This window comes from Syngnathus scovelli, unplaced genomic scaffold, assembly GCF_024217435.2.
Source record: "Syngnathus scovelli strain Florida unplaced genomic scaffold, RoL_Ssco_1.2 HiC_scaffold_30, whole genome shotgun sequence".
Lineage (NCBI taxonomy): Eukaryota > Metazoa > Chordata > Actinopteri > Syngnathiformes > Syngnathidae > Syngnathus > Syngnathus scovelli.
In genome coordinates, this window is record NW_026061392.1 from 198849 (window position 1) to 343027 (window position 144179).

Consider the following 144179-nt stretch of genomic DNA (forward strand, 5'->3'; position numbering starts at 1 on the left):
CACCACCATGCCTACCAGAGCAGGTGACGTGATGCTTTGGACATCCTTCCGTCTCAGATGCCCAAAAGTACTCTTTGCCACATCTGCGGCAATACGGTGTCTTTTCAAAGGTGCAAATAAATCCAGCGTGGGCGGAACACGCACGTCTTCGTTTTTTCCCGCTTTGTTTGTGTGACAGCTGTTGTGAAAATTTTATACAAATAAAGTTGTATAGTACAGGTTTGGCCAAGCCGCAACTCCCGAACCGCATGCGGCTCTTTTATGTTCATATCAACATTTGTGTGTGTGTGTGTGTGTGTGTGTGGTGGTGGGGGGGGGGGGGGGGTGTGCGTGTTGGCTTCACTTGAGTTCAATTTGGTATTTTGGTCAAAAGCGCATGTGGTGAAATTCCACAAAGTAGGATGGGCAAACACATTTCTTTAAACTATGAGTGTCAATTGGGCTCTCGAAATGGCAGGGAAAAGATGCACAGCAAAACGAAAATACGTAGATGAACACAGGACGTTTTAATCAGAGTGGGAAAGTTTCTATTTTTTGTTGAACGTGATGGCAAACCATTCTGCCTGATATGTCAGACCTCAGCGCATTTCAAAGATTCAAATCTTCAGCGCCATGCACTTCAGCTCACTCCATGCTAACATTGATCAGGCGTCGAACCCGCAACATCATGCTTAAGAGGTGGCCATGCTAACCAGTGCGCCATTATGTCAACGCATAATAACTGTAAGTCTACTGATCAAAACAGCGGTTACTATATGACGTCGCTACGTCGTGGTCACGTGACGCAGACAAGACGTCAATGGACGTGGGCAGAGTTAACTTGTTTAAAAGGGAGTGGGCAGAAGAAATATTTAATTTATTTAAATCTATTTTGAGTGCACACCATTATGCCAATGCATAACAACTGTAAATCTACTAAACAAAACAGCGGTTGCTATATGACATCTGCCACGTCGTGGTCACGTGACATACGTGACGTCGATGGGCGTAACTTTCGCCGGAATTCAAATCCGCGGGGAGAGTTAACTTGTTTAAAAGAGAGTGGGCAGAAGAATTATTTAATTTATTTAAATCTATTTGGTGTGTGCGCCATTATGTCAATGCATAACAACTGTAAGTCTACTAAACAAAACAGCGGTTGCTATATGACGTCTGCCACGTCGTGGTCACGTGACGCGGACGTGACGTCGACGCCTACTTTACATCCCACCGATCACAGGACCCCTCGGCTGCATAACCGTGCCCCCTTCCCAACCAATCGGATTTGCTATACGCGAAAACGACGCCAATGGAAAGAGCTTCCGCCCAAATTTAAATCCGTGGGCGTGGCTCGCAGCAGGAAGTAGGAAAACGGCGGCGATGTTGACAAAGACACAGCGGATGGTAACATACGACTAACAAGAGAAATATTTTTATTTTCTGCTTGCAACTGGACCGTCCAGAGCGTACACGGTAAGTACAACTCATCGTTTTTAAAAGGAAGTACTTTTGTTGCCCTGAAAAGCGAGTGAGCGTGGCGTTTGTGGGGACGTCGAATTTCGACGATTCTTTCTGGTCAACGGTTGTAAATGATTGTGTTGATTAAAAAAGAAAACTTGATGTAACTCTACTTTTAACTGCCGTTTCAGATAGATTTGGAATTGCATCACATCCAATTTTGCCTAGAGCGTACACGGTAAGTAACACTCATTGTGTTTAAGGAGATTTACGTTTGTAATAGCAGAAGTGTAGCCGCGTTGCGTTGTACGTGTGAAAATTGGTCGAGGCGAAATGTTAATGTTTAATTTCATTCCTTTAGGTTCCACGGTGTTTGTTGGCTGCAAGTTTTCCACTGCAAGAAGAGGCTCGTATCATTGACCAGGAGCGAGCTACAATGGTGAGTAGCCATAACATTTATGTTAAACACTTCCTATTTCATGTCTAACAGTACTTGATTTAACAAATAACCATAAATAAATACAGTGTGGGCACTGAAGTTAACATATGTGATTATACTGCCTAATCTGTCACCGAGTAGATTGTTGCAAAGTAATATAAGATCCAAAGTTGTAATTCAGAATAGTTTTCAAAAGAAGGCCATTAGAATTATATACAAGTCTGATTACCCTGAACATAACAACAAGCTATTAATTAAATCACAAATTCTTCAATTCAAAGATTTGGTAGATTATCAGACAAATAATGTCTAACAGTAATTGATTTAACACATCACAATAAGTAGATTGAGTGTGGGCACTCTCAAGTTAACATATATGATTATACTGCCTAATCTGTTACAGAGTATGTTGTTGCCAAGTAATGTAGAATAGATCCAAAGTAGTAATCCAGAATAGTTTTGAAGAGGCCATTAGAATAATAAACAAATCTGATTACCTTGAACATAATAACAAGCTAAGTGTTTAATATGTCCTATGAAGTCGAAATTGGGCACCGTCATGTGGTGAAATTTGGAATTGCATCACATCCAATTTTGCCTGGGAACAAACAGATTAAATAAATCTTAGTTTTGAATAAGCCACTCCTTCTCAAACAAGTAAACTCTGCCCATTTCGCGCAGTAGATGTTCTGTTAATATCTAGTATTTATACAAAGTCATAATTTAAATTGCTTTCAACCTTCATTCATCGGTTCAACCAACATTACTCGCTCTTACTACCAACTTGTATTGATTTAACTAAGCGTTTAATACTTCCTATCAGGTCTCAAGGCAAGATTTGGCAAAATACAGTTTCAGCAAATCCAATTTTGCCAGGGAACAAAAATAGATTATATAAACTAAATAAGTCTTCTTCCCAATAAATAAATCAGAAAAGTCTGTCTTGTAACCAGTCCTCTTCAAACAAGTAAAGTCTGCCCATTTTGTGCCGTAGATTTTGTGTCCATGCCTAGTATTTAAACAAAATCATAATTTAAACGACTTCTTGCCTTCATTCACTTTGGAAATTTGGAATTGCAGCAAATCGAATTTTGCCAGGGAACAAAAATAGATCAATTAAACTAAGTCTTCTTCCCATTAAATAAATTAAAAAAGTCTGTCTTGTAACCAGTCCTTTTCAAACAAGTAAAGTCTGCCCATTTTGTGCCGTCGATTTTGTGTTAATGCCTAGTATTTATACAAAATCATAATTTAAAGGACTTCATTCCTTCATTCACTTTGGAAATTTGGAATTGCAGCACATCAAATTTTGCCTGGGAAGAAAAGTAGATTAAATAAATTTAATAAGTCTTACTACTTCCCATTAAATAAATTAAATACGTCTTACTTGTTCCCACTCCTTTTCAAAACAGTAGTTTAAAACGAGGGCCCTTCACTCAACCTTTAACCCTATTTATTCACCTTCTAGGCTAAGTGTTAAAGGCTAAGTGTTAAAGGCTAAGTGTTAAAGGCTAAGTGTTAAAGGCTAAGTGTTAGAGGCTAAGTGCCAGAGGCTAGGCGCCAGAGGCGAGTTTTTGTGGGCTGAAGTTTTAGTGGGGTTAGTGTGAATACAATCCAAAAGAATACAACAGAATACAATACAATAGAATATAATACATAGATTAAATTCAATAGCTCTTACTACTTCCCATTAAATAAATTAAATACGTCTTACTTGTTCCCAATCCTTTTCAAAAAAGTAGTTTAAAACGAGGGCCCTTCACTCAACCTTTAACCTCAACCCCGCACGTCACATTGTGTTGTATCTGTGAATGTTGGTTGTGGCCAAATGATAGTTTTCTTTCATTCGTTTAGGTTCCACGATGTTTGTTGGCTATGTTTTCCACTGTCAGAAGGATGAAAATACAAAGTACAACGCTTGGACGTGGGCGAAGACGTCACCGGTGAGTCCTTCCTTCCTATTTATTTACCTTCTAGATGCTAGAGGCTAAGTGTTAGAGGCTAAGTGTTAGAGGCTACACAATACGAACAACACAACACAATACGAACAACTCAACACAATATGAACAACACAATATGAACAACACAACACAATACGAACAACACAACACAATACGAACAACACAACACAATACGAACAACACAACACATTACGAACAACACAAAACAATACGAACAACACAACGATACTGCACTGAACAACACGATACCGCACTGAGAAACACGATACCGCACTGAACAACACGATACCGCACTGAACAACACCATGCCGCACTGAACACCATGCCACACTGAACAACACCATCCCGCACTGAACAACACCATGCCGCACTAAACAACACCATGCCGCACTGAACAACACCATGCCTCACTGAACGACACCATGCCGCACTGAAAGACACCATGCCGCACTGAACGACACCATGCCGCACTGAAAGACACCATCCCGCACTGAACACCATGCCGCACTGAACAACACCATCCTGCACTGAACAACACCATCCCGCACTGAACAACACCATGCCGCACTGAACAACATTATGCCGCACTGAACAACATTATGCCTCACTGAACATTATGCCGCACTGAACAACACCATGCCGCACTGAACAACACCATGCCGCACTGAACAACACCATGCCGCACTGAACAACACCATGCCGCACTGAACAACACCATGCCGCACTGAACAACACCATGCCGCACTGAACAACATTATGCCGCACTGAACAACACCATGCCGCACTGAACAACACCATCCTGCACTGAACAACACCATTCCGCATTGAACACCATGCCGCACTGAACAACACCATCCCGCACTGAACAACACCATCCCGCACTGAACAACATTATGCCGCACTGAACAACATTATGCCGCACTGAACAACACCATGCCGCACTGAACAACACCATGCCGCACTGAACAACACCATGCCGCACTGAACAACATTATAACGCACTGAACAACACCATCCCGCACTGAACAACACCATGCCGCACTAAACAACATTATGCCGCACTGAACAACATTATGCCGAAATGAACAACACCATGCCGCACTGAACAACACCATGCCGCACTGAACAACACCATGCCGCACTGAACAACACCATGCCGCACTGAACAACACGATCCCGCATTGAACACCATCCCGCACTGAACAACACCATGCCGCACTGAACAACACCATGCCACACTGAACAACACCATGCCGCACTGAACAACACCATGCCGCACTGAACAACACCATTCCGCACTGAACAACACCATGCCGCACTGAACAACATTATGCTGCACTGAACAACACCATGCCGCACTGAACAACAACATGCCGCACTGAAAAACATTATGCCGCACTGAACAACACCATGCCGCACTGAACAACACCATCCCGAACTGAACAACACCATGCCGCATTGAACAACACCATGCCGCACTGAACAACACCATCCTGCACTGAACAACACCATCCCGCACTGAACAACACCATGCCGCACTGAACAACACCATGCCGCACTGAACAACACCATGCCGCAATGAACAACACCATCCCGCACTGAACAACATTATGCCGCACTGAACAACATTATGCCGCACTGAACAACATTATGCCGCACTGAACAACATTACGCCGCACTGAACAACATTATGCCGCACTGAACAACATTATGCCGCACTGAACAACATTATGCCGCACTGAACAACACCATGCCGCACTGAACAACACCATGCCGCACTGAACAACACCATGCCGCACTGAACAACACCATGCCGCACTGAACAACACCATGCCGCACTGAACAACACGATCCCGCATTGAACAACACCATGCCGCACTGAACAACACCATCCTGCACTGAACAACACCATCCCGCACTGAACAACACCATGCCGCACTGAACAACATTATGGCGCACTGAACAACATTATGCCGCACTGAACAACACCATGCCGCACTGAACAACACCATGCCGCACTGAACAACACCATGCCGCACTGAACAACACCATCCCGCACTGAACAACACCATGCCGCACTGAGCAACACCATGCCGCACTGAACAACACCATCCCGCACTGAACAACACCATGCCGCACTGAACAACACCATTCCGCACTGAACAACACCATGCCGCACTGAACAACATTACGCTGCACTGAACAACACCATGCCGCACTGAACAACACCATGCCGCACTGAACAACACCATGCCGCATTGAACAACACCATGCCGCATTGAACAACACCATGCCGCACTGAACAACACCATCCTGCACTGAACAACACCATGCCGCATTGAACAACACCATGCCGCACTGAACAACACCATCCTGCACTGAACAACACCATCCCGCACTGAACAACACCATCCCGCATTGAACAACACCATCCTGCACTGAACAACACCATGCCGCACTGAACAACACCATGCCGCACTGAACAACACCATTCCGCACTGAACAACACCATGCCGCACTGAACAACACCATCCTGCACTGAACAACACCATCCCGCACTGAACAACACCATGCCGCATTGAACAACACCATCCTGCACTGAACAACACCATTCTGCACTGAACAACACCATGCCGCACTGAAAAACACCATGCCGCACTGAACAACACCATGCCGCACTGAACAACACGATCCCGCATTGAACAACACCATGCCGCACTGAACAACACCATCCTGCACTGAACAACACCATCCCGCACTGAACAACACCATGCCGCACTGAACAACATTATGGCGCACTGAACAACATTATGCCGCACTGAACAACACCATGCCGCACTGAACAACACCATGCCGCACTGAACAACACCATGCCGCACTGAACAACACCATCCTGCACTGAACAACACCACCCCGTACTGAACAACACGATCCCGCATTGAACAACACCATCCCACACTGAACAACACCATGCCGCACTGAACAACACCATTCCGCACTGAACAACACCATGCCGCACTGAACAACACCATGCCGCACTGAACAACACCATGCCGCACTGAACAACACCATGCCGCACTGAACAACACCATGCCGCATTGAACAACACCATGCCGCACTGAACAACACCATCCTGCACTGAACAACACCATCCCGCACTGAACAACACCATGCCGCATTGAACAACACCATGCCGCACTGAACAACACCATCCTGCACTGAACAACACCATCCCGCACTGAACAACACCATGCCGCACTGAACAACATTATGGCTTACTGAACAACATTATGCCGCACTGAAAAACACCATGCCGCACTGAACAACACCATGCCGCACTGAACAACACCATGCCGCACTGAACAACATTATGCCGCACTGAACAACATTATGCCGCACTGAACAACACCATGCCGCACTGAACAACATTATGGCTTACTGAACAACATTATGCCGCACTGAACAACACCATGCCGCACTGAACAACACCATGCCGCACTGAACAACACCATGCCGCACTGAACAACATTATGCCGCACTGAACAACATTATGCCGCACTGAACAACACCATGCCGCACTGAACAACACCATGCCGCACTGAACAACACCATGCCGCACTGAACAACACGACGCCGCACTGAACAACACGACGTCGTACTGAACAACACGACGCCGCACAGAACAACACGACGCCGCACAGAATAACACAATACCGCACAGAACAACACAATACCGCACAAACAGTTTTAGATAATATTACGTCGCAGTCATGTGACGCGGACATGACGTCAATAGGCGGAACTCACGGCAAAATTATAATCCGTGGGCGTGGCTTGCAACAGGAAGTAGGAAAGCGGCAATTCTGGCAAACAAGACACAGCGGTTAGTAACACGATGACTTACAAGGCAAATATTTTTGTTTTCAGCTTGCAACTTGACCGTCTAGAGCGTACAAGGTAATTACAACTGTTTTTTTTTAGCCCTGAAAAGCAAGGGAGTGTGGCGTTTGGGAGGAATGTCGAACTCGGCGTCTGCTTCCAGCCACAGACGCCAAATTTCGACGATTATTTCGACTGGTCAACGGTTGTAAATTATTGCGTTGACTAAAAACTTTATTTAACTCTACTCTTAACTTTGCCGTTTCAGATATGCGGGTATTACACCGCGGAAATGACGTCAATAGGCTGAACTCTCGCCAAAATTCAAATCTGTGGGCGCAATGGCCTTGAGCGAGACACCGGATACAAACACGACGATTATCAACAGAAATATCTTTATTTTCTGCTTGCAAGTGGACCGTCTAGAGCGTACACGGTAAGTACAACTCATTGTGTTTAAAAAGATTTACGTTTGTGTAGTTTGCGTTGCGTTGTATCTGTGAATGTTGGTTTAGGCTAAATGTTAATGTTTAATTTCATTCCTTTAGGTTCCACGGTGTTTGTTGGCTGTATGTTTTCCACTGCAAGAAGAGGCTCGTATCATTGACCAGCAGGAGCTACAATGGTGAGTACCCCTTTCGTCTTCCATTTATGTTAAACACTTCCTATTTCATGTCTAACAGTACTCAATTTAACAAATAACCATAAATAAATACAGTGTGGGCAGTCACGTTAACATATGTGATTATCCTGCCTAATATGTTTATCACAAATATGTCACTAATCACTAATATGTTTATTTGTTTATCACAACACCTTTGGACCTTCAGCAATCGATTATTTCCCTTCATCTACATAGAGACAGAACGATGGTGTCTTAAACATCTCATTCATTTCACCAAATAACTTCACGCAGGTGGATAACGGCCGTCTCGGTCACGCTATGTTGCGTGATGCAGTTTTGAAGAACCAAATGCATTTATTCAATGAATAAGTCAAGCTAGTTCTATGTTTATGATGTTGTAAGTTACGGTACCGATTGAAGTTGAGTTCGAAGCCAGTGGAAAACAGCGCTGCGTTTGTGCTCTCCAGGTACAAATGTTGTGATCTCTGACTGACGACCGGGCGAGACTCGAGTAAGAGATGTCCAAACGAGCTCCGGCAGGGCGGGCCAAGGCGGAGCGAACGGACGCCCTTCAGGCCGCCAATGATGAGCTGAGAACCAAACTGATGGACGTCCAGTTAGAACTTCAGCAGGAGAAGAACAAGGTGAAAACCTCAACAGACAGACACTGCCTGCCTCCCTGCCTGCCTCCCTGCCTGCCTCCCTGCCTGCCTCCCTCCCTCCCAGTTTTCCCGATGTAGATTAGACATGCGTGTGCCATGACTGTGTCAGCCTACATCAACAAATGCACCGAGGACGTCAGCACCACTAAGAATATCATCACCCGGGGCAACCAACGACCCTGGATGACTGAGGAGGTACGTCAAACGCTACGAGCGCGGAACTCTGCCTTCAAGTCTGGCGACAAGGAGACACTGAGGACAGCGAGAGCCAACTTGAACCGTGCCATCAGGATAGCGAAGCGAGACCGCAGTCGAAAATTTCAGGATCGTTTCCACGACGTCAAAAACATCAGGAGTATGTGGCAAGGCATACGGGCGATTACAGACGACAACTCACCCTCCCCCCCCCGGTGGGTGTAGTTGATGCTGACTTTCTAAATGGTCTAAATAACTTCTTTGGGAGGTTCGAGGCACTAAACGGCACTCCAGCAGTTAAAACTGTCCCCCATCAGGAAGAGGAGGTACTCTGCCTTGACTCCGCCGATGTGTTGAAGACCCTGAGGAGAGTCAACCCCTGTAAGGCCCCTGGCCCGGACAACATTCCTGGGCGTGTGTTCAGGGAATGTGCAAGTCATCTGGCTGGGGTCATCACAGACATTTTTAACACCTCGCTGGGCCAAGCCACAGTGCCGGCGTGCTTTAAGACTGCCTCCATCATTCCGGTGCCGAAGAAACCTCAAATCACCTCATTTAATGATTACCGGCCTGTTGCACTGACTCCGGTTATGATGAAGTGCTTCGAAAGGCTGCTTAAAGGTCACATCGTTTCCAGACTCCACCGCCGCTGACAGGGAGAAGCTGCAGAGAGTGGTGAAGGCAGCCCAGAGGATCATCGGCCGCCCTCTCCCCTCCCTTACGGACATCTACACTACCCGCTGCCTCAGCAGGGCTAAGGCCATCTCAGCGGACAGCTCCCACCCTGGCTCCGCCCTGTTTGACCTGTTGCCCTCTGGAAGACGCTACAGGCAAATGAAGACCAGGACAAACAGACTCAGAAACAGTTTCTTTCCCCAAGCCATAGCCGCCCTCAACTCCAGCCGACACTGATGACACTTTCCTCCTGCACTATTGCTGCACTTTGTCCGCACTACTGTTTCTGATTATTTCATCTACTTTTCTACTAGTCGATTACTTGACTATGCACTGGATGGAGGTCTCCAATTTCATTGTACTATGTAGAATGACAATAAAGGTTTTCTGATTCTGATTCTGATTCTGATTATTTGACCCGTTCCAGTTTGCCGACCGGCAAAACCGCTCCACTCAGGAAGCCATCTCCTCCGTTCTTCACCTGAGCCTGGCTCACCTGGAGGAGAAGAACACCCATGTGCGGAGGCTGTTCCTGGACTTCAGCTCAGCGTTTAACACCATCATCCCACAGCATCTGGTAGGAAAATTGGAACACCTGGGCTTCAACACCCCCCTTCGCAACTGGCTGCTAGACTTCCTCACCAACAGACCTCAGTCAGTCCGGGTCGGACAGAACACCTCTGATGTCATCACCCTCAGCACAGGCTCCCTTCAGGGCTGCGTCCTGAGCCCCCTGCTGTGCACCCTGATGACACACGACTGCGTCCTCAGGTTCACCACCAATCACATCGTGAAGTCAGCAGACGACACAACGGTGGTGGGGCTCATCAGAGACAACAACGACCTGGACTACAGAGAGGAGGTGGAGCAGCTGGTGGGCTGGTGCAGAGAAAACAGCCTGATCCTGAATGAGGAGAAGATGAAGGAGATCATCGTTGACTTCAGGAAAAAACAGCCTCACCACGCTCCACTGATCATCAACAGCTCAGCTGTGGAGGTGGTCAGCAGCACCAAATTCCTGGGGGTCCACATCACAGAAGACCTCACCTGGACTATGAACACTACGGCACTGGTCAAGAGGGCACAGAAGCGCTTGTACTTCCTGCGGAGGATGAGGAGAGCCCACCTGCCCCCACCCATCATGAGGACGTTCTACAGGAGCACCATAGAGAGCATTCTGACAAGCTGTCTCTCTGTGTGGTGTGGAGGCTGCACCGCCTCCGATTGGAAGAACGTGAGGAGAGTGGTGAGGACAGCAGAGAGGATCATAGGGGCTCCTCTTCCCTCCATTCAGGACATTTCATCTCAGCGCTGCATGTCCCGTGCCCGTAACATCATCAATGACCCATCACACCCCCACCATGGACTGTTCTCCCTGCTGCCCTCTGGGAAGAGGTTTGCAGCATCCGCTGCAGGTCCACCAGGTTCTGCAACAGCTTTTTCCCTGCTGTCATCAGACTGTTGAACACTAGAACTGTTGAGCTCTAAACTGAACTCTGCATCACACATTCACAGAACTGTACTTTATGACACTACGGACCTCTATCTTACACTATCTCGCACTACCAACTTTACTGAACTTGCATAAACCCTTTAAATAGAAGTTTAATACATGGTTTAGCATTCCTCTGCACACTCTTGAATACTGTTTTGCCTACTTGCACTATTGCATAATTATCACTGCTGCACTTTATACTTATTTTTAATATATATATATATATATATATATATATATAGTATATGTATATATATATATTTTCATAGGATATGTTACTTCTATTCAACTGCAATATCACTACTTTGTTGTAAGACGTATGCAACGGAATTTCGTTTTGTATGCACCATGTGCAGACAAGATGACAATAAAGTTTGTCTAAGTCTAAGTCATGTCAGGTCAGCTGTCTGGAGAGAGAGAGAAGTCAGGACCTGCGGGCGGAGCACCACCGTGCCACCGCCGCCATGACGGAACTCAAAAGCAAACTCCATGAGGAGAAGCAGAAAGAGTTAGCCATTACCAGGGAGACATTACTGCGGCAGCATGAAATGGAGCTGATGAGAGTGATCAAAATCAAAGATGGAGAGATCCAGCGACTGAATGCCTTGGTCCTCAGCCTGAGGGACGGCTCCATGGACAAGGTGATCCGCTCTATCCGTGTCTGACTATCCGCACGCCACGTCGGGCTTCGATGCGGCCGCTACCGTATTGTGTAGCTTGTCCCCAGTAAGCGTCGCGGCGCTCCGTTGCGGTCTCAACGGCCCGGTGTGGCGCAATGTCTGCTCAGGTGAGGAGGGGGGGCGCTTTGCTGGCGGAGGTGGAGGAGACGCGGCGGTGTCGGGAGACGCGGCGGTGTCGGGAGACCGAGCGGTGTCGCCTCCACCAGGAGCGCGGAAGAAGCCCTGGCAGCGGCCCAGCAGGCCTGGCAGTCCCGAGCGGCCGAGCTCCGATCGGCTCATCACCAGCATCGGGAGGAGCTGAGCCGAACCAAGAGAGACTGCGAGAGGGAGATCCGCCGACTGGTAGGACTGATCAGATGCGCGGTGCGTGGCTATGTTCCCAATTTCGTTGTATACCTGCAGTGCAATGACACCTAAGGCATTCTATTCTATTCTATTTCACAAGAAGAAAATGTCCGGTTGCTCGCTTCGCTTTTGTCACAGCAAAGGTGTTCTAGTCGATTCAAGAAAAAAATTGGCCGGTTGCTCTCTTTGTTTTTGTCACAATTCTGGCAAATGAGTTTGCCCGCCTGCCTGAGCGCTCCCCGTTTGTACATCCAGACGGATGAGATCAAGCTGAAAGACAGAGCGGTTAGTGTTTTGGATGAAGCCCTGGGACCGGCCACGTCCACCGCCTTCAGCTGCAGACTCAGGCTGCCGAGCAGCAGATCGCTGCCCTGAGGGATTCCCAAAGGGCGGGCCTAAACTACCCTGGAAGTGGGGTCAACGCCGCTACTAGCAATCCTCTTCATTGCGTAAGCCACCTCATCACACACTTGCAGTACGCATGACTTAGTTCGTTGCTGGAGGAAGGTAGCACAAAAACAGTTTTGAACTTTGAACGAGTGCTTGTGTGTGTGTGTTGCGGGGCGTTTTCAGTCTCAGGAGGATCGGGACACGCGACGGTTTCATCTGAAAATCGCTGAGCTCAGCGCAGTCATCAGGAAACTGGAGGATCGAAACGCCCTGCTTTCTGAAGAGCGCAATGAACTGGTAATTTATTGACGGCACGCTTGAAGGTTTGCGCTACGTTTGATGCGCGCCATCCAGCGAGGCACCCATTGCGCTTGCTTATTAGTTGAGCGGCGCGGCGAGTCGGTTGCCTGGTAGATGTCTTTTATTGGGAGCCAAAGCCACGATTCCGTTCAAACCGATGCAAAAGGAATGGATACGTTCTGGCCCGCGTGTTGTGCGTCTTTCACATCCCGCACTTCATGCTTGCAGCTAAAGCGACTGAGAGAAACAGAAAGCCAGTTTCTGCCACTCCTGTACAAAAACAAACGCCTGAGCAGGAAGAATGAAGAACTCTCGCTGGTGCTGTGTCGCCTTGAAAACAAAGTGCGCTTTGTCACCCAGGAGAACGAGGAGATGGCAAGCTTGGTAAGTCGACGCGGACAACGGCGGCGTGCCAACAGAGTCCACTGCATTTGTGTTCCACAGAGAAGGCCTAGTTCGCTCAATGACCTGGACCGCGGTTGCGGCCAGCAGGACGGTGAAATGGAGTTCCTTCAAGTTGTGGAGCAGCGGCACATCATCGACGACTTGTCCAAGGTCTTCAGGCAGGCGACTCGGTGCACGTACGGCAGCGCCGCGCTCGCTCGCTGTCTCCAGGAAACCTTTTCCGTCCAAAGCTTGGCCGGCGGCCGCCATCCAAAAAATTGGCCCCTTAAATTCCGACCTTTCAAGCAGGAGCATTGTGCGCACGCGTTTGAACACGCTTTAGACTTGTTTTGCCGTTTTCAGCAGCTCAAAGCTCCCGTTTTGTCAGCGCCTTTGCCACTCGCTGTGCGCTGAAAACGACGGACTTGCCCGGCTGCTCAGCCCGTCAACCATGAGCCGCGAGCGCGACGTCATTGTCCGTAGGCAGCTAGTGGCAAAATGCACCCTGTTAGAGTTGCGCTCGCTCCAACTTATTTTGCAAGAACCACACGGGAGACAAGTAAGTTCTTTTGGACACCTGCAGGTGGAGAGTCCATCCGTTGTACGAATGAAGTCTGACTCTCGGCTCCTGCACGAGCATTTTAATTAAGAGAAACAGGGTGGGTGTAAGAGTGGATTGAATAGAGGAAGCCCTTGACCTCTAGTCAAAACATAGCAAGGGGTGTTTTACGACTTTGTGTAGGAAGGGATAAGCGATAGGGATAAATAAGGGATAAATAATATTATTTATTACAGGTCGCAGTCAAAGTCAAAGCAACACAATGATACGATAAAGATAATCTGGAAAACCCTGACACACCCTGTAGTTGTCACTTTTGGAAAAGACGAGCGTCCCTCCAATCATCGCCGGTGACGTGTTTTTCAGGCTCTGGAGACAGGAGCTCATGTCAGAAATGTCATTGTGAGTCGCGTTTGTTTCTGCGCCGGAGCCGTTCGTTCCCTTTGCATCCAAAGAATCTCAAAGGCGGATTATTTGTGTCGACAGGAGAGAGATTTGCTGCTACGATACCGACGTCGAGAATCTCTGAGGAGGAACAAAGCGTGAGGTCCTGCAAGGTGAGTCTGTTTGTTTGCGGCTGCTTGGTGTTGCGCAAGATGAAATGGCCTTTTTCTCGCTATCGTTCCTCTCGTCGATTCATCGTGAGGTGTCGCTTCAGTTTGTTCAGAGAGATGTTTGCTTCCGCGCCCGCAGGTCATCGAAACATTTTACGGCTACGACGAAGACGTGTTGGTGGACCCGGACGGATCGTCCTTGTCTTTTCACACCGACAGAACCCCCGACACGGAACCCGAAGAGGTAGCCCGCCATTTCTGCCAGCGTATTGGCACCAAACATTCCTCTTCAGCCTGGAATCGGACTCGTCTTTGCGTCGCGGGTGCTTTGTCGCCGGTCTGACTGATTCTGGTACTAGTGCTGTGTTGCATTGGTGTGTGCATGAAGAGGCGGAGCTTCGCTACCGCCAGCTGACGCAAGAATATCAAGCGCTGCAACGAGCCTACGCTCTGCTAGCCCAGACCAGCGAAGGGGACTACGACGCCGAGAAGGAGATCAAGGTGGCGCCCCTTCCCGCAACCCCCGGCCGGGTCGCAGCCTCCCCGTTCTCACCCAGCCTCGGGTGTTCTCTGGTCTGAAAGGAGGAGGAGGAGCCTCCCTCCTCCTCCTTTCAGACCAGAGAAAAGCTGATGGTAGAAATGGGTCACTATCAAAGCAGAGTAGCAGATCTGGAGTCAGCGCTGAAGCAACAAGGACAGGTAAGCTCATCAATGAGCACACCTTTTTCTCAGACAAAATAGCTACATTCTTCAGTCACTCATCCGTCTGGCATTACTGGACCAACCCCCCCCCCCCCCCCCCCCCCCCGAACGTGGCTGGGAAAATGCGGAGAAAAGCAAATGTCATTTTCCAGTCAACCAAAGAATTTGTGGATGAAAATGACACAACATTCCAAAGCTGTCCACGCGTTTGTCTCTTCTAGAATGTCAAGTGGGTGGAGGAGAAGCAGCTGCTGCGTCAGAGCAATCAGCAGTTGGCCGAAAAGGTGACGGAAAGAAAGGCGCTGGGCGGAGTCGCTTGGCGTCACACCTGTCGGGAAGCCCCGCAGATGAGGTCTGACTGTCTTTTCAGGTCAGGCGGATGGAGGCGGAAGAAGCGCGTCTGAAAGAGCACATCCAGGATATCCGAGACCAAAACGAACTGCTTGAGTTCCGCATCCTGGAGCTGGAGGTGGGAAGACTCGCACAAGCGTGTTGAGGCCAGAGATGTGACGGACGGACGGACGGACGGACGGACGGATGCATGCCTCTGCCTTTCAGGAGAGGGAGTGGCGCTCCCCCGTCTTGAAGTTTCTGCAAGTCCGTTTCCCAGACGGCCTCAGCCCTTTGCAGATCTACTGCGAGGCCGAGGGCGTGAGCGTACGTAAGGCGTCCCTTGCAACCCTAACCTTAACCCGAGGTCCCAGAACACCTTACATTGCTCCTTGCGCCTTTCCCCCGGACATCGTCATCAGTGATCTGATGAAGAAGCTGGACATCCTGGGCTATAACGCCGTAAGTGTATGTCGAACTCCTTATGTTCGCACTCCACGAGACTCGGCGGCTCAAATGTGACTTTTGGAAGGCTTTGCGCTGAAAGAAGCTTGTTGACGCTGTGCCTTTGGGCTCTTGCAGAATCTCACCAACGAGGAGCAGGTGGTCGTGATTCACGCCAGGACCCTTCTCACCCTAGCCGAGAAGGTAACGCGCACGTCCACGCACGCTCTCGCATTCTGCTTATGTGACAGCAGCCTTTCCTCAGTGGTTAGAATACATCAAAGTGACCAAGTCAGCACTTCAACAGAAGATGTTGGACATTGAAAGTGAGAAGGTAGACAGACACGCGACATCAGCCAAGGGGAACTCCGGCAATGTGCCCCAACAATTCTGACCTTGAGCTGTGCTAGGATATGTTCTGCAAGCAGAAGGGCTACCTGGATGAAGAGTTGGACTTCAGGAAGTGTTCCATGGACCAGGCTCATAAGGTAAGCCGCCCTCAAATCTCCCGCCGGACCACTGATGGACGAGGATTGCGGCCCAGAGGATCCTGGAGCTGGAGGCCATGTTGTACGAGGCGCTACCGCAGCGGGACTGCCCCGCCACGGACGGCGAAAAAGCCAGCCACGCTGGCGTGAATGACGTGCTGACGGCGGATCAGAGAGAAGAGCTTAGGAGCGCCGTGGACCAATGGAAGCGAGCCCTGATGTGCGAGTTGAGGGAGCGCGACGCTTGCATCCTCCAAGAGAGAATGGATCTGCTGCACAGCGCGCAACAGGTAAGGGCCCAAAGCCAGCCCGGCACTTACTTGCACGCTTACTGGCTTTTGAATGCCACTTTCCATTTGTCCGTCCTAGAGGAACAAAGAGCTGAAAGAATTCATCGAAGCTCAGAAGAGACAAATCAAACAATTGGAGGAGAAGTTTCTGTTTCTCTTTCTATTCTTCTCCTTGGCCTTCATTCTGTGGCCCTAACACCAGCTGGTGAGTGAGCTCCAGCGGCACCGCACTCGACACCTCCGATACACTGCCAGCCGGTCTCAGACGTTGGCAGACGCTCCGATGCCAACGTATACCCCCCGCCACGGTGACAGAGGCACCGCGTCACACCGGCGCTCATCCAATCAGAAGGCAGGAAAAGCAAATTCACATGCAGGGCACTTTTGAACCAGAAGAGAGCGCCACAAAAAACGGTTGTTGCCCCAAACGCGCACTAAAAAGGGTCAGAATAACAAGAGTCCCACTGGCCAGCCGGGGCCACCCGTCCAGCTGTTTCTTCAGGGGGGAAAAAAATTGGAGTCACCGGTGAGTACATTTTGCATTTAGCTCTGCTTTTCTGCTTCTGTCTTCAAGTGTGTGGCATCCTGCGATCAAAGATTCAGCCAACCCCAAAGCGGTTGACCTCAACGTCCCACCACCATGCCTACCAGAGCAGGTGACGTGATGCTTTGGACATCCTTCCGTCTCAGATGCCCAAAAGTACTCTTTGCCACATCTGCGGCAATACAAGGTGCAAATAAATCCAGCGTGGGCGGAACACGCACGTCTTCGGTTTTTCCCGCTTTGTTTGTGTGACAGCTGTTGTGAAAATTTTATACAAATAAAGTTGTATAGTACAGGTTTGGCCAAGCCGCAACTCCCGAACCGCATGCGGCTCTTTTATGTTCATATCAACATTTGTGTGTGTGTGTGTGTGTGTGTGTGTGGGGGGGGGGGGGTTGTGCGTGTTGGCTTCACTTGAGTTCAATTTGGTATTTTGGTCAAAAGCGCATGTGGTGAAATTCCACAAAGTAGGATGGGCAAACACATTTCTATGAGTGTCAATTGGGCTCTCGAAATGGCAGGGAAAAGATGCACAGCAAAACGAAAATACGTAGATGAACACAGGACGTTTTAATCAGAGTGGGAAAGTTTCTATTTTTTGTTGAACGTGATGGCAAACCATTCTGCCTGATATGTCAGACCTCAGCGCATTTCAAAGATTCAAATCTTCAGCGCCATGCACTTCAGCTCACTCCATGCTAACATTGATCAGGCGTCGAACCCGCAACATCATGCTTAAGAGGTGGCCATGCTAACCAGTGCGCCATTATGTCAACGCATAATAACTGTAAGTCTACTGATCAAAACAGCGGTTACTATATGACGTCGCTACGTCGTGGTCACGTGACGCAGACAAGACGTCAATGGACGTGGGCAGAGTTAACTTGTTTAAAAGGGAGTGGGCAGAAGAAATATTTAATTTATTTAAATCTATTTTGAGTGCACACCATTATGCCAATGCATAACAACTGTAAATCTACTAAACAAAACAGCGGTTGCCGCAGATGTGGCAAAGAGTACTTTTGGGCATCTGAGACGGAAGGATGTCCAAAGCATCACGTCACCTGCTCTGGTAGGAATGGTGGCGGGACGTTGAGGTCAACCGCTTTGGGGTTGGCTGAATCTTTGGTCGCAGGATGCCACACACTTGAAGACAGAAGCAGAAAAGCAGAGCTAAATGCAAAATGTACTCACCGGTGACTCCAATTTTTTCCCCCCCTGAAGAAATGGATGGACGGGTGGCCCCGGCTGGCCGGTGGGACTCTTGTCATTCTGACCCTTTTTAGTGCGCGTTTGGGGCAACAACCGTTTTTTGTGGTGCTCTCTTCTGGTTCAAGAGTGCCCTGCATGTGAATTTGCCTTTCCTGCCTTCTGATTGGATGAGCGCCGGTGTGACGCGGTGCCTCTGTCACCGTGGCGGGGGGTATACGTCGGCATCGGAGCGTCTGCCAACGTCTGAGACCGGCTGGCAGTGTATTGGAGGTGTCGAGTGCGGTGCCGCTGGAGCTCACTCACCAGCTGGTGTTAGGGCCACAGAATGAAGGCCAAGGAGAAGACTAGAAAGAGAAACAGAAACTTCTCCTCCAATTGTTTGATTTGTCTCTTCTGAGCTTCGATGAATTCTTTCAGCTCTTTGTTCCTCTAGGACGGACAAATGGAAAGTAGCCTTCAAAAGCCAGTAAGCGTGCAAGTACGTGCCGGGCTGGCTTTGGGCCCTTACCTGTTGCGCGCTGTGCAGCAGATCCATTCTCTCTTGGAGGATGCAAGCGTCGCGCTCCCTCAACTCCCACATCAGGGCTCGCTTCCATTGGTCCACGGCGCTCCTAAGCTCTTGTCTCTGATCCGCCGTCAGCACGTCATTCACGCCAGCGTGGCTGGCTTTTTCGCCGTCCGTGGCGGGGCAGTCCCGCTGCGGTAGCGCCTCGTACAACATGGCCTCCAGCTCCATGATCCTCTGGGCCGCAATCCTCGTCCATCAGTGGTCCGGCGGGAGATTTGAGGGCGGCTTACCTTATGAGCCTGGTCCATGGAACGCTTCCTGAAGTCCAACTCTTCATCCAGGTAGCCCTTCTGGTTGCAGAACATATCCTAGCACAGCTCAAGGTCAGAATTGTTGGGGCACATTGCCCCGAGTTCCCCTTGGCTGATGTCGCGTGTCTGTCTACCTTCTCACTTTCAATGTCCAACATCTTCTGTTGAAGTGCTGACTTGGTCACTTTGATGTATTCTAACCACTGAGGAAAGGCTGCTGTCACATAAGTAGAATGCGAGAGCGTGCGCGTTACCTTCTCGGCTAGGGTGGGAAGGGTCCTGGCGTGAATCACGACCACCTGCTCCTCGTTGGTGAGATTCTGCAAGAGCCCAAAGGCACAGCGTCAACAAGCTTCTTTCAGCGCAAAGCCTTCCAAAAGTCACATTTGAGCCGCCGAGTCTCGTGGAGTGCGAACATAAGGAGTTCGACATACACTTACGGCGTTATCGCCCAGGATGTCCAGCTTCTTCATCAGATCACTGATGACGATGTCCTGGGGAAAGGCGCAAGGAGCAATGTAAGGTGTTCTGGGACCTCAGGTTAAGGTTAGGGTTGCGAGGGACGCCTTACGTACGCTCACGCCGTCGGCCTCGCAGTAGATCTGCAAAGGGCTGAGGCCGTATGGGAAACGGACTTGCAGAAACTTCAAGACGGGGGAGCGCCACTCCCTCTCCTGAAAGGCAGAGGCATGCATCCGTCCGTCCGTCCGTCCGTCCGTCCGTCACATCTCTGGCCTCAACACGCTTGTGCGAGTCTTCCCACCTCCAGCTCCAGGATGCGGAACTCAAGCAGTTCGTTTTGGTCTCGGATATCCTGGATGTGCTCTTTCAGACGCGCTTCTTCCGCCTCCATCCGCCTGACCTAAAAAGACAGTCAGACCTCATCTGCGGGGCTTCCGGACGGGTGTGACGCCAAGCGACTCCGCCCAGCGCCTTTCTTTCCGTCACCTTTTCGGCCAACTGCTGATTGCTCTGACGCAGCAGCTGCTTCTCCTCCACCCACTTGACATTCTAGAAGAGACAAACGCGTGGACAGCTTTGGAATGTTGTGTCATTTTCATCCACAAATTCTTTGGTTGACTGGAAAATGACATTTGCTTTTCTCCGCATTTTCCCAGCCACGTTCGGGGGGGGGGGGTTGGTCCAGTAATGCCAGACGAATGAGTGACTGAAGAATGTAGCTATTTTGTCTGAGAAAAAGGTGTGCTCATTGATAAGCTTACCTGTCCTTGTTGCTTCAGCGCTGACTCCAGATCTGCTACTCTGCTTTGATAGTGACCCATTTCTACTGTCATGTAACATGGGGGGAAGAGATGGTGCAAATGGTAAAATATGGATTGTTCACAGGAATAAATTGGCAGAGCTGAAATTCCAAATTTGTCCAAAAGATGGCGCCAGACCAAAACATGAGACCAAAAAAGGGGCCAAAATAAGCTAAGCAAGTTAAAATAGAAATAAAACAGGAACACGGTGTCGGATTGTGAGTCACGCATGGACGCACAAATGTGATTTTTACTTTTTGATTTCTTTGCTTGGCTAAAAATGTATTCTGTAACAGCTTAAAGCAATATTGTTAGTCAATTCGATCAAGGCACCCGTCACTATGAGAATAGTGGCGTGACATAAATTGTTTGGAGAAGCACAAATGTGATTTTTACTTCTTGATTTCTTTGCTTGGCTAAAAATTGATTCCCTCTTTCATGAACTGTGTTTTGCAATCGAATTGTTCTGGGATTGAATGATTTTATTAACACGGGTATCAGTGGGTGAAATTGTTCGGTTTCTGGAGTGATTAAGATTTGTAATTCTATTTCATGTTTCTTCAATAAATGTGTTGTGTATATTCATCTACTTTGTTGTGCGCTGATTTGTACTGAATGTACAATCGATGGTTCGGGGTTGATTTGACAATTTGATTAATGTGCGGGGGGTTATTATGGTATAACATAGGACCGTAATAAATAAAAGTAACATCAGACAATTTTAGAGAATTGAATAACTTTCGTAGTTATTTGAGACACGAGTGAATTTCAATCCGTTTGAAAGTTTGCTTCGTCTGAATAAATTAACGGAAGTGTTTGAATCGGATTATTGGTTTGGTGTAGAACTGAAAGTAATTTAATTATTTGAAGGGCGCAGGCCCGTTTCCCCTTTTGACGGGCCGCGTAAAAAGTAACTCCGAACATGTTAGAGAATTAAATAACTTTCGTAGATATTTAAGGGAAGAGTGAATTTCGTCAAAAGTGAATTCGTTTGAAAATTTACTTCCTCTAAATAAAATAACGACGATGGTTAAAATAGATCATTTGAGTTGGTGAAGGATAAAAGTATTTCGATTGTCCGTCGGGCGCGGCCCAGTTCTTAATTTTGTCGGGCCGCGTCAAAAGTTAAACAGGACACGATCGAAAAATAGACTTGCCTTCCAAATTAATTACTGGGCAAATCTAAATAGAGTAAGACATTTTTATTCGTTTTAAGAAAGTTGTTATTCTTTTTAAAGCAATCAAGTGGGGTGAAGCACTCCGACAGTTAAGTGCTAGATCTACATATAAGAAGTTAGAATTAATAACGTAAAGTGCATTAATTTTCTCCTTAAATGCTATTATTGTCACACTTTTATTAATTCGATTCTCTTTCGAATAAACAAGTTGGTCGGCTCGCTGCTTGAGCGACCAAGTAGAACGGACCCATATCAACATTTACTTCGGCAAAACTAGTGCTAGGGTGCGCTATACAAACGAATCCCTGAGGTCTTAACAAAGACATCTAAAAATATCCGTAACATAATAAGAACTTCAAACATTAGCGGGGAGCCATCAATACGATGCGGTCACTTCGAAGTCTTGCCTCGAATTGAGTTACTCGGCTCGAGCTTAGGGTGACTTGAGAGGGATTGGCGTCGTACAGAAATTAGATTGATTCCGGTGGAGTTAATTTAACTCGGGTGGTTAGATTACGGACGAATCTCCGAACCCGGCTAAGACAAACCCGTTACCGGGAAGCCGGGGGCACCTTATTGAAAGAGGTGCGTTTGACACTACCATCAGCTTTTCTCTGGTCTGAAAGGAGGAGGAGGGAGGCTCCTAGTACCAGAATCAGTCAGACCGGCGACAAAGCACCCGCGACGCAAAGACGAGTCCGATTCCAGGCTGAAGAGGAATGTTTGGCGCCAATACGCTGGCAGAAATGGCGGGCTACCTCTTCGGGTTCCGTGTCGGGGGTTCTGTCGGTGTGAAAAGACAAGGACGATCCGTCCGAGTCCACCAACACGTCTTCGTCGTAGCCGTAAAATGTTTCGATGACCTGCGGGCGCGGAAGCAAACATCTCTCTGAACAAACTGAAGCGACACCTCACGATGAATCGACGAGAGGAACGATAGCGAGAAAAAGGCCATTTCATCTTGCGCAACACCAAGCAGCCGCAAACAAACAGACTCACCTTGCAGGACCTCACGCTTTGTTCCTCCTCAGAGATTCTCGACGTCGGTATCGTAGCAGCAAATCTCTCTCCTGTCGACACAAATAATCCGCCTTTGAGATTCTTTGGATGCAAAGGGAACGAACGGCTCCGGCGCAGAAACAAACGCGACTCACGATGACATTTCTGACATGAGGTCCTGTCTCCAGAGCCTGAAAAACCCGTCACCGGCGATGATTGGAGGGACGCTCGTCTTTTCCAAAAGTGACAACTACAGGGTGTGTCAGGGTTTTCCAGATTATCTTTATCGTATGATTATGTTGCTTTGACTTTGACTGCAACCTGTAATAAATAATATTATTTATCCCTTATTTATCCCTATCGCTTATCCCTTCCTACACAAAGTCGTAAAACATCCCTTGCTATGTTTTGACTAGAGGTCAAGGGCTTTCTCTATTCAATCCACTCTTACCCTGTTTCTCTTAATACAAATGCTCGTGCAGGAGCCGAGAGTCAGACTCGACAACCAAACACTGAGGAAGGAAACACGAACTGAAACGGAAGGGATAACAAAATAAAACAGGAAGTAAAGTTACGACACCGACGAGACAGAAAACCGGAAAAATAAACGCGACCGCATGACAACCACTACACCATGGAAACTACACTACATGTATAGCCTTTTGAAGAGCTTGGCAAAATTTCAACAAAACAACAAAAGTGTCACCCAGTCTCAAATCAGGTACCCTTTAGCGAAACTACCGTAATTTCCGGTGTATAAGCTGCGACTTTTTTCCAAAATGTTGAACCCTGCGGCTTATAGTCAGGTGCGGCCTATATAAAAAAAAAAAATCGTGATTTTTGTGACGACTTGATCACTTTTACTCTTAACACAATTATATATAGTAAAAGCTACAAAACAAACTGACAGATGACTCGTTTTCAAATCAGATTAGTAAAAACTGGTCAAATATTTTTAAAAAAAGATATTATTAAAAGTGAAGACAATTTGCAATTCTAGTAATGACACACGAATTTGATGCACAATTTGTCTTCGTGGGCCACATAGAATGATGTGGCGGGCCGTACCTGCCCCCCGGGCCTTGAGTTTGACACCTGTGCTCTAAACCTTTTCTCTTACTCTGCCATGTGACTCAGAGATTACACAAAGCAGTGGCGCTGTTTGGACCATCTGCATTGTATTAAAACCCAATCAATCAGCATTTAAATTCAATTATGCTCACCAAAAACAAGTTGTAATGAATGTGAACTTTTAATGCATTTTATTCAGAAGGTTACTTTGAACCCTGAGGCTTAAATGGCGGCGCGGCGTACTTATGGATTTTTACGGCCTCCGGCCTCCAGGGGGCGCTCTCGCAGGAAGCAAGAGCGAGACGGGCGAAGAAGAGATAATGTGCCGAAGAAGACGTGCTGGTTTGTGTTCACAACATTTCGCGCATCACGCAGAACGCGATCAAGACGGACATTACTGAAAGGAAGCTTTTATACACAAACCGTCATTATGGGGGAAAAAAGAAATGCATATGATGCCGCTTTTAAGCTAAAGGCAGTCGATGTTGATGACATTGTGTTGCGGCACCCTTTTCTTTATTTCGTGGTCCCGTCTACTCGTGTCGCTCGCAAGTTTAATGTAATTTAGCGCTTCGTGCATGAATAAGATGAGCATGAACAGACCCTCATCATGGAAAATGCCAGAAGAAATGGATAAAAACGACTACGAAAGAGATATTGAGAAAGTGTGTGGCGAAGGATATCTAACGCTATTCCAATCGGAAATTGAGGAGGAAGACTTCGACGGTTTCAGTGCACAGGAGGAAGATGAAGACGATGAAGTTCTTTTTTTTACTTTTACTTTAACCAGCCCTGTTAGTGCTCTGCTACCGTGTTGCTGCTGTGTTACCGCCGCGTCTCAGTGACTTTTACCGGTATGTTTTATTTAATCAAACCCTATTAGTGCTGTGTTACTTCCGTGTTGCTGCGGTATTACTGCTGCGTCACAGGCAGTGTTTGGAAAGAAATGTTAAGGTATGTTATTAAAACTTTAAAAAAGCTTTCTGTGTCCAGTATTTCTTTGTTGATAACTCAGGTGCACACTTCCGTGTTGCTGCGATACTGCTGCTGCGTCACAGGCAATGTTTAGAAAGACATGTTAAAGCATGTTATTGAAACTTCAAAAAGGATTTCTGTGTACTGTCTTTCTTTGTAAAAAACTCGTGTGCACGTGCGGCTTATGTAAGAAAAAAAATAAATTTTCCCCAAATTTTAGCTGGTGCGGCTTATTCACCGGTGCAGCTTATACACCGGAAATTACGGTATTCAATATCGGCTTGGCAAATCGGGCTTCATCTCCCCGACGCGGAGTTTATTTCTTTGTATGAAAAAATAGTTTTTGCTGGCACACTTTTGAAAAGCAAATCAAAAAGTTCACAAGTGCCTGCTTTTTTCTTCACTCACTTTTGTTGAACTTTTGCCGGGCTTCTCAAAATGCTTTGGACGTCACAGCAGTTTCCATAGCGTAGTAGTCATCGTGTTCTTCTCAGCTGGAAACACCCCCTCTTTGAGACTGAGTGGAAACAACATTTTCTAAATATATTTGTCAGTGCTGTCTGCTTTGCAAAGTGTGCCAGGGACACTTCGGCAAACAGGAGCCAGAAGGTCTCTGAGTCAGCAACAGCCAGGTGTGCGACACTCCGCTACAATGGTCACCTGACCACATGTCGGACGAACCAGCCTCTAATCTGTGTTTGCATTTTTTTTTTTCCTTCAACTGTCAAGCCAACTCTTTACTTCTTGGCTTGGCTAGCTGATTGCAGACCCACTCCAGAGCTGCCTCCAGTTAATCCAACCAAGAAGACATTCAGTGAGTGCATCTTATCAGAGCCTCATGCAGCGCTTTAGCACAATCCTAGCTGCTACCTGGAGCTTTTGCAAAAATGCATGAAAATGGAAAAATATGGGTTTTTTTTTGTTTTTTGTGTTTTTTAAATATGGTTTTTAGATGGTAATCATGACACAAACATTCTTATTCTGTAGAAAATGTATGTAGTTGTGAATATATTAAAAATACTGAATATCAGAATGGCGCAAAATTGCGTCATACCAAGCGACACAGCACAGGCGAGTTGTAAACAAACAGGTGTTTGAGTGACGGGCCATGGATTCTAAAGGCAAAAAGAGAAAGATTGCTGATAAGAACAGAGGGTTTAAGAAAGAATGGACTCAACCATTTGCTTTCATTGCCAATGCTGAAGGATTGCCTGAATATTTGATTTGCAATGAGAAGTTGTCAAATATGACAAAAAGAGCAATTTGGAGTGACATTTTCAGCTAAAGCATGCTAAATTTGCTTCTGATCACCCAGTTGGAACTGAGAGGAAAGGTGCAATTTGAGGAACGAAAAAACTGTTTCAAGAAAAGGATTGCATCTCCAAACTCTACTACTGCTGCAAGTTTTGTTGCAGCCCGGTAGATAATAAAGCGCGGAATGTCATGCGGTCACGTTTATTTTCCGGATTTCTGTCTTGTCGGTGTCGTAACTTCACTTCCTGTTTTATTTTGTCATCCCTTCAGTTTCAGTTCGTGGTCCCTTCCTCTGTTTCTGTTGTCTTGTATTCCCTGATCCCAATTGTGTGCACCTGTGTGGTTGACGCTAATTGTCAGCACCTGTTTCCCAGCCCTTTTGTGTGTATTTAGTCCGTGTCTTCCCCTTGTCTTGTGCCAGTGTGTCTTGCCTCGTCCCGACCACCAGCGATTCCTTGCCGTCCTAAGTCCTAGTAAGATTCCTCTTTTCTGTCTCGCCACAGAGCGACGCTTTTTGTTAGTGCCTTGTTCTCCCTAGCTCTTTTTGTCTCGCCCGAGTGCGACGCCTACACTGCCATCATCCAGTCTGTCCTCTGCACCTCCATCACTGTCTGGTTTGGATCGGCCTACAAACAAGACAAGCACAGACTGCAACGGACAATAAGGACTGCAGAAAAGATAATTGGAATCAACCTCCCATCTATCCGAGACTTGTACCTGTCCAGGACCAGGAAACGTGCAAGTAACATCTCAACAGACCCTTCGCACCCAGGTTGCAGCCTGTTTGAACTACTCCCCTCCGGATGCCGTTATAGAGCTCTGTACACTAAAACCAGCAGACACAGAGACAGCTTCTTCCCCCAGGCTGTCGCTCTGATGAACTCACACCACTCTTAGAGTCTCAGAGTCATTACTGTGCAATAACATCCCGCTTTCCACACCTTTTTGTCTACACTGTTTGTACTATGTGTCCTCTCTGCATCCATTGCAGCCTGGTCATCCTAGAAGAGGGACCCTCCCATCTGTGGTCTCTTCTCAAGGTTTCTCATTTCCCCTAGCTGGAGTTTTGAGTTTTTCCTTGCCCTCTTGGGAGTTTAAGATCAGTTTAGGATCAGGGGATGTTTGAGAATATCTTTCATTTTTCACATGTCCTGAGTGTTGTTGTTAGTCACCTAAATGTTGAACAGAGGCTGTGATTTACCGAAGTCAAATTCCTTGTTTGGCACGCTCAAACATGGCGAATAAAAAACTCTTGAATCTTGAAGAAGAAATTGATACCACTAAAAGGCCAAACACGGGGGGAGGACATCTGCGAGGCTGTGCTGCAGTGTTTAAATGACAGCGATACACACTGGCCATCTGATTTCAGACCCTACAGACGGCACACCAAGTTTGAGAGGGTCGCAAAAGTTTGTGACCTTACGACAGAAAGCATTGGATCGAAATTTGTTTGCATTCCATTGCATAGGGCACCAAGAGGCGCTGTGTGCGTAAACATTCCCACCAGATTGTATGGAGGTAATGAACCTTGTCATCCAAATTGTGAAGAAAACAATCGCAAAAGCATTAAACCACCACCAGTTCCGTGAATTGCTAGATGAAGTTGAGAGCGAATATGCCGATCTCCTGCTGCTCAACAAAGTCTGCTGGGTATCCAGAGGCAACGTCTTGCGTCGCTTTGTTGCTTTGTATTTGTAGCCTACTTAATTATTTTAATAGTAGGCATACAGGTCATGTATTGACAGTCTATATTGCCTTATAAAAAGTTTTTAGATTTTTGCCGCTCTAGACAGGTATGTTTTTTTTGGGGGGGGTGGGTCAACATGGCTTTTTGAACATTTTGGGTTGCCGACCACTGGCCTAACACGTGAACGATCCCCAGTTTGAGACTGGGTGGAAAAAGCTTCTTCTACTATTTCTTGTCATTGTTGGTTCCTATGCAAAGTCCATGACACATTAAAACGATTTTGTGCTGCAATTATGTTGTGGTACCTGATTTGAGACTGGGTGAAAATTGGCTTCTTTCACTAATTCAGATGGAATCATGCTGAGTCTGATACATTCCATTTGGTAGTTCTTAGCCATGTCTAAATTCAAAGTCAAAAGTCAAAGTCTGCTTTATTGTCAATTTCTTCACATGTCAAGACACACAAAGAGATCGAAATTACGTTCCCACTATCCCACGGTGACAAGACATAGTACACAATATACATACAAGTAAACAATGAATAAATAAGAGTGATGATGTCATGCTGTCATGTGTCGTCCTGGTCACTTCCTGTTTTATTGTGTAATTTTCCTCTCGTTCCAGTCGGTGTGTCCTTCCCCTGTGCGTCCGGTCACGTGACTCCCTGATTCCAAGTGTGTGCACCTGCGCCAATGACCAACTGTCTTCACTTGTGTTCCCCTCCTGTGTCCATATAACCCGCGCCTTTCCCTGTGTCCAGTGCCAGTGCGTCTTGCCTTGCTCAGAACACTAGCGATCACGAAACCCTCGAGTTCCACGTAGAAGCCTTCTTTGAACGACTTTGATCACCTATGTTAACTTGGTTACATAGTTATCTTCGTTATAGTCTTTCCCTCGGTTCGAGGCGCTTTGATTTCCCCTTTTTCTCTCTCGGTTCGAGGCGCCTTAGTTTCCCCCTTTTTTCCCTCATATTGAGGCGCTTTTTGTTACTACTGCCATTGGAGAAAATAAACACATCTTTGGACTTTGGAAACTCTGCATTCGAGTCCTCTCCCTGCTCCGCGCCTGACAGATAAATAAATAATAAATAAGCAAATAATATAATAAATACGAGGAGCAAAAATGGAGCAAGTGTGCATACAGCAGACAGTCAGAATATAGCGCAAAAATACAGGACGCTACGCAGAAGGGGGGAGAGAGTTCAGGATCCTAACGGCCTGAAGTATGAAGCTGTTGGTGAGTCTGGTGGTGCGGGAGCGCAGGCTCCTGTACCTCTTCCCAGAGGGCAGAAGATCAAACAATGAGTGAACGGGGTGACTCACACCACTCACAATCGTGGTTGCCTTGCGGGTGAGATGGGAGGTGTAAATGTCCTTCAGGGAGGGGAATGAAGCACCATTAATCTTACCAGCCGTGTTCACTATGCGCTGCACGGCCTTCATGTTGTATTCAGTGTAGCTACCACCCGAAACATCACGTGTCACACAAATGCAGCCTGTAAATGATGCGCATGTGACATTGGCCTGTCGAAAATGGCAGAGAACGGGAGACAGCTGTGTTTCAAAGTAGGCCTCATTCGATAGTTGAATCCGAGACCTCTCCTACCCTAAGCGAGAATCATGCCCCTCGACCAACGAGCCCTGTATCAAATTAGCTGACGCCGTTACATTCCGATTGGTAGCGAATATGACATTGACCTGAGGACTGCATTTCGGTGATTAACGAATTTTGATAAATATCATGGCGTGGGTTTTCTCCGGGCACTCCGGTTTCCTCCCACATTCCAAAAACATGCTTGGTAGGCCGATTGAAGACTCCAAATTGTCCCTAGGTGTGAGTGTGAGTGCGATTGGTTGTCTGTCTCTGTGTGCCCTGCGATTGGCTGGCAACCAGTTCAGGGTGTCCCCCGCCTACTGCCTGATGACGGCTGGGATAGGCTCCAGCACGCCCGCGACCCCCGTGGGGACTAAGCGGTTCAGAAAATGGATGGATGGATCATGGCCAGTTTGCGCGTATTCTTTCAGGGTCATAATTGTATGTCTACCGCTGCCTCGTGGCAGCCAGGCCTAAAAAAAGATGAAATAAAGTGGATATTAAAACATAGGTGGACCTAATGTCTGGAAGCTTGTGTTTAACAGAAGACTGTTTGGCAACAATGAACAATGGACAAATTCAGCAAGGTAATTTAATTAGGCCGTGACCCAGATTTGTTCCGGGGATGCTGCGGCCACAACGCTACACGATCATGCAATAGCATACAATGAGTTTAGGGTCTTTTTTTAGGATCTGCAGCCAGGACACCCAGGCATAAAATGAAAGAATGTTGATGTTAAAATGTTGGTGGAACTATCAGACTTCCAAAGACTTGAGATGAGACAACATTGGAAAAACTTGACAGTGTCCTTAAGTCACTTCAATGCATAAGTTTCAAGTGCACATAGCTAATGTTGACCAAAATGTGCCATATAAGGTAGCGAGGAATTGAAACTAGAATCTTCTGTTCCGTAGTCAGATGCATTATCCATTGTGTCCATTGCCCAGGAATAGGTTGTACCTTCCAAGCTTGTGTGTAATACTTTTGCAAACATGATTCAACCGGAGTTGCTGGGGCCGCAACGCAGAGTACTTATCACTATACGATCATGGCTTATATGCGGAAGCATAAAATGAGTTCAAAACCTTTAGGATCTTCAACCAGGACACCTAGGCAGACCATGAAAGAATGTTGATGTCAAAATGTTGGTGGAATTATCCAACTGCGCAGATCCGATAATCCCAAAGATTTGGGGTGAGACAACATTGAAAAAACGTTTTTCTTTGTTGACAGTGTCACTTCTTTTGTGGCTTACCTCTTCATCATTTCACATCTAAAGTATCGTATCATATTACCTTGCGGGTTATACCACACCGTACATACCATATCATGTCGCCCATACAACTCATGCATGAGATGCAGTGGCTGAGATATTCAGGCGATGTGTTGCTACCCGATTGTGGTCTCCACTCATCATTTCATATCACATCCTCGCCGGATTTTCAATATCTTCACATCGAAAGTATCTTGGCACAACGTACATAATGTGATGTGTCAACACAAATTGTCCAAGAAGAGGCGGCCGAGAGTTTAAGGTGATGGATTGATAATCCGCTGTGCTCTGCACGCATGGATTCCCATCCTCGTCGAAGGGTGGTTTTGAATCTGGAATCTGGCTTGTATTTGACTCTACATAATAATATTTATATGCTCTTTGGCGGCTTGGTGGTACACTGGTTAGCACGTCCACTTCACAGTTAGGAAAGTGCGGGTTCGATTCCACCAACAGCTGTTGCATGTTGTTGATGATGTCTGTTGCTGGGTCAGGAAAACTAAGATGTGGAGTAACGGTTTGTTCTTTATTGGCAAGATCTTGGGATTGTTTAATGGCGGTCAATGCACACGGCACTTCAGCAGATGTAACAACATCCCCCATCTCCAGGTCAAGCTATTATACTGTCCGGAAAAGGCGGGAAAGCGTCACCTGACTATTTTGTATCTATGTTTATGAGAGTCACTGTCCTGTGTGTGTGTGTGTGTGTGTGTGTGTGTGTGTGTGTGTGTGTGTGTGTGTGTGTGTGTGCGTGCGTGCGTGCGTGTGCGTGTGTGTGTGTGCGCGCGCGCGCGTGCGTGCGTGCGTGCGTGCGTGCGCGCGCGCGCGCGTGCGTGCACGCGTGTGTGTAAGTGTGAGTACGTGTGTGTGTGTCTATTCCATGGTGTAATGGTTAGCACTCTGGACTCTGAATCCAGTGATCCGAGTTTTAAGTTTCAGTGGTACCTCAAATAATTGGTCAAATAGTATTTGATAAAGTAATCACATGTTCTCCGAGTTACAATGTCAACTGGTGGAACTTACTTTAGATCTTGGATGGTTCGAAAGCTAATGCTCTTCTAGATTACCGTATAATGTTGGCATGGTGTGATTGTGAGCACTCTGAATCTAGCAATACAAGCTCAGGTCTTGGTGGAACTTACAATTTGTAGTCATTTGTCTGGAACAAAAATTTGGAAATTCCAATCCAGTACATTGTGTACAGCACTATGAGTGTGTAATCACTGCTTCCACTAATTTTGTCAGTTTAGTAAAATGAGCGCCTTAGAGAGTGCATTGTGCTTAGAAAAATGATGCCCCTCCTTCTGTCACTGCCAGGGTTCCATAGTGTAATGGTAAGTACTCTGGACACTGAATCCAGCATTCTGAGTTCAAGTCTTGGTGGGACCTCAAATATATTGTCATATAGCTGGGTAGAAATTGTGAAATGGTTGCTTGTGTGCTGCCCCATGAAAGCCTATGCTTCTATACACCTGAGGGTTCCTTGAACACTCAACTCTGAAACCAGTGATCCCAGCTCAAGTCTCGGTTGGACCTCAACCCTTTGGTCATATACGGTCATATGCAAAAGTTTCATTCGTATGCAAAATCAATTTCAAGATTTTCCTTTATAAATCATTGGCTGTTCAGATCAGCAATATCAGTTAAATATATCATATAACGGACAGAGACAAAGATATTTGAAAAGTGAAATGAAGTTCATGGGAGTTACAGATTTGTCAAGAAGAATGGTCCAATATACCTTCAACCAGAATCCACACTCACATTAGAAGCAGCTATAGAAGCTTTAGGAAGTATCTAGAGCAGTGGTTCTTAACCTTGTTGGCGGTACCAAACCCCAGCAGTTTCATATGCGCATTCACCAAACCCCTCTTTAGTGATTTTTTTTTTTTTTTTTCAAGACAGAGATGTTTTTACTGGTGCACAAAATGAGCCGTGCATAAACATCACCTTGTTCAAAGAATAAAACAAACACAATGCATGAATTCACAACAAATGACATACCAGCAAATCAGTGTGACTTCTGCTTTTGCCTTTGCGAGACCAGTTCAGATATGTGGATATATAAATCAAGTGTGTTCGGACCTCTGCAGTGGAGGCTCTGTCGAACCCCTGAAAACCACTCACCGAACCCCCAGGGTTTGACCGAACCCAGGTTAAGAACCACTGGTCTAGAGGCTGTTATTTCTGCAAAAGGAGGATCTACTAAATTTATGTACCTGCCTACCTTTGTTGAAATAATGATTGCACACTGTCTGCAAATCCAATAAACTTCTTTTCACTTCTCAAATATCACTGTCGCCATCCACCGTGTATGGATTCGGGCTAGCCCCCAAGATTAAATTGGGCTAGTTGATCAACAGCAATGTTTTAAAGAAGGGTTCGTCTGGGAGTTGAACCCAGGACCTCCCACACCCAAAGCGAGAATCATACCCTTAGACCAACGAACAAGAATGAGGGCTTGCGGACCATGTTACATTCCGTGTAACGTTGGCCTGTCAAACGCTCCACATAATGATAGACAACAGTGTTTGCAAGAGGAGCTTGTCCGGGAGCTAAACCCAGGCAATCATGCACCCAAAGCAAGAATCATGCAAGAATCATTCCCCTGTACCAATGAGCCCCATAGTCGACCAGCTGACCCCGTTACATTCCGATTGGTAGCCCATGTGACATGGACCTGAAGACTGAATGTCAGTGATTAATGGAATAAATGGAATCTGGTTGGCCTAATGCTCCTAATTCCCTAACTTCAAGCCCTAACGCTAACTCTAAAACCCTAATAATAACCAAACCCTAATAATTAACCCCTAACCTGCTAACTCGCTAACGGTAACCCCCTCACATTTAACCCTAACCTTCAATGCTCCCCCTAAAGGTAGTGCCCTCTAAACTTGAAGGCAGGCATATATGAACCAGACCAGCAGATTGTCCCATTTCAGTACTGTTTTAGAAACCTTTACAGATGGTTAAAATCCACATAATAGGTATATGCGCATGTGTTCCGTGAGCGTTCTCCTTTCTGTCCCCTCCCTTTCCTTTCTTCCGCCAAGCAGTGCATCTTGCCCCAACACAGGGCATGTTCCTCGTTAGTATCGTGAATAGTATCTCTGCTTGTTGCGTGAAAGACCGGGGTTCGCTTTTCAACCCAAGTGCGTTAACCTATGTTTGCAGCAGAGTTATTATATAGCTGCATTGGTTGTGCGTGCGTCTGAACTTGAGTGACCTTTAAGTTTTTCAAATTGAACTGAAACGTTCATCTGTAGCCACCTTCTACTAAATCAGTGGTCCCCAACCTCTTTTGTGCCACGGACCGGTTACGTGTCAGAAATATTTTCGTGGACTGGCCTTTATATAAATAAATAACACATTTATACACCGTATGTTTCGGACTATAAGTCGAGGTTTTTTTTCATACTTTGGGTGGGGGGGCGACTTTTACTCAGGAGCGACTTATATGTGAATTTTTTCACAAATTTTTACTTTATCATTAACACTTTACTTATTTACTAGTATAGTTGATCACTTCACATGTTATTTTCACTTTTTAACCGCATGAGGGGGCACTATGGCTGTGGAATAATTGGAGCCTCACTGACAATGAGTTCCATTTACTGACTTCCGAAGTCGGGAGATTTAGTGATTTGGAGTTATACAGATTATTCGATAAACTTATTTATTTTATAGTTATTTGATATGTAGTTTATTTAGAGTAGCAACGTGTATGTTGTTAGACTTCAGTAGTTTCCGATTTTTTAGGGAGGCCGTGAAGGCAGCAGGGCGTGGGGGGGGGGGCGGAAAGAGCGATCCTGGGCGCTTGCGTGTGTTGGCTCACATGTTGAGCTCTTGATTTGTGAAATAAAGAGCCGGCCTGTTACCAAACCCACGTCTTGCCTGGTACTTCTGTAACGCTACGATATAGTTATATATGTAGATCTGTGGAATAATTGGAGCCGCCAACTGAAAATGAGGCTGACATCAGCGCCGCACGTAGGTCCGGAATCGACAGCTGTTTATTTTGGGGTTTTTTTTACACATAGGATGAATATTCCGGTGGATTTAATGATTTGGAGTGACACGGATGGTTTGTTAAAATTGATGTTTATATTACATTTATTTGATATATCTAGTCTGACGTCCGTGGCACACGTATTCTTTCCGGCGTCAATTTTTTTTCTTTTTTTTTTTCTCAAGTGACACGGAAGACGAAGATTCTGATGGATTTATTGATTTGGAGTGACATGCATGGTTCGATAAAATAGTTGTTTATATTTTTGTTATTTCATACATAGTTTATATATTGTTATATGGGCCTGTAGCAAAATTTGAACTGCAACGCGCCGCTGACATCGGACTTGTTGACTTGACTTAAATCACTGACATTCAGTCTTCAGGTCCATGTCACATGGGCTACCAATCGGAATATAATGGGGTCAGCTGGTCTAGTATGGGGCTCATTGGTGCAGGGGAATGATTCTTGCCTAGGGTTCTTTGATTACCCGGGTAAAACTCCCGGACGGGCTCTTCTTTGAAACACTGTTGTCTATCGTTGTATGGAGTGTTTGACAGGCCAATGTTACACAGAATGTAACATGGTCTGCAAGCTTTCTTTGAGGCTCGTTGGTCTAGGGCATGGGTGTCAAACTCATTTTTGTCGCGGGCCACATTGTAGTCAAAGTTTCCCTCGACGGGCCATTATGACTGTCAACCCAAATAAATAAACGCCTCATATTATATACAGTATAAGCTACAAAACAAACTGACAAATAATTGCTTTTTCAAATCAGACTCGTGGAAACTTTTCACATATTTCAAAAATAATTTTAAGAAGATTCTTAAAAGTTCCGACAATTTGCAATGTTAGTATGACATAGATTTAATGCACAATTTGTCGTTGCGGGCCACAGAAAATGATACGGTGGGCCATAACTGGCCCCCGGGCCTCGAGTTTGACACCAGTGGTCTAGGGGTATGAATCTTGCTTTGGGTGTGAGAGGTCTGGGGTTTAACTCCCAGATGATCCCTTCGTTAAAACATTGCTGTTGATCAACTAGCCCCATTTCATCTGAGGTGCATGTCACATGGGCTGTCAATTGAAACGAAACGGGTTGTGTTCATTTACCTTGGGTCTCTTGAATCTGTTGTTTCGATTCTCATCACTTGAATCTGCTGTTAGGGTTTTCCAGGTTATCTTTATCATAGGATTATGTTGGAATGTAGACTGTAATGATTAAATCAATCCTGTCTGGCCCTCACAATGTAATAATTAAATCAATCACGTCTGGCCCTCACAATGCAGAGTCTGTTTCCCACAATAGTGTAAAACACCCCCTGCTCTGATCTTATCAGAGGCCGGGGGTTCACCAAACCTGTCCACTCCCACCCCCACTCTGTTCCTCCTAATAAATATGCCCTTGCAGGGAGGAGACTTTTAGACTTCATTCCTGTAGCGAGTGAACTCTCCACCTGCAGGTGTCTAAAAGAACTTGCCTGTCTCCTTGTGGTTCTTGCAAAATAAGTTGGAGTAAGCAAATCTCTAACATCTGCCGTCATGTGTCATCCATTGCGCCACTCACCCTACAAGACTGTATCGACTGTAAACTTGTGTGGAAAACTGTCATTGTCCAAAGGAAGGCTGTTTAGCAACAGTGACCAGCAGACAAATTCAACAAGGTCATTTGATTATACCATAACCCGGATTCGAATCGAACATTAACCACTACACGATCATGGCCTGTACGCAGTAGCGTTAATAAGATGCACATGTTGGCCATGATCGTATAGTGGTTAGTACTCTGCGTTGTGGCCGCAGCAACCCCGGTTCAAATCCGAGTCATGGCACACTCCAATTACTGTGTGGAATTTGTCCCTTTCTTACTATTGCTAAACAGCCATCTTTTGGACAATGACGATTTTCCACACGTTTGCGGTCGATAGCCTTAACTTGTAGGGCGAGTGGCGCAATGGATAAAGCATCATGGCGTATTCAAATAATGTCACCCATTTTTTATTTTTATTTTCATTTTTTGCAAAAGCTTACAAGCCACATATTCCCGTGGGGCTCGTGGAGCAATGGATAACGAACGCATCTGTCTACAGATCAGAAGATTCCAGGACTCCTGGCCAGCTCACATGCCATTTTGTGGTCAACATTAGCTATGTGTAATTTCTGTGAACTATTGGGTTGAAGTAACTCACAGACACTGTCAACCAATAGTCTTTCCAATTTTGTCTCATCTCGAGACTTAGGGATCATCGGATCTGCGTAGTTATTGGATAGTTCCACCAACATTTTAACATCAACAATCTTTCATGGTCTGCTTGAGTGTCGTGGCTGAAGATCCTAGAGAAAAGACCCTAAACATGCAACTGCATGTTGGCCATAATATAGCATTGAGGCGGCTGCAACCCCAGTTTGAATCTGGTTAATAGCCGAATGAACTTGTTGCAGTTATTTTTTATTCACCCTCAACAGTCTTACGTTGGACCATGACAAATTTACATACACGCAAGCTTACAGAAAATGACAACTTCCCGTGGGGCTAGTGGCTCGTTCCTTGCTCTGAACGGACAGCCAAAACGATTCCTAACACTTACTAATTAAGTCCTAACCAATTCCTGTGTGTGTATGGGGGAGGGGGGGGGGGGGGCAAAGGAACCAATCAGATGGCCCGAATCCATGCATGGCCGATGACGGCAGTGATCAACACAGTGATATTTGAGAATTGAAATGAAGTTTATAGGATTTGCAGACAGTGTACAATCATTATTTAAGCAAAAGTAGGCAGGCGCATACATTTGGAAACCCCAACAGAAAAATGACATCAATATTTAGTAGTTCCTCCTTTTGCAGAAATAACAGCCTCTGAACCAGTGGTTCTTAACCTGGATTCGGTCAAACTCTAGGGGTTCGGTGAGTCGGTCTCAGGGGTTTAGCAGAGCCTCCCTCCACTGCGGAGGTCCGAACACACCTGATTTATAAATTCGTGATAACGCATATCTGAACTGGTCTCGCAAAGGCAACAGCAGAAGTACTACTGATTTGCTGGTATATCATTTGTCGTGAATTCATGCATTGTGTTGGTTTTATTCTTTCAACAAGGTGGTGTCCATGCACTTCTGCATAAGTTCCGCTCTAGTCTTCTGGCCCAACTCTTTCGTACATATGATGACCATGGAAAGTTCTTTGCGAATGATCAATCTTTGCCTTTCATGTTCATCGGGACTACCCTTTTAATAGGTACCTACACTGTGTATTTGGATAGAGACTGCTGAAAGGGGACACATATATGCCTCGTGAACTACATGCATTACTGCGGGTGAAGAAGAGTGAACAAATAAGTCAGCAGACAAGCTTGCCGATTTATTAGTGCCCAGAAGAGCAGCACTCTGTTCCGTACTGTAACCTGCTAGGTTTGTTCCCGGTTCTTTATCTTTAATGCTCGATATGCTAACAGCAATTACCAAGAGGCAGCCTTCACAGTTTAACTCTTTAATGTATGCCAGAATGATCGATGCACAGCTGTGGAGCCCTTTCTGCCAGATGCGAAAGAAGGTCCCTCTCTCAGCGCCAAGGTTCCTGCTCTTATACTACTCTGGGCCGCCTTCCTGCAAGGAGGCGACTCTGCCTAATCTGTATGATAACGTGTGACCTTGTCGTCTTAACTGAGAGCGAATTCTACATATGTGCAAAGGGTGTCATAGAGAAGAGAAAGCTAATAAAGCAAGAGAAGGGTTGCAGCGATATAACGGCATAGCTCAAGCTACCCAGCTAAACACATGTGCCAAAGAGGCCTATTCTAACAAACCGTTGGTGAGAATGGCTAGAGATAGACTCTTATTGTTCCTCCCCACGGAAATCTTTAGTAAAAGGCGAACGATTTATTCGATCTGAAGAGAAAAAAGAATGAGCTGATAATCTGGGTGAAAACGGGCCACCCCACTGCTGGTCTCACCAAATTCACAGGCGGTCTCACACTCAAATTGCAGCAACTATTCCTTCTAATACAAACAATAGACGTTCATAGATTTACTATACTTAGAAGGCCTCAACCTAAATAGAAGGTTTAAACGAACGAGTATTTTGTGTTCATTAATGTCTTTTTTACTTAAAACATTGTTGGCGCACAGGATTGTAGGTACCTGATCGAACACATTCTTTCAAACAGCGATTGGGCGTCTATTTTGAGTATTGAAGGTAAAAACAGTTGTATGTCTTGGTACGTGTACTTTTGATATCAGAGAATGGGAAATGATCCCATATCTGTGTTTTATTTGAAAACATGTGATTTCATAACGACACAAATCGGGAAAGAAAATACGATCGTAATTTCTCAAATGATTTCTCAAATTTCAGAAGTGCTCTATATCTCTCGTGTCGCAAATAATTGAGGCTTTTGTCGTTGCAGTGGAGGTGAATTTGGAGTGTAATTCACCTCCACTGCGACGGTGGCGTTCGAGATTTGACATTTGAATATAAATCTGTCCGTTACATTCCGATTGGTAGCGAATATGACATGGACCTGAGGACTGCATTTTAGTGATGAACGAATTCTGATTAATATCATAGCCGGTTTGGGCGTGCCCTTTCAGGGTCATATTTTGTTTCTACCACCAAACCTGTCCACTCCCACCCCCACTCTGTTCCTCCTAATAAATATGCCCTTGCAGGGAGGAGACTTTTAGACTTCATTCCTGTAGCGAGTGAACTCTCCACCTGCAGGTGTCTAAAAGAACTTGCCTGTCTCCTTGTGGTTCTTGCAAAATAAGTTGGAGTAAGCAAATCTCTAACATTTTGGTGCCGAAACCCGGGACCCTCATACCCATCATCTGGCTGACGGAGGACGACGCGCTGTACACCGTCGACGGGCCAGCGTCCACTAGCCGGACCTGGTAAAGAAAGACCTGGGAAGGAAATTTTTCGCTGGGCCAGCATCTTAGGTCTGCCTTCGTCTGACAGAGGTGGATTGACGGGACCCGGCAGTGCAACGAACCAGGGGACAAGTAAGTTAAAGGCTTGAAATTGTGTTGTGTTGTTAAACGCGTAACACATAGAGGTGCACGGGAGATAGCTTGGGTTCAAGTCCCAGTGGAAGAAACAGGCTAAGAAAGGCAGAGCTTCTTTTTCGTTCATCGAAGAAGTGTGTAGACTCTTCTTTGTCTGTTTTTCCGAGCTGAGGGATCTGGCTTGGGTTAAAGTCCCAGTGGAAGGAACGTGCTAAGAAACACGGAGCTTCTTTTTTGTTAATCAAAGAAGGGCGTAGATTTTTCTTTGTATGTTTTTCCAAGCCAAAGAATAGCTTGGGTTCAAGTCCCAGTGGAAGAAACGGGCTAAGAAAAACAGAGCTTCTTTTTCTTAATTGAAGAAGGGCGTAGATTTTTTCTTTTGTCCGTTTTTCCAAAGCTGTTTGGGAGGGTTTTACACCCATCCCTGGATAGGCCTAAAAAAGCGCTGGAGTTCGTGTGATTGAGTGTGTGACTGGTAGGATAAATTGACTAAGAAGCAGTTCTAGCGTTGATCCATGGCAATAAAACAGGCTAGTAATTTGTTGAAAGGTCAATTTAAACCTGCATTGAGGATCCTCAAAGAAAAAAAAATTGAAAAAAAAAAAAATTGTAAAACCTTAAGCTACTAAAATTAAGATGGGAAATAAAAACGGTAAATCTCTACCTCTTGACGGAGATGAGAAGTACATGGCGAGTAGATTTCTTAATTGCATGCAATATATGCCGAAGTGGAAGAAAAAGTATGGAGTAGAAGGGAAGTTGAGAGTTGAAGTGTGGAAGATAGTAGTTGATGTTTTAGAAGAGAGTGTGGATAAAAAGAAAAATGGACTGAAAAAGAAAACAAAAGAAAGAGAATTGGATTGTGCTAAAGTGTGGTTGAAAGCTTCACAAGAGAGAAAAGAACAAATCCAAAAGACAAAAGATAGAAAGATGAAAGGTGATGAGGCTGAGACTATGTTTGTCAGGCCGGAAGACAATGAGGCCGGAGTGCGCAGGCGCACTGCCGCGGCCACGGCTCCCGCCGACGCTGAAGGCGCAGCTCGAGCAGAGGAGCAAGAGGGGCCTTCCGCTCGTACACAAAACTTGTATCCAAGCTTAACAAACCTGCAGCCCCCCCCATATAACAACAAAAGAAGTCAGGGTCACATTACTAGAAGTCCTGTACAAACAAGAAGTTTGACCACTGCTGCTAGATTTTCTCAAAATTTGGACAAGGTTGATGTGTGCCCAATGATACAGGTGCCAAACCCTAATGTAGGGGAAGGCCAACTCCCACATACATATGTTTTCCGGCCATGGACTTTGGAAGAGGCAAGAAAAGCTGTTGAAGGGGTTACCCCTGTTGCTGAAGACCCAGCTATATGGGCAGAGGACATGGCTGGAATTATACATTCCTATAGACTGAATGGACATGAGGCAGGAGAAGCTGCAATGTCCTCCTTGGGAAAAGACTGGGCAAAGGTTAGGGGAAATTATACAGGTAGAAATAATCAAGGGCCTTTTCCCTATCCCGTTGAGGGAAATCAATTGGGAGGGGAGTATGCAGCACAATGGAATGGTCTTGTGCAAAGAGTGCGAACTATATTTCAAAGACGAGCGAATTATGGTCATTTGGCAGGAATAAAACAGAAGCTTGGCGAAGATACTGATGATTTTCGTTTGAGATTTGAAAAAGAATTCAGGGTGCATAGTGGCATCCCATTCAATGATACAGCTGAGAGTGCTTATCAACAACAGCTTAAAAATGCGCTCCTCACTAATTTCCGCCCTGAAATAGGCAACTGGGTGAGGAAACATTTGGTGGAAGTGGATGTTGCAAGTGTGACAACAACTATGCAATGGGCCAGACATGCTGAAAAAGTGATCAAAAAAGGCAAAAGTTCTGATGTATTTCATCTAGATAATGATGATGATGAACTAGATGAAGATACAACAGTCTTCTTCCAAGGGTCCCAGGAGGTTAGAGGGAGAGGTAGAGGCCAACAAGGTCGCAGGCCGCCATATAATTCAAAACCCCCACGAGATTCTGACAACTGTTGGAACTGTGGGAGACGAGGACACTTCGCACGAGAGTGTCGTTTTGCAAAACAATATCAATCAAAGGGTAGAGGAAATAGCAGAGGAGAAGCCAAATTTTTAGCATGACAAGCTTCCTCCTCTTTGACCGCTTATGCTCATACAGAGAAAGAAAGAATAGATGCCCATATGACAGCAAAACATGTCATTGTCAGATTATTAGAATTTTTTTTAGATTTTTAGAAGTCCTGTCCATCCAAGAAGTATGACAATGCTGTTTGTATGCCCAAATTACAAATGACTAGAGCTCAAATTGTGTTACACTGAAGTTAAAATATGCAAATCAAGTGGTAAAGAAATGCAACTTGCTTCTAGAAGATAAATAAATAAAATTAGAATGTGCTGTCCTCGTGTGCATGGGAGGGACCAGCTCATGATCGACCACAGGAAATGGCCAGCCTGTGACGAATCATTGTTGCTGGGAACTACCTTTTGCATGCGAGAGCTGTGCATGTGTGTGCGTATATGTTAAAATGATGAACATTGGCTAAAGTTTTAGTATAAAAAAAAAATTGCTAGACTGTGGTCTATCCAATTTGCACCGCAGAACAGAAATGATTTTGAAAGATAAAAATGAGAGGAAAAAGAAATCTGTTTGCAAGCAGAAACTAATCCACACTAGTGCATGTAAAGTGTCGAGCCCACATGAGAAATTCGAAAAAAAAAAAAAATGACAGAACATGCTTTCAGGAATTGGAAGAAGCTAAATTGTGAATTTAAGATTTTGCAATGCTACATTTAATAGGAATAATTGATTGGTTGTGTTATAAGATTATACAAAATTCTAAATGCAAGCTAAATCTGAGAGATTGGGTTCTTCAAATTTAAAAACAAAGAAAAAATTCAGATTAATTTGCCAGTTGGTTGTTATAGTTAAGTTTTTTTGAATTGGTGGATTGTTCTACCAGGAAACCTGAGTTGAAAATGATATATGAATGTTGTGTGGTGAGCTTGGATGAATTGGGACCAATGTAATAGAAAGACTCCTTTTTGGAGACTGCGTGTGAGATGCAAATGAACATTGATGAATGATAGCCTGAATGAAAAGAAATTACAGGTTGAATGTTAGAAAGAAACACGTAGCTTTTGGATTGATAATTAACTAGAAAAAAACTGGAGAACCAGTAACACATGTAGAAGATGTGTGAACTGAGAAATTGAGAAGCGTTTTGGAAAGAAAGTCAAATTAAATGATGATGGAATCGTATGTAGTAAAGAACGCATTCTCCCAAAAAGTTTGTCAAGGTGTGAGGCATGGGCGTTGCCAAGCCTCAAAAGGGGGGGGAGCGAGTAGGACAGATAGTGGAAGATAGTAATAAGACAACACTTTATGATGAATTTTCGAATACATTTGGTGTTATATTGTGGTAATTTTTTTGTTCTGGTGTAGATAGTTTAGCAACACGAGAGATTTAGAGGTTCAAAAGAAAGACAGTTAAAAGAAAACATTTTTGATTTGGACAATTGCAGGCTAACAGGAACATGAGAAAGATAAGAACTACGAGGTGGGATCCAATTTCATTGGGGAGATTGAGAATTCACAGCACCATACTCTAAGTCACATTTTTGAGCAAGCATGACAATAACATGTGAGAGGTCAAGACATACAGATCAGGGCTTGATGTGGAAAGCAGACCTCGATGAGTTGATTTTCAATAATGATACAGAAGACAACATACTGTCTGATTAAATTGGAACTATAGATAAAATGTAGCTCAAAAAAATAGGATGAGTTGCAGGATTTACGATATAAAAACGAGACCTCTGTTATTAGAAGAATTTGAAGTTTGGTAAACAAACATTACCAGCAAATTGATGGAAGCAGCTACATTTGGAGATAGTCTTACAAGTGTTCAAACCAGCCTGTCATTCTCAGTGTCAGGGCCCCTGAAACCCAATCCGAGTCTTCGCCTGCAGCCGTGAACAACTACAAAATGGTGCCTGGCTCTGAAGCACCTTTGACCTTTGGCGAAGGACAAGAAAAGACTGCTGTTGTGCTTGGAGGAGGACAAGTACACTCTGGAGGAAATACAACATCCTCGGGGACGAGAAAAGACAGTGAAAAGCGGAGGAACTCACAATGATGAAAATTGACTCATTTGAACAATGGACTCATTCAAGAGTGATGGATGGGGTCGCTCTGAAGCAACAACAAAAGAACACCAACTTGATAGGGTGAAGTGCAGCAAAAAGATATGGACTTGGAGTGTCCGACAACCAAATCGCACTCCTTGCTACGGCGTTCCCAAATTTGGTGGAGCTTGGTTCAAAGTGGAAGGGAGGTTCATTGTGCACTGAGTTTGACAGAACTGAGGAGATTTGATAAATAAATAAATAAATAGAAATTTGAAAAATACGTAGGGCTACAGATTATAATCAGAGATTGAACGGATTTGGATAAAACAAATAGGCTAAAACGGTAGGAAACAAGAGCAAGATCTTATATTTTGGCTCATCAAGCTTAAGACGTAGAGGTCGAGTTATATAAATTTTAGAACAGGACATTTGGCAGTCAGGAGGAAGCTAGGTTGCTCAATGTACCTACTCAATACAATAGTAAGGGTTTTTATACCACAGTGGAGGTTGGATGGTCAGAAAGTTAGGTACGTTCAATTTTTGACATTCACACAGTCATGCATAGGAGTCACAAGGCGACAGTTAACAAGACAATGACTGCAATAGGGGCCACCTACGACTGCACCGACATGAAAAAGTAGAAGTGAGAGAGCAGAGTATGGGATTATATGCTAAAACGTCTGCTATACAGTTACCAACAGGAGATTCTATCAAGAGAAGCTACATGAGAGATGGATTAGAATCTCTTTGTCTGCGTGGGTGCGTGTGTGTGTGTGTGTGTGTGTGTGTGTGTGTGTGTGTGTGTGTGTGTGTGTGTGTGTGTGTGTGTGTGTGTGTGTGTGTGTTCACACCCTGTGTGGGTGCGAGCGTGTGAGGACAAAGAAGGCATGGATAAGACAATCTCTTTTAAACCAGGAGGCAATAAATGGGAACGCCCCTGTCATAAATAGTTTTTGGTTAAAGGGAATCATTAGGAAGTGTTCAAACTCTTCCCGCAAACATTCCTATTTGCCAGTTAAATGGGCACTACAATTGACTACGAGAGTTGCAAACAACAGATGAAGAGCAGTCCTTGGCAGATTATATGATCAGGACGCTCAAACTGTGTCAAAGACAAATTTACTGCCGCTTGATCTTTCCTCCTCACAGGTCGACAACCCCATAAATCCAGTAGACTGGGTCTACATCGAGGTCATCAAAGGAAGGAACTGGGCCAGCCACGACGGGAGGGACCATTCCAAGTCTTGCTGACTACACATGTTGCACCCAAGGTTGCAGGACCCACAAATGCATTAACGACGACTGCTCTCCAGGAGGAAACTGGATGGGAGCTTTGGACATCACCGCTGTGTGCCAGGATGAGAGAGCCGTTTTCAAGGTGTAAGGGCTCTACTACCAACATGGCTGCACCATCGGACGGGACCTACTTCAGCCAGAAGTTCAGAGGCACTGCCCCACCTGCATCCTATGAGTGCACGTGCCTGTTCAGTACGGATCATGGTTTTGTGGTCACAGGAGTTGTCCGATGCTGCCTGCCAACTGGACAAGAGTGTGTGCGCCAGTGTGTGTGACAGACCTCACCTACAGACTAGAACATCATCAGCTGACGAAAACACGAGCACATATACAACTTCTTAGACGTGACAGACGTGATAATGATAATGAGACGTGGATTGCGTAGATGCTGTTCTGTTGAGCATGTTTTACAGAAACTTGATGATTTGACCATCGAAAATGCTTCGCAAGTGATGGATACAATGATGTACTGTTTCTGTGTTTTTGTTTTTTATTGATAGCATTCTGGTCGTCTTAGGCAAAGGGACCGTGTAAGAATTTTCCTGCTAATAACATCTGGCCAGCAGGTTTTTCGCTTACACAATAAGTTTGATCTGGGGTATTAAGGTAATGCCTCATCTTCACTGGAAAGTGTTGCTATCATTGTTTGTTGTTTTTATTTTTCCTATTCTTCTTTCTTCATTATACATATATATGTGTTTTTTTCTTACTTGTCTTTGTTGTTTGGGGTAGCATAATCATATGATAAAACAGGAGGGAGATGTTAGGGTTTTCCAGGTTATCTTTATCATAGGATTATGTTGGAATGTAGACTGTAATGATTAAATCAATCCTGTCTGGCCCTCACAATGTAATAATTAAATCAATCACGTCTGGCCCTCACAATGCAGAGTCTGTTTCCCACAATAGTGTAAAACACCCCCTGCTCTGATCTTATCAGAGGCCGGGGGTTCACCAAACCTGTCCACTCCCACCCCCACTCTGTTCCTCCTAATAAATATGCCCTTGCAGGGAGGAGACTTTTAGACTTCATTCCTGTAGCGAGTGAACTCTCCACCTGCAGGTGTCTAAAAGAACTTGCCTGTCTCCTTGTGGTTCTTGCAAAATAAGTTGGAGTAAGCAAATCTCTAACATCTGCCGTCATGTGTCATCCATTGCGCCACTCACCCTACAAGACTGTATCGACTGTAAACTTGTGTGGAAAACTGTCATTGTCCAAAGGAAGGCTGTTTAGCAACAGTGACCAGCAGACAAATTCAACAAGGTCATTTGATTATACCATAACCCGGATTCGAATCGAACATTAACCACTACACGATCATGGCCTGTACGCAGTAGCGTTAATAAGATGCACATGTTGGCCATGATCGTATAGTGGTTAGTACTCTGCGTTGTGGCCGCAGCAACCCCGGTTCGAATCCGAGTCATGGCACACTCCAATTACTGTGTGGAATTTGTCCCTTTCTTACTATTGCTAAACAGCCATCTTTTGGACAATGACGATTTTCCACACGTTTGCGGTCGATAGCCTTAACTTGTAGGGCGAGTGGCGCAATGGATAAAGCATCATGGCGTATTCAAATAATGTCACCCATTTTTTATTTTTATTTTCATTTTTTGCAAAAGCTTACAAGCCACATATTCCCGTGGGGCTCGTGGAGCAATGGATAACGAACGCATCTGTCTACAGATCAGAAGATTCCAGGACTCCTGGCCAGCTCACATGCCATTTTGTGGTCAACATTAGCTATGTGTAATTTCTGTGAACTATTGGGTTGAAGTAACTCACAGACACTGTCAACCAATAGTCTTTCCAATTTTGTCTCATCTCGAGACTTAGGGATCATCGGATCTGCGTAGTTATTGGATAGTTCCACCAACATTTTAACATCAACAATCTTTCATGGTCTGCTTGAGTGTCGTGGCTGAAGATCCTAGAGAAAAGACCCTAAACATGCAACTGCATGTTGGCCATAATATAGCATTGAGGCGGCTGCAACCCCAGTTTGAATCTGGTTAATAGCCGAATGAACTTGTTGCAGTTATTTTTTATTCACCCTCAACAGTCTTACGTTGGACCATGACAAATTTACATACACGCAAGCTTACAGAAAATGACAACTTCCCGTGGGGCTAGTGGCTCGTTCCTTGCTCTGAACGGACAGCCAAAACGATTCCTAACACTTACTAATTAAGTCCTAACCAATTCCTGTGTGTGTATGGGGGAGGGGGGGGGGGGGGGCAAAGGAACCAATCAGATGGCCCGAATCCATGCATGGCCGATGACGGCAGTGATCAACACAGTGATATTTGAGAATTGAAATGAAGTTTATAGGATTTGCAGACAGTGTACAATCATTATTTAAGCAAAAGTAGGCAGGCGCATACATTTGGAAACCCCAACAGAAAAATGACATCAATATTTAGTAGTTCCTCCTTTTGCAGAAATAACAGCCTCTGAACCAGTGGTTCTTAACCTGGATTCGGTCAAACTCTAGGGGTTCGGTGAGTCGGTCTCAGGGGTTTAGCAGAGCCTCCCTCCACTGCGGAGGTCCGAACACACCTGATTTATAAATTCGTGATAACGCATATCTGAACTGGTCTCGCAAAGGCAACAGCAGAAGTACTACTGATTTGCTGGTATATCATTTGTCGTGAATTCATGCATTGTGTTGGTTTTATTCTTTCAACAAGGTGGTGTCCATGCACTTCTGCATAAGTTCCGCTCTAGTCTTCTGGCCCAACTCTTTCGTACATATGATGACCATGGAAAGTTCTTTGCGAATGATCAATCTTTGCCTTTCATGTTCATCGGGACTACCCTTTTAATAGGTACCTACACTGTGTATTTGGATAGAGACTGCTGAAAGGGGACACATATATGCCTCGTGAACTACATGCATTACTGCGGGTGAAGAAGAGTGAACAAATAAGTCAGCAGACAAGCTTGCCGATTTATTAGTGCCCAGAAGAGCAGCACTCTGTTCCGTACTGTAACCTGCTAGGTTTGTTCCCGGTTCTTTATCTTTAATGCTCGATATGCTAACAGCAATTACCAAGAGGCAGCCTTCACAGTTTAACTCTTTAATGTATGCCAGAATGATCGATGCACAGCTGTGGAGCCCTTTCTGCCAGATGTGAAAGAAGGTCCCTCTCTCAGCGCCAAGGTTCCTGCTCTTATACTACTCTGGGCCGCCTTCCTGCAAGGAGGCGACTCTGCCTAATCTGTATGATAACGTGTGACCTTGTCGTCTTAACTGAGAGCGAATTCTACATATGTGCAAAGGGTGTCATAGAGAAGAGAAAGCTAATAAAGCAAGAGAAGGGTTGCAGCGATATAACGGCATAGCTCAAGCTACCCAGCTAAACACATGTGCCAAAGAGGCCTATTCTAACAAACCGTTGGTGAGAATGGCTAGAGATAGACTCTTATTGTTCCTCCCCACGGAAATCTTTAGTAAAAGGCGAACGATTTATTCGATCTGAAGAGAAAAAAGAATGAGCTGATAATCTGGGTGAAAACGGGCCACCCCACTGCTGGTCTCACCAAATTCACAGGCGGTCTCACACTCAAATTGCAGCAACCATTCCTTCTAATACAAACAATAGACGTTCATAGATTTACTATACTTAGAAGGCCTCAACCTAAATAGAAGGTTTAAACGAACGAGTATTTTGTGTTCATTAATGTCTTTTTTACTTAAAACATTGTTGGCGCACAGGATTGTAGGTACCTGATCGAACACATTCTTTCAAACAGCGATTGGGCGTCTATTTTGAGTATTGAAGGTAAAAACAGTTGTATGTCTTGGTACGTGTACTTTTGATATCAGAGAATGGGAAATGATCCCATATCTGTGTTTTATTTGAAAACATGTGATTTCATAACGACACAAATCGGGAAAGAAAATACGATCGTAATTTCTCAAATGATTTCTCAAATTTCAGAAGTGCTCTATATCTCTCGTGTCGCAAATAATTGAGGCTTTTGTCGTTGCAGTGGAGGTGAATTTGGAGTGTAATTCACCTCCACTGCGACGGTGGCGTTCGAGATTTGACATTTGAATATAAATCTGTCCGTTACATTCCGATTGGTAGCGAATATGACATGGACCTGAGGACTGCATTTTAGTGATGAACGAATTCTGATTAATATCATAGCCGGTTTGGGCGTGCCCTTTCAGGGTCATATTTTGTTTCTACCGCTGCCTCGTGGCAGCCAGGCCTAAAAAAAGATGGGAACACCTGAAGGAGGGAGTTTCACCAAGATGAATTTGGAAGAACTTTATGAAATAAAGTTGATGTTAAAACATAGGTGGACGTAATGTCTGGAAGCCTGCGTTCAACAGAAGGCTGTTTGGCAACAGTGAACAACGGACAAATTCAGCAAGGTAATTTACTGACGCCATGACCCAGATTCGTTCCGGTGATGCTACGGCCACAACACTATACGATCATGACCAATATGCAATCGCATACAATAAGTTTAGGGTCTTTTCTTTAGGATCTTCAGCCAAGACACCCATGAAAGAATGTTGATGTTAAAATGTCGGTGGAACTATCCAACTGTGCAGATCCGATGATCCCAAAGATTTGGGGTGAGACAACATTGAAAAAACGTTTTGCTTTGTTTACAGTGTCACTTATTTTGTGGCTTACCTTTTCTTCGTTACACATCTAAAGTATCGTATCATTTTACCTTGCGGCTTATACTACACCGTACATACCATATCACGTCGCCTATTCAACTCATGCATGAGATGCGATCGCTGAAATATTTAGGCGATGGGTTGCTACTCCATTGTGCTCTCCACTCATCATTTCATATCACATCCTCGTCGGTTTCACATTCACATCCAAAGTATCTTGGCACAACATACGTAACATGACTTATCAACACAAGACGAGGTGGCCGAGAGGTTAAGGCGATGGATTGCTAATTCGTTGTGCTCTGCACGCATGGGTTCAAATCCCATCCTTGTCGAAGGCTTGCTTTGAGAGAATATTTGCCACAAACTAAACAGGAAAGAGGGTTCTTACCTGTGTATGTGTTTTGAACTGTTGCTTCTCTGAGAATCTTTGACCACAAACTGAGCAGGCAAAAGGTTTTTCTCACCAGTGTGGGTTCTTGTGTGTCTTTTGAAGTTTCCCATCTCTGAGAATCTTTGGCCACAAACTGAGTAAGAAAAAGGCTTTTCACCTGTGTGTGTTCTTGCATGTGTTTCTAAATTTACCTTCTGAGAGAATCTTTGGCCACAAACTGAGCAGGAAAAAGGGTTCTTACGAGTGTGGGTTGTTGTGTGTCTTTTCAAGCTTCCTTTCTCTGAGAATCTTTGGCCACAAGCTGAGCAGGAAACATTTTTTTCACCTGTGTGTGTTCTTCCATGTGTTTTTAAGTTTACCTTCTGGGAGAATCTTTGAAATTCTGCTGGAATGTAATGGGGTCAGCTGGTCTACTATGGGGCTCATTGGTGCAGGGGAATGATTCTCGCCTAGGGTTCTTTGATTGCCCGGGTTAAACTCCCGGACGAGCTCTTCTTTGAAACACTGTTGTCTATCGTTGTGTGGAGTCAAAGTCAAAGTCAAAGTCAGCTTTATTGTCAATTTCTCCACATGCCAAAGACACACAAAGAAACCGAAATTCCGTTCCCCCCTATCCCACGGTGACAAGACATGGCTCACAACAGACAAACAAGTAAACAAGTATAACAAAAGCGTGCTGAATAAATAATGAATAAATAACACAACAATAATAAATAAATAAATAAATAAATAAATAAATAAATAAATAAATAAATAAATAAATAAATAAGAGGAGCAGAAAAAAAAGGAGCAAGTGCGCGTACAGCAGACATTCCCGAAAATAGCGCAACAGTGCCGCACGCTACGCAGAAGGGGGTAGCGAGTTCAGGGCCCTAACAGCCTGGAGAAAGAAGCTGTTGGCGAGTCTGGTGGTGCGGGAGCGCAGGCTCCTGTACCTCTTCCCAGAGGGCAGAAGGTCAAACAAAGAGTGAGCCGGGTGACTCACATCTCTGGCAATCGAGGTTGCCTTGCGGGCGAGATGGGAGGTGTAAATGTCCTTCAGGGAGGGGAGCGAAGCACCAATAGTCTTACCAGCCGTATTCACTATGCGCTGCAGGGCCTTCAAGTTCTGTTCAGTGCAGTTACCACCCCAGACAGCGATGCAACTGGTGAGGACGCTCTCAATGGTGCCATGGTAGAATGTAGACAGGACTGCCTGAGGAGCACATGCACGCCTGAGCTTCCGCAGGAAGTACAGGCGGCGCTGAGCTTTCTTTGCCAGTGACGAGGTGTTTGCGGACCAGGAGAGGTCCTCACTGATGTGCACCCCCAGGAACTTGGTGCAGCTCACCCTCTCCACCACAGCACCGTCGATGATCAGCGGCAGGTGTGTTGTGTGACCCTTCCGGAAGTCAACAATGATTTCCTTGGTCTTATTGACGTTCAGCAGGAGGTTGTTGTCCCTGCACCACGTGGTCAGAAGGTCAACTTCCGACCTGTACCGAGTCTCGTCGCCTTTCGTGATGAGACCCACCAGAGTCGTGTCGTCAGCAAACTTCACTATGTGGTTGTCGCTGTAGGTCGCAGTGCAGTCATGCGTCAGCAGGGTGAAGAGCAATGGACTGAGCACGCAGCCCTGGGGGGCCCCCGTGCTCAGCGTGATGCTGGCGGAGATTTTGTCGCCAACACGCACCACCTGAGGCCTCTGACAGAGGAAGTCCAGTATCCAGTTGCAGAGGGAGGTACTGAGGCCCAGCTCATCGAGTTTGCAGATGAGTCGCTGCGGCACAATGGTGTTGAAGGCAGAGCTGAAGTCCACAAACAGCAACCTCACATATGAGTCCTTTCTCATATGACAGGCCAATGTTACACAGAATGTACCATGGTCTGCAAGCTTTCTTTGAGGCTCGTTGGTCTAGGGCAGGGGTGTCAAACTCATTTTTGTCGCGGGCTACATTGTAGTCAAAGTTTCCCTCGATGGGCCATTATGACTGTCAACCCAAATAAATAAACGCCTCATATTATATACAGTATAAGCTACAAAACAAACTGACAAATAATTGCTTTTTCAAATCAGACTCGTGGAAACTTTTCACATATTTCAAAAATAATTTTAAGAAGATTCTTAAAAGTTCCGACAATTTGCAATGTTAGTATGACATAGATTTAATGCACAATTTGTCGTTGCGGGCCACAGAAAATGATACGGTGGGCCATAACTGGCCCCCGGGCCTCGAGTTTGACACCAGTGGTCTAGGGGTATGAATCTTGCTTTGGGTGTGAGAGGTCTGGGGTTTAACTCCCAGATGATCCCTTCGTTAAAACATTGCTGTTGATCAACTAGCCCCATTTCATCTGAGGTGCATGTCACATGGGCTGTCAATTGAAACGAAACAGGTTGTGTTCATTTACCTTGGGTCTCTTGAATCTGTTGTTTCGATTCTCATCACTTGAATCTGCCGTCATGTGTCATCCATTGCGCCACTCACCCTACAAGACTGTATCGACTGTAAACTTGTGTGGAAAACTGTCATTGTCCAAAGGAAGGCTGTTTAGCAACAGTGACCAGCAGACAAATTCAACAAGGTCATTTGATTATACCATAACCCGGATTCGAATCGAACATTAACCACTACACGATCATGGCCTGTACGCAGTAGCGTTAATTAGATGCACATGTTGGCCATGATCGTATAGTGGTTAGTACTCTGCGTTGTGGCTGCAGCAACCCCGGTTCGAATCCGAGTCATGGCACACTCCAATTACTGTGTGGAATTTGTCCCTTTCTTACTATTGCTAAACAGCCATCTTTTGGACAATGACGATTTTCCACACGTTTGCGGTCGATAGCCTTAACTTGTAGGGCGAGTGGCGCAATGGATAAAGCATCATGGCGTATTCAAATAATGTCACCCATTTTTTATTTTCATTTTTTGCAAAAGCTTACAAGCCACATATTCCCGTGGGGCTCGTGGAGCAATGGATAACGAACGCATCTGTCTACAGATCAGAAGATTCCAGGACTCCTGGCCAGCTCACATGCCATTTTGTGGTCAACATTAGCTATGTGTAATTTCTGTGAACTATTGGGTTGAAGTAACTCACAGACACTGTCAACCAATAGTCTTTCCAATTTTGTCTCATCTCGAGACTTAGGGATCATCGGATCTGCGTAGTTATTGGATAGTTCCACCAACATTTTAACATCAACAATCTTTCATGGTCTGCTTGAGTGTCGTGGCTGAAGATCCTAGAGAAAAGACCCTAAACATGCAACTGCATGTTGGCCATAATATAGCATTGAGGCGGCTGCAACCCCAGTTTGAATCTGGTTAATAGCCGAATGAACTTGTTGCAGTTATTTTTTATTCACCCTCAACAGTCTTAAGTTGGACCATGACAAATTTACATACACGCAAGCTTACAGAAAATGACAACTTCCCGTGGGGCTAGTGGCTCGTTCCTTGCTCTGAACGGACAGCCAAAACGATTCCTAACACTTACTAATCAAGTCCTAACCAATTCCTGTGTGTGTATGGGGGAGGGGGGGGGGGCAAAGGAACCAATCAGATGGCCCGAATCCATGCATGGCCGATGACGGCAGTGATCAACACAGTGATATTTGAGAATTGAAATGAAGTTTATAGGATTTGCAGACAGTGTACAATCATTATTTAAACAAAAGTAGGCAGGCGCATACATTTGGAAACCCCAACAGAAAAATGACATCAATATTTAGTAGTTCCTCCTTTTGCAGAAATAACAGCCTCTGAACCAGTGGTTCTTAACCTGGATTCGGTCAAACTCTAGGGGTTCGGTGAGTCGGTCTCAGGGGTTTAGCAGAGCCTCCCTCCACTGCGGAGGTCCGAACACACCTGATTTATAAATTCGTGATAACGCATATCTGAACTGGTCTCGCAAAGGCAACAGCAGAAGTACTACTGATTTGCTGGTATATCATTTGTCGTGAATTCATGCATTGTGTTGGTTTTATTCTTTCAACAAGGTGGTGTCCATGCACTTCTGCATAAGTTCCGCTCTAGTCTTCTGGCCCAACTCTTTCGTACATATGATGACCATGGAAAGTTCTTTGCGAATGATCAATCTTTGCCTTTCATGTTCATCGGGACTACCCTTTTAATAGGTACCTACACTGTGTATTTGGATAGAGACTGCTGAAAGGGGACACATATATGCCTCGTGAACTACATGCATTACTGCGGGTGAAGAAGAGTGAACAAATAAGTCAGCAGACAAGCTTGCCGATTTATTAGTGCCCAGAAGAGCAGCACTCTGTTCCGTACTGTAACCTGCTAGGTTTGTTCCCGGTTCTTTATCTTTAATGCTCGATATGCTAACAGCAATTACCAAGAGGCAGCCTTCACAGTTTAACTCTTTAATGTATGCCAGAATGATCGATGCACAGCTGTGGAGCCCTTTCTGCCAGATGCGAAAGAAGGTCCCTCTCTCAGCGCCAAGGTTCCTGCTCTTATACTACTCTGGGCCGCCTTCCTGCAAGGAGGCGACTCTGCCTAATCTGTATGATAACGTGTGACCTTGTCGTCTTAACTGAGAGCGAATTCTACATATGTGCAAAGGGTGTCATAGAGAAGAGAAAGCTAATAAAGCAAGAGAAGGGTTGCAGCGATATAACGGCATAGCTCAAGCTACCCAGCTAAACACATGTGCCAAAGAGGCCTATTCTAACAAACCGTTGGTGAGAATGGCTAGAGATAGACTCTTATTGTTCCTCCCCACGGAAATCTTTAGTAAAAGGCGAACGATTTATTCGATCTGAAGAGAAAAAAGAATGAGCTGATAATCTGGGTGAAAACGGGCCACCCCACTGCTGGTCTCACCAAATTCACAGGCGGTCTCACACTCAAATTGCAGCAACCATTCCTTCTAATATAAACAATAGACGTTCATAGATTTACTATACTTAGAAGGCCTCAACCTAAATAGAAGGTTTAAACGAACGAGTATTTTGTGTTCATTAATGTCTTTTTTACTTAAAACATTGTTGGCGCACAGGATTGTAGGTACCTGATCGAACACATTCTTTCAAACAGCGATTGGGCGTCTATTTTGAGTATTGAAGGTAAAAACAGTTGTATGTCTTGGTACGTGTACTTTTGATATCAGAGAATGGCAAATGATCCCATATCTGTGTTTTATTTGAAAACATGTGATTTCATAACGACACAAATCGGGAAAGAAAATACGATCGTAATTTCTCAAATGATTTCTCAAATTTCAGAAGTGCTCTATATCTCTCGTGTCGCAAATAATTGAGGCTTTTGTCGTTGCAGTGGAGGTGAATTTGGAGTGTAATTCACCTCCACTGCGACGGTGGCGTTCGAGATTTGACATTTGAATATAAATCTGTCCGTTACATTCCGATTGGTAGCGAATATGACATGGACCTGAGGACTGCATTTTAGTGATGAACGAATTCTGATTAATATCATAGCCGGTTTGGGCGTGCCCTTTCAGGGTCATATTTTGTTTCTACCGCTGCCTCGTGGCAGCCAGGCCTAAAAAAAGATGGGAACACCTGAGGGAGGGAGTTTCACCAAGATGAATTTGGAAGAACTTTATGAAATAAAGTTGATGTTAAAACATAGGTGGACGTAATGTCTGGAAGCCTGCGTTCAACAGAAGGCTGTTTGGCAGCAGTGAACAACGGACAAATTCAGCAAGGTAATTTACTGACGCCATGACCCAGATTCGTTCCGGTGATGCTACGGCCACAACACTATACGATCATGACCAATATGCAATCGCATACAATAAGTTTAGGGTCTTTTCTTTAGGATCTTCAGCCAAGACACCCATGAAAGAATGTTGATGTTAAAATGTCGGTGGAACTATCCAACTGTGCAGATCCGATGATCCCAAAGATTTGGGGTGAGACAACATTGAAAAAACGTTTTGCTTTGTTTACAGTGTCACTTATTTTGTGGCTTACCTTTTCTTCGTTACACATCTAAAGTATCGTATCATTTTACCTTGCGGCTTATACTACACCGTACATACCATATCACGTCGCCTATTCAACTCATGCATGAGATGCGATCGCTGAAATATTTAGGCGATGGGTTGCTACTCCATTGTGCTCTCCACTCATCATTTCATATCACATCCTCGTCGGTTTCACATTCACATCCAAAGTATCTTGGCACAACATACGTAACATGACTTATCAACACAAGACGAGGTGGCCGAGAGGTTAAGGCGATGGATTGCTAATTCGTTGTGCTCTGCACGCATGGGTTCAAATCCCATCCTTGTCGAAGGCTTGCTTTGAGAGAATATTTGCCACAAACTAAACAGGAAAGAGGGTTCTTACCTGTGTATGTGTTTTGAACTGTCGCTTCTCTGAGAATCTTTGACCACAAACTGAGCAGGCAAAAGGTTTTTCTCACCAGTGTGGGTTCTTGTGTGTCTTTTGAAGTTTCCCATCTCTGAGAATCTTTGGCCACAAACTGAGTAAGAAAAAGGCTTTTCACCTGTGTGTGTTCTTACATGTGTTTCTAAATTTACCTTCTGAGAGAATCTTTGGCCACAAACTGAGCAGGAAAAAGGGTTCTTACCAGTGTGGGTTGTTGTGTGTCTTTTCAAGCTTCCTTTCTCTGAGAATCTTTGGCCACAAGCTGAGCAGGAAACATTTTTTTCACCTGTGTGTGTTCTTCCATGTGTTTTTAAGTTTACCTTCTGGGAGAATCTTTGAAATTCTGCTGGAATGTAATGGGGTCAGCTGGTCTACTATGGGGCTCATTGGTGCAGGGGAATGATTCTCGCCTAGGGTTCTTTGATTGCCCGGGTTAAACTCCCGGACGAGCTCTTCTTTGAAACACTGTTGTCTATCGTTGTGTGGAGTCAAAGTCAAAGTCAAAGTCAGCTTTATTGTCAATTTCTCCACATGCCAAAGACACACAAAGAAACCGAAATTTCGTTCCCCCCTATCCCACGGTGACAAGACATGGCTCACAACAGACAAACAAGTAAACAAGTATAACAAAAGCGTGCTGAATAAATAATGAATAAATAACACAACAATAATAAATAAATAAATAAATAAATAAATAAATAAATAAATAAATAAATAAATAAATAAATAAATAAATAAATAAATAAATAAATAAGAGGAGCAGAAAAAAAAGGAGCAAGTGCGCGTACAGCAGACATTCCCGAAAATAGCGCAACAGTGCCGCACGCTACGCAGAAGGGGGTAGCGAGTTCAGGGCCCTAACAGCCTGGAGAAAGAAGCTGTTGGCGAGTCTGGTGGTGCGGGAGCGCAGGCTCCTGTACCTCTTCCCAGAGGGCAGAAGGTCAAACAAAGAGTGAGCCGGGTGACTCACATCTCTGGCAATCGAGGTTGCCTTGCGGGCGAGATGGGAGGTGTAAATGTCCTTCAGGGAGGGGAGCGAAGCACCAATAGTCTTACCAGCCGTATTCACTATGCGCTGCAGGGCCTTCAAGTTCTGTTCAGTGCAGTTACCACCCCAGACAGCGATGCAACTGGTGAGGACGCTCTCAATGGTGCCATGGTAGAATGTAGACAGGACTGCCTGAGGAGCACATGCACGCCTGAGCTTCCGCAGGAAGTACAGGCGGCGCTGAGCTTTCTTTGCCAGTGACGAGGTGTTTGCGGACCAGGAGAGGTCCTCACTGATGTGCACCCCCAGGAACTTGGTGCAGCTCACCCTCTCCACCACAGCACCGTCGATGATCAGCGGCAGGTGTGTTGTGTGACCCTTCCGGAAGTCAACAATGATTTCCTTGGTCTTATTGACGTTCAGCAGGAGGTTGTTGTCCCTGCACCACGTGGTCAGAAGGTCAACTTCCGACCTGTACCGAGTCTCGTCGCCTTTCGTGATGAGACCCACCAGAGTCGTGTCGTCAGCAAACTTCACTATGTGGTTGTCGCTGTAGGTCGCAGTGCAGTCATGCGTCAGCAGGGTGAAGAGCAATGGACTGAGCACGCAGCCCTGGGGGGCCCCCGTGCTCAGCGTGATGCTGGCGGAGATTTTGTCGCCAACACGCACCACCTGAGGCCTCTGACAGAGGAAGTCCAGTATCCAGTTGCAGAGGGAGGTACTGAGGCCCAGCTCATCGAGTTTGCAGATGAGTCGCTGCGGCACAATGGTGTTGAAGGCAGAGCTGAAGTCCACAAACAGCAACCTCACATATGAGTCCTTTCTCATATGACAGGCCAATGTTACACAGAATGTACCATGGTCTGCAAGCTTTCTTTGAGGCTCGTTGGTCTAGGGCAGGGGTGTCAAACTCATTTTTGTCGCGGGCCACATTGTAGTCAAAGTTTCCCTCGATGGGCCATTATGACTGTCAACCCAAATAAATAAACGCCTCATATTATATACAGTATAAGCTACAAAACAAACTGACAAATAATTGCTTTTTCAAATCAGACTCGTGGAAACTTTTCACATATTTCAAAAATAATTTTAAGAAGATTCTTAAAAGTTCCGACAATTTGCAATGTTAGTATGACATAGATTTAATGCACAATTTGTCGTTGCGGGCCACAGAAAATGATACGGTGGGCCATAACTGGCCCCGGGCCTCGAGTTTGACACCAGTGGTCTAGGGGTATGAATCTTGCTTTGGGTGTGAGAGGTCTGGGGTTTAACTCCCAGATGATCCCTTCGTTAAAACATTGCTGTTGATCAACTAGCCCCATTTCATCTGAGGTGCATGTCACATGGGCTGTCAATTGAAACGAAACGGGTTGTGTTCATTTACCTTGGGTCTCTTGAATCTGTTGTTTCGATTCTCATCACTTGAATCTGCCGTCATGTGTCATCCATTGCGCCACTCACCCTACAAGACTGTATCGACTGTAAACTTGTGTGGAAAACTGTCATTGTCCAAAGGAAGGCTGCTTAGCAACAGTGACCAGCAGACAAATTCATCAAAGTAATTTGATTATACCATAACCCGGATTCGAATGGAACACAACCATTAACCACTACACGATCATGGCCTGTATGCAGTAGCGTTAAATAAGTTGCGCATATTGGCCATGATCATATAGTGGTTAGTACTCGGTGTTGTGGCTGCAGCAACCCTGGTTCGAATCAGGGTCATGGCATACTCAAATAACTATGTGGAATTTGTCCCTTGCTCACTATTGCTGAACAGCCATCTTTTGGACAATGACGATTTTCCTCACGTTTGCGGTCGATAGCCTTAACTTGTAGGGCGAATGGCGCAATGGATAAAGCATCATGGCATATTCAAATAATGTCACCCATTTTTTTTTTGTTTTTCATTTTTGCAAAAGTGTTACACACAAGTTTATAAGCCACATATTCCTGTGGGGCTCGTGGAGCAATGGATAACGCATCTGTCTACAAATCAAAAGATTCCAGGACTCCTGGCCAGCTCACATACCATTTTGTGGTCAACATTAGCTATGTGTAATTTATGTGAACTTTTGGGTTGAAGTAACTCACAGACACCATCAAAAAATAGTCTTTCCAATTTTGTCTGATCTCAAGTCTTAGGAATCATCGGATCTGCGTAGTTATTGGATAGTTCAACCAACATTTTAACATCGACATTCTTTCATGGTCTGCCTGGGTGTCGTGGCTGAAGTTCCTAGAGAAAAGACCCTAAACATGCAACTGCATATTGGCCATAATATAGCAATGAGGCGGCTGCAACCCCAGTTTGAATCTGGTTAATAGCAGAATAAACTTGTTGCAGTTATTTTTTATTCACCCTAAACAGTCTTACGTTGGACCATGACAAATTTACATACACACAAGCTTACAAAAAATTACAACTTCCCGTGGGGCTAGTGGCTTGTTTCTTGCTCTGAACAGACAGGCAAAACGATTCCTAGCATTTACTAATCAAGTCCTAACCAATTCCTGTGTGTATGGGGGGGCAAAGGAACCAATCAGATGGCCCGAATCCATGCATGGCGGATGATGGCAGTGATCAACACAGATATTTGAGAAGTGAAATGAAGTTTATAGGATTTGCAGACAGGGTGCAATCATTATTTAAACAAAAGTAGGCAGGTGCATACATTTGGAAACTCCAACAGAAAAATGACAGCAATATTTAGTAGATCCTCCTTTTGCAGAAATAACTGCCTCTAAACCAGTGGTTCTTAACCTGGATTTTGTCAAACTCTAGGGGTTCGGTGAGTCGGTCTCAGGGGTTCAGCAGAGCCTCCACTGCGGAGGTCCGAACACACCAGATTTATAAATTCGTGATAAAGCATATCTGAACTGGTCTCGCAAAGGCAATAGCAGAAGTCACACCGATTTGGTGGTATGTCATTTGTCGTGAATTCATGCATTGTGTTGGTTTTATTCTTTCAGCAAGGTGGTGTTCATGCACTTCTGCATGAGTTCCGCTCTATTCTGGCCCAACTCTTTCGGTGCAGCCGTTGTACATGTGATGACCCTGGAAAGTTCTTGGCGAATTATCCATCTTTGCCTTTCATGTTCATCGGGTCTACCATTTTAATAGGTATCTACACTGTGTATTTGGATAGAGACTGCTGAAAGGGGAAGCATATATGCCTCGTGAACTATATTTATTACTGCGGGTGAAGAAGAGTGAACAAATAAGTCATCAGACAAGTTTGCCGATTTATTAGTGCCCAGAAGAGCAGCACTCTGTTCCGTACTGTAACCTGTTAGGTTTGATCCCAGTTCTTTATCTTTAATGCTCGATATGCTAACAGTAATTACCAAGAGGCAGCCTTCACAGTTTAACTATTTGATGTATGCCAGAATGATCGATGCACAGCTGTGGAGCCCTTTCTGCGAGATGCGAAAGAAGGTCCCTCTCCCAGCGCCAAGGTTCCTGCTCTTATACTACTCTGGGCCGCCTTTCTGCAAGGAGGCGACTCTGCCTAGCCTGTGTGATGACGTGTGACCTTGTAGTCTTAACTGAGAGCGACTTCTACATATGTGCAAAGGGTGTCATAGAGAAGAGAAAGCTAATAAAGCAAGAGAAGGGTTGCAGCGATATAACGGCATAGCTCAAGCTACCCAGCTAATCACATGTGCCAAAGAGGCCTATTCTAACAAACCGTTGCTGAGAATGGGTAGACGGGGAAGCCTGTAAGTGAGTCCGTCACTCGCATACTCCATCGCTTCTCGGCCTTTTGGCTAAAATCAAGTGTAGTCTCGGTTCTTGGGTTTGAGGGATTAAGAGAGCTGATCATAGAAGAGAGAATTTTAACCATAAAAGTGGTGCCAAAGAGGCCTATTCTAACAAACCGTTGGTGAGAATGGGTAGAGATAGACTCTTATTGTTCCTCCCCACGGAAATCTTTAGTAAAAGGCGAAAGATTTATTCCATCTGAAAAGAAAGAGAGATCTGATAATCTGGGTCAAAACGGGCCACGTCACTGCTGGTCTCACCAAATTCACAGGCGGTCTCACACTCAAATTGTAGCAACCAGTCCTTCTAATACAAACAATAGACGTTGATAGATTTACTATACTTACAAGGACTCAACCTAAATAGAAGGTTTAAACAAGTATTTTGTTTTCATTAATGTCTTTTTTACTTTAAACATCTTTGGCGCACAGGATTGTAGGTACCTGATCAAACCTTCTTTCAAACAGCGTCACCTATCGATTGGGCGTCTATTATGAGTATTGAAGGTAAAAACAGTTGTATGTCTTGGTACGTGTACTTTTGGTATGAGAGAATGGGAAATGATCCCATCTCTGTGTTTTATTTGAAAACGTGTGATTTCATAACTTTATTCAAATCGGGAAACAAAATACGATCGTAATTTCTCAAATGATTTCTCAAATTTCAGAAGTGCTCTATATCTCTCGTGTCGCAAATAATTGAGGCTTTTCTCGTTGCTGGCATGGTTTGGAGTGTAATTTACCTCCACTGTGATGGTGGCGTTCGATATTTGACATTTGAATATAAATCTGTCAATTTACTTTAGAAAGTAAATGTTGTTTTCTAGAAATCTATACTGAGATGTATGAGGAACAACAATCGGGCGTATTCTTAAAAAGACAGACCTACAGCCGACAAAAAGGTTTTGATACGTTCATATCATATGACGAGTCAGGAACGTGGTAATTCCATATTATTTTGCATTGACTAATTTGGTTAATACAGTTTAGCAAGCAAATGCACAGTTCCATAGTACAGTTAATAACATGCTCAAAAGCATTCAGTGTGTCACAGCACCGCAGACCTAAACTCCATGTACGTACGACTGCGTGTGATTTTTGTTTTAATCAGAAAGACCAGGGGAGAGCGCGAACGCAGTCCACGACTGTTGTGTTTATACGGAGTAGAGATGAACACGAATGCAACTTCTTTATTCAGCAACTTTTTATTTTCTCCCCACTCATGTCTTACATAGCAGTACAATGCCCCTGGCGCACCACAGAGCCCCCAACTGTCAACATTATTTGAGACCTCCAATAACAAACTATATAATATTATAGTTTCAACATACGATAATACCACATCTCCCTTTTTCCAGGGATCATAGGGTAGACTGCCTTTGTCTCGTCAGACCTTAGAGCAGTGGTTCTTAACCTGGGTTCGATCGAACCCTAGGGGTTAGGTGAGTCGGCTTCAGGGGTTCGGCAGAGCTGGTATGTCATTGCCCCGCCCCCGCCCAGCTACCCCCCCCCCCCCCCCCGCCCACGGATGGCTGAACACACCTGAATATCGTGTAAATTCGTGATAACGCATATCTGAACTGTTCTTGCAAAGGCAACAGCAGAAGTCACACTGATTTGCTGGTATGTCATCCCCCCCTATATAGAGGGGTTCGGTGAATGTGCACATGAAACTGATGGGGTTTGTTTAACTCGCCCCCCAAAGAGGGGTTTGTTGAATGCACATATGGACCTGATGGGGTTCGGTACCTCCAAAAAGGTTAAGAACCACTGCCTTAGAGGATTATTCTGCCTCTTGTGTAGAAAGGTCTGTTCCTAACTTTTGCCAAGGTCTTTCAGGGCACCCTGATGGCACGAGTGCCTCTTTTGGGTTGTGTCGCTCTTGTATGCATGTCCTGCAGTTCAGTACCATTTTGTTCACTTGCTGGCTGAGTCCCGGCCACCACACAGATTGACGTGCACGTGATTTACATTCCAGGACACCTAAGTGTCCTTCGTGTAATTTGAACAGCACGTCGTTCCTCATTGCGGAAGGTATTACCAGTCGTGTGTCCTTTAGCATCTTTCACTGTTAATGTGGCTCGCTCCGGCCAGTCATTTTTTAGCGCTGGTTCCTGTTTTGCATGTGCTGGCCATCCTTCCATGCACATGGTCATGACACGCGAGCAGACACTGTCGGCTTTCAACTGCTCTTTCAGGTTTTCTGTATATGATGAGCTGACAGGTAGACTCTCAGTGACACAGTCCACAAATATGTTTGTGCTCTCCATCAGCTCCTGGTCATCAGTGGACATGCGTCATTTTACAGGTTGCACGTGAAAGTGTGTCTGCTGTCCAAAGCGACTTTCCTGGTACGTGCACGATGGAGTATGAGTAGCGCATCACCCTCATCCTGAAACCCTGGATTCTCTGTGGCAAAAGATCCAGTGCTTGGGCTCCAAGCAGGATGAGAAGGGGTTTATGGTCGGTCTCCAGGCAAAACTCCTTTCCAATGAGGAAATCCCGAAACCGTTCACAGGCCCATGTGAGGCCCATGTGAGGCCCAGAGCTTCCTTCTCCACCTGTGTGTATCGTTGCTCAGTTGGAGTGAGTGACCGTGATGCGTAAGACACAGGCTTCCATCCTTCCCCTCATTTCTGAAGAATTACGCCCCCCAACCCATATGATGATGCATCAGCAGATACTTTGGTGTCTCTGCCCGGGTCATACATAGCCAGCACCGGAGGAGAGGACAGAGCTTTCTTTAGGTCTTCAAATGCTGCTTTTGTCCTTTTGGGGCACGACCACCATGCCGGCACACCAATCAGTTGGCTCCTTCACCCGACTAATGATGCCCAGAGCTTCCATGCGCTGGAGCTCTCTCTTGACTTCACCCACCAGTGGTAGTGGAATCCTCCTGGTTTTTTTTACTGAATATGGCACGGCACCTGGCTTGACCTTTATGGTGTATGTTTGTTGTAGCTAACCCAGACCGCTGCGCAACTTGGGGTAACTTGCCTTGAAAGTCTCCATGTCTATGCTGTCGACTCGGATAAGCAAGCCAAGAAATGTGCTCTGGTTTTGATCAATATATCAGTGTTTTTTTTCATTTGCCGTTCTCATCCCTGATGTTTAGCTCTGCTTCAAAATGAGGCTTGTCTTCTTTCTGTGGCAACTGTGATTTTTTTCTGTGGCTCATCACCTGACACCTACCCACAGTTTGCGGTGTATTTGTCTCCCTAGACTCAATATATATATTTGTGTGTGTATATATAAACAGTGATCTCCAAGAACCACCATCATGTGTTTTTTTTTTTAACAACGATTACTTCTAGAACATTCCTTGAAAATAATACGTCCTCATCAGTGAGTTGTTTTAGAACAGGCCTGTCGGCTACTCATGTGGTAGTTGGGGGCTGCCTTTTGCCGATGGGCACAACTGTAGTGAATGCAAACTTCCTGTGTTGCAGAGAAGAACCAGCGGACACACATAGTCATTGCTTTTCTTTTTGTACCTTTAATCAGAAATCTGCTATTGGCTGTAATGAAGATTTGGCACACAAAACGTACCTATATTCCTGGACTTGGACTCTGACTCGGGGACTCGGACTCGGTCGGACTCTGTCATTTTTGCCGGACTCGGACTCAGACTCGGTGCTGATTTTGACCGAGTCCACCGAGTCCGACAATAAAAAAATCACGTTCAATTTTATTTTCATCATGCTGCTCAGAATGCGAGTAGGAATACTGTCCACAGCCCTGCTTACGATCAATGCGGCCACGTTGAGTTGCACTTAGGCTAATGTTTACATTTTAATCACTTCACAGGTTTCTTTTATATCAAACCATTTGTTTGATATAAAAGAAACCTGTGAAGTGATTAAATAAGGAAAAACAAAATGAACTTAGTACAATCAAATGTTTACATTATGTACCAATGTCAAGGACGATTATGTCACCCAGCTTATATCATTGATGTGTTTCGATAGTTGTGGGGTCGTCACTAATTATTTGTGTTTAGATAAATGTCTGAGCTATAATGGTGTAATTAATGATTAAAAAATATTATCTTACATGTCCCGTGTTTCAGAATGGTTATTTAATTGGGCAAGAGTGTTTTCAAGCGTTTTGCCTCATGCCAATGGCACTCAGGGCTAAGGGTGGGCTTCAATGACCATTTTTGTAAAGCCACGCATTTAATACCATGTCAAATAATATATTAGAGTGTAGGTTATGTTCCAATGTATCCACTTCTATCGGTTAAATTGTCAACCGTACATTTATGACTATGCCTCGAGTGATCTACGTTATGAACTAGCACAACTCCGGTGGGGCAGGGAAAATGTTATCGATCCGACGTCCGATTGGAACGTCGCCTCACTTTTACGTCCGCCCTCTCAGCAAGGGATCCTATATAAGCCGAACCAGCCAGTGTGAAAGCAGTTGCGTTCGTTCTGATAGATTTTGATCTAAATTAGCCTTGACTAAAGACGAAGCAGTCACATGAATTAATGGAAAAAATTGACAGCCGGACTGGGACCCGGACTCGGACTCGGTGGTCAAGAGGCCGGACTCGGTGCAAAAATCCGACCGAGTCCACAGCCCTGGCTCAAACCTCATTGAATAAAGTACATAAGCAGACAAGTATATTCACATATTAAATAAATAAAAGAAACATTTTAAACATATAATTATACCTACACACCAAATCAATAAAGAAGACATTGTCACGTGCTGGTGCCACCGGCGACAGGACCACGCCCCCCTGTCAATGGAATCGCCGTCACCTGCCACGGGCTCATGGACAGCACTATATCAGCGCCGCCAGCGCAGACCTGAGTGTCAGTCTGTCCCTTGATGCTGCCTTGCTCATCAGTCCCGAAGCTACGGACCCGCTTGACTACTTGGAACCCCCGCAGAATCGTTTGTCCTCTCCAGCCCGATCGCCGCTCCAGCGCCCGCTGTTCCCATCATCCCCTTCTCCAATAAAGTCCGTCGCTACGCACTTGGCTGTACTGTCCGTTCCCTTACAGTACAGACTGACCAACGCTATGCAGCCAGCGAACGACGAGACGGCATTGAGTCGACTGGAGCGAGCCGAGACCGCCGTCAGCAGCCTGTCTGCCGACATCCGGCACCTGATCAAGGTTGGTCAGCAGCAACAGCTACAGCAGCAGGAGATGGCCCAAGCCCTCCAGAGACTGTCGGTGGCTGCGTCCCCGGCTGTCACGGTACCCCCGCACCGCTCGTCTGCCGAGGCCAGGACGCTCGTGGACGTCCCGGAGCCCCGCCTTGGCAACATCGAGAAGTTTAACGGCGATCCCAAGCACGTGAGGGCATTCGTGACGAACTGCCGCATAATGTTCAGCCTCCAGCCAATCACGTTTTCGTCGGAATCAGCCAAGGTCGGGTTCGTCCTAACCCACCTCACGGGCGAGGCGCGGCTGTGGGGCCTGGCCGAATATGAAAGGATGGCCCCGGCTTGCGATTCCTTCGACGCCTTCGCGGAGGAATTGCTCCGCCTGTTCGACCTGGGATCCGCCGCCGAGGACGCCGCCGAGGAACTGGCGACGCTGCGTCAAGGTAGCCGATCGGTCGCAGAGTACGCCCTTAAGTTCCAGACGTTGGCCGGCAGCAGCGGATGGAACACGCCGGCGCTCGTTAGCACCTTCCTAAACGGACTCGCTGAGTACATGAAAGATGGACTGGTTGCGTACGATCGCCCGCGAACCCTGAGGGGCGCGATGGACTTGGCGGCCCGAGTAGACCGGCGGATCCAGACGCGGCGGCGCGATCGGGAGAGGAGGTCCCCGCGAAACCCGTGTGGTCACATTCCTCCGTCTGCTGGGGACCCGCCAACCACACCACCCGCCGAGCCCATGGATCTGGGAGGGGCTCGGGTTCCCTCGGAGGAGCACCGTCGACGCCCCTCACTGGGCTTGTGTTTTTACTGTGGGGAGGGGGGCCATCGGGTGGCGGGGTGCCCGTTAAAGAGGCCGGAGCTCACGCGGCGTCGGGGGATCCGCGTGAGCTCGACCAGCACCGGCTCTCCCAGCCCCAGCACGCTCACGCTACAGGCACGCGTCCAGCTCGCGGCGGGCGACCAGAACGTGGCGGCCTTGGTGGATTCCGGCGCGGAGGGGAACATCATGGACATTAGCCTGGCACGCAAGTGGGGTGTCGGCTTCCTCCCTCTGAGCCCGTCTATTCCCGCACGTGCCATTGATGGCCGTCTGATCGGCGAGGTGGCTTTCGTGACGGAACCAATTAAGTTATTGCTCTCGGGCAATCACCACGAGACCATCCAGTTTTTTCTTCTCTCCCTCCCAGGACAGCAGCTCATACTGGGGCACCCTTGGTTGCGGCAGCACAACCCGGTGCTGGACTGGGAGGTGGGGGTTGTTCGGCAGTGGAGCGAACGCTGCCATCAGGCGTGCCTGAAGGCGGCCACCAGCCCACTCAGCAGAGCCCCGCCGAGGTACAGTCCCGACATCCCCAATGTCCCAGCGTTTTATCACGAGCTCAAGGAGGTTTTTAGTAAAGCCAGGGCCACTTCTCTTCCTCCACACCGGTCCTACGACTGCGCTATCGAGCTGTTACCCGGCACCTTCCCTCCCAAAGGACGCGTCTACTCCCTGTCCGCTCCTGAGCGCCGGGCTATGGAGGAATACATCCGGGAGTCCCTGGCAGCCGGTATCATACGACCGTCCTCTTCACCTGCGGGAGCGGGGTTCTTCTTCGTGAAGAAGAAGGAGGGCACGCTACGCCCGTGTATCGACTACCGGGGACTAAACGAGATCACTGTGAAGAACCGATACCCTCTGCCTCTTCTGTCTTCCGCCTTCGAGAGCCTTCAGGGAGCCACCATTTTCACCAAGCTGGATCTTCGCAACGCCTACCACCTAATCCGCATCCGGGAGGGAGACGAGTGGAAGACGGCTTTCAACACCCCGAGCGGACACTACGAGTACTTGGTGGTTCCGTTTGGGCTCACCAACGCCCCAGCGGTTTTCCAGTCACTGATTAATGACGTGCTACGAGACATGCTGGACAAATTTGTGTTCGTTTATTTAGACGACATCCTCATTTTCTCACGCTCGCTCCCTGAGCACATCAAGCATGTACGGGCGGTGCTGCGCCGTCTCCTTGAGAATTCGCTCTACGTGAAGGCGGAGAAGTGCGAGTTCCACGCCTCCTCTGTCAGATTCCTCGGCTATGTGGTGCGTGAGGGATCCATCGAGATGGACCCTGGGAAGGTGCAAGCGGTCACGTCATGGCCTGTTCCCGAAACACGCAAGCGACTGCAACAGTTCTTAGGGTTCGCGAACTTTTATCGCCGTTTTATCCGTGGATACAGCACAGTGGCCGCGCCCCTCACCTCCCTTACCAGCCCCGCCTCCCCGTACAAATGGACGGAACGGGCAGAACGGGCATTTCAGGAGCTTAAGAGGAGGTTCACATCCGCTCCCATCCTCAGGGTTCCCGATCCCGACAGACAGTTCGTGGTAGAGGTGGACGCCTCGAACGTGGGTGTCGGGGCGGTGCTGTCTCAACGTAGCCACCAAGACGATCGCCTCCACCCGTGCGCCTTCTTTTCTCGCCGTCTGTCGGCCTCGGAACGAAACTATGACATCGGGAATCGGGAGCTCCTCGCCGTCAAGTTGGCCTTGGAGGAGTGGCGGCATTGGCTGGAGGGCGCCACCACTCCGTTCATCGTCTGGACCGACCACCGCAACTTGGAGTATCTGCGATCGGCCAAGAGGCTGAACGCAAGACAAGCACGGTGGGCTCTGTTCTTTGACCGGTTTGAGTTCTCTCTTTCCTATAGACCGGGTTCCCGTAACGCGAAGGCGGACGCCCTGTCGCGTTTGTTTCCTGGGGGGGAGGAGGGACAGGGTCCGCCTCCCACTATCCTCCCGAGCTCAGTTCGGGTGGCGGCTCTTACATGGGAGATCGAACGCCAAGTGGAAGCCGCATCACGCGATCAACCCGGCCCCAGCAACTGCCCGGAGGGTCGCCTGTTCGTCCCTGAAGGTCTGCGGTCGTCCGTGCTGCAATGGGCGCACGACTCACGCCTGGCCTGTCATCCCGGCGCGGCACGCACGAGGTACGTGGTGGCACAGCGTTTCTGGTGGCCCACCTGGCAAGTGGACACCAGCGATTACGTCAGAGCCTGCTCAATTTGTAACCGCTACAAGACGTCTACTCGTCCTCCGGCCGGGCTGCTTCAACCCTTGCCGGTCCCCCAGCGTCCCTGGTCTCACCTGTCGATCGAGTTTGTCACGGGCCTCCCCCCCTCTGAGGGAAACACGGTGGTCTTCACGGTGGTGGACCGTTTTAGCAAAATGACGCATTTCATCCCTCTGCCTAAGCTCCCATCTGCGAAGCAGACGGCGTCCATCATGGTGCGGGAGGTGTTTCGCCACCACGGTCTCCCACAGGACATCGTGTCAGACCGAGGACCTCAATTCGCTTCCACCTTCTGGACGGAGTTCTGCCGACTCCTCGGCGCCACGGCCAGCCTCTCCTCGGGGTTTCACCCTCAGTCCAACGGTCAAGCGGAGCGCCTGAACCAGGAACTGGGCAGGTCTCTCCGATGCATGGCCGCCGGGGACCAGCGCGGGTGGGTCCAACAGCTTCCCTGGGTAGAGTACGCTCACAATTCCCTCCCCAGCTCGGCTACTGGACTTTCGCCTTTCCACTGCGTCTTCGGGTACCAGCCACCCTTGTTCGCCCACCAGGAGCGTGGTGCGGCGTGCCCGTCGGCCCAGGCTTGTGTCCGCCGTTGTCATCGCGCCTGGGCGAGGGCCCGGGTCACTCTTCTCCGCTCTGTTTCAGGCTACGCCCGCCAGGCGAACAAGCACCGGACACCGGCTCCGGAGTACAGAGTGGGGCAGCGTGTGTGGCTCTCGACGCGGGATTTGCCGCTGCGAGCAGGATCCCGCAAACTGGCGCCCCGCTTTGTTGGACCGTTCCCTATTCAGAAGGTGATTGGCCCGGCCGCAGTCCGTCTTCTCCTTCCAGAGTCCCTGAAGGTTCACCCCACGTTCCACGTGTCCCGTGTGCGGCCCATCCATGAGAGCGCGTTGGCGCCGGCGCCCGTTCCGCCGCCGCCGCCCCAGCTCGTTGAGGGGGGCCCGGCTTACGCTGTCCGCTCCCTGCTCCGATCGCGGCGGCGCGGTCGTGGTCTCCAATACCTCGTGGACTGGGAGGGTTATGACGACGCGCACCGCTCCTGGGTTCCGAGCCGCTGGATACTCGACCGTTCGCTCATCACGGAGTTCCATCGCTGCCATCCGGACCAACCGGGTCCTCGGCGCGGGCACCCGAGGAGGGACGAGGGGAGGTCTTGCCCGCCGGTACCGGGGTCTTCTGCTCCCGCGTCCGTCGATCCTGCGTCTGGCGAGGTGTCGGACGTTTCGGCGGTGTGCTGACCCCCCCACCTGGTCGCCCGGGGAATTGCCTTCCTTTTTTGTTTTTTTTGTTTTGTTTTTGGTTCCTGGGGACGTCGGGAGCCGTCCCTTGTGGGGGGGGTTCTGTCACGTGCTGGTGCCACCGGCGACAGGACCACGCCCCCCTGTCAATGGAATCGCCGTCACCTGCCACAGGCTCATGGACAGCACTATATCAGCGCCGCCAGCGCAGACCTGAGTGTCAGTCTGTCCCTTGATGCTGCCTTGCTCATCAGTCCCGAAGCTACGGACCCGCTTGACTACTTGGAACCCCCGCAGAATCGTTTGTCCTCTCCAGCCCGATCGCCGCTCCAGCGCCCGCTGTTCCCATCATCCCCTTCTCCAATAAAGTCCGTCGCTACGCACTTGGCTGTACTGTCCGTTCCCTTACAGACATAACTAGACATTTTTGATAAGTGGTAATGAGAAAGGTTTTTATAACTTTATGATCTGATATATATATTTCTGAGCACTTTGAAATAACAAATGTTTTTTGATATATTGCCTGAATAGCTTAATGACCCTTAAGGAACTGTTCAATGCATGCCTGATGATTTTCTAAATCACGGACACTGCCAAAGTCGTCTAAAAATGTTCAGTACTTGATTGTATCTTATGTTTTGACTAATTCTAGACACCAGTTTTCGATTACTACTGAACGTTCTGGACAGAGGGACATATTTTGCCTAACAAAGAAAAGATATGGTTGAAAGCATGATTAAACTAAGAATATGATGACGTAAGCAAGTACATGGAGATCAAAAGAACAAACAAACAAAAACATGGTAAGTGGTGAGTACAAACTTTGCATGGTCAGGGAACATTAATAAATAGGTAGATGATGTCACAGCCAAAAGCTCACATAATTCCGTACAAAATGACAAAATTGAAAGAATGATGAATGGATGAGGTGGAACAGTATATGTGCAAGAATGTTTACAGGAAGGTCACTTGGAGATAAAACCAGCAGGTGCCAGAGGGAGACAGCCAAGCCAAAGACGATCGTCAAGGCTGAAAGACGGAAAGGACAACAACAGCCCCCACAAATCGAATCTCCCATAATCAGCACCCAACCCCACGGAACCAGCTCTCACCGAACCAGCACCCACTCCCATGGAATCAAACTCTCCTGTGAACTTGTCCCACCCCAAAGACTCATCACCCATCAAACTCGGCCCACACTGGCCGACTGAATATAAGCTGACCAAAGAACCTTGAAGGTGGCCTTTTCTGAATGGAGACTTTGCGCTCTTGAAAGGCCCAGCGCTGTATTGTACTTTCCTGAAGACAGAGCTTTCTGAACAAGAATTGTGATTGAACTCAACCAACCTGTGTAAGTCTAATTTCTGCTTCAGTGTCTTAGCATTTTCCTAAATCTGAAGAAATCAAACGAGCACACAGTGAGTAAATTGGATAACTGGTGATTGGCAATGACTTTTGCCGTGAGGCGCAGATAGTGCACTCCCTAAATTGTGGACAAAATCCAACAGGTGCATGAACTCAATCTGTTCTTCAACAGATTTGATTCCGCCTCCCCCCCACCCCTTCACCTCGCTCCGCATCTTTTTCTACCACCTTCGACACTCCAGCCCCCCCGCCAGCTCACCAACCCCCTCCCCCGGAGTCACTCTTCTGTCTCCTGTCTCCACTCCATCACCCCGGTCTTCCGACATCCCCCTCTTCTTTACAGATCTTCAGGTTCACTTCAGAAAGATCAAAGCAGGGAAGACCCCGGGCCCAGACGGCATCTGGCCGAGACTGCTCAGGGATTGTGCGGACCAGCTGAGTGGTGTGGTCAGGTACCTGTTCAACCTAAGCCTGAGCCTGAACAAGGTCCCAGTACTGTGGAAGACCTCCTGCGTGGTCCCTGTACCAAAGGTGCCATGCCCCAAGGAGCCTAACCACTTCAGGCCTATTGCCTTGACTTCCCACCTGATGAAGACTATGAAGAGGATCATCCTGGGTCACCTGCGTTCACTAGTGGGAGCGCAGCTGGACCCCCTGCAGTTTGCTTACCTGCCTGGTGTTGGGGTGGACAATGCATTGATTTATTTACTGCACAGAACACTGCTTCACCTGGAGGACAACAGGAGCACTGGGAAGATCATGTTCTTTGTTTTCTTCAGCGCTTTTAACACCATCCAGCCGTCACTGCTTAGGGTGAAGATGGAGAAGGCGGGTGTGGACCAGTGCCTGACTGCATGGACAACGGACTTCCTCACCGACCGGCCGCAGTTTGTGAGGTTACATCGCAGTGAGTCCGACGTGGTGCACTGCAGCACTGGTGTCCCCCAGGGTAGGGTGCTCCTTTCCTTTTCACCCTGTTCACGTCAGACTTTACCCACGACACCGCACACTGCCAAATCCAGAAGTTCTCCGACGACATGGCCATTGTTTGAAATGTCGCAGAGGGGAACGATCTGGAATATAGGTTGGTCATCAAGGACTTTGTCAGCTGGTGTGAGCTCAACCAGCATCAGGTGAACAACACCAGCAAGACGAAGGGGTTGATTGTGAGCTTCGGGAGGACAGCACCCATCTTCACTCCAATGAACATCCAGGGATCGGACAGTGAGGTAGTGGAGAACTACAAATTCCTGGGTGTTCGCCTTAACAACAAACTGGACTGGACTGGACTGATCACACCCATATCCTGTACAAAAAGGGCCAGAGTCGCCTCCATCTGCTGAGGAGACTGAGGTCCTTCGGTGTGTGCAGGGCTCTCCTCCGGACCTTCTATGACTCTATGGTGGCCTCGGCCATCATCTACGCTGTGGTCTGCTGGGGTGGGGGCAGTAGTGACCGGGACAGGGGGGGACTGAATAAGATGCTCAGAAGAGCGAGCTCTGTTCTGGGCTGTCCCCTGGACTCCATTGAGGTTGTGGGTGAGAGGAGGACGTTGATTAAGCTTAAATCCATCATGGACAACACCTCTCACCACCTCCATGAGAGTGTGCGGTTCCTGAGCAGCTCCTTTAGCGGCAGACTTTTGCACCCTCGGTGTAGGAAGGAACGGTTCCTCAGGTCCTTCATTCCCTCTGCTGTCAGACTTTACAACATGCATGCCGCCTGATAAAATGAATGTGTTTCGTCTCTACTAGCAGCACTTGTGTTTATCCTTGTCTGTTATTTACCCTTTTTTGTAATTCTGGCACTTGTTTTATTCTTGCACTCGTATTATTATTGCACTGATATGCGCTGCTGTGACAAGTGAATTTCCCTGCTGTGGGATGAATAAAGTTCAATCAATCAGTCAAGAGTTGGTTCAGACTGAAGTCAAGTTTTTGATTTCAAAGCATGACACGTTAAATTGACTATGAAAGGGATCGTCTGATCCGAAGTCAGGTGCCTTATCCATTAGGCCACATCGCCATGTGAAATACTCCATGTTTTCAGTGTGGCCTTGATAAGACTGTTTAACGGTTCCCAACAAGCAAGGATGCCCAATGTGGGAACCGAACCCACGGCCCTGAGTTTAAGAGTCGCATGTTCTCCCCACTGAGCTAACCAGGCTTTTCGACCTTGGAATTGTTTCATTTTTTCATTTTTTTTTGAATGGGTTAGGGGAAATAGAGAAATGTTTTAAGTGTGGCCTCTGAAACACATCTATTGATAAGACTAAAGAATCAAAGGTTCCCGACAAGTGTGGGCTGCCCAATATGGGGATAGAACCCACAACCCTGAGATTAAGACTTGCATGCTCTACCACCTGAGCTAACCAGGCTTCTCCTATTAAGAACTGTTTCATTCTTTCACTTTTTTTAATGGGTTTGGTTCACGAAAACCAGAAGCCACGTTTTAAATCTGGCCTCTGAAACACATTCGTTGATAAGACTAAACATTTAAAGGTTCCCAACAAGTGGCAGCTGTCCAATGTTGTCTCTAGTTGGAAACCCCAGCCCGAGTTGGAAACCCTAATTGGAAACCCTTGCCCCAGTTGGAATTCCTAGTTTGAAACCCTACCCGGAGTTGGAACCCTAGTTGGAAACCCTAGCCCTAGTTGGAAATGCTGGCTCTAGTGTGCAATAGAGAAAGCATTTTTTCTTTTGGTTTTTGTCACTTTGTTGCACTGAAAATGGAGATTGGGGGGGAGTCAGCACAACAAAAAAGAAATCAGAAACCAAAACCTTTCTGACAGTATAGAAAAGAATAATAAATAATACATAGAATAAGGTTTACTGTCTGTGAAGTTGAGTTTAATTGAAATGGCCAGTGGTTGAATCAATTTTACAGTAAAATAGCTCTGTAAAACCAACGATTCATGGCCTCGGTAGCGCAGGCGGTAGCGCGTCAGTCTAGTAAACTGAAAGTCGTGAGTTCAACCCTCACATGGGGCTATGTCTTATTTAGTCCTAACCCTAACTCGAGCCCTTGTTGGAAACCCTAGCCCCAGTTGGAAACCCAACTTTGAGAATGGTCAGACAGAAGTACCTTTTTCTTTTGATGAAGTTCAGTTTGATGGAAATGGCCGGTGGTTGAATCAATTTTACAGTAAAATAGAATTTTAAGACAGGTGCCACAAATTCTCGTTGGCGCAGGCGGTAGCGCGTCAGTGTCGTAATCTGAAAGTCGAGAGTTTGATCCTCACACGGTGCATGATTTATATATATTCCAACCCTAAATCTAGCCCTACCTGTAAACCCTAGTCCTAGTTGGAAATCCTAGCCCTAGCCTAGTTAAGTTTGATCAAAATGGGCGGTGGTTGAATCAATTTTACAGTAAAAAACAATTGCACAAATTGCAAATGCATAGCCTCGTTCGCGGAAGTGGTAGTGTGTCAGTCTCATAATCTGGAGGTCGTAAATTCGACCCTCACACAGGGCACACTTTTATATAGTCTTAACTCTAGCCCGAATTGGAAACCCTCATCCTCGTTGGAAGCCCCAGTTGGAAACCCTGGCCACAATTTGAAACCTTAGTTGGCTTCCCTAACCCGAGTTGGAAACCCTAGTTTCAGAATGCTCAGACTAAAAGTCACTTTATCTTTCTGTGAAGTTCAGTTTGATTGAAATGGCCGGTGGTTGGATCAATTTTACAGTAAAAAAGAATTGTAAAACTGTAAATGCACAGCCTCATTAATGCAGGTGCTAGCATGCCAGTCTCACAATCTAAAGGTCAAGAGTTCGGTCCTCAGGTGGGGCAGACTTTTTATATACCTAGTCCAAACTAGCCCTAACCCTAACTCTAGCCCTAGTTGGAAACCCTAGTCCTAGTTGGAAACCTTAGTTGAAAACCCTATTTTCAGTAGGGAGCAGGTTGCTCAGACTAAAATAACTTTTTCTTCTTTTAAGGGGTAGGGCAGCAAAGTAAGCAGGGATTGTGAATATCAGCAAGCACAGGTTGCTCAACTGGAGTCAAGAGAAACAAATTAAAAATTGTACATCAGATGAAAAATGTGCCTCTTTCTTTTGGCTTTTGTCACTGACATTTGGGGTCACCACAACAAAGATCAAAACAGCACAAAAACAGTTTACCTATATTTTGTCACGTCTCGCCCCCAACTGCTCCACTATGTGTCTGTCTTGGTTTCTGTCTGTGTGCTCGCCCCTCCCCTCCTGTGTGCCCATGATCAGTGTGATTGTTCCCACCTGCCTCTCGTTACCTGTCGTGTATAAAAGTCCTGTCTGCCCCTCTCTCCCTGTCGGATCATTGGTTTTGGTTTTGGTTGCTGTCGTTCGGTGTTGGCGTGCTGTCTTGGTGCCGTCGTGTCCTGCTGTCTTCTTGTTTCACGTCCCGGTCAGTCAAGTTATTGTTTAGGTCATGTCAGTTTACCGAGTCTGTATTTTGAGTTGCTTCGGTGGACCCTGGTCCGGGCTGCACTTGGTCGTCCTGCTCCATGCTCCACACCCGACCGTGACAGAATGATCCGACCATCACAGCGGCCAGCGCTTGGACCACCCTTCACCACCAGCTCCCACTGCGACGCCCGATCCACATCCGAGCATGTTCCAGCGCCATGGGCTTGCAGCCGCCATCGGATCTTGCTCCAGCGACGCCGGGCTCACGGCCGCCATCGGAATTCCCCCCCGGCGCCATCAGCTCTGCGACCGTCGTCGGACTTCGCTGCCGCGACGCCGGACCCGCGGCCGCTATCGGAGTGCCCCCCCGGCGTCATCAGACTCACGGCCGCCATCGGGCTCCACCCCAGCGTCGCAGGACCCGCGAACGTCGCCAGACATCCAAGCCAGCTGCGTCGGACCCGCGATCGTCCCTGGCTCCGCTCCCTCTGCTGCGGCGCGTGATGGCTCTTGCCGCCGCGCACAGCCCCGCCTTCCGAATGTCGCCGATCACTGTACGGACTTTGTGAGTGGCCGCCGATCGCGGTACAGACTTCCCAAGGCGCCGCCCCAGTGCGGTTGTGTTTCCCCGAGTTTCCGCGGAGTGCGGTTCTGTTTCCCCAAGTCGCCGCCCGTGTGCTGTTGTGTTCCCCAAGTCGCCGCCCGAGCGCGGTTCTGTTCCCGAAGTCACCGCCAGAGTGCGGCTCTGTCCCCTAGGTCACCGCCAGAGTGCGGCTCTGTCCCCTAGGTCACCGCCAGAGTGCGGATCTGTCCCCGCAGTCACCGCCCGAGTGCGGATCTGTCCCCGCAGTCACCGCCCGAGTGCGGTTCTGTCCCCGCAGTCGCCGCCAGAGTGCGGATCTGTCCCCGCAGTCGCCGCCAGAGTGCGGATCTGTCCCCGCAGTCGCCGCCAGAGTGCGGATCTGTCCCCGCAGTCGCCGCCAGAGTGCGGATCTGTCCCCGCAGTCGCCGCCAGAGTGCGGATCTGTCCCCGCAGTCGCCGCCAGAGTGCGGATCTGTCCCCGCAGTCGCCGCCAGAGTGCGGATCTGTTCCCCGAAGTCGCCGCCAGAGTGCGGTTCGGTTCCCCCAAGTCACCGCTCGAGTGCGGTTCGGTTTCCCAAGTCGCCGCCCGAGTGCGGTGCGGTTCGGTTCCCCAAGTCGCCGCCCGAGTGCGGTGCGGTTCGGTTCCCCAAGTCGCCGCCCGAGTGCGGTGCGGTTCGGTTCCCCAAGTCGCCGCCCGAGTGCGGTGCGGTTCGGTTCCCCAAGTCGCCGACCGAGTGCGGCGCGGTTCGGTTCCCCAAGTCGCCGCCCGAGTGCGGCGCGGTTCGGTTCCCCAAGTCGCCGCCCGAGTGCGGCGCGGTTCGGTTCCCCAAGTCGCCGCCCGAGTGCGGCGCGGTTCGGTTCCCCTAGTTTTTTTTTTTTTTTGGGACGTCGGGAGACGTCCCTTGTGGGGGGGGTTCTGTCACGTCTCGCCCCCAACTGCTCCACTATGTGTCTGTCTTGGTTTCTGTCTGTGTGCTCGCCCCTCCCCTCCTGTGTGCCCATGATCAGTGTGATTGTTCCCACCTGCCTCTCGTTACCTGTCGTGTATAAAAGTCCTGTCTGCCCCTCTCTCCCTGTCGGATCATTGGTTTTGGTTTTGGTTGCTGTCGTTCGGTGTTGGCGTGCTGTCTTGGTGCCGTCGTGTCCTGCTGTCTTCTTGTTTCACGTCCTGGTCAGTCAAGTTATTGTTTAGGTCATGTCAGTTTACCGAGTCTGTATTTTGAGTTGCTTCGGTGGACCCTGGTCCGGGCTGCACTTGGTCGTCCTGCTCCATGCTCCACACCCGACCGTGACATATTTTCCTCTTTCAATTTGATGATACACTAGACATGAATACCTGTTTAGATTTGAAATCTTATCCATTAGGCCAGATAGCCATACAGGAAATTCTGACAAGTGATAGCAGTGCAATGATTTTTGAGCATATACAGTAAATCTACAGCCTAGATTCAAGTGGAGTTAACTGACTGGATCAGAAGATTAAGGGGTTCAAGTCCCTTCGTTGTCAATTTAATGAATGTCAAGAGGAAAGTAGCCTAGTGGATAATGTGTCTAACATTAAATAATAGTTTTTATTTTGTTTCTGCATTACCCAATACATCTCCTTCACATTGTGACACATTCTCCCATTATCTGTCTGTGTTAGGTAGAGAAAAAGATTTTAAAGGAAAGGTAAGTATTGTTGTGCTGTGTTTTGTTGTATTGTGTGTTGTCATTACCGTATTTTCTGGACTATAAGTCACGTTTCTTTTCATAGTTTGGGTGGGGGGGCGACTTATACTGAGGAGCAACTTATACGTGATTTTTTGTCACAAATTTTCAAAATAAAAAAAAAAACGAAAAATGGATAAACGAACCGTGATGTAGCAAGGGATTACTGTAGTTTGAACTGCAAGTGACATCAGCGGCGCGGCGGTTGTTTACTTAAAGGACAAAGGATTCGATCACGGGATGACGAAGATGACGAAGGGCCCCATGTACTACCGGCATCTTTAGTGGCTTTGCTTGTAAGTGACACAGAGGACGGAGAGTTTTTTTTTCCCAATGATCATCACACACACATCTGGGTGTGGTGAGATTTGTCCTCTGCATTCAACCCATCCCCGTGTGATTTTGATCCATCCCCTGGGGGAGAGGGGAGCAGTGAGCAGCAGCGGTGCCGCGCTCGGGAATCATTTGGTGATCTAACACCCAATTCCACCCCTTAATGTTGAGTGCCAAGCAGGGAGGCAATGGGTCCCATTTTTATAGGTATGACCCGGCCGGGGTTTGAACCCACAACCTTCCAGTCTCAGGGCGGACACTCTACCACTAGTTTGAAGGATTTAATGATTTGGAGTGACACAGAAGGTTTGAAAAACTATTATATGTTTCACGCACACCCGGTCCTATTCTATGGAGCTCTCTTCGACCTCTGTGGCTGGAAGTGCCACCTCCAGGGATGGAAGTCCACGCTGCCACACGCCTGGAAGTCGATGCCGGTGCTTGGGGCTGTGTGGCGGTGAACTGTTTATGTTATTGTTATTTGATATATTTGTCATTTTCAAAACTTGTTCAGGAAAAAAAATATTATTCAGTGGTAATGTTGGACGTTTTCAATAAATACAAATTCATACAGTTTTAGGGTTCTCAGGTTAAAAAAGGCAATGCATGCACGGGGGCCCCCAGGGCTGCGTGCTTAGTCCATTGCTCTTCACCCTGCTGACGCATGACTGCACTGCGACCTACAGCGACAACCGCATAGTGAAGTTTGCTGACGACACGACTCTGGTGGGTCTCATCACGAAGGGCGACGAGACTCGGTACAGGTCGGAAGTTGACCTTCTGACCATGTGGTGCAGGGACAACAACCTCCTGCTGAACGTCAATAAGACCAAGGAAATCGTTGTTGACTTCCGGAAGGGTCACACCTGCCGCTGATCATCGACGGTGCTGTGGTGGAGTGGGTGAGCTGCACCAAGTTCCTGGGGGTGCACATCAGTGAGGACCTCTCCTGGTCCGCAAACACCTCGTCACTGGCAAAGAAAGCTCAGCGCCGCCTGTACTTCCTGCGGAAGCTCAGGTGTGCATGTGCTCCTCAGGCAGTCCTGTCTACATTCTACCGTGGCACCATTGAGAGCGTCCTCACCAGTTGCATCGCTGTCTGGGGTGGTAACTGCACTGAACAGAACTTGAAGGCCCTGCAGCGCATAGTGAATACGGCTGGTAAGATTATTGGTGCTTCGCTCCCCTCCCTGAAGGACATTTACACCTCCCATCTCGCCCGCAAGGCAACCTCGATTGCCAGAGATGTGAGTCACCCGGCTCACTCTTTGTTTGACCTTCTGCCCTCTGGGAAGAGGTATAGGAGCCTGCGCTCCCGCACCACCAGACTCGCCAACAGCTTCTTTCTCCAGGCTGTTAGGGCCCTGAACTCGCTACCCCCTTCTGCGTAGCGTGTGGCACTGTTGCGCTATTTTCTGGAATGTCTGCTGTACGCACACTTGCTCCTTTTTTTGCTCCTCTTATTTATTTATTTATTTGTTGTGTTATTTATTCATTATTTATTCAGCACGCTTTTGTTATACTTGTTTACTTGTTTGTCTGTTGTGGGCCATGTCTTGTCACCATGGGATAGGGGGGAACGAAATTTCGGTTTCTTTGTATGTCTTCGGCATGTGGACAAATTGACAATAAAGCTGACTTTGACTTTGACTTAAACAGTTCTACGAATCCTGTTTCATCCACTGAGTGTGTATGTGTGCCACACGTTTTTAGCAATTAAGCCCGTGACTGAAAATGGCGTGTGCGGTAAAGACGTCGGCCCATGATCAAGAAGGTGGTTCACCCCATGTGAGGCTCAGCCATTGCACTACGGTTGTGCTGACCTCTGCAAATTCCCCTACTGTGTGAATCTTGACTGCATTATTTCTGGTAGTGGGGGACTGTGTTCGCGCTCTCCTCTGGTCTTTCTGATGAAAACAAAAATTAAGCGCAGTAGTATGCACATGGAGTTTAAGTCTGCGATGCTGTGACACACTGAACGCTTTTGATTATGTAATTAACTGTACTCTGGAACTGTGTGTCAGGGTTCTCCAGATTATTCTTATCGTATGATTATGTTGGAATGCAGCCTGTAATAAATAACCTAGCTAGATTAGTTTTATGCTTATGTTGGAATGCAACCTGTGATAAATCACCTAGCGTGTCCCATCCTACACAAAGTCGTAAAACACCCCTTGCTATGTTTTGACTAGAGGTCAAGGGCTTTCTCTATTCAGTCCACTCTTACCCCCACCCTGTTTCTCTTAATAAAAATGCTCTTGCAGGAGGCGAGAGTCAGACCTCCATTCGAACATCGCTGTACGCACAGCGACGAATGGACTCTCCACCTGCAGGTGTCTAAAGGGACTTACTCGTCTCCCGTGTGGTTCTTGCAAAATAAGTTGGACTGAGCGAATCTCTAACACTGTGCATTTGCTCGTTAAACTGTATTCACCAAATTAGCAAATGCAAAATAATATGTAATTACCACGTTCCTGACTCGTCATATGATATGAACGTATCAAAACCTTTTTGTCGGCTGTAGGTCTGTCTTTTTAAGAATGCGCCCGATTGTTGTTCCTCATACATCACAAGTATGGATTTCTAGAAAACAACTTTTACTTTCTAAAGTAAAATGACAGAAATATTTTCTAATGTCAAATATCAAACGCCACCAACGCAGTGGAGGTGAATTACACTCCAAACCATGCCAGCAACGTCAAAAGCCTCAATTATTTGCGACACAAGGGAGACATAGAGCATTTCCGAAGTTTGAAAAATCATTTGAGAAATTACGATCGTATTTTGTTTCCCGATTTGTGTTGAATAAAGTTATGAAATTACAAATTTTCAAATAAAACACAGGGATGGGATCATTTCCCGTTCTCTCAGACCAAAAGTACACGTACCAAGACATACAACTGTTTTTACCATCAATAATCAAAATAGACGCCCAATATAATTGAAAGAACGAGCGCCATCAGTGTTCGATCAGATACCTACAATCCTGTGCGCCAACAATGTTTAAAGTAAGTGAGACATTAATGAACACAAAATACTCGTTTAAACATTCTATTTTGCTTGAGTCCTTGTAAGTATAGTAAATCCATCAACTTCTATTGTTTGTATTAGAAGGAATGGTTGCTGCAATTTGAGTGTGAGACCGCCTGTGAATTTAGTGAGACCAGCAGTGGGGTGGCCCGTTTTGACTCAGATTTTCAGATCACTCGTTTCTCTTCAGATCGAATAAATCTTTCGCCTTTTACTAAAGATTTCTGTGGAGAGGAACAATAAAGAGTATACCATTTCCGTGGAGAGGAACAATAAGAGTATATCTCAATTTGTTGATGCTCTGCGAAAGAATATCAATATTGCAACGGATAGCCGCCTATATCATACTCCGTGCAACAATCATACGTTCACATAATTTATACCGGCACGTGTGAACATGTTCACATAAACAGAGAAATTATGCCGAGTGCAGACAGACAATCACGTTTAAAACCTCGTTTATCATCCATCCATTTATCCATCCTATTCCGCTTATCCGGGTTGGGTCGAGGGGGAGACAGCTTTAGGAGGGACTCCCAGGCTTCCCTCTCCCCAGCCACTTCATCCAACTCAACCCGGGGAATCCCAAGGCGTTCCCAGGCCAGCCGAGAGACATAGTCTTTCCAGCACGTCCTGGATCGCCCGCGAGGTCTCCTACCGGTGGGACATGTCCGGAACACTTCCAAAGGGAGGCGTCCAGGAGGCATCCTGATGAGATGCCTGAGCCACCTCATCTGGCTCCTCTCACCGTAGAAGAGCAGCGGCTCTACTCCGAGTCCCTCCCGGATGACCAAGCTTCTCAAGGGAGAGCCCGGACACCCTGCAGAGGAAACTCATTTCGGCCGCTTGTATTCTGGATCTCGTTCTTTCGGTCACGACCCAAAGCTCGTGACCATAGTTGAGGGTAGGAGCGTAGATCGACCGGTAAATTGAGAGCTTTGCCTTTTGTCTCAGCTCTCTCTTCACCACGACGGATTAGTACAGAGTTCGCATTACTGCCGACGCTGCAGCAAACTGCCTGTCGATCTCGCGCTCCATCCTGCTCTCACTCGTGAACAAGACCCAAAGATACTTGAACTCCTCCACTTGGGGCAGGATCTCATCCCCGATCCGGAGAGGGCATCCCACCCTTTTCCGACCGAGGACCATGGCCTCGGATTTGGAGGTGCTGACCCTCATCCCGACCACTTCACACTCGGCTGCGAACCACCCCAGTGAGAGCTGGAGATCACGGCTTGAAGAAGCCAACAGCACCACGTCATCTGCAAAAAGCAGAGACGCAATGCTGAGGTCCCAGAACTGGACCCCCTCAACGCCTTGGCTGCGTGTAGAAATTCTGTCCATAACCATTATGAACAGAATCGGTGACAAAGGGCAGCCTTGGCAGAGTCCAGCCCTCACTGGGAAAGAATCTGACTTACTGCCAGAAATGCGGACCAAACTCTGGTATTGGTGATACAGGGACCAAACCGCCCTTATCAGTTGGCTCAGCACCCCGTACTCCCGAAGCACCCTCCACAAAACTTCCCGAAGGACACGATTGAACCCCTTCTCCAAGTCCACAAAACACATGTGGACAGGTTGGGCGAACTCCCATGCCCCCTCGAGGATCCTGCCCAGGGTGTAGAGCTGGTCCACTGTTCCATGGCCAGGACAAAAGCCACACTGCTCCTCCTTAATCCGAGGTTCGACCTCCCGACAGACCATCATCTCCAGCACCCCTGAATAGACCTTACCAGGGAGGCTGAGGAGTGTGATTCCCCTATAGTTGGAACACAACCTCCGGTCTCCCGTCTTAAAGAGGGGAACCACCACCCCAGTCTGCCAATCCAGAGGCACCGTCCCCGATGTCCACGCAATGCTGTAGAGGCGTGTCAGCCATGATAGTCCCACAACATCCAGAGCCTTTAAAAACTCTGGGCGGATCTCATCCACCCCCGGGGCCATGCCCCAGAGGACTTTTTTGATTACCTCAGTGAGTTCGACCCCAGAGATTGGAGAGTCCACCTCAGAGTCTCCAGGCCCTGTTTCCACAATGGAAGGCGTGTCGGTGGAATTGAGGAGGTCTTCAAAGTACTCTCCCCACCGACTCACGACGTCCCGTGTCGAGGTCAGCAGCACGTCATCTCCAGTGTAAACAGTGTTGACGGTGCACTGGTTCCCCCTCCTGAGACGCCGGATGGTGGACCAGAATTTCCTCGAAGCCATCCGGAAGTCATTCTCCATGGCCTCGCCAAACTCCTCCCACGCCCAGCTCGGGCTCCTTTTCAGTCAGAGAGGCGATATTCCATGTCCCAAGAGTCAGCTTCTGCAGCCAGGGATCGGTCCGCCAAGGTCCCTGCCTTTTTCCGCCGCCCATTTTGCACTGCACCCGACCCCTTTGGCCCCTCCGGCAGGTGGTGAGCCCATGGGAAGGGGGACCCATGTTTCCTTTTCGGGCTGTGCCCAGCCGGGCCCCGTGGGCGAAGGCCTGGCCACCAGACGCTCGCCTTCGAGCCCCACCTCCACGCCTGGCTCCAGATGTGGGGCCCGGTGACCCGCGTCCGGGCGAGGGAAAACAAAATCCATTTATGTTTTTCTTCATAAGGGGCTTGTGAGAGCCGTGCTTTGTCTGGCCCTTCACCTAGGATCCGTTTGCCATGGATGACCCTACCAGGGGCATGAAGCCCCAGACAAGATGGCTGCTAGGATCATTGGGGCGTGCAAACCCCTCCTCCACGGTAAAGTGATGACTAACGAAGGGGCTTCGTTTATCAATGCAGTTTAACTTCTGGTGGGACCCATTTGAATTGGCACATGCCAGTCTATTGTAATTTGGCAAAAAATATTGTTTTTAAATAAAAAACAATAACCAACCCTGTCAATTGCACAAGCACTCCTCTTTACTGTTCACAAGCACAATCACAAGTACAAGTCGTCTTCATCCATAAGCACATGAGTCTTTCCTTGTTAAAACACAGCAGCCCTACAAAAAATGTTCCATCAACTTTTAGTGTCTTAATAGACAATGATGGTATTTATTTAAATATTGAAACAAAATATCTACCTCCTTCAATGTTACACGTGAATGCACATACAGAGAGAAGTTTTATTCATTTTGATAAGGCTACATGAAGCAAAATATAAAGGTGAATACACACTGTTTTCGTGCACCATTTTAGCCCAATTCCATCATTTCCTTGTCTGTCTGTGCCTCCTTACCAGCAAATTTCTGGAAGTCCACATGGCGTCTTTGATGGCAGCAAAAGTGAGCCACTGCAAAGTCTTCTTGCTTGATTTTCAACGGGCTCACCCCATAGAGTACAAGGTTCAAGATTCAAGATTCAAGAGTTTTTTATTCGCCATGTTTGAGCGTGCCAAACAAGGAATTTGACTTCGGTAAATCACAGCCTCTGTTCAACATTTAGGTGACTAACAACAACATGTGAAAAATGAAAGATATTCTCAAACATCCCCTGATCTTAAACTGATCTTAAACTCCCAAGAGGGCAAGGAAAAACTCATAACTCCAGCTGGGGGAAATGAGAAACCTTGAGAAGAGACCACAGATGGGAGGGTCCCTCTTCGAGGATGACCAGGCTGCAATGGATGCAGAGAGGACACATAGTACAAACAGTGTAAACAAAAAAGGTGTGGAAAGCGGGATGTTATTGCACAGTAATGACTCTGAGACTCTAAGAGTGGTGTGAGTTCATCAGAGCGACAGCCTGGGGGAAGAAGCTGTCTCTGTGTCTGCTGGTTTTAGTGTACAGAGCTCTATAACGGCGTCCGGAGGGGAGTAGTTCAAACAGGCTGCAACCTGGGTGCGAAGGGTCTGTTGAGATGTTGATGTCTGCATTCAACACTTCCCTTGCCGGGAACTGCAGGTCGCCCACAGGTATACGGCAGCCATGAACTACCTGAGCAGGTGCCACACTGACTCCTGGGCGCCACAGCCAGGTCGGGGGCACGTTGAGAGCGCTGATATGCCCCGGGAGTGCATAACGGACCTGACTGGGAGGCCATCATGGGCCACCATCCACGACAGGTCCCAACAAGTTTGTTTCGAGAGGGCGGGGTGGTTGACATTGTGCCAAACTGTTGTGGGCTCGCCGAATGCGGGTCCGAGCACTGGACAAACCACTTCCCGCTGTACGACAGAGATCATAGATCTGTGACTTGTTAAAATGTCACTATTTTCTTGCTCTAATTTAAAGTTCTTCAAAAACTTTTTGGTGAAGAAATAAGAAGGTGGCGCGTTAAAAGACACAGGAATTCATTGGTCGATGGGTATTAGCTTTAGTTTCCGGAGGTATGTGTCACGTCTCGCCCTGCTCCACTATGTGTCTGTCTTGGTTTCTGTCTGTGTGCTCGCCCCTCCCCTCCTGTGTGCCCATGATCAGTGTGATTGTTCCCACCTGCCTCTCGTTACCTGTCGTGTATAAAAGTCCTGTCTGCCCCTCTCTCCCTGTCGGATCATTGGTTTTGGTCATTGGTTTTGGTCATTGGTTTTGGTTCCTGTCGTTCGGTGTGTCGTCCTGTCTTGGTGCCGTCATGTCCTGCTGTCTTCTTGTTCCACGTCCCGGTCAGTCAGTCAAGTTATTGTTTAAGTCATGTCAGTTTACCGAGTCTGTATTTTGAGTTGCTTCAATAAACCCTGGTCCGAGCTGCACTTGGTCGTCCTGCTCCATGCTCCACCACCCAACCGTGACAGTATGAGCCCATCCAGAATCGTGTCATTGCTTGGCTTTTCGATGCATTTGGTGTAACGAGCGCGCTTCGCAGGTGCAGGGCAACATATCTGCTTCCGAGGAAGAGTTTTAAGTTCGGGACTCCTTCTCCTCTATTTTTTTTTTCTTTTTCTTCATGGTGTCCCTCTTCAGTCCCTCTGACTTGGATTTCCAGGTGAAGTAAAAAATGGCTCGGTCCAATTCTAAAAGCAACTTACTTGCTGGGATGAAAACAGAACTGATTAGTAAAAGCAAGGGTAAAATCACCACTTTTATGGTTAAAATTCTCTCTTCTACGGTCAGCTCTCTTAATCCCCCAAACCCAAGAACAGATACTACACTTTATCTTAGCCAAAAGGCAGAGAAGCGATGGAGTATGCGAGTGAGGGACTCGCTTACAGGCTTCCCCGTCTACCCATTCTCACCAACGGTTTGTTAGAATAGGCCTCTTTGGCACATGTGATTAGCTAGGGAGCTTGAGCTATGCCATTATATCGCTGTAACACTTCTCTTGCTTTATTAGCTTTCTCTACTCTATGAAACCCTTTGCACATATGTAGAAGTCGCTCTCGGTTAAGATGACAAGGTCACACATTATCACACAGGCTAGGCAGTCGCCTCCTTGCAGGAAGGCGGCCAGAGTAGTATAAGAGCAGGAACCTTGGCGCTGGGAGAGGAACCTTCTTCTGCATCTCGCAGAAAGGGCTCCACAGCTGTGCATCAATCATTTTGGCATACATTAAATAGTTAAACTGTGAAGGCTTTCTCTTGGTAATTACTGTTAGCATATCGAGCATTAAAGATAAAGAACTGGGAACAAACCTAACAGGTTACAGTACGGAACAGAGTGCTGCTCTAATGGGCACTAAAAAATCGGCAAACTTGTCTGATGACTTATTTGTTCACTCTTCTTCATCCGCAGTAATGCATGTAGTAGTTCACGAGGCATATATGTGTCCCCTTTGACCAGTCTCTATCCAAATACACAGTGTAGATACCTATTAAAATGGTAGACCCGATGAACATGAAAGGCAAATGAGAATTTGCCAAGAACTTTCCAGGGTCATCATATGGACAACGGCTGCGCCAAAAGGAGTCAGGCCAGAAGAATACAGCGGAACTAACACAAGATTTGAACGCACGCCTTAGTAGAGACTGAGAGCCTAAATCCAGCGCTTCAGCGACACTACCTACCAACTGCAGTTTCAACATTGAATTTTGTTGACATTTCTAATAAAATGTGAAAGTGGATAAAAAGTTGGTTTCTCCACCAGCATCCAGGTTAGTGCTGCCCGACTGAGCTTTGTTCATAATGTAATGAGTGACAGTCAGAATCCAGTTATGAGTTGGAACCGAATGCTTGTTAGCCGATTAGAGGACTTGATGAATTGCTAGCACTGAGCAGCAGAGTGGCGCAGCGGGAGCGTGCTGGGCCCATAACCCAGAGGTGGATAGATCAAAACCATCCTCTGCTGTTTGTCTGGTTTGGACCTTCTTTCAAGTCATGCTTTTGAGAAAAAATGTCGTGCGCATTATCTTTTCCACACGTTGGTTGTGCTGCACCTGGAGGCAGGGCTCGAAGGCGAGCGTCTGGTGGCCGGGCCTTCGCCCATGGGGCCCGGCCGGGCACAACCCGAAAAGGAAACGTTGGTCCCCCTTCCCATGGGCTCACCACCTGTGCGAGGGGCCAAAGGGGTCGAGTGCAGTGTGAGCTGGGCGGTGGCCAAAGGCAGGGACCTTGGCGGTCTGATCCCCGGCTGCAGAAGCTAGCTCTTGGGACATGGAATATCACCTCTCTGGCTGGAAAGGAGCCCGAGCTGGTGTGCGAGGCAGAAAAATTCTGACTAGATATAGTCGGACTAGCCTCCACGCACAGTTTGGGTTCCGGTAGAAGCCCTCTCGAGAGGGGCTAGACTCTCTTCCACTCTGGAGTTGCCCACGGTGAGATGTGTCGAGCAGATGTGGTGGGTATACTTATTGCCCCCCCGGCTGGGCGTCTGCACATTGGGGTTCACCCCGGTGAACGAGAGGGTAGCTTCCCTCCGCCTTCAGGTGGGGGGACGGGTCCTGACTGTTGTTTGTGTCTATGCCCACCCTTCTTGGAGTCCCTGGAGGAAGTGCTGGAGAGCGCTCCTTCTGGGGACTCCATCGTTCTACTGGGTGACTTCAATGCTCACGTGGGCAATGGCACCAGGACTTTGTAGTTGTGTCATCAGATTTTCGGCCGCATGTTTTGGACACTCGGGAGAAAAGAGGGGCGGAGCTGTCAACTGATCACCACCTGTTGGTGGGTTGGCTCCGATGGTGGGGGAAGATGCTGGTCCGACCTGGAAGACCCAAACACTCTGTGAGGGTCTGCTGGGAACGTCTGGCAGAATCTCCTGTCAGGAAGAGCTTCAACTCCCACCTCCGGCAGAGCTTTTCCCACGTCCCGGGGGAGGCGGGGGTCATTGAATTTATATAACTCGACCTCTACGTTTTAAGCTTGATGAGCCAAAATATCAGATCTTGCTCTTGTTTCCTACCGTTTTAGCCTATTTGTTTTATCCAAATCTGTTCAATCTCTGATTATAATCTGTAGCCCTACGTATTTTTCAAATTTTGATTTATTTATTTATCAAATCTCCTCAGTTCTGTCAAACTCAGTGCACAATGAACCTCCCTTCCACTTTGAACCAAGCTTCACCAAATTTGGGAACGCCGTAGCAAGGAGTGCGATTTGGTTGTCGGACACTCCAAGTCCATATCTTTTTGCCGCACTTCACCCTCTCAAGTTGGTGTTCTTTTGTTGTTGCTTCAGAGCGACCCCATCCATCACTCTTGAATGAGTCCATTGTTCAAATGAGTCAATTTTCATCATTGTGAGTTCCTCCACTTTTCACTGTCTTTTCTCGTCCCCGAGGATGTTGTCTGTCCTCCGGAGTGTACTTGTCCTCCTCCAAGCACAACAGCAGTCTTTTCTTGTCCTTCGCCAAAGGTCAAAGGTGCTTCAGAGCCAGGCACCATTTTGTAGTTGTTCACGGCTGCAGGCGAAGTCTCGGATTGGGTTTCAGGGACTCTGACACTGAGAATGACAGGCTGGGACATCAAACTTGTAAGACTATTTCCAAATGTAGCTGCTTCCATCAATTTGCTGGTAACGTTTATTTACCAAACTTCAAATTCTCCTAATAACAGCGGTCTCGGTTTTATATCGTAAATCCTGCAACTCATCCTATTTTTGAGCTACATTTTATCTATAGTTCCAATTTAATCGGACAGTATGTTGTCTTCAGTATCATTATTGAAAATCAACTCATCGAGGTCTGCTTTCCACATCAAGCCCTGATCTGTATGTCTTGACCTCTCACATGTTATTGTCATGCTTGCTCAAAAATGTGACTTAGAGTATGGTGCTGTGAATTCTCAATCTCCCCAATGAAATTGGATCCCACCTCGTAGTTCTTATCGTTCTCATGTTCCTGTTAGCCTGCAATTGTCCAAATCAAAAATGTTTTCTTTTAACTGTCTTTCTTTTGAACCTCTAAATCTCTCGTGTTGCTAACCTATCTACACCAGAACAAAAAAATTACCACAATATAACACCAAATGTATTCGAAAATTCATTGTCATAACGTGTTGTATTATTACTATCTTCCACTATCTGTCCTACTCACTCCCCCCTTTTTGAGGCTTGGCAACGCCCATGCCTCACACCTTGACAAACTTTTTGGGAGAATGCGTTCTTTACTACATACGATTCCATCATCATTTAAGTTGACTTTCTTTCCAAAACGCTTCTCAATTTCTCAGTTCACACATCTTCTGCATGTGTTACTGGTTCTCCAGTTTTTTTTCTTCTAGTTAATTATCAATCCAAAAGTTACGTGTTTCTTTCTAACATTCAACCTGCTCAAAATCATTCTTTCATCAAAGTCGCTCTACTAATTTTCCATAGTAGTCGCCAACGACTTCAACCATTCAACCTTTCATTCAGGCAATCATTCATCAATGCTCATCATATGTATCTCACACAGTCTCCAAAAAGGAGTCTTCCTATCACATTGGTCCCAATTCATCCAAGCTCACCACACAACATTCATATATCATTTTCAACTCAGGTTTCCTGGTAGAACAATCCACCAATTCAAAAAAACTTAACTAAAACAAACAATTGGCAAATTAATCTGAATTTCTTTTCTTTGTTTTTAAATTTGAAGAACTCAATCTCTCAGATTTAGCTTGCATTTAAAAGTTTGCATAATCTTATAACACAACCAATCAATTATTCCTATTAAATGTAGCATTGCAAAATCTTAAATTCACAATTTAGCTTCTCCCAATTCCTGAAAGCATGTTCTGTTGTTTTGTTAACTCCGAATTTCTCATGAGGGCTTGACACTAACATGCACTAGTGTGGATTAGTTTCTGTTCGCAAACAGATTTCTCTCTTTTTCTTTCATTTTTATCTGTCAAAATTGTTTCTGTTCTGCGGTGTAAATTGAATAGACCACAGTCTAGCAAATTTTTTTATACTAAAACTTTAGCCAATGTTCATCATTTTAACATATACGCACACACATGCACAGCTCTCGCATGCAAAAGGTAGTTCCCAGCACCAATGATTCGTCACAGGCTGGCCATTTCCTGTGGTCGATCATGAGCTGGTCCCTCCCATGCACACGAGGACAGCACATTCTACTTTTATTTATTTATCTTCTAGAAGCAAGTTGCATTTCTTTACCACTTGATTTGCATATTTTAACTTCAGTGTAACACAATTTGATCCCTATTCATTTGTAATTGGGCCTACAAACAGCATTGTCATACTTCTTGTGTGGACAGGGGCTCTAACAATCTAAAACGATTTTTGATAACCTGACAATGACATGTTTTGCTGTCATATGGGAGAGGTTTCAGATCTTTTAAATTTCGATACATGATTTGCATAGGACCGGAAACTCCTCTTGCCCCTTGCTTGAGCCGCGGCTTGAGCTGCGGCCTTGCACCTGCTCACAGGGGCCTTATTGTCTCCTGGTCTGACAAACACTTGTGACCGCATCAGTTTTCATCTTTCTAGCTTTTGTCTCTTGAATTCGTTCTCATCTCTTTGTGAAGATTTCAACCACACTCTAGCACTTCTACCACTTCAGCATGTATTCCATACAATTAAGAAATCTACTTGCCATGAACTTCTCGTTTTAAAGAAGAGCAGAGCAAGAGATTTACCGTTCTTTTTTCCCCATCTTAATTTCAGTAGTTTAAGGTTTTACATTTTTTTTTCAATTTTTTTTCTTTGAGGATCCTCAATGCAGGTTTAAATTGACCTTTCGACAGATTACTAGCCTGTTTTATTGCCGTGGATCAACGCTAGAACTGCTTCTTAGTCAATTTATCCTACCAGTCACACACTCAATCACGCAAGTTATCCCTGCCTACGCGAAGTCCTCCTTTTAAAAAAAAAAAGGAGCTGCTTCATCCAGTGAGGGGACTCTACAACACCCCCCACCTTCCCTGGGAACTAAAGACAAAAGTCCTTGTCCCCAGCCCTGCCAACGCGAAGTCCTCCTTTTTTTTTAAAAAAAGGAGCTGCTTCATCCAGTGAGGGGACTCTACAACACCCCCCACCTTCCCTGGGAACTAAAGACAAAAGTCCTTGTCCCCAGCCCTGCCAACGCGAGCTTGTACTCCCTAGAACAGTGGTCGTCAAATAATGATTCACGGAGGTACTGAGATTTTAAAACAGTTTGAGAACCACTGCTCCAAAAGAGACACCTCATCCAGAGGGGGACTCTACAACACCCCCTCCTTCCACAAAACTTATTCCTGTGCACTTCTTCCTTTTTACGCGTTTCACAAGCAACAACACAATCACACAACTTCAGGCCTTTAACTTACTTGTCCCCTGGTTCGTTGCACTGCCGGGTCCCGTCAATCCACCTCTGTCAGACGAATGCAGACCTAAGATGCTGGCCCAGCGAAGAATTCTCTTCCCAGGACTTTCTCTTCCAGGTCCTCCTAATGGACGCTGGCTTGTCGACAATGCAGCACGTCCTCCTTCGCCGGTCAGATGGTGGGTATGAGGATCCCGGGTTTCGGCACCAAAATGTTAGAGATTTGCTCACTCCAACTTATTTTGCAAGAACCACACAGGAGACAAGGCAAGTTATTTTAGACACCTGCAGGTGGAGAGATCACTCGCTTCAGGAATGAAATCTGCCCTCCTTCCTGCACGTGGATATTTATTAAGAGAAACAGAGTGGGGGTATGGGTAGGCTGGCTAAAGCCCTTGTCCTCTAGTCTAAACATGTCAGGGGATGTTTTACGACCTTGAGATAAGGAGGACAAGGTAAGGTATTTATTACCTGTTGCATTCCAACATAATCCTACGATAAAGATAACCTGGAAAACCCTAACACTAGTGCTGTGTTGCATTGGTGTGTGCATGAGGAGGCGGAGCTTCGCTACCGCCAGCTGACGCAAGAATATCAAGCGCTGCAACGAGCCTACGCGCTTCTCGCCCAGACCAGCGGAGGGGACTACGACGCCGAGAAGGAGATCAAGGTGGCGCCCCTTCCCGCAACCCCCGGCCGGGTCGCAGCCTCCCCGTTCTCACCCAGCCTCGGGTGTTCTCTGGTCTGAAAGGAGGAGGAGGAGCCTCCCTCCTCCTCCTTTCAGACCAGAGAAAAGCTGATGGTAGAAATGGGTCACTATCAAAGCAGAGTAGCAGATCTGGAGTCAGCGCTGAAGCAACAAGGACAGGTAAGCTCATCAATGAGCACACCTTTTTCTCAGACAAAATAGCTACATTCTTCAGTCACTCATTCGTCTGGCATTACTGGACCAACCCCCCCCTGAACGTGGCTGGGAAAATGCGGAGAAAAGCAAATGTCATTTTCCAGTCAAACAAAGAATTTGTGGATGAAAATGACACAACATTCCAAAGCTGTCCACGCGTTTGTCTCTTCGAGAATGTCAAGTGGGTGGAGGAGAAGCAGCTGCTGCGTCAGAGCAATCAGCAGTTGGCCGAAAAGGTGACGGAAAGAAAGGCGCTGGGCGGAGTCGCTTGGCGTCACACCCGTCGGGAAGCCCCGCAGATGAGGTCTGACTGTCTTTTCAGGTCAGGCGGATGGAGGCGGAAGAAGCGCGTCTGAAAGAGCACATCCAGGATATCCGAGACCAAAACGAACTGCTTGAGTTCCGCATCCTGGAGCTGGAGGTGGGAAGACTCGCACAAGCGTGTTGAGGCCAGAGATGTGACAGACGGACGGACGGACGGATGCATGCCTCTGCCTTTCAGGAGAGGGAATGGCGCTCCCCCGTCTTGAAGTTTCTGCAAGTCCGTTTCCCAGACAGCCTCAGCCCTTTGCAGATCTACTGCGAGGCCGAGGGCGTGAGCATACGTAAGGCGTCCCTCGCAACCCTAACCTTAACCCGAGGTCCCAGAACACCTTACATTGCTCCTTGCGCCTTTCCCCCGGACATCGTCATCAGTGATCTGATGAAGAAGCTGGACATCCTGGGCGATAACGCCGTAAGTGTATGTCGAACTCCTTATGTTCGCACTCCACGAGACTCGGCGGCTCAAATGTGACTTTTGGAAGGCTTTGCGCTGAAAGAAGCTTGTTGACGCTGTGCCTTTGGGCTCTTGCAGAATCTCACCAACGAGGAGCAGGTGGTCGTGATTCACGCCAGGACCCTTCTCACCCTAGCCGAGAAGGTAACGGGCACGTCCACGCACGCTCTCGCATTCTGCTTATGTGACAGCAGCCTTTCCTCAGTGGTTAGAATACATCAAAGTGACCAAGTCAGCACTTCAACAGTAGATGTTGGACATTGAAAGTGAGAAGGTAGACAGACACGCGACATCAGCCAAGGGGAACTCCGGCAATGTGCCCCAACAATTCTGACCTTGAGCTGTGCTAGGATATGTTCTGTAAGCAGAAGGGCTACCTGGATGAAGAGTTGGACTTCAGGAAGCGTTCCATGGACCAGGCTCATAAGGTAAGCCGCCCTCAAATCTCCCGCCGGACCACTGATGGACGAGGATTGCGGCCCAGAGGATCCTGGAGCTGGAGGCCATATTGTACGAGGCGCTACCGCAGCGGGACTGGCCCGCCACGGACGGCGAAAAAGCCAGCCACGCTGGCGTGAATGACGTGCTGACGCCGGATCAGAGAGAAGAGCTTAGGAGCGCCGTGGACCAATGGAAGCGAGCCCTGATGTGCGAGTTAAGGGAGCGCGACGCTTGCATCCTCCAAGAGAGAATGGATCTGCTGCACAGCGCGCAACAGGTAAGGGCCCAAAGCCAGCCCGGCACTTACTTGCACGCTTACTGGCTTTTGAAGGCCGCTTTCCATTTCTCCGTCCTAGAGGAACAAAGAGCTGAAAGAATTCATCGAAGCTCAGAAGAGACAAATCAAACAATTGGAGGAGAAGTTTCTGTTTCTCTTTCTATTCTTCTCCTTGGCCTTCATTCTGTGGCCCTAACACCAGCTGGTGAGTGAGCTCCAGCGGCACCGCACTCGACACTTCCGATACACCGCCAGCCGGTCTCAGACGTTGGCAGACGCTCCGATGCCGACGTATACCCCCCGCCACAGTGACAGAGGCACCGCGTCACACCGGCGCTCATCCAATCAGAAGGCAGGAAAGGCAAATTCACATGCAGGGCACTCTTGAACCAGAAGAGAGCGCCACAAAAAACGGTTGTTGCCCCAAACGCGCACTAAAAAGGGTCAGAATAAGTCCCACCGGCCAGCCGGGGCCACCCGTCCATCCATTTCTTCAGGGGGGAAAAAAATTGGAGTCACCGGTGAGTACATTTTGCATTTAGCTCTGCTTTTCTGCTTCTGTCTTCAAGTGTGTGGCATCCTGCGACCAAAGATTCAGCCAACCCCAAAGCGGTTGACCTCAACGTCCCACCACCATGCCGACCAGAGCAGGTGACGTGATGCTTTGGACATCCTTCCGTCTCAGATGCCCAAAAGTACTCTTTGCCACATCTGCGGCAATACGGTGTCTTTTCAAAGGTGCAAATAAATCCAGCGTGGGCGGAACACGCACTGTTAGAGATTTGCTCACTCCAACTTATTTTGCAAGAACCAAACAGAAGACAAGCAAGTTCTTTTAGACACCTGCAGGTGGAGAGTCCATTCGTCGCTGTCTGAACAGCGATTATCGAATGAAGTCTAAAAATCTCCTCCCTGCAAGGGCATATTTATTAGGAGGAACAGAGTGGGGGTGAGTGGACAGGTTTGGTGAACCCCCGGGCTCTGATAAGATCAGAGCAGGGGGTGTTTTACACTGTTGTGGGAAACAGAACAACTTTGATTGCTTCCCCTGCAGCTGGTCAATCAAGCAGAGGAAGCAACCACTTCATCTTACTCTGCATTGTGAGGGCAAGACGTGATTGATTTAATCATTACATTGTGAGGGGAAGACAAGATTGATTTAATCATTACAGTCTACATTCCAACATAATCCTACGATAAAGATAACCTGGAAAACCCTAACATCTCCCTCCTGTTTTATCATATGATTATGCCACCCCAAACAACAACGATAAGCAAGAAGAAAAAAAAAACACATATATATATATATATATATATATATATATATATATATATATATATATATATATATATATATATATATATATATATATACGTATAATGAAGAAAGTAGAATGGTAAAAATAAAAACAACAAACAATGATAGCAACACTTTCCAGTGAAGATGAGGCATTACCTCAATACCCCAGATCAAACTTATTGTGTAAGCGAAAAACCTGCTGGCCAGATGTCATTAGCAGGAAAATTCTTACACGGCCCCGTTGCCACAGGCGACCAGAATGCTATCAATAAAAAAGAAAAAGAAAAACACAGAAACAGTACATCTGAGGGAAGAGCGCAAGGACAACTTTGTCTCCGACGGACCATACTTTATGGTCATCTGGAACGTTCGCACCCCAGACAGGGTCATGAGGGTCAAAGGTTGCAACTGCTCTGCGTCGAGTCCAGAAGAGTTGTGTGCTCCTGTCAGCTGATGATGTCATATCCTGTAGGTGTGGTCTGTCACCCACACTGGTGCACACACTCCTGTCCAGTTGGCGGGCAGCATCGGATAAACCTTGTGACCACAAAGCCACCAGCCATTCTGTATGAAGTATGTTCCGTTTGATGGTGTAGCCATGTTGGTTGGAGAGCCCTGACCACCTGAAATGGCTCTCTTATCTTGACACTCATCGGTGATGTCCAGAGCTCCCATCCAGTTTCCTCCTGGAGAGCAGTCGTCGTTAATGCAGACGTGGGTCTTGTTACCTTGGATGTAACATGTGTAATTCACTCCAGCTGGTCTCTCTGTGTAGGCCACTTGTGGTATTGTTCGTCCTTTAACAGTCACATTGAGATTTGCCCAGAAGTGTTCATCATAGGCACCGTCTGCAAGTCCAGAGTGGGATGGGTCGGCATCACTGATTGTGACTGCTCGGCGTTGATATCCAACTCCTCCCATGGATGCCATACGTTTCGCTTCAGTGACATTCATTGCTCTGGCCTCCAAGCGAACTTGCGTGGAGGAAGGGGGGAGTTTCGAACACGCATAGCACGCCTCCTGTGTGTGAGCTCTCACAGTGAACCTGAGGGTTGTCCACCTGTGAGGGGGAGAGATCAGGCGGCAGTAAATTTGCATTGGACACATCTTTCAGTTTGAGCGTCCTGATTAGATAATCTGCCCAGGACTGCTCTTCATCTGTTGCTTGCAACTCTCGTAGTCAATTGTAGTGCCCATTTAACTGGCAAACAGGAGTTTTTTTTGTTTTTGTTTTTTTTTTTTTGTTTGTTTTTTGTTTTGTTTTTTTTTTTTTTTTGAAACAAGCTCTACAAAAAAAAAATGTTTGTTTTGTTTTGAAAATATTTTGAATATGAATCAAATCCATATGTTGTATAAAGCTGACTGACCTGCCCCACTATCCCTCCTCTTGAGCCATGTGACGCGCACCATGGCTCAATATTGCAGCCCATTTGCATAGGTTCTTTGGTAGGGTAGGTCATTTATAGATGCCCTTCTCTAATCTTGCCCCTGTTTTGACAACTAGCTTAGCAAGTAAATGGATGGCCTCCCCGAATGGGGAGCGACTCAGCTAGCAAATGATTAGACATTTTCACTTTGTTGTAGTTTCTTTAGTTACTTTTCAATCGTTTTCTCATTGTTTATCACAAGAATCTTAGAAATTTGAATACAAATCAAAACGTATGTTTTATTTTACTCAATTGTATGATTTAGAGAATCCATATGTAGTAAAGTTTTGTAGTACTACATATGATTTCATCATCATTTAGTTTGACTTTCTTTCCAAAACGCTTCTTAATTTCTCAGTTCACACATCTTCTACATGTGTTACTGGTTCTCCATTTTTTTTCTAGTTAATTATCAATCCAAAAGTTACGTGTTTCTTTCTAACATTCAACCTGCTCAAAATCATTCTTTCATCAAAGTCGCTCTACTAATTTTCCATAGTAGTCGCCAACGACTTCAACCATTCAACCTTTCATTCAGGCAATCATTCATCAATGCTCATCATATGTATCTCACACAGTCTCCAAAAAGGAGTCTTCCTATCACATTGGTCCCAATTCATCCAAGCTCACCACACAACATTCATATATCATTTTCAACTCAGGTTTCCTGGTAGAACAATCCACCAATTCAAAAAAACTTAACTAAAACAAACAATTGGCAAATTAATCTGAATTTTTTCTTTGTTTTTAAATTTGAAGAACTCAATCTCTCAGATTTAGCTTGCAATTAGAATTTTGCATAATCTTATAACACAACCAATCAATTATTCCTATTAAATGTAGCATTGCAAAATCTTAAATTCACAATTTAGCTTCTTCCAATTCCTGAAAGCATGTTCTGTCATTTTTTTTTTTTTTTTTCTTCGAATTTCTCATGTGGGCTCGACACTTAACATGCACTAATGTGGATTAGTTTCTGCTTGCTTTCTCTCTTTTTCCTCTCATTTTTATCTTTCAAAATCATTTCTGTTCTGCGGTGCAAATTGGATAGACCACAGTCTAGCAAAAATTTTTTTTTTTTTTTTTTTTTTTATACTAAAACTTTAGCCAATGTTCATCATTTTAACATACGCACACACATGCACAGCTCTCGCACGCAAAAGGTAGTTCCCAGCACCAATGATTCGTCACAGGCTGGCCATTTCCTGTGGTCGATCATGAGCTGGTCCCTCCCATGCACACGAGGACAGCACATTCTAATTTTATTTATTTATCTTCTAGAAGCAAGTTGCATTTCTTTACCACTTGAACTCTCAACTTCCTTTCTACTCCATACTTTCTCTTCCACTTCGGCATATATTGCATACAATTAAGAAATCTACTTGCCATGAACTTCTCGTTTTAAAGAAGAGCAGAGCAAGAGATTTACCGTTTTTATTTCCCATATTAATTCTAGTAGTTTTAGGTTATACAATCTCTTTGTCTCAAAAATATTATTATTATTATTATTACTATTATTACTTATTTATTTCTTTAACTATTGCTTTGAGGATCCTCAATGCAGGTTTAAATTGACCTTTCAACAAATTACTAGCCTGTTTTTTTGCCATGGATCAACGCTAGAACTGCTTCTTAGTCAATTTATCCTACCAGTCACACACTCAATCACACTAACTCCAGCGCTTTTTTAGGCCTCATGGCTCGGACAAACCAAAGCCGTATCTCATAGCTCGGATAAACCAAAGCCGAATCTCATAGCTCGGACAAACCAAAGCCGAATCTCATAGCTCGGACAAACCAAAGCCGAATCTCATAGCTCGGACAAACCAAAGCCGAATCTCATAGCTCGGACAAACCAAAGCCGAATCTCATAGCTCGGACAAACCAAAGCCGTATCTTTAGCGCTTTAACTTACTTGTCCCCTGGTTCATTGCACCGCCGGATCCCGTCAATCCACCTCTGTCAGACGAAGGCAGACCTAAGATGCTGGCCCAGCGAAGAATTCTCTTCCCAGGACTTTCTTTTCCAGGTCCTCCTAATGGACGCTGGCTTGTCGACAATGCAGCACGTCCTCCTTCGCCGGTCAGATGGTGGGTATGAGGATCCCGGGTCACGGCACCAAAATGTTAGAGATTTGCTCACTCCAACTTATTTTGCAAGAACCAAACAGAAGACAAGCAAGTTCTTTTAGACACCTGCAGGTGGAGAGTCCATTCGTCGCTGTCTGAACAGCGATTATCGAATGAAGTCTAAAAATCTCCTCCCTGCAAGGGCATATTTATTAGGAGGAACAGAGTGGGGGTGAGTGGACAGGTTTGGTGAACCCCCGGGCTCTGATAAGATCAGAGCAGGGGGTGTTTTACACTGTTGTGGGAAACAGAACAACTTTGATTGCTTCCCCTGCAGCTGGTCAATCAAGCAGAGGAAGCAACCACTTCATCTTACTCTGCATTGTGAGGGCAAGACAAGATTGATTTAATCATTACATTGTGAGGGCAAGACAAGATTGATTTAATCATTACAGTCTACATTCCAACATAATCCTACGATAAAGATAACCTGGAAAACCCTAACACGCACGTCTTCGTTTTTTCCCGCTTTGTTTGTGTGTGTGTGTGTGTGTGGGGGGGGGGGGGGGGTTGTGCGTGTTGGCTTCACTTGAGTTCAATTTGGTATTTTGGTCAAAAGCGCATGTGGTGAAATTCCACAAAGTAGGATGGGCAAACACATTCCAGTAAACTATTAGTGTCAATTGGGCTCTCGAAATGGCAGGGAAAAGATGCACAGCAAAACGGAAATATGTAGATGAACACAGGACGTTTTTATCAGAGTGGGAAAGTTTCTATTTTTTGTTGAACGTGATGGCAAACCATTCTGCCTGATATGTCAGACCTCAGCGCATTTCAAAGATTCAAATCTTCAGCGCCATGCACTTCAGCTCACTCCATGGCTAACATTGATCAGGCGTCGAACCCGCAACATCATGCTTAAGAGGTGGACATGCTAACCAGTGCGCCATTATGTCAACGCATAATAACTAAGTCTACTGATCAAAACAGCGGTTACTATATGACGTCGCTACGTCGTGGTCAAGTGACGCAGACAAGACATCAATGGACGGACCTTCCTCCGAAATTAGAATCCGTGGGCAGAGTTAACTTGTTTAAAAGGGAGTGGGCAGAAGAAATATTTAATTTATTTAAATCTATTTTGAGTGCACACCATTATGCCAATGCATAACAACTGTAAATCTACTAAATGGAATGTCTGCTGTACGCGCACTTGCTCCTTTTTTTTCTGCTCCTCTTACTTATTTATTTATTGTTGTGTTATTTATTCATTATTTATTCAGCACGCTTTTGTTATACTTGTTTACTTGTTTGTCTGTTCATTGTTCTTCATGTCTTGTCACCGTGGGATAGGGGGGAACGAAATTTCGGTTTCTTTATGTGTCTTTGGCATGTGGAGAAATTGACAATAAAGCTGACTTTGACTTTGACTTTGAAAACAAAACAGCGGTTGCTATATGACATCTGCCACGTTGTGGTCACGTGACAGACGTGAAGTCGATGGGCGAAACTTCCGCCGGAATTCAAATCCGCGGGGAGAGTTAACTTGTTTAAAAGGGAGTGGGCAGAAGAATTATTTAATTTATTCAAATCCATTTGGAGTGTGCGCCATTATGTCAATGCATAACAACTGTAAGTCTACTAAACAAAACAGCGGTTGCTATATGACGTCTGCCACGTCGTGGTCACGTGACGCGGATGTGACGTCGACGCCTACTTTACATCCCACCGATCACAGGACCCCTCGGCTGCATAACCGCGCCCCCTTCCCAACCAATCGGATTTGCTATACGCGAAAACGACGCCAATGGGCGGGCTCTTCCGCCAGAATTTAAATCCGTGGGCGTGGCTCGCAACAGGAAGTAGGAAAATGTTGACAAAGACACAGCGGATGGTAACATACGACTAACGAGAGAAATATTTTTATTTTCTGCTTGCAACTGGACCGTCCAGAGTGTACACGGTAAGTACAACTCATCGTTTTTAAAAAGAAGTACTTTTGTTGCCCTGAAAAGCGAGTGAGTGTGGCGTTTGGGGGGAACGTCGAATTTCGACGATTATTTCGACTGGTCAACGGTTGTAAATGATTGCGTTGATTAAAAACTTTATTTAACTCTACTCTTAACTTTGCCGTTTCAGATATGCGGGTATTACACCGCGGAAATGACGTCAATAGGCTGAACTGTCACCAAAATTCAAATCTGTGGGCGCAATGGCCTTGAGCGAGACAACGGATACAAACACGACGACTATCAACAGAAATATCTTTATTTTCTGCTTGCAAGTGGACCGTCTAGAGCACATATGTCAGAGTCAAGGCCCGCGGGCCACATCCGGCCCGCGAGAAGGTTTTGTACGGCCCCTGGGATGATCTTGATTTATTATTAGAACCGGCCCGCAGACCGCAGCAAGCCGGCAGCCCGCAGATCTTTCACACGCACCAATACTATATTTTCCCACAATGCAACGCTGAAGCACCGAGCAGTAGGCTGCTTGATTTCAGTGTTTATTAGCAAAGCAGTCGTCAGCATAACTGTAAAATTAACCCTCAGATACCCATCATAAATGGCAAAAAGGAAGGTGGACACTGAGAACCGGGGGTTTCAAACAAGGTGGGAGTCGGAGTATATGTTCGCGGAGGTAGCTGGAAAATCTGTGTGTCTTCTGTGTGGAGAAAGTGTGGCGGTACTGAAAGAGTATTATCTGAGACATTATGAAACGGAACACGCGGACAAAAACAAGAATATAGACATGGAACAAAGGCTACAGAAGGCCGAGGAATTAAAACGAGGCCTCAAATCTCGACAGGCTCTGTTCTAAAAAGCCAAAACACAAGGCTAGGCTGCTGTCAAGGCCAGTTTTATTTTGGCAGAAGAGATCGCTAAATTAGCCCGGCCATTTAAGGAGGGGGATTTCATCAAAAACTGTCTGATTAAAGTTTGTGTTTTTACTCAGTTCAAGTTTAAAAGTTAAAGTTTAATATTTTTTTCACTGCATGTTACTTATCCTTGAGGAAAGTGTTGTTTTTGATTAACAGATTTCTGCACTTTATTTTATTGTATTTCAATCCAATTATATTTTTAAAATATTTCAGTTGAGTGGATAATAGAAAATTGCTATTATTTTTTTCTTTGAAGTAAATTTAGCTCACTTTTGCTAAAATAGAAAATATAGGTTACTGGTGGTGCCTTGAATAATACAGGTTTCTTTCATTTAATGTTCATGTTATGGGGATTTTTATATAAAGGAAATTTGTCTTTTCTGTCTGTTGAAAATTAAAGATTATTGACAAAGCCATAAGAAAATATTGCTTTATTTATCTGATCATATTGGAATATATTTGTTAGGTTTTCAGTAGGTTCAATTAGGTTCACTAGACTACATGCGTCATTTAAAAAAAAAAATTCAATGAACATTCGATCAGTCCGGCCCTCGGCTTGTAGCTAAATTTTTTATTGGGCCCTCCGTCCATTTGACTTTGACACCCCTGGTCTAGAGCGTACACGGTAAGTACAACTCATTGTGTTTAAAAATATTTACGTTTGTGTAGTTTGCGTTGCGTTACATCTGTGAATGTTGGTTGAGGCTAAATGTTAATGTTCAATTTCCTTCCTTTAGGTTCCACGGTGTTTGTTGGCTGTAAGTTTTCCACTGCAAGAAGAGGCTCGTATCATTGACCAGGAGCGAGCTACAAGTATCATTGACCAGGAGCGAGCTACAATGGTGAGTAGCCATAACATTCATGTTAAACACTTCCTATTTCATGTCTAACAGTACTTGATTTAACAAATAACCATAAATAAATACAGTGTGGGCACTGAAGTTAACATATGTGATTATACTGCCTAATCCGTCACCGAGTATATTGTTGCAAAGTAATAAAAGATCCAAAGTTGTAATTCAGAATAGTTTTCAAAAGAAGGCCATTAGAATTATATACAAGTCTGATTACCCTGAACATAATAACAAGCTATTAATTAAATCACAAATTCTTCAACTCAAAGATTTGGTAGATTATCAGACAAATAATGTCTAACAGTAATTGATTTAACACATCACGATAAGTAGATTGAGTGTGGGCACTCTCAAGTTAACATATGTGATTATACTGCCTAATCTGTTACAGAGTATGTTGTTGCCAAGTAATGTAGAATAGATCCAAAGTAGTAATCCAGAATAGTTTTGAAAAGGCCATTAGAATAATAAACAAATCTGATTACCTTGAACATAGTAACAAGCTAAGTGTTTAATATGTCCTATGAAGTCAAAATTGGGCACCATCATGTGGTGAAATTTGGAATTGCATCACATCCAATTTTGCCTGGGAACAAACAGATTAAATAAATCTTAGTTTTGAATAAGCCACTCCTTCTCAAACAAGTAAACTCTGCCCATTTTGCGCAGTAGATGTTCTGTTAATATCTAGTATTTATACAAAGTCATAATTTAAATTGCTTTCAACCTTCATTCATCGGTTCAACCAACATTACTCGCTCTTATTACCAATTTGTATCGATTTAACTAAGCGTTTAATACTTCCTATCAGGTCTCAAGTCAAGATTTGGCAAAATACAATTTCAGCAAATCCAATTTTGCCAGGGAACAAAAATAGATTAAATAAACTAAATAAGTCTTCTTCCCATTAAATACATCAGAAAAGTTTGTCTTGTAACCAGTCCTCTTCAAACAAGTAAAGTCTGCCCATTTTGTGCCGTAGATTTTGTGTCTATGCCTAGTATTTATAAAAAAATCATAATTTAAACGACTTCTTTCCTTCATTCACTTTGGAAATTTGGAATTGCAGCAAATCGAATTTTGCCAGGGAACAAAAATAGATCAATTAAACTAAATAAGTCTTCTTCCCATTGAATAAATTAAAGAAGTCTGTCTTGTAACCAGTCATTTTCAAACAAGTAAAGTCTGCCCATTTTGCGCCGTAGATTTTGTGTTTATGCCTAGTATTTATACAAAATCATAATTTAAAGGATTTCATTCCTTCATTCACTTTGGAAATTTGGAATTGCAGCACATCAAATTTTGCCTGGGAAGAAAAGTAGATTAAATAAATTTAATAAGTCTTACTACTTCCCATTAAATAAATTAAATACGTCTTACTTGTTCCCACTCCTTTTCAAAAAAGTAGTTTAAAACGAGGGCCCTTCACTCAACCTTTAACCCTATTTATTCACCTTCTAGGCTAAGTGTTAAAGGCTAAATGTTAAAGGCTAAGTGTTAGAGGCTAAGTGCCAGAGGCTAGGCGCCAGAGGCGAGTTTTTGTGGGCTGAAGTTTTAGTAGGGTTAGTGTGAATACAATCCAAAAGAATACAACAGAATACAATACAATAGAATATAATACATAGATTAAATTCAATAGCTCTTACTACTTCCCATTAAATAAATTAAATACGTCTTACTTGTTCCCAATCCTTTTCAAAAAAGTTGTTTAAAACGAGGGCCCTTCACTCAACCTTTAACCTCAACCCCGCACGTCACATTGTGTTGTATCTGTGAATGTTGGTTGTGGCCAAATGATAGTTTTCTTTCATTCGTTTAGGTTCCACGGTGTTTGTTGGCTATATGTTTTCCACTGTCAGAAGGATGAAAATACAAAGTACAACGCTTGGACGTGGGCAAAGACGTCACCGGTGAGTCCTTCCTGTTAAGGATCGGACAGTACAGCCAAGTGCGGGACGACGGACTTTATTGGAAGGGGATGAGGGGAACAGCCGGCGCTGGAGCGGCGATCGGGCTGGAGAGGACAAACGGTTCTGCGGGGGTTTCGAATAGTCAAGCGAGTCAAGTTTCTCCGGGACTGATGAGCGAAGCAGCATCAAGGGACAGACTGGCACTCGGTTCTGCGCTTGCAGCGCTGATATAGCGCTGTCCATGAATCCGTGGCAGGTGACGGTGATTCCACTGACAGGGGGGGCGTGGTCCCGTCGCAGGTGGCACCAGCACGTGACAGAACCCCCCCCACAAGGGACGGCTCCCGACGTCCCCAGGAACCGAAAACAACAAAACAACAACAAAAAAAAAAAAGGAAGGCAATACCCCGGGCGGCCAGGTGGAGGGGTCAGCACACCGCTGAAACGTCCGACACTTCGCCAGACGCAGGCTCGACGGGCGCGGGGGCAGAAGAACCCGGTACCGGTGGGCAAGACCTCCCCGGACCCTCACCCCTGGTCCCCTCGTCCCTCCTCGGGCGCCCGCGCCGAGGACCCGGTTGGTCCGGATGACAGCGATGGAACTCCGTGATGAGCGAACGGTCGAGTATCCAGCGGCTCGGAACCCAGGAGCGGTGCGCGTCGTCATAACCCTCCCAGTCCACGAGATATTGTAGGCCCCGACCACGCCGCCGCGATCGGAGCAGGGAGCGGACAGCGTAAGCCGGGCCCCCATCGACGAGCTGGGGCGGCGGCGGCGGAACGGGCGCCGGCGCCAACGCGCTCTCATGGATGGGCCGCACACGGGACACGTGGAACGTGGGATGAACCTTCATGGAGTCTGGAAGGAGCAGACGGACTGCGGCCGGGCCAATCACCTTCTGGATAGGGAACGGTCCAACAAAGCGGGGCGCCAGTTTGCGGGATCCTGCTCGCAGCGGCAAATCCCGCGTCGAGAGCCACACACGCTGCCCCACTCTGTACTCCGGAGCCGGCGTCCGGTGCTTGTTCGCCTGGCGGGCGTAGCCTGAAACAGAGCGGAGAAGAGTGACCCGGCCCCTCGCCCAGGCACGATGACAACGGCGGACACAAGCCTGGGCCGACGGGCACGCCGCACCACGCTCCTGGTGGGCGAACAAGGGTTGCTGGTACCCGAAGACGCAGTGGAAAGGCGAAAGTCCCGTGGCCGAGGTGGGAAGGGAATTGTGAGCATACTCTACCCAGGAAAGCTGTTGAACCCACCCGCGCTGGTCCCCGGCGGCCATGCATCGGAGAGCCCTGCCCAGTTCCTGGTTCAGGCGCTCCGCTTGACCGTTGGACTGAGGGTGAAACCCCGAGGAGAGGCTGGCCGTGGCGTCGAGGAGTCGGCAGAACTCCATCCAGAAGGTGGACGCGAATTGAGGTCCTCGGTCTGACACGATGTCTTGTGGAAGACCGTGGTGACGAAACACCTCCCGCACCATGATGGACGCCGTCTGCTTCGCAGATGGGAGCTTAGGCAGAGGGATGAAATGCGTCATCTTGCTAAAACGGTCTACCACCGTGAGGACCACCGTGTTTCCCTCTGAGGGGGGGAGGCCTGTGACAAAGTCAATTGACAGGTGAGACCAGGGACGCTGGCGAACCGGCAAGGGTTGAAGCAGCCCGGCCGGAGGACGAGTAGACGTCTTTTAGCGGTTACAGATTGAGCAGGCTCTGACGTAATCGCTGGTGTCCACTTGCCAGGTGGGCCACCAGAAACGCTGTGCCACCACGTACCTCGTGCGTGCAGCGCCGGGATGACAGGCCAGGCGTGAGTCGTGCGCCCATTGCAGCACGGCCAATCGCAGGCCTTCAGGGACGAACAGGCGACCCTCCGGGCAGTTGCTGGGGCCGGGTTGATCGCGTGATGCGGTTTCCACTTGGCGTTCGATCTCCCATGTGAGAGCCGCCACCCGAACCGAGCTCGGGAGGATAGTGGGAGGCGGACCCTGTCCCTCCTCCCCACCAGGAAACAAACGCGACAGGGCGTCCGCCTTCGCGTTACGGGAACCCGGTCTGTAGGAAAGAGAGAACTCAAACCGGTCAAAGAACAGAGCCCACCGTGCTTGTCTCGCGTTCAGTCTCTTGGCCGATCTCAGATACTCCAAGTTGCGGTGGTCGGTCCAGACAATGAACGGAGTGGTGGCGCCCTCCAGCCAATGTCGCCACTCCTCCAAAGCCAACTTGACGGCGAGGAGCTCACGATTACCGATGTCATACTTCCTTTCTGAGGCTGACAAACGGCGAGAAAAGAAGGCACACGGATGGAGACGATCGTCTTGGCGGCTACGTTGAGACAACACCGCCTCGACACCCACGTCCGAGGCGTCCACTTCGACCACGAACTGTCTGTCGGGATCGGGAACTCTGAGGATGGGAGCGGATGTGAACCTCCTCTTAAGCTCCTGAAATGCCTGTTCCCCCTGTTCTGTCCATTTGTATGGGGAGGCGGGGCTGGTAAGGGCGGTGAGTGGCGCGGCCACCGTGCTGTATCCACGGATAAAACGTCGCTAAAAGTTCGCGAAACCTAAGAATTGTTGCAGCCGCTTGCGTGTCTCGGGAACAGGCCATGACGTGACCGCCTCCACCTTCCCAGGGTCCATTTCGATGGATCCCTCACGCACCACGTAGCCGAGGAATTTGACAGAGGAGGCGTGGAACTCGCACTTCTCTGCCTTCACGTAGAGCGAATTCTCTAGGAGGCGTCGCAGCACCGCCCAAACATGCTTGATGTGCTCAGGAAGCGAGCGGGAGAAGATGAGGATGTCGTCCAAATAAACGAACACAAATTTGTCCAGCATGTCTCGTAACACGTCGTTTATCAGGGACTGGAAAACTGCTGGGGCGTTGGTGAGCCCAAACGGAACCACCAAGTACTCGTAGTGTCCGCTCGGGGTGTTGAAAGCCGTCTTCCACTCGTCTCCCTCCCGGATGCGGATCAGGTGGTAGGCGTTGCGAAGATCCAGCTTTGTGAAGATGGTGGCACCCTGAAGGCTCTCAAAGGCGGAAGAAAGAAGAGGCAGAGGGTATCGGTTCTTTACGGTGATCTCGTTTATTCCCCGGTAGTCGATACACGGGCGGAGCGTGCCCTCCTTCTTCTTCACGAAGAAAAACCCCGCTCCCGCAGGTGAAGAGGACGGCCGTATGATACCGACTGCCAGGGACTCCCGGATGTATTCCTCCATAGCCCGGCGCTCAGGAGCGGACAGGGACTAGACGCGTCCCTTGGGAGGGAAGGTGCCGGGCAACAGGTCGATGGCGCAATCGTAGGACCGGTGTGGAGGAAGAGAAGCGGCCCTGGCTTTACTTAAAACCTCCTTGAGTTCGTGATAAACTGCTGGGACATTGGAGATGTCGGGACTGTACCTGGGCAGGGCTCTGCCGAGTGGGCTGGTGGCCGCCTTCAGGCACACTCGATGGCAGCGTTCGCTCCACTGCCGTACCACCCCCACCTCCCAGTCCAGCACCGGGTTGTGCTGCCGCAACCAAGGGTGCCCCAGGATGAGCTGCTGTCCTAGGAGGGAAAGAAGAAAAAACTGGATGGTCTCGTGGTGATTGCCGGAGAGCATTACCTTAACCGGTTCCGTCACGAAAGCCACCTCGCCAATCAGACGGCCATCAATGGCACGCGCGGGAATGGACGGGCTCAGCGGGAGGAAGCCGACACCCCACTGACACGCCAGGCTAATGTCCATGATGTTCCCCTCCGCGCCGGAATCCACCAAGGCCGCCACGTTCTGGTCGCCCGCCGCAAGCTGGACACGTGCCTGTAGCGTGAGCGTGCTGGGACTGGGAGAGCCGGTGCTGGTCGAGCTCACGCGGATCCCCCGACGCCGCGTGAGCTCCGGCCTTTTAACGGGCACCCCGCCACCCGATGGCCCCCCTCCCCACAGTAAAAACACAAGCCCAGCGAGAGGCGTCGACGGTGCTCCTCCGAGGGAACCCAAGCCCCTCCCAGATCCATGGGCTCGGCGGGTGGTGTGGTTGACGGGTCCCCAGCAGACGGAGGAATGTGGCCACGCGGATTCCGCGGGGACCTCCTCTCCCGATCGCGCCGCCGCGTCCGGATCCGCCGGTCTACTCGGGCCGCCAAGTCCATCGCGCCCTTCAGGGTTCGCAGGCGATCGTAAGACACCAGTTCGTCTTTCATATACTCGGCGAGGCCGTTTAGGAATGTGCTAACGAGCGCTGGCGCGTTCCATCCGCTGCTGCCGGCCAACGTCTGGAACTTAAGGGCGTACTCCGCGACCGATCGGCTACCTTGACGCAGCGTCGCCAGTTCCTCGGCGGCGTCTTCGGCGGCGGATCCCAGGTCGAACAGGCAGAGCAATTCCTCTGCGAAGGCGTCGAAGGAATCGCATGCCGGGGCCATCCTTTCATACTCTGCCAAACCCCATAGCCGCGCCTCGCCCGTGAGGTGGGTTAGAACGAACCCGACCTTGGCTGATTCTGACGCAAACGTGATGGGCTGGAGGCTGAACATTATGCGACAGTTGGTCACAAACGCCCTCACGTGCTTGGGATCGCCGTTGAACTTCTTGATGTTGCCGAGGCGGGGCTCCGGGACGTCCACGAGCCTCCTGGCCTCGGCAGACGGGCGGTGCTGGGGTGCTGTGACAGCCGGGGACGCAGCCACCGACAGTCTCTGGAGGGCTTGGGCCATCTCCTGCTGCTGCAGCTGTTGTTGCTGACCAACCTCGATCAGGTTCCGGATGTCGGCGGACAGGCTGCTGATGGCGGTCTCGGCTCGCTCCAGTCGGCTCAATGCCGTCTCGTCGTTCGCTGACTGCATAGTGTTGGCCAGTCTGTACTGTTAAGGATCGGACAGTACAGCCAAGTGCGTGACGACGGACTTTATTGGAAGGGGATGATGGGAACAGCCGGCGCTGGAGCGGCGATCGGGCTGGAGAGGACAAACGGTTCTGCGGGGGTTTCGAATAGTCAAGCGAGTCAAGTTTCTCCGGGACTGATGAGCGAAGCAGCATCAAGGGACAGACTGGCACTCGGTTCTGCGCTTGCGGCGCTGATATAGCGCTGTCCATGAACCCGTGGCAGGTGACGGTGATTCCACTGACAGGGGGGGCGTGGTCCCGTCGCAGGTGGCACCAGCACGTGACACTTGCTTCCTATTTATTTACCTTCTAGGTGCTAGAGGCTAAGTGTTAGAGGCTAAGTGTTAGAGGCTAAGTGTTAAAGGCAACACAATCCGAACAACACAACACAATACGAACAACTCAACACAATACGAACAACACAATATGAACAACACAACACAATACGAACAACACAACACAATACGAACAACACAACACAATACGAACAACACAACACAATACGAACAACACAACACATTACTAACAACACAACACAATATGGACAACACAACGATACTGCACTGAACAACACGATACCGCACTGAACAACATGATACCGCACGGAACAACACCATCCCGCACTGAACAACACCATGCCGCACTGAACAACACCATGCCGCACTGAATTACACCATGCCGCACTGAACTACACCATGCCGCACTTAACAACACCATGCCGCACTTAACAACACCATGCTGCACTGAACAACACCATGCCGCACTGAACAGCACCATGCCGCACTGAACAACACCATGCCGCACTGAACAACACCATGCCGCACTGAACTACACCATGCCGCACTGAACAACACCATGCTGCACTTAACAACACCATGCCGCACTGAACAACACCATGCCGCACTGAACAACACCATGCAGCACTGAACTACACCATGCCGTACTGAACAACACGACGCCGCACTGAACAACACGACGCCGCACAGAACAACACGACGCCGCACAGAATAACACAATACCGCACAAAACAACACAATACCGCACAAACAGTTTTAGATAATATTATGTCGCAGTCATGTGACGCGGACATGACGTCAATAGGCGGAACTCACGGCAAAAGTATAATCCGTGGGCGTGACTTGCAACAGGAAGTAGGAAAGCGGCAATGCTGGCAAACAAGACACAGCGGTTAGTAACACGACGACTAACAAGACAAATATTTTTGTTTTCAGCTTGCAACTTGACCGTCTAGAGCGTACAGGTAATTACAACTCACTGTTTTGAAAAATATGTTTTTTTTGTGTAGCCCTGAAAAGCGAGGGAGTGTGGCGTTTGGGAGGAACGTCGAACTCGGCGTCTGCAAGATGGCGGCGCGTGCACACGCAGCGGCCACTCTCTGTCCCGTTCGGTGTTTTGTGAGTGTTTACTGAGTGTTTGTCCGGCAGTTTTGTGTATGTTCGTCTCGTGTGATACGTCGTGCTACTAGTGCGGCGGGCATGTTCTGCTCAACATCGGCGGAAGTGGGTTTTATGGCGTTCTGGACTTTGGTGCGGAGAGATTAAGGGCGCTCGGACTGCTTCGTCATGGAGCGACGCCGGACTGGCCTGCTCTTCCTCCCCCGGTTGGACTGCGTCGTGAGCTCGGACTGCTCCGTCCTGGAGCATTGTTGGGATGCGTCGGCAGCGGGTCTGCGAGGCGGCGGGAGAGGGGCCAGCGCGGAGACATCGGGCCAGGCTTGCGGCCACCCCACCTCGCCCAGCCGTGCCTTCCATTCTACTGGCGTATGTTCGTTCGCGGGACGACAAGATGGGTTGCGTTCGCCTGATAAGATCCACGAACCGGACAGTGCGTGCCTGCTGTGTGGTCGTGTTCACAGTGGCCTGGTTGACTGTCATCTTTCCGGACTCTGCTGTGGATCGGGAGCGGCTAGCGTGCTATCACTCTTATTGTTCATCTTCTTGTTTTATTTTTCCTGTGTTGTTTACTTGTATGTGCGTTGTGAACTCTGTCTTGTTACCCTGGGATAGTGAGAAACGTAATTTCGATCGCTTTGTGTGTCTTGACATGCGGAGCTATTGACAATAAAGGAGACTTTGACTTTGACTTTGCTTCCAGCCACAGACGCCAAATTTCGACGATTATTTCGACTGGTCAACGGTTGTAAATGATTGCGTTGATTAAAAACGTTAACTCTACTCTTAACTTTGCCGTTTCAGATATGCGGGTATTACACCGCGGAAATGACGTCAATAGGCTGAACTCTCGCCAAAATTCAAATCTGTGGGCGCAATGGCCTTGAGCGAGACAACAGATACAAACACGACGATTATCAACAGAAATATCTTTATTTTCTGCTTGCAAGTGGACCGTCTAGAGCGTACACGGTAAGTACAACTCATTGTGTTTAAAAATATTTACGTTTGTGAATGTTGGTTGAGGCTAAATGTTAATGTTTAATTTCATTCCTTTAGGTTCCATGGTGTTTGTTGGCTGTATGTTTTCCACTGCAAGAAGAGGCTCGTATCATTGACCAGCAGGAGCTACAATGGTGAGTACCCCTTTCGTCGTCCATTTATGTGAAACACTTCCTATTTCACGTCTAACAGTACTCGATTTAACAAATAACCATAAATAAATACAGTGTGGGCAGTCAAGTTAACATATGTGATTATCCTGCCTAATATGTTTATCACAAATATGTCACTAATCACTAAAATGTTTGTTTATCACAACACCTTTGGACCTTCAGCAATCGATTATTTCCCTTCATCTACATAGAGACAGAACGATGGTGTCATAAACATCTCATTCATTTCACCAAATAACTTCACGCAGGTGGATAACGGCCGTCTCGGTCACGCTATGTTGCGTGATGCAGTTTTGAAGAACTAAATGCATTTATTCAATGAATAAGTCAAGCTAGATCTATGTTTACGATGTTGTAAGTTACGGTACCGATTGAAGTTGAGTCCGAAGCCAGTGGAAAACAGCACTGCGTTTGTGCTCTCCAGGTACAAATGTTGTGATCTCTGACTGACGACCGGGCGAGACTCGAGTAAGAGATGTCCAAACGAGCTCCGGCAGGGCGGGCCGAGGCGGAGTGAACGGGCACCCTTCAGGCCGCCAATGACGAGCTGAGAGCCAAACTGATGGACGTCCAGTTAGAACTTCAGCAGGAGAAGAACAAGGTGAAAACCTCAACAGACAGACACTGCCTGCCTCCAGTGGCAGAGTTTACTTGTTTGAGAAGGAGTGGCTTATTCAAAACTAAGATTTATTTAATCTGTGTGTTCCCAGGCAAAATTGGATGTGATGCAATTCCAAATTTCACCACATGATGGTGCCCAATTTTGACTTCATAGGACATATTAAACACTTAGCTTGTTATTATGTTCAAGGTAATCATATTTGTTTATTATTCTAATGGCCTTTTCAAAACTATTCTGGATTACTACTTTGGATCTATTCTACATTACTCGGCAACAACATACTCTGTAACAGATTAGGCAGTATAATCACATATGTTAACTTGAGAGTGCCCACACTCAATCTACTTATCGTGATGTGTTAAATCAATTACTGTTAGACATTATTTGTCTGATAATCTACCAAATCTTTGAATTGAAGAATTTGTGATTTAATTAATGGCTTGCTATTATGTTCAGGGTAATCAGACTTGTATATAATTCTAATGGCCTTCTTTTGAAAACTATTCTGAATTACAACTTTGGATCTTATATTACTTTGCAACAATATACTCGGTGACAGATTAGGCAGTATAATCACATATGTTAACTTCAGTGCCCACACTGTATTTATTTATGGTTATTTGTTAAATCAAGTACTGTTAGACATGAAATAGGAAGTGTTTAAGATAAATGTTATGGTTACTCACAATTGTAGATTGCTCCTGGTCAATGATACGAGCCTCTTCTTGCAGTGGAAAACTTGCAGCCAACAAACACCGTGGAACCTAAAGGAATGAAATTAAACATTAACACTTCGCCTCGACCAATATTCACACGTACAACGCAACGCGGCTACACTTCTGCTAGGGTTAGCGCCTCAGCTACACGTTGCTATTACCGTGAACGCTAGCTACATCGACAACTTTAGTCAAACTACACAAACGTAAATCTCCTTAAACACAATGAGTGTTACTTACCGTGTACGCTCTAGACGGTCCAGTTGCAAGCAGAAAATAAAGATATTTCTGTTGATAATCGTCGTTGCTCAGTGGCTCACGGCCATCGCGCCAACAGATTTGAATTTTGGCGGAAGTTCCGCCAATTACGTCATATCCGCGGCACATGACTGCGACGTAATACCCGCTTATCTGAAACGGCAGTTAAAAGTAGAGTTACATCAAGTTTTCTTGGAACCTAAACGAATGAAAGAAAACTATCATTTGGCCACAACCAACATTCACAGATACAACACAATGTGACGTGCGGGGTTGAGGTTAAAGGTTGAGTGAAGGGCCCTCGTTTTAAACTACTTTTTTGAAAAGGAGTGGGAACAAGTAAGACATATTTAATTTATTTAATGGGAAGTAGTAAGACTTATTAAATTTATTTAATCTACTTTTCTTCCCAGGCAAAATTTTATGTGCTGCAATTCCAAATTTCCAAAGTGAATGAAGGAATGAAGTCCTTTAAATTATGATTTTGTATAAATACTAGGCATAAACACAAAATCTACGGCACAAAATGGGCAGACTTTACTTGTTTGAAAAGGACTGGTTACAAGACATACTTTTATAATTTATTTAATGGGAAGAAGACTTATTTAGTTTAATTGATCTATTTTTGTTCCCTGGCAAAATTCGATTTGCTGCAATTCCAAATTTCCAAAGTGAATGAAGGAAAGAAGTCGTTTAAATTATGATTTTTTATAAATACTAGGCATAGACACAAAATCTACGGCACAAAATGGGCAGACTTTACTTGTTTGAAGAGGACTGGTTACAAGACAAACTTTTCTGATGTATTTAATGGGAAGAAGACTTATTTAGTTTATTTAATCTATTTTTGTTCCCTGGCAAAATTGGATTTGCTGAAATTGTATTTTGCCAAATCTTGACTTGAGACCTGATAGGAAGTATTAAACGCTTAGTTAAATCAATACAAATTGGTAATAAGAGCGAGTAATGTTGGTTGAACCGATGAATGAAGGTTGAAAGCAATTTAAATTATGACTTTGTATAAATACTAGATATTAACAGAACATCTACTGCGCAAAATGGGCAGAGTTTACTTGTTTGAGAAGGAGTGGCTTATTCAAAACTAAGATTTATTTAATCTGTTTGTTCCCAGGCAAAATTGGATGTGATGCAATTCCAAATTTCACCACATGATGGTGCCCAATTTTGACTTCATAGGACATATTAAACACTTAGCTTGTTACTATGTTCAAGGTAATCAGATTTGTTTATTATTCTAATGGCCTTTTCAAAACTATTCTGGATTACTACTTTGGATCTATTCCACATTACTTGGCAACAACATACTCTGTAACAGATTAGGCAGTATAATCACATATGTTAACTTGAGAGTGCCCACACTCAATCTACTTATCGTGATGTGTTAAATCAATTACTGTTAGACATTATTTGTCTGATAATCTACCAAATCTTTGAATTGAAGAATTTGTGATTTAATTAATAGCTTGTTATTATGTTCAGGGTAATCAGACTTGTATATAATTCTAATGGCCTTCTTTTGAAAACTATTCTGAATTACAACTTTGGATCTTATATTACTTTGCAACAATATACTCGGTGACGGATTAGGCAGTATAATCACATATGTTAACTTCAGTGCCCACACTGTATTTATTTATGGTTATTTGTTAAATCAAGTACTGTTAGACATGAAATAGGAAGTGTTTAACATAAATGTTATGGCTACTCACCATTGTAGCTCGCTCCTGGTCAATGATACTTGTAGCTCGCTCCTGGTCAATGATACGAGCCTCTTCTTGCAGTGGAAAACTTACAGCCAACAAACACCGTGGAACCTAAAGGAAGGAAATTAAACATTAACATTTAGCCTCAACCAACATTCACAGATGTAACGCAACGCAAACTACACAAACGTAAATATTTTTAAACACAATGAGTTGTACTTACCGTGTACGCTCTAGACGGTCCACTTGCAAGCAGAAAATAAAGATATTTCTGTTGATAGTCGTCGTTTATGTATCCGTTGTCTCGCTCAAGGCCATTGCGCCCACAGATTTGAATTTTGGCGACAGTTCAGCCTATTGACGTCATTTCCGCGGTGTAATACTCGCATATCTGAAACGGCAAAGTTAAGAGTAGAGTTAAATAAAGTTTTTAATCAACGCAATCATTTACAACCGTTGACCAGTCGAAATAATCGCCGAAATTCGACGTTCCCCCCAAACGCCACACTCACTCGCTTTTCAGGGCAACAAAAGTACTTCTTTTTAAAAACGATGAGTTGTACTTACCGTGTACGCTCTGGACGGTCCAGTTGCAAGCAGAAAATAAAAATATTTCTCTCGTTAGTCGTAAGTTACCATCCGCTGTGTCTTTGTCAACATCGCCATTTTCCTACTTCCTGTTGCAAGCCACGCCCACGGATTTAAATTCTGGCGGAAGAGCCCGCCCATTGGCGTCGTTTTCGCGTATAGCAAATCCGATTGGTTGGGAAGGGGGCGCGGTTATGCAGCCGAGGGGTCCTGTGATCGGTGGGATGTAAAGTAGGCGTCGACGTCACGTCCGCGTCACGTGACCACGACGTGGCAGACGTCATATAGCAACCGCTGTTTTGTTTAGTAGACTTACAGTTGTTATGCATTGACATAATGGCGCACACTCCAAATGGATTTGAATAAATTAAATAATTCTTCTGCCCACTCCCTTTTAAACAAGTTAACTCTCCCCGCGGATTTGAATTCCGGTGGAAGTTTCGCCCATCGACGTCACGTCTGTCACGTGACCACAACGTGGCAGATGTCATATAGCAACCGCTGTTTTGTTTAGTAGATTTACAGTTGTTATGCATTGGCATAATGGTGTGCACTCAAAATAGATTTAAATAAATTAAATATTTCTTCTGCCCACTCCCTTTTAAACAAGTTAACTCTGCCCACGGATTCTAATTTCGGAGGAAGGTCCGTCCATTGATGTCTTGTCTGCGTCACTTGACCACGACGTAGCGACGTCATATAGTAACCGCTGTTTTGATCAGTAGACTTAGTTATTATGCGTTGACATAATAAAGGACATTTACACCTCCCATGTCGCCCGCAAGGCAACCTCGATTGCCAAAGATGTGAGTCACCCGGCTCACTCTTTGTTTGACCTTCTGCCCTCTGGGAAGAGGTACAGAAGCCTGCGCTCCCGCACCACCAGACTCGCCAACAGCTTCTTTCTCCAGGCTGTTAGGGCCCTGAACTCGCTACCCCCTTCTGCATAGCGTGCGGCACTGTTGCGCTATTTTCGGGAATGTCTGCTGTACGCGCACTTGCTCCTTTTTTTTTCTGCTCCTCCTATTTATTTATTTATTTATTTATTTATTTATTGTTGTGTTATTTATTCATTATTTATTCAGCACGCTTTTGTTATACTTGTTTACTTGTTTGTCTGTTGTGAGCCATGTCTTGTCACCGTGGGATAGGGGGGAACGAAATTTCGGTTTCTTTGTGTGTCTTTGGCATGTGGAGAAATTGACAATAAAGCTGACTTTGACTTTGACTTTGACTTTAATGGCGCACTGGTTAGCATGTCCACCTCTTAAGCATGATGTTGCGGGTTCGACGCCTGATCAATGTTAGCCATGGAGTGAGCTGAAGTGCATGGCGCTGAAGATTTGAATCTTTGAAATGCGCTGAGGTCTGACATAACAGGCAGAATGGTTTGCCATCACGTTCAACAAAAAATATAAACTTTCCCACTCTGATAAAAACGTCCTGTGTTCATCTACATATTTCCGTTTTGCTGTGCATCTTTTCTCTGCCATTTCGAGAGCCCAATTGACACTAATAGTTTACTGGAATGTGTTTGCCCATCCTACTTTGTGGAATTTCACCACATGCGCTTTTGACCAAAATACCAAATTGAACTCAAGTGAAGCCAACACGCACAACCACCCCCCCCCCCACACACACACACACACAAATGTTGCTATGAACATAAAAGGGCCGCATGAATCCAAGCAAAGAGCCGCATGCGGTTCAGGAATTGCGGCTTGGCCAAACCTGTACTATACAACTTTATTTGTATAAAATTTTCACAACAGCTGTCACACAAACAAAGCGGGAAAAAACGAAGACGTGCGTGTTCCGCCCACGCTGGATTTATTTGCACCTTTGAAAAGACACCGTATTGCCGCAGATGTGGCAAAGAGTACTTTTGGGCATCTGAGACGGAAGGATGTCCAAAGCATCATGTCACCTGCTCTGGTCGGCATGGTGGTGGGACGTTGAGGTCAACCGCTTTGGGGTTGCTTGAATCTTTGGTCGCAGGATGCCACACACTTGAAGACAGAAGCAGAAAAGCAGAGCTAAATGCAAAATGTACTCACCGGTGACTCCAATTTTTTTCCCCCCTGAAGAAATGGATGGACGGGTGGCCCCGGCTGGCCGGTGGGACTCTTGTTATTCTGACCCTTTTTAGTGCGCGTTTGGGGCAACAACCGTTTTTTGTGGCGCTCTCTTCTGGTTCAAGAGTGCCCTGCATGTGAATTTGCCTTTCCTGCCTTCTGATTGGATGAGCGCCGGTGTGACGCGGTGCCTCTGTCACCGTGGCGGGGGGTATACGTCGGCATCGGAGCATCTGCCAACGTCTGAGACCGGCTGGCAGTTTATCGGAGGTGTCGAGTGCGGTGCCGCTGGAGCTCACTCACCAGCTGGTGTTAGGGCCACAGAATGAAGGCCAAGGAGAAGAATAGAAAGAGAAACAGAAACTTCTCCTCCAATTGTTTGATTTGTCTCTTCTGAGCTTCGATGAATTCTTTCAGCTCTTTGTTCCTCTAGGACGGACAAATGGAAAGTGGCCTTCAAAAGCCAGTAAGCGTGCAAGTAAGTGCCGGGCTGGCTTTGGGCCCTTACCTGTTGCGCGCTGTGCAGCAGATCCATTCTCTCTTGGAGGATGCAAGCGTCGCGCTCCCTCAACTCGCACATCAGGGCTCGCTTCCATTGGTCCACGGCGCTCCTAAGCTCTTCTCTCTGATCCGCCGTCAGCACGTCATTCACGCCAGCGTGGCTGGCTTTTTCGCCGTCCGTGGCGGGGCAGTCCCGCTGCGGTAGCGCCTCGTACAACATGGCCTCCAGCTCCAGGATCCTCTGGGCCGCAATCCTCGTCCATCAGTGGTCCGGCGGGAGATTTGAGGGCGACTTACCTTATGAGCCTGGTCCATGGAACGCTTCCTGAAGTCCAACTCTTCATCCAGGTAGCCCTTCTGCTTACAGAACATATCCTAGCACAGCTCAAGGTCAGAATTGTTGGGGCACATTGCCGGAGTTCCCCTTGGCTGATGTCGCGTGTCTGTCTACCTTCTCACTTTCAATGTCCAACATCTACTGTTGAAGTGCTGACTTGGTCACTTTGATGTATTCTAACCACTGAGGAAAGGCTGCTGTCACATAAGCAGAATGCGAGAGCGTGCGTGGACGTGCGCGTTACCTTCTCGGCTAGGGTGAGAAGGGTCCTGGCGTGAATCACGACCACCTGCTCCTCGTTGGTGAGATTCTGCAAGAGCCCAAAGGCACAGCGTCAACTGTTAGGGTTTTCCAGGTTATCTTTATCGTAGGATTATGTTGGAATGTAAACTATAATGATTAAATCAATCTTGTCTTGCCCTCACAATGCAGAGTAAGATGAAGTGGTTGCTTCCTCTGCTTGATTGACCAGCTGCAGGGGAAGCAATCAAAGTTGTTCTGTTTCCCACAACAGTGTAAAACACCCCCTGCTCTGATCTTATCAGAGGCCGGGGGTACACCAAACCTGTCCACTCTCACCCCCACTCTGTTCCTCCTAATAAATATGCCCTTGCAGGAAGGAGACTTTTAGATTTCATTCCTGTAGCGAGTGATCTCTCCACCTGCAGGTGTCTAAAAGAACTTGCTTGTCTCCCGTGTGGTTCTTGCAAAATAAGTTGGAGTGAGCAAATCTCTAACGTTTTGGTGCCGAAACCCGGGATCCCTCATACCCATCATCTGGCTGACGGAGGACGACGCGCTGTACACCGTCGACGGGCCAGCGTCCATTAGCCGGACCTGGTAAAGAAAGACCTGGGAAGGAAATTCTTCGCTGGGCCAGCATCTTAGGTCTGCCTTCGTCTGACAGAGGTGGATTGACGGGACCCGGCAGTGCAACGAACCAGGGGACAAGTAAGTTAAAGGCCTGAAGTTGTGTGATTGTGTTGTTGTGAAACGCGTATAAAAAAAAAAAAAAAAAAAAAAACACAGGTGCACGTGAGATTCGGCTTTGGTTTGTCCGAGCTATGAGATACGGCTTTGGTTTGTCCGAGCTATGAGATACGGCTTTGGTTTGTCCGAGCTATAAGATTCGGCTTTGGTTTGTCCGAGCTATGAGATTCGGCTTTGGATTGTCCGAGCTATGAGATTCGGCTTTGGTTTGTCCGAGCTATGAGATTCGGCTTTGGTTTGTCCGAGCTATGAGATACGGCTTTGGTTTGTCCGAGCCATGAGAAAAATACAAAGCGCTGGAGTTTGTGTAATTGAGAGTGTGACTGGTAGGATAAATTGACTAAATAGCAGTTCTAGCATTGATCCACGGCAATAATACAGGCTAGTAATTTGTTGAAAAGTCAATTTAAACCTGCATTGAGGATCCTCAAAGAAATAAATAAGTAATAATAGTAATAATAATTCATCCATCCATCCATCCATTTTCTGAACCGCTTAGTCCCCACGGGGGTCGCGGGCGTGCTGGAGCCTATCCCAGCTGTCATCGGGCAGTAGGCGGGGGACACCCTGAACCGGTTGCCAGCCAATTGCAGGGCACACAGAGACAAACAACCATTCGCACTCGCACTCACACCTAGGGACAATTTGGAGTGATCAATCGGCCTACCAAGCATGTTTTTGGGATGTGGGAGGAAACCGGAGTGCCCGGAGAAAACCCACGCGGGCTCGGGGAGAACATGCAAACTCCGCACAGGGAGGGCCGGAGGTGGAATCGAACCCGCACCCTCCTAACTGTGAGGCGGACGTGCTACCCAGTGCGCCACCGAGCCGCCTATTATAATAATAATAATAATATTTTTTGAGACAAAGAGATTGTAAAACCTAAAATTACTAGAATTAAGATGGGAAATAAAAACGGTAAATCTCTACCTCTTGACGGAGATGAGAAGTACATGGCGAGTAGATTTCTTAATTGTATGCAATATATGCCGAAGTGGAAGAAAAAGTATGGAGTAGAAAGGAAGTTGAGAAATCAAGTGGTAAAGAAATGCAACTTGCTTCTAGAAGATAAATAAATAAAATAAGAATGTGCTGTCCTCGTGTGCATGGGAGGGACCAGCTCATGATCGACCACAGGAAATGGCCAGCCTGTGACGAATCATTGGTGCTGGGAACTACCTTTTGCGTGCGAGAGCTCTGCATGTGTGTGTGTATATGTTAAAATGATGAACATTGGCTAAAGTTTTAGTATAAAAAAAAATTTGCTAGACTGTGGTCTATCCAATTTGCACCGCAGAACAGAAATTATTTTGAAAGATAAAAATGAGAGGAAAAAGAGAGAAATCTGTTTGCAAGCAGAAACTAATCCACACTAGTGCATGTTAAGTGTCGAGCCCACATGAGAAATTCGAAGAAAATAAAAATGACAGAACATGCTTTCAGGAATTGGAAGAAGCTAAATTGTGAATTTAAGATTTTGCAATGCTACATTTAATAGGAATAATTGATTGGTTGTGTTATAAGATTATACAAAATTCTAAATGCAAGCTAAATCTGAGAGATTGAGTTCTTCAAATTTAAAAACAAAGAAAAAATTCAGATTAATTTGCCAATTGTTTGTTTTAGTTAATTTTTTTTTGAGTTGGTGGATTGTTCTACCAGGAAACCTGAGTTGAAAATGATATATGAATGTTGTGTGGTGAGCTTGGATGAATTGGGACCAATGTGATAGAAAGACTCCTTTTTGGAGACTGTGTGTGAGATGCAAATGAACATTGATGAATGATAGCCTGAATGAAAAGGTACAGGTTGAATGGTTGAAGTCGTTAGCGACTACTATGGAAAATTAGTAGAGCGACTTTGATGAAAGAGTGATTTTGAGCAGGTTGAATGTTAGAAAGAAACACGTAGCTTTTGGATTGATAATTAACTACAGAAAAAAAACTGGAGAACCAGTAACACATGTAGAAGATGTGTGAACTGGGAAATTGAGAAGCGTTTTGGACAGAAAGTCAAATTAAATGATGATGGAATCGTATGTAGTAAAGAACGCATTCTCCCAAAAAGATTGTCAAGGTGTGAGGTATGGGCGTTGCCAAGCCTCAAAAGGAGGGAGTTAGTAGGACAGATAGTGGAAGATAGTAATAATACAACACTTTATGACAATGAATTTTCGAATACATTTGGTGTTATACTGTGGTAATTTTTTTTTATTCTGGTGTAGATAGGTTAGCAACACGAGAGATTTAAAGGTTCAAAAGAAAGACAGTCAAAAGAAAACATTTTTGATTTGGACAATTGCAGGCTAACAGGAACATAAGAACCATAAGAACTACGAGAGTTGCAAACAACAGATGAAGAGCAGTCCTTGGCAGATTATATGATCAGGACGCTCAAACTGTGTCAAAGACAAATTTACTGCCGCCTGATCTTTCCTCCTCACAGGTCGACAACCCCATCAATCCAGGAGACTGGGTCTACATCAAGGTCATCAAAAGAAAGAACTGGGCCAGCCCGCGGTGGGAGGGACCGTTCCAAGTTTTGCTTGCTACTCCCACGGCGGTGAAAATTTCTCAACGGCCCAGCTGGATTCACCACAGCCACTGCAAGTTGCAGAGAGTGCTGGACCCCTAATTCGGAGTGGTGGGGAAGGCTGACTACAAAGGGGCCCCATCGTTTAGGGTGAGGCGTCTCAATGTTGGTGAAGAATTCATCGATCCCCACTCCGCTAGGCGAGGGGATGTCCCGGTGTCTCTGCCATCCTAGTAGCAACGGGGCTCCATATGCCAGATGGATCCTCTGCTGCGTTGTGGTTGGAGCGTGCTATGGTCTATTGACTCATCTGAACAGACCAAATGACAATGTTGCCCGTGGTAAACGATGGTCACATGATGAGAACTTTGAAGACTGGTCATGGGACCCCAGAAACCCATACGAAACCAACACTTGGTACCGGTATGTCAGGTTCACTGTGAGAGCTCACACACGGGAGGCGTGCTATGTGTGTTCGAAACTCCCCCCTTCCTCCACGCAAGTTCGCTTGGAGGCCAGAGCAATGAATGTCACTGAAGCAAAATGTATGGCATCCATGGGAGGAGTTGGATATCAGCACCGTGCCGTCACAGTCAAAGATGCCGACCCTTACCGCCCTGGACTTGCTGACGGTGCCTGTGATCAGCTGTTCTGGACAAATCTCAATGTGACTGTTAAAGGACGGACAATACCACAAGTGGCCTACACAGAGAGACCAGCTGGAGTGAATTACACATGTTACATCCAAGGTAACAAGACCCACGTCTGCATTAACGACGACTGCTCTCCAGGAGGAAACTGGATGGGAGCTTTGGACATCACCGATGAGTGTCAAGATAAGAGAGCCATTTCAGGTGGTGAGGGCTCTCCAACCAACATGGCTACACCATCGAACGGAACATACTTCATACAGAAGGGCTGGTGGCTTTGTGGTCACAAGGTTTATCCGATGCTGCCCGCCAACTGGACAGGAGTGTGTGCACCAGTGTGGGTGACAGACCACACCTACAGGATACGACATCATCTGCTGACAGGAGCACACAACTCATCTGGACGTCGACGCAGAGCAGTTGCAATCTTTGACCCTCATGACCCTGTCTGGGGTGCGAACGTTCCAGGGGACCATAAACTGTGGTCTGCCGGAGACAAAGTTGTCCTTGCGCTCTTCCCTCAGATTGGGGTTGGGAAACTATCGCTCTTCATCGAGACACTGAACTATCGTTTTCAATCCTTTGTGAATCTCTCGCTGCAAGTCAACGATGGACAAAATAGAGAGATTCAGGCTATTAGACTGATGGTCTTGCAAAACAGGATGGTTCTGGACTTGTTGACGGCAGCACAAGGTGGTGTGTGCCACATCATTGGGACTTCCTGTTGCACATACATACCTGGAGAAAATGACACCCACATAAACGACGCCATGAATTCGCTGAAGAACTTACAGCAGGCCATGTCTAAAGACAAGGTCCCACATCAGTTTGATTTCTTTTCATGGCTATTCTCTGGCAACTGGTGGCAACTGCTGTTGAAATTGCTGTCTCCTGTGCTTGTTGTGCTGGTGGTGTTGTGCTCGTTTACGACCTGCGTTATCCCATGTTTGAAGTCTGCTGTGTCGAAGTTTGTGTCCTCTACTGTAGCCCAAGTTCATATACAACTTCTTAGAGATGACGGATGTGATGACGATAATGACACGTGGATTGCGTAGATGCTGCTCTGTTGGGCATGTTTTACAGAAACTTGATGATTTAACCATCGAAAATGCTTCGCAAGTGATGGATACAATGATGTACTGTTTCTGTGTTTTTATTTTTATTTTTTATTGATAGCATTCTGGTCGCCTGTGGCACAGGGGCCGTTTAAGAATTTTCCTGCTAATAACATCTGGCCAGCAGGTTTTTCGCTTACACAATAAGTTTGATCTGGGGTATTGAGGTAATGCCTCATCTTCACTGGAAAGTGTTGCTATCATTGTTTGTTGTTTTTATTTTTACTATTCTTCTTTCTTCATTATACATATATATATATATATGTTTTTTCTTACTTGTCTTTGTTGTTTGGGGTGACATAATCATATGATAAAACAGGAGGGAGATGTTAGGGTTTTCCAGGTTATCTTTATCGTAGGATTATGTTGGAATGTAAACTATAATGATTAAATCAATCTTGTCTTGCCCTCACAATGCAATGATTAAATCAATCACGTCTTGCCCTCACAATGCAGAGTAAGATGAAGTGGTTGCTTCCTCTGCTTGATTGACCAGCTGCAGGGGAAGCAATCAAAGTTGTTCTGTTTCCCACAACAGTGTAAAACACCCCCTGCTCTGATCTTATCAGAGCCCGGGGGTTCACCAAACCTGTCCACTCACCCCCACTCTGTTCCTCCTAATAAATATGCCCTTGCAGGGAGGAGATTTTTAGACTTCATTCGATAATCGCTGTTCAGACAGCGACGAATGGACTCTCCACCTGCAGGTGTCTAAAAGAACTTGCTTGTCTTCTGTTTGGTTCTTGCAAAATAAGTTGGAGTGAGCAAATCTCTAACAGTGCGTGTTCCGCCCACGCTGGATTTATTTGCACCTTTGAAAAGACACCGTATTGCCGCAGATGTGGCAAAGAGTACTTTTGGGCATCTGAGACGGAAGGATGTCCAAAGCATCACGTCACCTGCTCTGGTCGGCATGGTGGTGGGACGTTGAGGTCAACCGCTTTGGGGTTGGCTGAATCTTTGGTCGCAGGATGCCACACACTTGAAGACAGAAGCAGAAAAGCAGAGCTAAATGCAAAATGTACTCACCGGTGACTCCAATTTTTTCCCCCCTGAAGAAATGGATGGACGGGTGGCCCCGGCTGGCCGGTGGGACTTATTCTGACCCTTTTTAGTGCGCGTTTGGGGCAACAACCGTTTTTTGTGGCGCTCTCTTCTGGTTCAAGAGTGCCCTGCATGTGAATTTGCCTTTCCTGCCTTCTGATTGGATGAGCGCCGGTGTGACGCGGTGCCTCTGTCACTGTGGCGGGGGGTATACGTCGGCATCGGAGCGTCTGCCAACGTCTGAGACCGGCTGGCGGTGTATCGGAAGTGTCGAGTGCGGTGCCGCTGGAGCTCACTCACCAGCTGGTGTTAGGGCCACAGAATGAAGGCCAAGAGAAGAATAGAAAGAGAAACAGAAACTTCTCCTCCAATTGTTTGATTTGTCTCTTCTGAGCTTCGATGAATTCTTTCAGCTCTTTGTTCCTCTAGGACGGAGAAATGGAAAGCGGCCTTCAAAAGCCAGTAAGCGTGCAGGTAAGTGCCGGGCTGGCTTTGGGCCCTTACCTGTTGCGCGCTGTGCAGCAGATCCATTCTCTCTTGGAGGATGCAAGCGTCGCGCTCCCTTAACTCGCACATCAGGGCTCGCTTCCATTGGTCCACGGCGCTCCTAAGCTCTTCTCTCTGATCCGGCGTCAGCACGTCATTCACGCCAGCGTGGCTGGCTTTTTCGCCGTCCGTGGCGGGCCAGTCCCGCTGCGGTAGCGCCTCGTACAATATGGCCTCCAGCTCCAGGATCCTCTGGGCCGCAATCCTCGTCCATCAGTGGTCCGGCGGGAGATTTGAGGGCGGCTTACCTTATGAGCCTGGTCCATGGAACGCTTCCTGAAGTCCAACTCTTCATCCAGGTAGCCCTTCTGCTTACAGAACATATCCTAGCACAGCTCAAGGTCAGAATTGTTGGGGCACATTGCCGGAGTTCCCCTTGGCTGATGTCGCGTGTCTGTCTACCTTCTCACTTTCAATGTCCAACATCTACTGTTGAAGTGCTGACTTGGTCACTTTGATGTATTCTAACCACTGAGGAAAGGCTGCTGTCACATAAGCAGAATGCGAGAGCGTGCGTGGACGTGCCCGTTACCTTCTCGGCTAGGGTGAGAAGGGTCCTGGCGTGAATCACGACCACCTGCTCCTCGTTGGTGAGATTCTGCAAGAGCCCAAAGGCACAGCGTCAACAAGCTTCTTTCAGCGCAAAGCCTTCCAAAAGTCACATTTGAGCCGCCGAGTCTCGTGGAGTGCGAACATAAGGAGTTCGACATACACTTACGGCGTTATCGCCCAGGATGTCCAGCTTCTTCATCAGATCACTGATGACGATGTCCGGGGGAAAGGCGCAAGGAGCAATGTAAGGTGTTCTGGGACCTCGGGTTAAGGTTAGGGTTGCGAGGGACGCCTTACGTACGCTCACGCCCTCGGCCTCGCAGTAGATCTGCAAAGGGCTGAGGCTGTCTGGGAAACGGACTTGCAGAAACTTCAAGACGGGGGAGCGCCATTCCCTCTCCTGAAAGGCAGAGGCATGCATCCGTCCGTCCGTCCGTCTGTCACATCTCTGGCCTCAACACGCTTGTGCGAGTCTTCCCACCTCCAGCTCCAGGATGCGGAACTCAAGCAGTTCGTTTTGGTCTCGGATATCCTGGATGTGCTCTTTCAGACGCGCTTCTTCCGCCTCCATCCGCCTGACCTGAAAAGACAGTCAGACCTCATCTGCGGGGCTTCCCGACGGGTGTGACGCCAAGCGACTCCGCCCAGCGCCTTTCTTTCCGTCACCTTTTCGGCCAACTGCTGATTGCTCTGACGCAGCAGCTGCTTCTCCTCCACCCACTTGACATTCTCGAAGAGACAAACGCGTGGACAGCTTTGGAATGTTGTGTCATTTTCATCCACAAATTCTTTGTTTGACTGGAAAATGACATTTGCTTTTCTCCGCATTTTCCCAGCCACGTTCAGGGGGGGGTTGGTCCAGTAATGCCAGACGAATGAGTGACTGAAGAATGTAGCTATTTTGTCTGAGAAAAAGGTGTGCTCATTGATGAGCTTACCTGTCCTTGTTGCTTCAGCGCTGACTCCAGATCTGCTACTCTGCTTTGATAGTGACCCATTTCTACCATCAGCTTTTCTCTGGTCTGAAAGGAGGAGGAGGGAGGCTCCTCCTCCTCCTTTCAGACCAGAGAACACCCGAGGCTGGGTGAGAACGGGGAGGCTGCGACCCGGCCGGGGGTTGCGGGAAGGGGCGCCACCTTGATCTCCTTCTTGGCGTCGTAGTCCCCTCCGCTGGTCTGGGCGAGAAGCGCGTAGGCTCGTTGCAGCGCTTGATATTCTTGCGTCAGCTGGCGGTAGCGAAGCTCCGCCTCCTCATGCACACACCAATGCAACACAGCACTAGTGTTAGGGTTTTCCAGGTTATCTTTATCGTAGGATTATGTTGGAATGCAACAGGTAATAAATACCTTACCTTGTCCTCCTTATCTCAAGGTCGTAAAACATCCCCTGACATGTTTAGACTAGAGGACAAGGGCTTTAGCCAGCCTACCCATACCCCCACTCTGTTTCTCTTAATAAATATCCACGTGCAGGAAGGAGGGCAGATTTCATTCCTGAAGCGAGTGATCTCTCCACCTGCAGGTGTCTAAAATAACTTGCCTTGTCTCCTGTGTGGTTCTTGCAAAATAAGTTGGAGTGAGCAAATCTCTAACATTTTGGTGCCGAAACCCGGGATCCTCATACCCACCATCTGACCGGCGAAGGAGGACGTGCTGCATTGTCGACAAGCCAGCGTCCATTAGGAGGACCTGGAAGAGAAAGTCCTGGGAAGAGAATTCTTCGCTGGGCCAGCATCTTAGGTCTGCCTTCGTCTGACAGAGGTGGATTGACGGGACCCGGCAGTGCAACGAACCAGGGGACAAGTAAGTTAAAGGCCTGAAGTTGTGTGATTGTGTTGTTGCTTGTGAAACGCGTAAAAAGGAAGAAGTGCACAGGAATAAGTTTTGTGGAAGGAGGGGGTGTTGTAGAGTCCCCCTCTGGATGAGGTGTCTCTTTTGGAGCAGTGGTTCTCAAACTGTTTTAAAATCTCAGTACCTCCGTGAATCATTATTTGACGACCACTGTTCTAGGGAGTACAACCTCGCGTTGGCAGGGCTGGGGACAAGGACTTTTGTCTTTAGTTCCCAGGGAAGGTGGGGGGTGTTGTAGAGTCCCCTCACTGGATGAAGCAGCTCCTTTTTTTAAAAAAAAAGGAGGACTTCGCGTTGGCAGGGCTGGGGACAAGGACTTTTGTCTTTAGTTCCCAGGGAAGGTGGGGGGTGTTGTAGAGTCCCCTCACTGGATGAAGCAGCTCCTTTTTTTTTTTAAAAGGAGGACTTCGCGTAGGCAGGGATAACTTGCGTGATTGAGTGTGTGACTGGTAGGATAAATTGACTAAGAAGCAGTTCTAGCGTTGATCCACGGCAATAAAACAGGCTAGTAATCTGTCGAAAGGTCAATTTAAACCTGCATTGAGGATCCTCAAAGAAAAAAAATTGAAAAAAAAATGTAAAACCTTAAACTACTGAAATTAAGATGGGAAAAAAGAACGGTAAATCTCTTGCTCTGCTCTTCTTTAAAACGAGAAGTTCATGGCAAGTAGATTTCTTAATTGTATGGAATACATGCTGAAGTGGTAGAAGTGCTAGAGTGTGGTTGAAATCTTCACAAAGAGATGAGAACGAATTCAAGAGACAAAAGCTAGAAAGATGAAAACTGATGCGGTCACAAGTGTTTGTCAGACCAGGAGACAATAAGGCCCCTGTGAGCAGGTGCAAGGCCGCAGCTCAAGCCGCGGCTCAAGCAAGGGGCAAGAGGAGTTTCCGGTCCTATGCAAATCATGTATCGAAATTTAAAAGATCTGAAACCTCTCCCATATGACAGCAAAACATGTCATTGTCAGGTTATCAAAAATCGTTTTAGATTGTTAGAGCCCCTGTCCACACAAGAAGTATGACAATGCTGTTTGTAGGCCCAATTACAAATGAATAGGGATCAAATTGTGTTACACTGAAGTTAAAATATGCAAATCAAGTGGTAAAGAAATGCAACTTGCTTCTAGAAGATAAATAAATAAAAGTAGAATGTGCTGTCCTCGTGTGCATGGGAGGGACCAGCTCATGATCGACCACAGGAAATGGCCAGCCTGTGACGAATCATTGGTGCTGGGAACTACCTTTTGCATGCGAGAGCTGTGCATGTGTGTGCGTATATGTTAAAATGATGAACATTGGCTAAAGTTTTAGTATAAAAAAATTTGCTAGACTGTGGTCTATTCAATTTACACCGCAGAACAGAAACAATTTTGACAGATAAAAATGAAAGAAAAAGAGAGAAATCTGTTTGCGAACAGAAACTAATCCACACTAGTGCATGTTAGTGTCAAGCCCTCATGAGAAATTCGGAGTTAACAAAACAACAGAACATGCTTTCAGGAATTGGGAGAAGCTAAATTGTGAATTTAAGATTTTGCAATGCTACATTTAATAGGAATAATTGATTGGTTGTGTTATAAGATTATGCAAACTTTTAAATGCAAGCTAAATCTGAGAGATTGAGTTCTTCAAATTTAAAAACAAAGAAAAGAAATTCAGATTAATTTGCCAATTGTTTGTTTTAGTTAAGTTTTTTTGAATTGGTGGATTGTTCTACCAGGAAACCTGAGTTGAAAATGATATATGAATGTTGTGTGGTGAGCTTGGATGAATTGGGACCAATGTGATAGGAAGACTCCTTTTTGGAGACTGTGTGAGATACATATGATGAGCATTGATGAATGATTGCCTGAATGAAAGGTTGAATGGTTGAAGTCGTTGGCGACTACTATGGAAAATTAGTAGAGCGACTTTGATGAAAGAATGATTTTGAGCAGGTTGAATGTTAGAAAGAAACACGTAACTTTTGGATTGATAATTAACTAGAAGAAAAAAAACTGGAGAACCAGTAACACATGCAGAAGATGTGTGAACTGAGAAATTGAGAAGCGTTTTGGAAAGAAAGTCAACTTAAATGATGATGGAATCGTATGTAGTAAAGAACGCATTCTCCCAAAAAGTTTGTCAAGGTGTGAGGCATGGGCGTTGCCAAGCCTCAAAAAGGGGGGAGTGAGTAGGACAGATAGTGGAAGATAGTAATAATACAACACGTTATGACAATGAATTTTCGAATACATTTGGTGTTATATTGTGGTAATTTTTTTGTTCTGGTGTAGATAGGTTAGCAACACGAGAGATTTAGAGGTTCAAAAGAAAGACAGTTAAAAGAAAACATTTTTGATTTGGACAATTGCAGGCTAACAGGAACATGAGAACGATAAGAACTACGAGGTGGGATCCAATTTCATTGGGGAGATTGAGAATTCACAGCACCATACTCTAAGTCACATTTTTGAGCAAGCATGACAATAACATGTGAGAGGTCAAGACATACAGATCAGGGCTTGATGTGGAAAGCAGACCTCGATGAGTTGATTTTCAATAATGATACTGAAGACAACATACTGTCCGATTAAATTGGAACTATAGATAAAATGTAGCTCAAAAATAGGATGAGTTGCAGGATTTACGATATAAAACCGAGACCGCTGTTATTAGGAGAATTTGAAGTTTGGTAAATAAACGTTACCAGCAAATTGATGGAAGCAGCTACATTTGGAAATAGTCTTACAAGTTTGATGTCCCAGCCTGTCATTCTCAGTGTCAGAGTCCCTGAAACCCAATCCGAGACTTCGCCTGCAGCCGTGAACAACTACAAAATGGTGCCTGGCTCTGAAGCACCTTTGACCTTTGGCGAAGGACAAGAAAAGACTGCTGTTGTGCTTGGAGGAGGACAAGTACACTCCGGAGGACAGACAACATCCTCGGGGACGAGAAAAGACAGTGAAAAGTGGAGGAACTCACAATGATGAAAATTGACTCATTTGAACAATGGACTCATTCAAGAGTGATGGATGGGGTCGCTCTGAAGCAACAACAAAAGAACACCAACTTGAGAGGGTGAAGTGCGGCAAAAAGATATGGACTTGGAGTGTCCGACAACCAAATCGCACTCCTTGCTACGGCGTTCCCAAATTTGGTGAAGCTTGGTTCAAAGTGGAAGGGAGGTTCATTGTGCACTGAGTTTGACAGAACTGAGGAGATTTGATAAATAAATAAATCAAAATTTGAAAAATACGTAGGGCTACAGATTATAATCAGAGATTGAACAGATTTGGATAAAACAAATAGGCTAAAACGGTAGGAAACAAGAGCAAGATCTGATATTTTGGCTCATCAAGCTTAAAACGTAGAGGTCGAGTTATATAAATTCAATGACCCCCGCCTCCCCCGGGACGTGGGAAAAGCTCTGCCGGAGGTGGGAGTTGAAGCTCTTCCTGACAGGAGATTCTGCCAGACGTTCCCAGCAGACCCTCACAGAGTGTTTGGGTCTTCCAGGTCGGACCAGCATCTTCCCCCACCATCGGAGCCAACCCACCAACAGGTGGTGATCAGTTGACAGCTCCGCCCCTCTTTTCTCCCGAGTGTCCAAAACATGCGGCCAAAAATCTGATGACACAACTACAAAGTCCTGGTGCCATTGCCCACGTGAGCATTGAAGTCACCCAGTAGAACGATGGAGTCCCCAGAAGGAGCGCTCTCCAGCACTTCCTCCAGGGACTCCAAGAAGGGTGGGCATAGACACAAACAACAGTCAGGACCCGTCCCCCCCACCTGAAGGCGGAGGGAAGCTACCCTCTCGTTCACCGGGGTGAACCCCAATGTGCAGACGCCCAGCCGGGGGGGCAATAAGTATACCCACCACATCTGCTCGACACATCTCACCGTGGGCAACTCCAGAGTGGAAGAGAGTCTAGCCCCTCTCGAGAGGGCTTCTACCGGAACCCAAACTGTGCGTGGAGGCTAGTCCGACTATATCTAGTCAGAATTTTTCTGCCTCGCACACCAGCTCGGGCTCCTTTCCAGCCAGAGAGGTGATATTCCATGTCCCAAGAGCTAGCTTCTGCAGCCGGGGATCAGACCGCCAAGGTCCCTGCCTTTGGCCACCGCCCAGCTCACACTGCACTCGACCCCTTTGGCCCCTCGCACAGGTGGTGAGCCCATGGGAAGGGGGACCAACGTTTCCTTTTCGGGTTGTGCCCGGCCGGGCCCCATGGGCGAAGGCCCGGCCACCAGACGCTCGCCTTCGAGCCCTGCCTCCAGGTGCAGCACAACCAACGTGTGGAAAAGATAATGCGCACGACATTTTTTCTCAAAAGCATGACTTGAAAGAAGGTCCAAACCAGACAAACAGCAGAGGATGGTTTTGATCTATCCACCTCTGGGTTATGGGCCCAGCACGCTCCCGCTGCGCCACTCTGCTGCTCAGTGCTAGCAATTCATCAAGTCCTCTAATCGGCTAACAAGCATTCGGTTCCAACTCGTAACTGGATTCTGACTGTCACTCATTACATTATGAACAAAGCTCAGTCGGGCAGCACTAACCTGGATGCTGGTGGAGAAACCAACTTTTTATCCACTTTCACATTTTATTAGAAATGTCAACAAAATTCAATGTTGAAACTGCAGTTGGTAGGTAGTGTCGCTGAAGCGCTGGATTTAGGCTCTCAGTCTCTACTAAGGCGTGCGTTCAAATCTTGTGTTAGTTCCGCTGTATTCTTCTGGCCTGACTCCTTTTGGCGCAGCCGTTGTCCATATGATGACCCTGGAAAGTTCTTGGCAAATTCTCATTTGCCTTTCATGTTCATCGGGTCTACCATTTTAATAGGTATCTACACTGTGTATTTGGATAGAGACTGGTCAAAGGGGACACATATATGCCTCGTGAACTACTACATGCATTACTGCGGATGAAGAAGAGTGAACAAATAAGTCATCAGACAAGTTTGCCGATTTTTTAGTGCCCATTAGAGCAGCACTCTGTTCCGTACTGTAACCTGTTAGGTTTGTTCCCAGTTCTTTATCTTTAATGCTCGATATGCTAACAGTAATTACCAAGAGAAAGCCTTCACAGTTTAACTATTTAATGTGTCAAACGCACCTCTTGCAATCAGGTGCCCCCAGCTTCCCAGTAACGGGTTTGTTTTAGCCGGGTTCGGAGATTCGTCCGTAATCTAACCACCCGAGTTAAATTAACTCCTCCGGAATCAATCTAATTTCTGTACGACGCCAATCCCTCTCAAGTCACCCGAAGCGCGTGCCGAGTAACTCAATTCGAGGCAGGACTTCGAAGTGACCGCATCGTATTGATGGCTCCCCGCTAATGTTTGAAGTTCTTATTCGTTACGGATATTTTTTAGATGCCTTTGTTAAGACCTCAGGGATTCGTTTGTATAGCGCACCCAAGCACTAGTTTTGCCGAAGTAAATGTTCATATGGGTCCGTTCCACTTGGTCGCTCATGCAGCGAGCCGACCAACTTTTTTATTCGAAAGAGAATCGAATTAATAAAAGTGTGACAATAATAGCATTTAAGAAGAAAATTAATGCCCTTTATATTATTAATTCTAACTTCGTATACGTAGATCTAGCACTTGACCGTCGGAGTTCTTCACCCCACTTAATTGCTTCGAAGAGAATAGCGACTTTCTTACCGAATAAAAATGTCGTGCTGTCTTTAGATTTGCCCAATAATTAATTTGGAAGGCAAGTCTATTTTTTGATCGTGTCCTATTTAACTTTTGACGCGGCCCGACAACTAAAGGGGAACTGGGCCGCGCCCGACGGACAATCGAAATATTTTTATCCTCCACCAACTTCACTGATTTATTTTAATCATCGTCGTTATGTTATTTAAAGGAAGTAAATTCTCAACCGAATTCACTTTCAACGAACTCAACTCTTCCGTTAAATATTTACGAAAATATTTAATTCTCTAACTTGCTCAGAGTTACTTTTTACGCGGCCCGTCGAAAAGGGGAACTGAGCCGCGCCCGACGGACAATCGAAATATTTTTATTCTCCTCCAACTCCACTGATTTATTTCAACCGTCGTCGTTAATTTATTTAGAAGAAGTAAATTTCCAACAATTCACTTCTAACGAAATCCACTCCTCCTTTAAATATTTACGAAAGTTATTTAATTCTCCAACTGGCTCAGAGTTACTTTTTACGCGGCCCGTCGAAAAGGGGAACTGAGCCGCGCCCGACGGACAATCGAAATATTTTTATTCTCCTCCAACTCCACTGATTTATTTCAACCGTCGTCGTTAATTTATTTAGAAGAAGTAAATTTCCAACAATTCACTTCTAACGAAATCCACTCCTCCTTTAAATATTTACGAAAGTTATTTAATTCTCCAACTGGCTCAGAGTTACTTTTTACGCGGCCCGTCGAAAAGGGGAAGCGGGCCTGAGCCTTTCAAATAGTTAAATAACTTTTCGTTCTACACAAAATAATAATCCGATTTAGACACTTCCGCCGTCAAAAAGGGGAAGCGGGCCTGAGCCTTTCAAATAGTCAAATAACTTTCCGTTGATTTATTTTATTTAAATCGGCCCCAAACCATCGGTTGCATATTCAGTACAAATCCGCGTACAACGAAGTAAGTAATATACAAAACACATTTATTGAAGAAACATGGAATAGAATTACAAATCTCAATTACCCCAGAAACTGAACAATTTCACTCACTGATACCCGTGTTAATAAAATCATTCAATCCCAGAACAATTCGATTGCAAAACACAGTTCATAAAAAAGGGAAGCGGTAATTACCAGCTGCGTGCTATTTTTGGTGAAAGCAAAGTCGAGTGATCAGTTCGATCTTGCTTCTAAAATCCAAATTAAAGAAACAGGCTGGCCACGAGGAATCCGGCGGCCCGATGACTATTCCCCCCTCTCGCTAAAATACATAAAAAATATAAATCCCTCTCACCTATTTCTCCTATAAAGTTGTCCAGTCCAATTTTTGGGAGTAAATCCAAGTTAATTTCAGTCCAGCGATCCTGCGTCTCACACAAAGATCTTCGGGACTTTGGAAAAAATCTTGAAACTCCTCCGGGCCTCTTCACGTATAAGCGCTCTTTTGGGGGAAAAAAGCCCTGAAGCTACTCCAGCAGGACCTTTTATAGACCTCTCCGTCCCCCCCCCCCTCCCCTTTCTTTTCTCCTGTACTTTCCCTATAGGGTAAGACTGCCCAGTTTTCCCACGCCTATAGAAGGGACTGGCCAGCATTCCCACGCCTATAGGGGGAACTGGCCAGTTTTCCCCCGCCCATAGAGGGAACTGGCCAGCATCTCCCACGCTTTGTTTTCTGTGGCCTTTAGCAGCTGTTTCCGCCCTGACCACGCAGTACTTTCCACCAAATGCACAGCTAGTGGTAAAACCTTTCACTTCCCCTTTTCACCTTTGACCTACTTTCTGTTACATGAATTGATCGAATTGACAAATAATATTGCTTTAAAGCGGTTACAGAGTACATTTTTAGCCAAGCAAAAAAATCAAAAAATTAAAATCACATAATAAACATTTCATTTGTGCTTCTCCAAACAATTTATGTCACGCCACTATTCTCAGTGACGGGTCCCTTGATCGAATTGACAAATAATATTGCTTAAAGCGGTTACAGAATACATTTTTAGCCAAGCAAAGAAATCAAAAATTAAAAATCACATAATAAAAATTTCATTTGTGCCTCTCCAAACAATTTATGTCACGCCACTATTCTCAGTGACGGGTCCCTTGATCGAATTGACAAATAATATTGCTTAAAGCGGTTACAGAATACATTTTTAGCCAAGCAAAGAAATCAAAAAATAAAAAACACATAATAAAAATTTCATTTGTGCCTCCATGCGTGACTTACACTCTGACACCGTGTTCCTCTTTTCTATTTTAACTGGTCTAGCTTATTCTGGCCTCTCTTTTGGTCTCATGTTTTGGTCTGGCGCCATCTTTTGGACAAATTTGGAAATATCAGCTCTGTCAATTTATCCCTGTGAACAATCCATATTCTACCATTTGGACCATCTCTACCCCCATGTTACATGACACCACCTCCTTGGATTGAAAAACAGGTATAAATTTTCTCTGCTCACTCCCTCCCCCGTTACGAGTTAAGCAGTCATGTCGTCGTCTCCGTCTGAGATACTCACAACCTCAGCGGTTGTTGAAGTAGGGCAGGCCGCCGCCATATCACCTTGTCTGGCGATCTCTGCGAGGGCGTTGATCAGGCGCGACAACCGACCAGCAGCGTTGTCGTCGTCAGCGTGGTCCTCCACCGCGAGGGCTCTCAGCACCGGTGGCGTTGAATCCCCTGTGGCCACACTCTCGACATCTGCTTCCTCATCCTCAGCCCCGAGGTCGCTCTCGCGTTCTCTGTCTTGAGCCTCATCGTCGTCCTCAGACCCAGAAGGAGCTGCATCCACATCCAGCGGGCTTATCAGCCGTACGGGGCTGGTGGGCGAGTCGAGGGGAGGATCATCACCGTAGCCAGGCCCTCCATACATACGGCTGTCGTCTGAATCCCGACGCCTCATGGAACCCTCGCCTGGCTCTCTGTACCGTCCTCCTCCCCGACGCGCAGGCCGGACAAGCCCCACAGGGGCCTCGCTGGGTATCACCATAGGTCGGTGTGCTCCATATTCCGCGTTCGGGTGGGTGTAAAAGTCAGCCGGGAGAAAGCGATGAGGAGCGCTCACCGCCAGACAGCGCCCACATTGCCAATGCGAAGTGACGCATCGAGTGCCGTTCCGTTGACGCCAGGTCATGTGAATCAAAGGCCAGATGGTGCCGTGGGTTCTTCCTGCTCCTTGCGTGAGAACCGTACATGCTGTTAGGGGCCCTCGAGTTGTCTCGAGCAGAGTCGCGGTGATCATCAACTCCGCACATCCTTCCCATCCGAGATGGTCCAAGCTGGACTGCTCTCCCTCTTTTACATACAGACCGTCAGGGACCAGCCAAGTCAAACTAAAGCCGGCCTGATAACAACAGCTTCCCACATAAGATCTCCCGATCACCCAGGCCAATTTCATATGGCTCATTCCGCACAGGATGCATTTAGGTGCATCCCCAAACCAGTGTACAGTCTGTAAAACATGGAAGCACAAATTTTAACATTTTTCATCAAACAATCACCCCTCTGCCAGCCCCTTGGTATACAATAGGGGGGCTTCTCTGCGGCCGTCCTCCCGCCTCTCGGGGCGGGAGGGGAAAAAAAACAGAGTATGTAAAAAACCAGGTTATCATTGCCAATTGGTCCACCACTTCGACCCAAAGTAACACAGACAATGACCCCCATATCACGCACCAGAGTACGAGTTTGGCCGTACGCCATCTCCACGCGACAGAGGTGCGTGCATGCTGGTCAAGTCCGGCTACCATCTTTATAACATACATGGCCATTCCTATCACCAATATCGCTTCCAATATGACGACCCCAAAAACAACATAATAAACAAAAATTGACACCACTTCCAAAACACTCCACAAAATAAGCAATACAATTTCGGCGATACCTCTGGGTGTATCAGGGTCAACATACATTCGGCCATGCATGTAGACTACAAAAAGACCCAAACCCATCGTGTGTCTTGTGTATAAAAATCTCAAAATCAAAACCTTGAATATTGATATGACCAAAATCACGGGGCGAGTGAGTTGTTGCAAATCCCAAGACCCAGAACAGCAGTAGGCTGTCCAGATACTGAATAAAACCCAATATTGAACTTCGTTACTCACTCTCATCGCTCCTGGCCTCCCCCTTGGATCTAAAAACCCGCTTGAGCTGTTTGTTGCCATTATTAGTTTTAGTTCCCCCTTTTTTTTTTTTTTCTCTCTCTTGTAGTCCCTGTCTCTGAGCTGTCAGGCTCGAATGCCCGACGGCTGCCCGACTTCTCCTTTTAATACGACGTTCCGACCACCCCTCTTGCGGGCCGTCATTTGCCTAACTAGAGACACCCCTCTTTCGCGGGGGTCGAATAAAATCTTCTTAATGCTTCCTTTTATGGCAATGCACAGAGTCGTTGCTATCCCTATCAATGCAAACCCTACTAGCACCCACGCCCAGATTGGCCCCAGTACCATTTCCAACGCACCAGTGATCACGTCCCCAAAGGCCTCAACCGCGGCACTTGTTGCTGACTGCAGCGCCGCCCCTATCTTCTCATACCAAGTGCAATCATGAACATTTTCTCCATGACCACATTTTATCCAATGCTCTGACGGGGAAAAACATGTTCCATTATTGAAAATTCTATTGGGGCCAACCCAATCAAAACCTATAAACTGCCGCCCCTCACACAGACTCTTTCGGAACGCACGCCCCTCAGCAATCTGCATCAGCGCAGGCAGCCGATAGGGGATAGACACTGGCTTGGCTAAATTTAGCAATCCTTCATTTTGTACCCAGGTACTACAAGGCACCCGGTCTCTAGCGGGCTGACGTCTCCACCTGTTTTGTGGCGAGACGTACTCCCACAAAGCCCCTTCCACACTTCTGTATCTCTCATCTTGATATTTATCTAAACAATATTCTTTCCAATTAGGCAGTGTAACACATTGTTCACGAGCTAAGGCAATCAAACATTTTGTTTTCTCAGTATTACAAGTCATCGCCCAGGGCCGAGGATTCACATAGATATATGGGGAATATATTCCTGTGGGCTTGATATCAGTCTCTTTTGAATATACTGTTGACATAAATTGGTATTGAACCCAGTAATTTGTTGTTACGTTTAAACAGGGTATAACCCATTGCTTCATCTCATACCCGTTAAATCCCCACCATGTCTTGGCGGGGTCCCGAACGTTTATCTCAGACCATGCCTGTAAAATTCCTTTCACTGTTTTGTTTACTAAGAGACTGGCACAGTTGTGAACCCACCTGGTGCCCAAGACGGATCGCTTGATCTCATCCAGGTCACATCTTGGTGACTTCCCAACTGTCCAATCCCTCCCATGCAATCCAGCATAAATTTTGCCCACTACACATTGGTCAATTTTATCAAATTCTCCCGGAGTTACCGTCAACAAATCGGCAGGAGTGGGTAACCGTTGAACCCATAAGTGCCTTGCCGATGGGTACAACCGGTGTCTGCCCTGGTCACTGCTGGGCACAGCAATCTGTCTCTGTACCTGCCATAACCATGGAAATGAACTATTTAGCCAAAATTCAAAATCCACTGGTTCCTTATTTGGGTTGAACTTCCTCCCTCCCCTTGTTGACACTGCGACAGGGGACTTCATCTTTTGGAATTTATAGGCCCACATTATCACATGATAATTATTCTCACAAAATTGTCCCACATTAAAGTAACACGCATTTAACCTACTAAAAACTCTCTGACAGTCCCAAAATACTGGCTTCTGGCTGTCGGACAGGCTTCTCGGCACCCGGTTAAGGCGACGCTTACTTGAATAATCCTGAGTTTTTTCACAAACCAAATCTAAACAACTCCAGCACGGCTCCCATCCGGGATAAGTGCCACGGCACGTGGAGTTTTTCATTGGGGCCGGGAATGAAAATTCATCCGGCCTTTTCCCACTCTTTTCCCAATACCCTCCTTTTGATTCGGGCAACGGGACACACGAGGCATTGCTATACCATTCCGCATGCTCCTCGCCCACTTTTAAAATCCAATTTCTTTTAACAATTTTCTCTTCACGTTTGTTCTTGCAAATCAAGCTTATCGTTAGATTAGCAAAGTTTTCTGGCGCTTTGAAGTACCTCATATCACAAGCACTGATGTTACTTATTATTTGCCCTGTCCAATTCATGAGACCCAAATGATCGGGAAAGTGAGTTACTTCACTCACTATTTCCCTTTTTGTCTTATATCGTCTTTCCTCCTCGTCTCCTGCGCGCGGAATTGCTCCTGGTTCCAGTGGCAAGGCGATCATCTTCTCTCGTCGTCGCAGCACCGATGTCCAATATTGTCTGGTAGCGATGTCTGGTGCTATGGATGTATTCCATTTCACGGTGACGCTTCCAAAGTCCACTGCCCAACAGGTTTGATTGAAGAGCTTCGTTCCATCGTACTCGATATTGATCATCTCCATCGGATCATAGCGGGCCGCGCTCTTCCAAAGTGTGAAGCTGAGTAGGATGCCTGTCAAAATGACTGACAGTATTATAGCTGTCAGCCAATCCGTCATCAGGGTCTTCTTCCATGATATCGCTGGCTGAGGAAAAATAGATGGTCTCCATTCAATTGTGTTCCAATCCATTGGAGGGTTGTCGGGTAAATTCGGTGGTTCGTCGCAAAAAGGCGAAGTGCTGGGAATCTCATACCCGCCGTCTGCACATAAAGTTATTCTTCGCCTTTCAAAATTTGGCTCTGGATTCCTGCTCACGGGAACTGCATTCGCGTAGATTGGCTCCAGAGCTATCCATTCCCGGTTTGCATAAATCTCTTGCTCCTCTTGCGCAAAAAACGGATTCCTCCCGTTTTTCCCATCGTTCTCTGTGGAAGCCCCGGTCCCGGGGCTCAGCCTACCCGCTGGTTCCACCGGGTTGCAACCAGCGGGATCATCCGTGTAGCCTGGGGGGGCCATTGGTGACTCCCCACTCTCCAGGCTCATTGTTCTCTTTCTCTTGACTCCGCGCGGGAAGTTCATGGTTGGTCACTTCTCAGGGCTGAATGAAGATCTGGTTCTTCTCTCCTGGCTTTATAGGGGATCTTCCAGCCCCTCCTCCTTCCCTGGCTCCTCCCTTGTGCCAAGGAAAACGTCCACCTCCTTGGCCAAGGTGGTCACTCCTTCCGCTGTCCCCGTCTGGTTTTCTTTCTATTATTGGTTATGTACAGTCCATTAATGATACATTGTTATCATACTTTTATATACACATGTATACATACACAATTACATGTCTATTCATTTACATATACACGTATGTACACATTCTTCTCTTTTTTTTTTTCAGTTGTCTCCCCCCTGGGAATCTGGCCGCCTCCACAGCTTAACCAACCCCTCCACTGCGGCTCGACCCCTTTTTTTCTTTTGAGGGTCTGTCTCTTTAGACCGCAGTGTATAGTAGGAGGCCGCTTGAGCCAACGTTCCTAGCGGCCTATCAGAGGTGGACGGCCCTGGTTCCCCCGGCCTGGTGTCTACCGCATCTTCTGCCATGTTGCTCTCTTGGCCACCGGCTTGTTTTCTGGTTTCGGAGGCTTTGCGCTTCATTTCTGCCAGCACTGGACATGTCTTAAGGGTGCGGTGACGCTCCGGACCCCATCTGGTGTTTCCTTTTCCATCACATCCCGGCGTGGGACACACCTCGAGGCTCCCCACATATATCGGACAAGCTCTAAATGAGCGGTGGTAAGTTGCCCCTGGTCGTGTGCTACCGCTTCCGTCGCAGCCAGGAGTAGAGCAATTTGCCGGATATAACTTCGTCCAATCAAAAGGGGTCCAGTCCGGTAGAATCTTCCCGGGTCGGTCACTTACGCCACCACCTTCCGCCTTTGGAAACAGGTTTTCCTTCTGGACTCCTGTCTCTGGCGGGAGAGAAGTTGTTGGATTTTCCACTTGGACTCCTACTTCTAGCGGGAGAGAAGTGGTTGGATTTTCCACTTGGACTCCTACTTCTGGCGGGAGAGAAGTGGTTGGATTTTCCTCCGTCACCAACGATTGGAACCTGCTTCCTCCAGCTGGACATCCCTGTGTCCACTCCTGGCTGGGACCTTTATCCCATTCTCTTGCTTCCGACCGGTCAAGGTCATCTGTCTCCTTGGCCTTTCTTTGAGATTCTATCGCCGCTACTGTGCCGTGCTCCTTTCTTGTTCGTATTTGTTCACTAAGAACATTCCGTATCTGGGACCCGGCGTTTCTTATGGCTACAACTTGGCTAAGCCTTTTGGCCTCCAATTTGATTCCCAGTGAATATATTCCTTCGTAAGGACTGATCCAACTTTATTCCCAGGGGCAAAACAGTATATTCCTTTTTTTGTCACATACTGGAAGTCCTTGTTACACATGTCCAAAATACTTCGATAGCAGTACATGTTGCTCACAGTCGGGCTTGTTTCCGCAGGGGCTGCCTCCACTTTGACCAATGGTGCGTCCTTGCACGCCAACAACTGGGCTACAGCCCGAGCCCAAGTCATGGGCCTCCAAGGTCCCTCAAGCAGGTCCCCAAGGACTGCGGTTCCTCCTGCGGAAAGAACCGACTCACGAGCAAACAAGGCCATTTCGTCGGCCTCTTCTGTATAACTGTCGGGGGCAGGCCGGCCGACTGGCCTTGGCCAAGGCCAACAATGGCCCAAGGCCAGATAAAGGTTCTTCATGGCCTGATTATTATCATATGCCGGCCAAGATGCTCCTCCCAACACTGGATAGAGGGTCGCCAGGGGGGTCATTGCCCTGGTGATTTGCCATCCCTCTGCTTCTCCGACTTTCAATAATTTTCCTCTTGCCATGTGTTCTAAACACATGGGGCAATATTCCAGCTCATCGCCGTCCCAAATACACGTGCACGAGCTAATTTGTCGAGCCCGTACATCCGTAGTTGGTCCGATCTCCCACTGTGAAAAGAACACCATTCGTGTCAAAATGGTAATTCGACACTGGTGGCATACCATGGCATCTAACACTTTGACTGGAAGCTTGTCCTCATTCCTCTGGGCAAATTCCAGTTCTCTTACATCGGTGGTCAGTACCGGTGGCATCATGAAGCCTACTCCCGACCACATAGTAAGCAACAGGTTGGGTGTCAAACAAATGACACACGCTTCGTCGACCCATGTCCAGTGAAAATGTTCTGGTCCACCGGGTGTGCTACCCCGCTTGGCCAATCTCACCAGATTTAGGGCCCTTCCGGTTTGGATCCCATTTGGCGTTCTTCTTACGATGACCGCACCTTTGTGTGCGGCCATGCGCACGAAGGCCGGGATTATTCTGTAGTCCGTTGCCATATGTTATTTAAATTACTTCTTGGCTTGAATCGGGTCAGCCGATAACGGCTTCAGCTGTTCAACTCCTTGGATACCTTTCTTCTTTAGTCGTACTGTGTTCCTGTCCAAGACTTCACTAACGATGTCCGAG

At 46.7% G+C, this 144179-nt stretch overlaps 1 long non-coding RNA gene, 5 other non-coding genes and 3 pseudogenes across 6 annotated transcripts; 4 read left to right on the plus strand and 5 right to left on the minus strand.

The window, feature by feature from the left end:
* The first annotated feature begins 8838 nt into the window (after positions 1-8838).
* Positions 8839-17699, plus strand: LOC125966006 (janus kinase and microtubule-interacting protein 3-like; annotated as a pseudogene).
* Positions 17700-38500: 20801 nt separating this feature from the next.
* On the minus strand, positions 38501-38612 carry LOC125966050 (U5 spliceosomal RNA). Its single transcript, XR_007480029.1, has one exon. It is a non-coding gene; the product is annotated as a U5 spliceosomal RNA (small nuclear RNA).
* A 9934-nt stretch (positions 38613-48546) lies between these two features.
* LOC125966051 (U5 spliceosomal RNA) lies at positions 48547-48658 on the minus strand. The gene has a single exon (XR_007480030.1). It is a non-coding gene; the product is annotated as a U5 spliceosomal RNA (small nuclear RNA).
* Positions 48659-54880: 6222 nt separating this feature from the next.
* On the minus strand, positions 54881-54992 carry LOC125966052 (U5 spliceosomal RNA). The gene has a single exon (XR_007480031.1). It is a non-coding gene; the product is annotated as a U5 spliceosomal RNA (small nuclear RNA).
* Positions 54993-61438: 6446 nt separating this feature from the next.
* LOC125966043 (U5 spliceosomal RNA) lies at positions 61439-61548 on the minus strand. The gene has a single exon (XR_007480022.1). It is a non-coding gene; the product is annotated as a U5 spliceosomal RNA (small nuclear RNA).
* Positions 61549-80861: 19313 nt separating this feature from the next.
* LOC125966032 (U1 spliceosomal RNA) lies at positions 80862-81027 on the plus strand. Its single transcript, XR_007480021.1, has one exon. It is a non-coding gene; the product is annotated as a U1 spliceosomal RNA (small nuclear RNA).
* A 1301-nt stretch (positions 81028-82328) lies between these two features.
* Positions 82329-82413, plus strand: LOC125966037 (U5 spliceosomal RNA; annotated as a pseudogene).
* A 4615-nt stretch (positions 82414-87028) lies between these two features.
* Positions 87029-87236, minus strand: LOC125966033 (U2 spliceosomal RNA; annotated as a pseudogene).
* Positions 87237-94508: 7272 nt separating this feature from the next.
* Positions 94509-94854, plus strand: LOC137839997 (uncharacterized). The gene is made up of 3 exons (XR_011086384.1): positions 94509-94564; positions 94626-94694; positions 94771-94854. It is a non-coding gene; the product is annotated as an uncharacterized lncRNA (long non-coding RNA).
* Positions 94855-144179: the final 49325 nt, after the last annotated feature.